The sequence below is a fragment of the Haliotis rubra genome, unplaced genomic scaffold (assembly GCF_003918875.1).
Source record: "Haliotis rubra isolate DU_JTF1 unplaced genomic scaffold, ASM391887v1 Scf87, whole genome shotgun sequence".
Lineage (NCBI taxonomy): Eukaryota > Metazoa > Mollusca > Gastropoda > Lepetellida > Haliotidae > Haliotis > Haliotis rubra.
The window spans coordinates 61,660-205,838 of NW_025767601.1; the positions used below are offsets into that span (position 1 = coordinate 61,660).

A 144,179-nucleotide genomic window follows, 5' to 3' on the forward strand; every position below is an offset into this window, starting at 1 on the left:
TACACTGCAACATGATAACCAAATCAACTTCTTCACTGACAGCATGTTAGTGATTACTACAATAACGCTCAGAATCCTTCACTGACAGCATGTTAGTGATTACTACAATAACGCTCAGAATCCTTCATTGACAGACTACATTAACGTAATCAAGTTATCCCATCTTCACTCAAGTTCATAACAACTAGCAGAACTGTTGACGTGTTAATGAGAATTCTAAGATGCCTAGCGGTTAGAACAATCGAAAAAAATACATTATTTAAGGATTGACTGTGTATTTCTTTCGTTGCATTAAGGTATGAAACTAAAAACCAATGTGCAAACTGTATGAATCCGCGTAATGCACTCTCTACCATTTCTTTAGTATTTATTTAAGAAATACAGTTCGCTCTACCACCATGTATTGTGTAATAAAACACACTTTCGCCCTGAACTATTATAGTTAAAGTACGAGGACGCTTGCGTCCGAGTGCTTAAACGTTATAATAGTTCAGGGCGAAAGTGTGCTTTATTACACTATACATGGTGGTAGAGCGAACTGTATTTCTTTTCTAAGATGCCAAATTTAATGCTTTCTAAGGATAATTACGATTAATTTAAGGCAGAAAACAAACGACGGTGTCGGTGACCTAAATTAAGAATCCTCGCACAGGGCTAACTGGCGCGCTGTTCTATTGATGTGTCTGTCCCCCTACGTTAAGACGAACGTTACCAGAAAAAAAGAAATGATAACAGTTTGATGACTGTTTACGTTCTGATTAAATATCTACTCTGAATTATTTTAATTATATCTGTCATTAACGTAAACCATATGGGGCAATATGAACGTCGCATTTCTACTACCAACGTAAGTTTAGATCAGTACATCCAAATGAAGCTGAGTAGTCAAGCGACATTCCACGATTGCATTGTGGGAATGTAAACATTGCGAACATTACCGTGTCGCTGAAAACTTGTGAGTCGAATTGACACATTTTAACCGTCGTAAAACATAAACGTAATGTTTCCACCAGGGATGTTAGCTGCGTGAAGCAACTGCAAACCAAGAATCGGGATGCAACGGGGTAGTTTACTGTAGGAGGCCGTACGAGGCGATGACAACTGACATGCATCGTGACGTCGCTTACATTGTGACGTAATGTAAAATGGTTCGATTACGAGGGGGCACACTAGAATGGCGAAGTGATGGGATATAGAGAATCTCACCCAAGTGTCTACTGATATATATTATATCAACACTCGTTGATAAAGTTACAAATATCCGAGGCTTGCCAAGGATATTTTTACCTTTATCAACGAGTGTTGATATAATTGATATCAGTAGACACGAGGGTGAGATTCTATTTATCATCAAAAATGATTCTTCATTAGTTTTCAATGAAAAATGTACATCTCTCAACACTCTACTACCATTAGACTTACAGTGCAGCGATGTCATAGCATTGTGACGTCATCAAGTTGATGACGTCATAGCATTGTCAGGACATTGTACAAAATCTACTATCAAAACGATATCTCCTAGGAGATATCATATGATCTTACACAAGCGATATCTCCTGTGGAACACAGTTTTGGATGATAAAACGTCATTCAATTGTTACGTCATCAAAAAACTATACCTTTATTGTCTGATAATGTTGTTTTTGTTCGATTGTTCTAACCGCTAGGCATCTTAGAATTAATCTTGAATGACGCCGCAAATGGCTGCATTTATTATTCTGATGCGTCGTGAAGCATCAACGTCCCGCTGAAGGTCCACAACGAACCTTGGTCAGTGACAATGACTTGTGCCAAAATATATTTGTTTACACACAACACACAAATCATGTCCACTGAATGACGTCGAATGCAAGGGACCGTTCATATTTAATGGATAGGGGGTGATGATGAGAAGCATGAAGCATTATAAGGAGCTGCATACATACCGTGTGAATGCATGACCCCTGTAAACTTTATGTACAAAGTAAAGACCCTCCACCCACCACATGTCATGTACAAAGACAATGCCCCTTACCCCCTAATTTTCAAGCACATATTAAAATAATCTAATGTACAAAATTTCTGTACAAAATTCTGTACAAATACAGTAGGAACATTACCCATCATGTCACTATTGATTACAGGGAAAATATATCGATGGATATAGAAGCGGCAGCTGATCATGTTGACCAGATGAACTACAGAGGAAACTGATGGAAACCCAAGTTTGGTGGTGGTGGAATTGGGTTTAACGTCGTGCTTGAGAATATTTCGCTCATATGACGACGTGCATGCGTGTGTATGTGTATGTGCGGCTGCTTGTTCTAGCCCAGACTTCAGTTGGTTTTATAGTGCTAGCCCACTGAGATACCATGCCGCAGTGAAGCATGAATACCCCACTCAGACACATTATACTGACTCCGAGCCGACCAGTCCTTGTTGTACCCATTAATGCCGAGCGCCAGGCAGGGACCAACAAGTACCATACTTTTAACGTCTTTTGGTCGGGGATCGAACCCGCGACCTTCCGCTCTACGGGCGGACGCTCTAACCACTACACCACGGAGGCGGTCCCCAAGTTTGGAGTTTTAGCACTGATAGTTCTTTGATACAATTATTCTACCGTGTTGTTGTTGTTTTTTCAGCTAGTACATTAAACATGCAATGTCCATACTATGTTCCAAGTGAAAGTTTACCTCTTGCTGGTAGACCGAGGTCAATGCTGCTCATAGACAAGATGAGTTTGTTATGTTTTTGTGTAGACTGAGAATTGGATTTATCTCTTCATGTTATAACTGCCGTATTAATACTGTGAGTAGAAAAGTGATTTTATTGGGTAATTGCACATTGCACTTGGAAGCATATGCATATCCATATGGCCTTCAAGGGAATTGATTGACAGATATATGCCTCCGTGTTTCAAGTAAAGTTATCATTGACTGTTCCAAATCGATATCTTTCCCGTAGCCAGATATGACCATGCCGATCCTGCCCATATTGGGGTGGCAAAAAAGTCCATATCAGGGAAAATATCACTGCATTAAGTGACAACGCTGTATACGTCGCTCTCGCTCGGGAAATACCAACATTTAGGCACTCGTGTCGTAAACATAGAATGACGTGGGCACTCATATAATATCCTCTATTTATTACCCACGAGGGCGAACATATCGGGGTTCATATTTTTTATACTATGGCCTAGGGTAAAATATCACTTTGTCATGGTGACGTGACGTCATGAACAAGGTTATGACGTCACGTTTCTTCTGTGACGTTGCGTTCTACATGCGGCGACGGCGTGTAGCCAGCCTGTATTTGAAAGTAGATTTGGGTTTATTTTCCTCAATTTGACGACTTCGGTAATAAACAGAACGTCTCTCTCTTTTGATCCACCACAGAAGTTCTGGCTCTCATGCCATAGTGTTACACACTGCAGAGGTAGTTCTAATGCTTTTGTTACAGCAAGCAGGTCTATCTTCATGTGTGGTAACTGAATAAACTACAGCTCCAAAAGCTATTTTGAATCATCTAAAGTTGTGTGTAACCCACTCTTCAAAGTACCGAAGCATCTTTGAAATATCTTGTCATTCTTCACCAGTTTCCAAGGCAGCGAATGGTGGCATTGTTGACAACTAACTTGAAACCGGTTCTTGAGTCTGGTTATGAGAGAATCCACACCCAAGTTGCTTGTAATTTCTCAAACCAAAACAAGAGTATTAAACACTGTGTTAAGAATAGATGTCTGACCGTTATCAACATAGTAATAATGTTATCTTATATTTACCATCACAAATCCAGTCCGACATCGTCTGCTGTCATTGACCCAGGCCTGGTTCAGCGTTAGTTTACATGTATGTAGCATTTCATGGAAAGAACTGCTTGATGCCTTGAGCCTGTAAACCATGAGTCGTCACTCCTGGTTGCCAGAGAAATCTCAGACACAGTTTCTGCGACATCCACATTTGGTTGCTTGAACAAATCTGTCAGATCTGAAGCTAGTCGTCCAAGAAATTATGGATTCATTTCTCAGAGAGGCTTTAAACATGTTAAAGGTGAGGACACCACATCTACAGCGTTTTGTTATAAATGTTAACTCTACTATCTTGCTGAAGTTGATGCCTGCTAGAGGGCGCAGCTTTCACTTTGTTGGACGTTCCTGTAAGTTTACAAAGACTGAGTTGAAGACGATGATGTATCTGACATGTCAGACACCACTGGAGTTGTCAGAGGATGCCTGTTCTGAAGCTGATGTGTCCACGATGTATTAAGCTGGTCTGAATCATTTGTCTTCTTTAACTGGCTTCTTGGCAGGAGAGAGTTCAGTTCTTTCAGGATCCCGAGTACTGCTTTGGGTGTTGATATTGTTGAACCAATATCAGATACTGATGAGGACATTATGTAGTGGTAGTCCTTGGGATTGAATACTGCTTCTCCCCTTTGGGGCATTTCTTGCCTGTTCTTCACTCTGGAGAAGTGATGGGGGACAGCATGGTGGAGCTGTTGGAGGACGACTGGTCTGAAGCTGATGTGTCCATGATGTAATCTGCTGGTCTGAATGAGATGCTTGATTGTCATTTTAGAAGATGCTGTTTGATGAACATAAAGAATTTTCTGGATTTCATCTTCTTTTATTCTTTGATATAACTTTTCGGGGCCTGTTCCGGCCCCATCATCAGGTAAAACTAATATACAGTTAACTGTGCCCATGATGTCACAATGCTGAATTACTGAATTACTTGTCTCCTTTTACTGACTTCTTGGCAGAACGAGTTCAGTTCTTTCAGGATCCTGAGTACTGCTTTTGGGTGAACCAATAGCAGATGCTGATGAGGACATTATGTAATGGTAGTCCTTAAGATCCATTACAGATTCTCGCTGTGGGGGCTTATCTTGCCCAGTCTTTACTTTGGAGGACTGAATCTTGAGAATGTTGCAGTGGAGCTGTTAGAGGACAACTGGTTTGATGGACTTCTCTCCCTCCACTGAGCCACTTGGTTGAGCGATTTTCGAAACAAACTTTGTTTTTACTCAAATTTCAAACTTGAAGTCTAAAACAGCTGAATTTTTAACTCAGCTTCATAGTTTTTGATCTTAAGTTTCAGCATCTCAAATTTGAGTTAAAACTAACTTAAGTGCTTAAGTTTGTTTCTGAGAAATGCCTGATCTTTGCATCTGAGGACTGCTCTGGGTGTCAGTGTGAACTCATGGATCAGATGACGAGGTCAAGATGCCCTTCTGTCTCCTATCATGTCACACAGATAAAACATTCTTTAATTAAAAAATTAAAACTGTATATCTTAATGTCCATAAAGGTCAGTCAACTAAAAGGTTTAAGACAAAAGTTGATCGCATGAAATTCACGCTTGGCGTCACGAATGGCTCAATTATTAATGTAGGCGTAATGTAATAACACAAATTCGTACCATTAATAAATATAGACATATTGTAGACACACAAACGTGTACCATTTAATTAACATAAGACACGTATCTTTTACTCAGTGCTAAATGAGTGAGTGAGTGAGTTTAGTTTTATGCCGTACTCAGCAATATTCCAGCTATATGGCGGCGGACTGTAAATAATCGAGTCTGGACCAGATAATCCAGTGATCAACAGCATGAGCATCGATCTGCGCAATTGGGAACCGTTGACAGGTGTCAACCAAGTCTGCGAGCCTCACCACCCGATCCCGCTAGTCGCCTCTTACGACAAGCATGGGTTACTGAAGATCAATATTCTAACCCGGACCTTCACGGGTCTAAGCGCTAACTGCTTTTCTACTTATACATGCATCACGTTATATGTATAAGAACCCCATATATGTAATCTATCAATCTATCTGTTTATATATCTATTGTTGATTTAATGAGAGATGCGTGTTGTCATGTGGGATCACAGAACAAAGCTGATGGACTGCGATGAACTGTGGACTCATGATACCGTACTAGATCAAATATGCCAGACTCATGTACTGTTCAAGGCTCATGGACACTTGGTTTATTGTTACAATGTTTTAGTACTTGATAAAGTATGGCAGAAATGTGGAATGCTGTTGCTATATGGCAGTGTAATTCATGGATTATATCATACATATAAATAGGCATGCACGTACGGAGTACCTCCATCATCTCATTATATCAAGTTGAGCGGATGTTTTAAGATAATTCTTTAACCCCAGCCTAGGCCTTTTTCTGGAAACTTGATCACTGTTGCTGTTAGCTGAATAGTCTTATGACTGACTTCTATTACCACTGCTATTTTGTTTCATTCTGCCACTGTTGTGAACTGTCATTGAAATTACTTTGCTGTATAGAGCTGGATTATTGCTGAGTGCAGCGTAAAACTACACTCACTAACTCACTTTGCTGTAATGTATATTGATGTGAAATCCTTGTTAATCATTGAATACAATAGTTAATTATATGACATTTTTTGTTGGTTTCACATTGAATCTGTTTAGATACAGACTTCAAGGTTCCTGGTGTTTCAAGATGGACCCTGTTGTCTTGTGAAGTTGACAGTGATATTTGTTCATGGTAATACCTCCATGCATGTGACAAAATGAACAACTGAAGTAAAATTTGCTTTATCTTGTTTTCATCTTAAGGATCATAGTAAGATTGCTTCTAGGATCAGCTGAACTTGACAGGACTGAAGAAGCCAACTCAGTTCATGTGCCTCAGACATCTGCCAAGATTTATGCAACTTTTAACAATTTCAAGGTTGGAACACCATAAATGGCATCAAACATTGCCACGACAATCTGCCTAGCTTGCAGACGACTTTTCCTCATTCCAATCCCCTGCAACACTTTTTACTCCCACCTACTGTCTTGACTTTCATGAAAGAGCCAAACAAGATTGTTTTTATAAAACAATATTGGTACACTATGATAAGCAGACTCCTTGATTGGAATGGATGCTAAGTTCCGAACAACATATATTGGTACCTGTGGGGATTTAGATTCAATTTAGGTCTCTCCTAAATTTTAAGTGCAAGCTGAAATTGGGGTCACCTGTTATCTGATTTTGTGTCATGATACCATGACAGACATTCATTATACAATCAGCCATCATTAACCAAACCAAAACTTGAATGAAACACACACACATTACCCACGTTCTGGACGACCAAGCATGACATCAGATCAAGAAGACAGGGCAATATTGAGGCTCACTCAATGACAAGTATTTGCCACAAGCACTGTTCTAAAGCACCACTGGTTACCATTTCGCCAGGTCTCTATGAGAACAGTCCAGAATCGCCTAGGGACAGTCAGGTACAACTCTAGAAAGGTGATAAAAACATCCTCTACTGAGCGATCATCACCAATGAGCATGTTTGGCTTGGTTTTTACCTTGGCAATGCTTAACTGAGGACATTGGTCTCATGACAGCTGATTCTTTGTTCATGTACCTTACCGATGCTTGAGAGTTTGGAGGCAGCGAAATACAGAATTTGCAGCCTTTGGTGGAGGTTCTATCATGGTGTGGGGATGTGTGAAATTTGACTTGGTGACAATAGGTGGGAATTTGACATGTGATCAGTATATCCAGGAAGTGCTGGATACAGTTGTGCTCCATCGTCTTGCTTCAAGGCCTGTATTAATGGATGGCAATGCTGGGCCACACAGTTCTGCATGAGTTGGAGTTAATTTTGCACCAAGAATGGTGACTGTTTTCTCTGCAACGGATACAACTGACAGTGGGGTATGCGTCATAGGGTACAGGCAGATATCCAAGCACATAGAGGGTACACTAGATATTGATTGTATAATGTTCCCAGGTTACAAATAAATCATGTTTGATTCTCGCTCTAGCACGATACTTGTAAGAGGATCATGTTCAGCCAAAACAGATGATTTGTGTATTGTGCCATATCTGTTATTGAAACATTGAAGGAAACTGTCCATTTTTTTTTGTTTTCTTGTAGTCAAGATATGATCTTACAAAAACAACATGCAGCTTTGCACGCACACCACTCGTTAGGCGAAACATACAACTTTGAAAAAACATCCCGGATTGCAGGTGTATATTTTGCCTGTCTTCTGTTTGTAATTTTGCAGGACTTTTCAACACTTGCCTTTGGGTTGGGATGGCAGAAACTGACTGACTGACTGAGTTTGGTTTTATGCCGCTTTTAGCAATATTCCAGCAACATCACGACGGGGGACACCAGAAATGGGCTTCACACATTGTGCCCATGTGGGGATTCAAACCCAGGTTTTGGCGAGAACACAAAATAGGCTACCCCACCGCCCGGATTAGGAAACACTGGCCCATCTTTTCCGAAAACAAAATGTTTTCTTTAGGCACTGGCTGAAAAAATATTTTGCCTCTAACAAACTGTATTGGACTTTTGCCAATTAAAGAGATAATGAATGCACTCCGAACTCGGGTATGAACAACACAAATTTCTGCCAAGATATGAATAAGAAAAATTGCAGAGATTCAAAATCAAAATCAAATTTTTATTCACAAAAGCTGTAGAAAATACAGGTATGTGTTTCATCCACACTTGCACAAACAGACGAGCTGGAGCATGTACAGGGGAACCACTACAACAGCAGCAGCAGCAGCACAGACAAACATGGTATTTGGCTGATATGTTCACTTACTCAAAACATTGTTCATTTGTTTCTACAAACCATCTTCATATTAAATTTTTTTGGTTATATTTCAGGAACTATTATTATCTGTAGAACATACCACCTAAATACCTGACTGCAGCAACTACCACATACATATCCCCATATATCTGAAGATTAAAGATAATTATTGTAACAAATCAACAGGTTAGATAACACTGGATAATAAACTCCTTTGTGACTACTCACCTGACAAGTAGGTATCTTTATAACTCCATCGTCACTTGTTAAAATTGCTGATACATATAATAATCATTAGTTACGAATTTGAGATCAGTTAGATCATGATAATATTATGTTATAAAGCCATCAATATCACAAAATTACAACCAAGCAATTCTCTTGAAAATCTGTCATATTTCTTATCAACTGAACATTGTACGATAAAATGTATCTCATGCACTAACATATTTTGATGGTTTGAGCTTGAATACATTTTCAATTATGCCAGTTTGCCATGAAATCCAAGATTAAATTTACCTCAGTCAGAAATATTGTTTGAGAAATTTCTAGACACATGCAATTTCATAACTGAAAAGACCAAGCTTTTCAATCACACTGTAAACAGAACTGACTCAAACTAGATATAATCTCTTTTCTTTAAATACTTAAGTTCATTGTTGTTGCTTTGAAATCTATTTAGTCTGTATTTATGAAGAAGGATATCATAATCTAATTCTGAATGAAAAGTGAAGCCTATTTGATGTTTCCCTAGTTTTGACAATTTGCATGAAATCTTTCGAGTTCTGCTGAAAAGGAGGGAAAACATTCTTCCATCCAGTCATTCCAATAATGAAATGATTAAGTAAGAAAGGCAGTTAAACACGCTCTAAAAGATCCAAGCTACTTCAGATGTTTTCCAGTTTTGAATCTTCCCTTGTTTGACAACCAGTTTGGAAAGGTATTCTGCCCACAACTTCACAAAGACATGAACTGCTGGAAATTAAGCACTAACGAATGCAAAATATCATATGACATCCACACACATAATTTGAAATGTCTTACTTGCAACAGAACCAGATGAATTTGACAACACCACTAGAAGCAGGGCAGTTATACAAAGGTAACAGTATTTTCTACAGCTGATCATAGTTACACCTGAGCAACATAGAGAATATGTGTCACAATATGTATTTATTATAGGACCAAGTCTAGGATGTGGCACATAATATAGTTGCTCATGTACAGCATGCACCACACTCAAGTGAAGGAGATGATTGTTGGAGATGTTAGGAGCTTCAGCTTGAAGGCTATCAGCTAGACATCCGAGACTTATCATTAGCTTACAATTATATATGCAAGTTATCTCCCTTTAAAATAAGGGACAGCCTATACCAACAAAGCTGATACAGAAAATAATATCAGAAGCCCCCCTCTAAACCTGTAATTCAGAGGTATTCTTATTTCCATGTTATTTCCAGCTCATGTGTTAACACATAACTTTATAAATCATACTTAAAGAAGCCTTAATGGAGAGTAAATATATCAGGTAAAGGCAGCTTTCTGAAAACGCTGTGACTCCCTGTATCATTATCGAATTCAATTTCAATTCAGTCCTGGCAATGATATTCCATCATCCAAACAGTAGATGAGGCTAACACACACCAGATGAATGTACCAAGATTTCTCTAAAGTAAAATATGTAATATACAAACATTGTGGATCTAAACAAATACAGGTTTGATTTAGACAAAGGAAAATATATAGGCCTTTCAAACATATTTTCTTTCAATATACGGTACGTTAATCTGAGATCATAACATTATACTATTTTCTTGGTCACTGAACACCTTAAAAAAAGTATATGCTTAAAACACTGATGCAAACTAGAAAAAATTGTCTGGCCAAACTGTTTCCTTCTGTAAAAGCATTAAACATCTGTCTGGGCTAATGTTATTATCCTTTCAAACATATCTGCAACATAAGCTCCCATACCTTCGTGTGCTGTCTCTACATTTGTCAAGTCCATATATGTAAGGCTTAGGAGAGTTATCAACTTGATGAACATCTAGCAATACTTACAGCTCAACGGTAGAGTTGTTACAGAGTACAGTGTACACATCACAGCGATATTCGCATTGTATACACAACATATATGCTGGAGATCACTCGGTCTCAAGAACATAAAGGTTTTACACACTGAAGTGACCACAACTGCCATTTGGAAAAACCCAATTCTTTGATAATTGTCAAGTCTAATGCCAGGCAGCAACATGAGTGGCTTTACATGATATCAACAGGAACATTTCAATATCAGATACTATCTGTAAATTTGTCCATAGTTTGCTCAGAACATTTGTATGCCACAAGTACTAGGTAGTAATATTGTGACACCTGCTGTCCAAGCACCATACTCTAACTAGATGATTGGTACAACTAGCTGTGTTGTTGTTCATGACATACATATCAACAAATGGTTAAATAGAAAATGGAATGTTTTAATTTTTAATTTTTTTTTAATGCAGGTCAGTGAACCATGAGGACATACTCTGGTAAATGTTATTTTCAAGATAAGAAGCAAACTTTTCGAGGCATTGCAATGTGAACAGAAGTGATTCAGAACAAACTGAATTGAAATACTAATTCATAAATCAAAAGTGTATGAAGAACAATGGATTTGAATAGGTATTAATGTCAAGTCAACTAATAGTGCTACAATTACTGTGCTTTCAAATCATTAACTGTATTTCTAACAATATACAGTACCTCCCAGACATTCACTTTTGTGTCTTACTCAATCAAACTTGCACAAAAAACTTTTTCTTGTCTATCCGACATATCATGACAAGTTGTAAATAATTTCTTAGTATTCATCACTTCTTATATAGCAAAAAATAATAATGAAGCCATTGTTAAGATTTCTTTCAATTGTTTGAAAAAAGTTTCAGAAAAAATTAAAAAATTATTAGAATATATAATTCATAAAAAACATAAAACAACATTTTTCTCTTACTGTTACAAATCTAGCCTCAGGTGGTACGTCACAGTTGCACAAGATAATTTTTGTGGAATCCATAAATCAACATCTGATGTTTCATCCTCAACTTACAAATGTCCACCATTTTCAGTAACCTGCTATCTTAAATTCAATGAAAAAAAAAAAAAAAAAATCATTACAAAATATTGCTGGTACTGAAGGTATCGTCTCTCAGTAGGAGGAAAATATATTGAAGTTAATTAGCAAGCATGGCAGGACAGTTTAGGTAAGATAAGACCTAACTTCTGTTCTCCGAAAATCTTGACAGACTGATAAAAATAAAACAAGATGCTGTAAAGACCACAAGAGAAAAGTTCTTGACCTCATCCTCAAAGTCATTACCCTGCACCATCATACGGGGATGATGAGACTATTGTTTTGAATATATGGGTACTTTAGGATGTGAATATACAATAAAACAAACTGTCAACATGGTTACGATGTTACATCAGACATGTCGCTTGTCCTGGAGATAAACTCCGGACACTGCTGCAGCCAGCATTGACAGTGTTTGGAGCTCATCCCGCTCCTTCACATGTCCAGGGGTAGTTGTTGATTAATGCAACAAAACACAATGTTAATGAAAGTATTTGCATTTTCACTTTTCTTAAAAAAATCAAGTCATGGATATTTCTAAAATGATACTCTGAGATACAAAGATGGAATACACTGAGACTGACTCTGGTTAATAAGTGGTATATTGTTTAAAAGAATGATAAGTGATTCAGCAGGATTTCAGTGCAATTTATAAGCAAAATATATGCAAGCAGGAATTATATGTACCACTAATTCCTACTGAAATGCAACTGTGATATGTACAGTGTTTCAAAGACCCACCAATCATGTTCAATATATCTACCCTCTGATGACACTAATATATATCAGACAAATATCCACCAAGAATAGTTATATATTTGATTGTTGTCTGTGCTAATCTACAAAGGTAAATTTCAGACCTTTCTACAACCAAACACTGATTTTAGTAACACATATCACTAGAATCAGGAAAATCTATGTTCAAAATAAAATCAATGCTTTGTAATTCTCCACCCAAGACAAGACGTTGACAGATTGTTCCAGATTTACACATTATTTACATAAAACATTGATATATAGATATGGAAACACGACACTCTTTGGTGATGATTTAAACCATTCTGAAAACTGAAATGTGCATGGCCTTTAAGATTTCTGACATGACATTTAGAAAGCATGTAACATTAATATGGATAAACATGCATCAAGTTAGGTACTCTCAATATACACGAAGAATAACTTATAATACCAAATGCACCTGATATTAATTACATGTTGATGTTATGAAATTTGCTATGGATGATAAAAATCTGTTTCTGGTTCTAAGTATTAAAACAGAATTTAAATTCAAGATAAAGTTGTAAAATATTTATCTGGTGATTTTATTTTGTTTACAGTTACACAGGACAGCCACATCATCCCTGTTCCTGACTAGATATAAAATATCTGAGATTTCAAAACAAGACATATACAATCGTAAAACATAATATACACAATAATACATACACGTATTAACACAACCCTAAAATAATCTATCAAGATTGCCACTGACTACAAAGATCATCCAAAACTGACATCGACTAAACTTGAACTACTATTATTACTTTCCTGGTCAGCTGTCAATATACAGAAAAAAATAATTACATACAGATATTTTCCAGAAACAGATTTTTGAACAATGAAATGAATGTCAGAATTTATGGTTGACACTCATAAACGACAAGATGGTGACATACATCTCTTGTGATAGACACAAATATTAATGAAACACATTAAATACGTCATGGACATCAAAAGTCGGTGCTGCAACCCCTGGACATGACGTGCTTGTTGTCGTGGGCGTTGGAGCTGACCACCTTGATGTCATCCGTCGTGTACGTGTACGAGGGCTGCACGTTCACTGTACTCACGGAGCCACCCCATATTTTCCTGAAATCACAAAACCTTACAAAATTAACAAGAGAATGTTATCTATTGATGAAATGATACACAATATAATGACACATTGGTACCTTACACGTAATACAAGAACATTTTAGACATTTTTCATCTGTTATGATTTCTGAAGTTTCAGCTTAGTTCTGAATGATATCTAAAGCAAACTCTGTTATCAGTAATAAATAACGTTTTTGTTAGATGTTTTTCCCCCCCCCCCAGCTGTCAAATTGTCAGGGTTTTTTTCAATTTAGAAAAAATACTCTCAGTTACCGGATCATATTTTTGTTACTTTCTTTAACTATACTACCCATCAAAAGTTTAGACTCACTAGTGTAAATGTAGCCACTTACTTCAGTCAACTGTTCTGAACTAAATTTTAAAAACTAATCCATACAGTTTGAATGTATTGTTTATACATGAGCTGATGTATTGTAAAACAAATTCATGACGTTGAAAAGTTAATTGTCATGTGTTCAATAAATGATGAAACTCGGTGAAAAATGGCGATTTTTTAATCAAAACTTTACACCAAAACGCAGCTGTTCACATGCACAATATTTGCACATGCTTTTCAGCAATTTGATGCATGATCCTCGTGCAATTAATCTGCATAAGGTTTGCAGATGTTTCCCCCAAGTTAGTGGAGAAATTCATCTTCGTTGTAACCATATGTACATTCATAACATATAGTGATTGATTTAAGCGAGTCTAAACTTTTGATGGGTAGTATAGTAGGTTAGCCTCAAGACAAGGCAGATCACATGAATTATGTTTGAATCTGAATTTAAGTACAATGTATTATCAGTGAAATAACAGACTGAATCTGACTTGAAATATCAGAATCAAGCAGTTTCTGATGCATACATGAACATGATATTGAATTCAGTGAGTGAAAAGTAGTACTTAATGAATGGGGTGTATCATTTGACAGTAATAGGAACAGGTTAATCTGGTTAGATCAGACTTTTGATATCAAAGTGTTTTAAAAAAATATAACACTGATCCAGAATATATAATTATTGTAACTAAATGGTATTTACTCATACATTTATATTCATGTTTGAGACCACAAGATCTTAATAGTGACAACAGACTGTTCACCAAGTGTTTCTCCTGAAAACATTGTCAGACTAAATTCTTGGCAGGCCCCTGGAAGAGAGCATTTACACATGACAAAGTTAGTACCAGGGTTACATCTTAATCATGTCCTGACACAACAAAAACAAATACATCTGTGGATGAATGACATGCCATATCAGTGTTCACGAATGGTGTCTCAAAGTAACAGGACACTGGGTCCTGTAAGTTTCAGATGTCTGTCTGTAGAATAAAATTAAACAAACATTTCAGATTTAACATTTCTTATAATTGGCATTGAAGTTATTATCAAACATAAGATGCATAAACAGCAAACAAGTGTCACATGTCACATATAACAACTTCAGTCAAAGTCATTGTGAAATATACAGTCAGACACTGGGATCAGCGGGTTGTAGACTTCTATCGGACCGTTGGCGAATCTGCTGGATTTGTCAGAGGGTCAGACGCTACTCGTGAACACTGCATATTGCCAGCTGGTCTTGAACTAAGAGAGTGAGGGAGATGGTTTAATGCTGCTCTGAGCAGTGTACATTCATGTGACCAATAACTTGGAGAAGAGACTCAAGTGATGTAGAACGTGAATGGTCAACACTTTTAGTATGCCACAAACAGGGTAGAGGACAACCCAAGGGTCAGGATGACCCAGGAATTTAATCACAATTATTGGATCCTGGCACAAGGAATACAATGTAACAGTGACTTAGACACAGTGATATGGTATCAATGGCACCTGTTCTCCTTGTTGTGGAAGGCTGCATTAAAACCATCCAAATACATGTCTTATACATCAGCTCTATACAATCATGACACAAGTCATATGACAAAATGCATCGTAAAATTGGTTCACATAATAATACCTCATGAAATCTTAACCTTACCTGTTGATTGTTGCCAATGTACACAGAAAGTATTGTCTCGTTACAACACATATGTGGTTCGTGGGAGCCTCATGCAGGCAGTCAAAGGGAGATAACTCAGATAAACCACACACAACATGTTGGAAGTAACTGTCACTTCACGCAGTTCACAAAAGCAGAAAGAAATGGTAACTTATGAGAATCAACATAACACACTAAAAAGTGCATATAATAATGAATAAAGAGACATTTCCAAATATAAGACATGACCATGCTGTATTAGCTGACAGATTGTTAACAGAGGTGTTAAATAGTCATGATGTGCATTGTATGTAGCTGGAATAGAAATTACGTTTACTTCAGCTCTGATGTAAATTGACATAAACTGATAACAAGCTGAGAAGACTCTTTTAAGACAATAAATGTTTGCTGTACTGTTTACGGACAGAAAAACAAACTACTGCAGTAAAACTTTGCACTTCATCCAAGGAGAGAAAATTACTTTTCCAAAATTATGATGATAAATTTAAACCTTCAGTAGTTCACAAAAATCATCTTGTGATTTAATAACAGTTCAACTTCTCTTTGGAGTTCTTCAAACCATTGAAGCTTTCTCTTTGACTACATCTTTCTTACAACCCTTAAAACTCATCGCTCTAGGCAACAGTGCAGATTAATATCCTCAGCATCCACTTAAATGTTTCGCCAAGAAAATAAAAGTCCACCAAAAAGACTTAAATTTTGTTAGAAGTCTCACTTGAAATAAATATCAGCAAAGTCTTGTCAAATGGTAAAGAAAATCTGGTAGGAGTAAAATATGAAGGAAGATCCTTTCAGCTGGTTACCATTTACACATGAGATATTGATTAATTTCAGTCTGTGTACAAATCCCCTGCTGTGAGAGTGTTGAAAAGGAAAAGCTTCCACTGAACAGAAAAAGTTTCAATATAGACTTGCTGCAGGCCCTTTATCCATTCTGTGCCTCAATTAGCACACCTGTAAACATACCATGGGTACTGCTGGAGTCAATTGACCAGACATCTCTACTTTGACGTAATGACAAATAATTATTCCTCACTGTAATCATTATAAAAGAATTACTAACTCCTGCTTTGCTAACAACAGCAGAAGCGTCTTTAACTAAAATTTCAGTTTAAGGAACATGGTATCTTACAGCAATACCCCAGGCACCTTATGTAAAGTGACAGTTTACATTCTCCTAGACATAAAATGGTGGCAACTTTGATATTTCTGCTTATATATTCAGAACTTGACACTAAAATAAGCTCATGTACAAAGAGTCCCAGTAGGTCACCTGCACGTTTGATGATGCACTTTGATCAACTTTACATCAACCATTCCCTGGGTGTGTAGATTGTGGGGAAATCATATTTTACTTTGGATGCAATTAGAGTTTGATAAATATTTTCACAACAAATTAAGACCTCCCACCTATATACTGCATATCAAATTTCACTTACATACTGAAAAGGCTGAGTAATGGACAATCATGACAACTTAAATATGTCTGCAAATTATCAAATTAGGTTGGATTTCTTTCACAATACAGAAGCAGACTCTTTTGAAGTTTCACAACATCATAGAAAGATGCCCAAACTGTAAATGTTTACAGAGGACAGACAAAGTGCCATGCCATATGCCCACATAAACTCTAAGTTTAAGTGAGATAAACACTGACCTGCCACATTATGAAAACACCCAAAAATGTCTTAACCATTATTCAACAGAATGGCTATTGTTTACACAGCCTATCATGCATGCCTATCAATCCCTACATCTAAATTTTCCTATTACATGTACATGTATTTTGTTTTAAATGGAAATTATCTCCCTTGAATCCATGGAACTAGAATTATCTCCCTTGACCTAGTATCATCTCCCTTGAACAAGAACCTGGGCAAGTCTATGGGAGTTGTTGCAGTACAGAAGCCGGCACAGACGTACAGGTGACAACAAGCACTGAAGTGACCCGGAAGTGGACACTCACCGGGGGGTCAACACTTGTTATCCTAGCCCCTAGGAAGACATGCCTCCCTAGGGGACTTGCCCCGGGATGGGGCCCTGATCGGCCGCTAAGGGGAGAGAAGTCAACTCACCGTCAGTCATACCTTGCCAAGCTTTAAGAAATAACAATTCATAGTTGTGATTACATTTTGGAACGAAATGAATAGATGATCTATACAGTCTTCTCTGCAGGATTCAGTGGACGGGATACTGCTTGAATATTGATCAAGAGTTGCATGTCAACAGGAAATGCCAAGCAATAATCACAATTATTTACCGACACCACATTAACACAGAAGTGTTTCTTTACAGACTCATAATTTAATGCAGCATTATGATTAAATTTTTTGTATAATTTAAGAAAAAATATTGAAACATTAAAACGCTTTCATGTTCCTTTTCATATGCATACATAAAAACTTCCCAATGTGTTGCATATACAAGAGACAAATCAAAGTATATAGTTGAGAAGCAATCTTAAGTAAATTAAAAACTGACTTTTTGTTGCATCTACTAATAAATGGACATCAAACATAAGTCTGTCTCAAAGATATGAGCCCTCGTCCCGATGTTACATCATCCAATTTCCTGGATCACCAAACCAACACGCTCCCCTCTTGTTAGACAATTCAGGAACAGGCTTTTTAATATTCTACAGCCTAAGAATTTTTCCTACAGAAAGTAAATTTTCTGCGACTGCTTCAAGAAATAGATATGACTGTGATAAAATGTTTCCAAGGACAAACTGTCAATATATTTTGCCAGAAACTGAAGCAAAACGTCATCTTTTCCACTATTTATCCCAATAACACCCAATGGCTATCCAGCACTGGCCAGGATCCTGAGCTCACCTGCCACTGTTACCTGAGAGCAGACTGTATAGGGATGATGTACAGGTCACAGGCCACAAGATATAACCAGACATATAATCATCAAGGAAATACCCCGGCAACAAAGTGGCTGTCAGGACTCAAGCTTTGATGGATGAATGATGGAGCTTTTGTCAGCAGTATTCAGAACAAAAGGCAGTTAGGACAGCATGTGTGGTCTGTACATGATTGCAAATGTGGAAAATTACGTCAGCGCTACTTCTGTTAAAGCTGATCATGCTCACAAACACCCGCATGTTTCAGGATAGGAAACGAAATGACTAATGCCAAGAGTGATTTTTCTCAAACTCGACAATACATCACCAGTAAGATGTCTACATATTGGTATCAGGATTAGTCTTAAACACAATTGTTTTCGGCTCCAGTTTAAATTATTGGAACCAGAATCTTATTAATATCAGATATCAGTCTTGGTACTGCTAAACAAAGATCTTAGGAGATCTAGTTACAGGTATTGTCAGAATGAGCAGCAATCCTTGCCACAGGGTCCGGCAGGTCACACACTGGGGCCACCAATCTACATCAGTTGGCTCTTTTGACAAGCTGGGACCCATGGATCTATCCTGCTCATACAGGACACCTAATTTCAAGTCAAATTATTTCCAAACGATGAAACAACAATTCTACCCATATCCAGGATCTCATTTGAAAACTATAAGCAAATAAGATCCTGAATACCTTGTTCAACGAATAAGTATAGAGTTAAGATTTACAGGTCAAAATCTGAGGCACAAGTCAGGAATTGACCTCTTATGCTTTCAAACAAGCAATATTTTACCATTAACCGTTCCTTAAATCCATTTGATAACAAATAAGCAGAATATACTACACGCTGAGACACCAATGAAAAAATTCACTCAAAGGGAACTGAAGGTGAAACACATCAACATGCTGTGACTGTGAGTCGGTGAGCCGGTCAGGATTAATGCCGATTCAACAGAATTTCAGTTATCTCTCAGCAAGTCCGCCTGATGTTTGAAGCTCTAGGTGATGCAGGTCTGAGACGTTTATCACTTGTGTGAAACTCACAAACACAGGGGTGGAGGCTATAAATATGATCAGGGAGAATCTTGGCATTCAACCCTGGATCGTAGTATGTTCCTGGTGAGCCTTAGGGACACAGGCTGCATTGGTGGAAGTGGTAGTTAACTGAGCCACATGTGACACTCCCACCTCTGTCAGTATGACAGAACACATTAACTGTACTTGTTGTGTGACATCCATTTAACCAAAATTACACAGTGTACAGAAATCGTGAAAACAAACAATCATTGATAACAATCACTTCACAAACAGATGTGCATCAAATTAATCATTACAAAATATGATATGCAGTCACATGCTGGTGTATAAATACATAATCTGTATACACAGGTTCATATGTTTCAACACAACACCTGAGTAATACATAATGAAAACAATCCAGAAACTAAACCCCAAGCTGCAACAGGAACACACTATCAAGGACCATAATTCATCACGATAAATGACGATATTTCTACTTGCAAGGATGTCAGTCAGTTGAAATACATCAGTCTTGCATGCATGTGTTCTACCTTTGGTCCTGTTTTGTACAAACATGGTGTTGAAGGGATCGCACTAGAATGAATGATGGCGTTTCATTCTCTATTTCGGACACAGCTTGTCAGCTTCATGTTGGAGGAAGGGCCAGAACACGGAAGATCTTAGATGCCCACAAGCACACAGGTATTGTGCGGTCAAGCCAACAGTCACCATCAGAGTGAGTTCAGGCTCCTGACACACATCACAGAGGCAGGTCTGCACGGGTTATTGTGGTACATGAGAGGACTGGCCACCTCACTCCAGAAATTCAAGGCAGGATGGAGGGAGGGAAAAATGCATCTCACTCAGGTGAAGCAGTCACACACTCACCTGGCCAAACCACATATACTCAGGGGCAGAAAGAAGGGAACAAAGCACAGGAAAGGATATGTTTTAGGACGTCACTGACGTACAGGATGGCTGGCTGTTGCATGGGATAGTAGTGACATGCCAACATTCTGGGAGCTAAACATAGAATCTACTATCCTTGACATCTCTTGGAAATGGGGACCATATTTCACTAGCCTCATGCTATGGAGTCAAAGTCCTGCTTTGTGTCAGACACCAACATATCCCTGTCTCTCTCATTTGATGACATATTGGGAGGCGAGGTGAAATAGAATTTAATATTGCTTTACACATTACTGCATTTATATAGCTAAGTGCATGTATGAATGTGTGGCTGCTGGTACTAGTCTGGACTAATGCTGGTGGAACAGTGCTAGCCCACAGAGATACATATTGGGTATCTCACTCAGACACAGTAATGACTTGGAGCCAGCCAGGTACTGGACTAATGCTGGTGGAACAGTGCTAGACCACAGAGATACATATTGGGTATCTCACTCAGACACAGTAATGACTTGGAGCCAGCCAGGTACTGGACTAATGCTGGTGGAACAGTGCGAGCCACAGAGATACATATTGGGTATCTCACTCAGACACAGTAATGACTTGGAGCCAGCCAGGTACTGGACTAATGCTGGTGGAACAGTGCTAGACCACAGAGATACAGGTTGGATATCTCACTCAGACACAGTAATGACTTGGAGCCAGCCAGACCATGCTTTATGCACTTAATGCCCAGGGCCAGGCAGGTTGACAAGTGTCATCCTTAAACAGCTTACCCGGTACAGTATGGTTTTAAATCACCAACCATGCTCTCCAGGCGGACACTCTATCTACTAGGCCACTGAGGCAGCCTAAACACTAACCACAGGGCTCCTCTCTATGGTCAGCTGGGAACTGTGGCTGCACTGTGTTTGATCTAATGCATGAATACAGTGATGCAGTCACAAACCCAGCATTGCTGCCATCTTCTGTCTTGGCACTAACTACACCATTGCTGAAATGTGAATCTGAACCAACACCCAGTACATCCAACCAATAGCATCTCTCGCTCCACTATAACCTATCTAATATACACCCACCCTATACCGAAATAAACTTGGTCACAATCAAATCATATACAGGTTGAAAACAATCATAACAGCATAATGATAAAAAAAAAATACCATTAGCTACATTTACCAATAAAACAAAATCCAGCACAGTTACAGAATAAGCTCTTTTACAAAAGCATCAGCAAAAGTGTATTTTTTCTTCATTTAATCATGCTTAAATATACTTAAATGCTTTGTTTCCACAAAATATCTTTACCAAGCAAGTACATATACACTAAAAGCTATGTTACTTGACCAAGCAACAAAAACAACGCTATGTTCCATCTGTTCTGAACAAATGAAAGAAGCCATGAAACAGAATGTTGGCATAGACGAACATGGGAAGTACAACATGCTGGTTGATGATGTCACACATGGTATCACTCACCAGAGAAGTTGAGTTGGTTTAGCGTCATGTCCCAAATGTGGTTCTTTCGTCCTAAGTAAGCAACGCAGGGGGAAAAATAGCACAATAGAAGAACGCTTTCTACATATTTTGTTATACATAACCAGTACGAATATTGATAGCATCCCCATTATATTCTCCATCTATGAATAGCCAAAGAAAAAAGATTGTTTCAGTGTTAAATTAATCTAATTAAACTTCAAATGAATACAGTGTCATGTACTGTAATATAGAGAGGAGAGTTGATAGACTTCATCAGTTTTCATGTCGTATTGCTATAAATACGGTAGGTTTGGATATTTACATTATTTTCATTTGGGGTATCAACTGTAGACATGACAATAACCTGCATATTCATTTTGACATGACAATATGAATTTGATAAGAACATGATTATAAAGTTATCAATACACAACAGTTGCACAGGGAAAGAGTGCATCTGTGGTCACACTGAGAGACAGGTTAACCTACAGATAATATGCAGAGGAACAGAATTTACCACAAAAGAAAATAGAGAATACACACAACAAAGGAGAACCGCCATCAATGGAAATAATCATATAATCAGAAAAAAAATAAATGAAACCCCCCCCCCAACAGTTTCTTCAAAGCAAAACAAATCTCATAAAATAATCTGTATTCTGCAATAAATAACATGAATAACAAAAACAAACTTTCGTGAAACAGAAAGAGCAAAAAACCTTGGCACAAACTTCAGAGTAACAAAAGAAAACACAATATCTGATGAACAAAGAAAACTCAAACACATGAAATAAACCGCCAATAAACAAAGAACCCGCTGGCATGCAAACGTGAGAAATGCTGCCCCTGCCCAACAGGAGGAGAACAGTGAGTGAGTGAGGGAAATTACCTGCACATGTTGGTGGCACCATGCCTGGAGGAGCGAAGACATGAAAGAATCAGACATACAAGTATATGTATAGAAAATGTGTACTACAGGCAGATGTATATGTTGCTGAACACAAACAGCTGACCTTAGTAACAAGGTGACATTTCAAACACAGATTTCAACCTTCTTTTCCTGTCCATTACTATCCATCCCTGACCATACTCGATTCCTGGTGTACTCTTCCCCTGATTGTAATCTGTTTGTTCACACCCCTGTCACAACCCTGACCACTGCTAACCCATCCTCCCCATCCTTATCTGACCCTTCACATGCCTGACCTCGGCTTGTCCATTCATCATTATCTAACTCTGATTATGTTAACTTGTCCATTCATCCACCCTGCCCATTCCATTTACCCTTCACATACCCATCCCTATGTAACTCTGACCACACCATTCCTTGATCCAACCTGAAGAGCTTAATACTTCTGTGATATTCAAACATCTTTCATTGCTTTGCAATTGTCTTGTGTCTAGATTCATGCCAGAGGACAAAAAAATACTAGAAATATTTAAGCTAATCTTAACAGTCCTGTCGTTAATTAAACTTGCAGTCATTCAAAAATAATATCCATCACCATTTATGAAATAAACCACTTTGCAATATAGGTTCATATGAAGCTTCCATGTATTAATTTATAACCACAAGCAGTAGAGCAACCGCTAGTACCAACATGAACGCACACAAGGAGATGATTAATGGTGAGGATATTGCTAGTTAACGAGGACATTTCAAGCACCAGGGCTATTATGGGTGGTTAATAAGTTCCCAGCTATGACGCAAGACCAACCCTCAGATTGGAAAGACAAGTCTAGGAACTAAATGGGATCTCTTAGGTTAATGACAGCAAGGAATTCATTTAGCCTTTCTCCTCCAGCGACAACCCTAACCAAAGAGGCCTATGAACCAAGTGACAAAGCCACCACAAGGGTTTTCATCGTTAAATCATATTACTGAGGAATAAAGTTGTTCTCTCAACATAAGTGGCTGCCTTGGAAGGTACCAAAGATAAAGCGTTAAAATGATGGAGGATAATAAATAATAATTTCATAACATTTTCCATCATGGTTAAGGCACTTTTCTGTCACAATCAATTCTGATCAGCAGCTGATATGACCATCAAACAGAGCGGAGGAGTAATGGTATGGTTATATGGCAAGGTATCCCTCGCTCGATCAGCACTGGACAGGGAGTTGAAAGGATAGGATGTCACAGATTTCAACATAATATTTAGCTTGTCAGTAAATAAAATTCATTGTTTCTTTTTTATGATTTTTCTTAAATTTTATTTTTTCTTTCTTATGATACATTTATTTTAATCTTGCTTCTACAAATAATTTTGAAAAATATTCCTGTGTTTTATTTGTTTAGAATAAGTAGTATCAAATCTACAATTAATCACTGATAATTTACTTAATACTTTTTGAACTTCAATATGTATGTATTCCTTTTGCCTTTTTTTCAAAGATTATTGCCTAGAATGTTCACAAAACAATGAATTCAACCAGTTTAGTCAAACAGATATTTATGACTATTCCTTTTAATAAACCAGAACCATTTCAGGTAATGACAAGAATTTCACATTATCCCTGGACTCATAAAACCACCAAATATGAGAAGTTAATGGCGACAATACTTTAATGGCAATTTACTACTTATAGAAACCACCAATTACAGGTTCAGAACACTCATAATTGAATCATTTCATGGTATATGTGCATCAAAATGACAAATTTCTTTCAGATAGATCCACAAGATCTATATCCTTATCCTCACTATCAAATACCATTGTATCCACCATATAGTTATCCTGCCCAACACGTTTAAAACCATACATTCTTGTATTGTGTGGCAGTGTGGGAAATAGCCACCTGCCCACTAACCAATGGCTAGAACAGGCAAAGACTGTAAAATATACCTAGCCTAACTTTTATGCACATCCCATAGTTGATAAAAACTAGTTCTGTTTGTGTAGATCAATATGATCATCCAAAATTAAATATCCATAAAGAATGGAGGTTGTGGGATCTGAGTTGGCCAGTTGACTCATGATATCTATTTGGGTTTACATCATAATACCAGAGCAGAATCAAATCTCTGAAAAAATAGTGAGTGAAGTTTGAAATGATCTCATAACTTTTAAGGCGAGTTATAACAAATGGCAGGGTATATATTGAGACTATGTCACACACTGTTATGTAGTACTGGGCCCCGTTCCTCAAAGCGGTTACAGTGCTATGACAGTCATAAGTCTATGTTAAAGTATGGGAGTTACGATCATCTTAGCGCTACGATTGTCGTAAGTCTATGTTAAAGTATGGGAGTTACGATAATCTTAGCGCTACGATTGTTTTGTGGAACGGGGCCCTGGTATGTACAGGATACCCACCATTTATTGGTGGAAGTTTGTTGTTGATAGTACCATCCGGACCCTGATAGCTGATCATGTCATGCTTGGTGACGGGGGCAGTGCTTCCCATGTTGTCTGCGACGACTACCGGCTCCCCTGCTGTGTTGGTGCCGGTGCTGTTTGTCTGGAAGGTACAACAGTCCACACTATCACAGCTGAACAAGCTCAACAAATGAAAAAATCAATGTCATTACACAACAATTTCATTAATATCTCATCTTTTACTCTGATAGGAAACCTATCTGTGTGGAGGCAAACTCTCTATGGGAGGTCCTTGCCCTTGGGTGCCGCGACATGGAACCAGCCAAGTGATACATTGTAACAGCCTTTTAGGCCAGTCTGCTACACCAATGTCATTAAACTATACTGAGGACAAGGAGAAATCCAAAGATGGTAGTCCTTATTGACTAGGGCCATCTGGACAAGTTCTCACTGAATACAACTCTGAGGGCTGGTGAAATCAGGTCCCATGTGTCCTCTGAACTAGTCTTAAAAGAGTCTAAGGGTGTTACGAAACTGGAGTAAGGGGGACCCATACTTAACCCAAATCTCCACATAGTAAACACTACTTTCTTCAAGAGGGAGCACACTACTTACATTACCTTCTGTTGTCTGATACTGATATATGTCGCACACTAACAGCTAAAATTTCTTCAAGAGAATGAGTGAGTTTAGTTGAGTCTGGGCCATACAATCCAGTGATCAATAGCATGAGCATCGATGTATGCAATTCGGATACAATGACATGTGTCAATCAAGTCAGCAAGCTTGACCACCAGATCCTGTTAGTCACTTCTTACAACAAGCATGGATTACTGAAGATCAATTCTAACCCTGATCTTCAAAAGAATACGACAGGACTGTTACCTTTTATTGTCTGATACTGATTGAACTGTAGTACTCATGTTGCACACTAACAGCACTAATTTCTTCAAGAGAAAGACAAGAGGGGACACACTAAGACAGGACTGTTACCTTCTGTTGTGTGATATTGGTTGAACCGTAGTACTCATGTCACACACTAACAGCACTAATTTCTTCAAGAGAAAGACAAGAGAGGACACACTACGACAGGACTGTTACCTTCTGTTGTGTGATATTGGTTGAACCGTAGTACTCATGTCACACACTAACAGCACTAATTTCTTCAAGAGAAAGACAAGAGAGGACACACTACGACAGGACTGTTACCTTCTGTTGTGTGATATTGGTTGAACCGTAGTACTCATGTCACACACTAACAGCACTAATTTCTTCAAGAGAAAGACAAGAGGGGTATGGCAGGACTGTTACCTTTCATTGTCTGATACTGATTGAACTGTAGTACTCATGTCACACACTAACAGCACTAATTTCTTCAAGAGAAAGACAAGAGGGGACACACTACGACAGGACTGTTACCTTCTGTTGTGTGATATTGGTTGAACCGTAGTACTCATGTCACAGACTAACAGCACTAATTTCTTCAAGAGAAAGACAAGAGGGGTATGGCAGGACTGTTACCTTTCATTGTCTGATACTGATTGAACTGTAGTACTCATGTCACACACTAACAGCACTAATTTCTTCAAGAGAAAGACCAAGAGAGGACACACTACTTACGACAGGACTGTTACCTTCTGTTGTGTGATATTGGTTGAACCGTGAGTACTCATGTCACACACTAACAGCACTAATTTCTTCAAGAGAAAGACAAGAGGGGTATGGCAGGACTGTTACCTTTCATTGTCTGATACTGATTGAACTGTAGTACTCATGTCACACACTAACAGCACTAATTTCTTCAAGAGAAAGACCAAGAGAGGACACACTACGACAGGACTGTTACCTTCTGTTGTGTGATATTGGTTGAACTGTAGTACTCATGTCACACACTAACAGCACTAATTTCTTCAAGAGAAAGACAAGAGGGGACACACTACGACAGGACTGTTACCTTCTGTTGTGTGATATTGGTTGAACCGTAGTACTCATGTCACAGACTAACAGCACTAATTTCTTCAAGAGAAAGACAAGAGGGGACACACTACGACAGGACTGTTACCTTCTGTTGTGTGATATTCGTGGAACCGTAGTACTCATGTCGCACACTAACCTCACTAATTTCTTCAAGAGAAAGACAAGAAAGGACACACCACGACAGGACTGTTACCTTCTGTTGTGTGATATTGGTTGAACCTTAGTACTCACGTCACACACTAACAGCACTAATTTCTTCAAGAGAAAGACAAGAGGGGACACACTAAGACAGGACTGTTACCTTCTGTTGTGTGATATTGGTTGAACCGTAGTACTCATGTCACACACTAACAGCACTAATTTCTTCAAGAGAAAGACAAGAGGGGTATGGCAGGACTGTTACCTTTCATTGTCTGATACTGATTGAACTGTAGTACTCATGTCACACACTAACAGCACTAATTTCTTCAAGAGAAAGACAAGAGGGGACACACTACGACAGGACTGTTACCTTCTGTTGTGTGATATTGGTTGAACCGTAGTACTCATGTCACACACTAACAGCACTAATTTCTTCAAGAGAAAGACAAGAGAGGACACACTACGACAGGACTGTTACCTTCTGTTGTGTGATATTGGTTGAACCGTAGTACTCATGTCACACACTAACAGCACTAATTTCTTCAAGAGAAAGACAAGAGAGGACACACTACGACAGGACTGTTACCTTCTGTTGTGTGATATTGGTTGAACCGTAGTACTCATGTCACACACTAACAGCACTAATTTCTTCAAGAGAAAGACAAGAGAGGACACACTACGACAGGACTGTTACCTTCTGTTGTGTGATATTGGTTGAACCGTAGTACTCATGCCGTACATTGACGGCGTTACTCTCCTTCACAGGCAGTTCTCCATCGGCTGTATGCACCTGTGAGCTGTCTGGGACCACATAGCCACGGCGATCTAGCAAACTAGAAACACATTGTCCATATACAAACATATTAACATATACAGGAAATACAGAAATTCTAATTCCTCAATTCCACAATCGCAAATTCAAAAACAAGAAATATCAGTGGTGCTTATTAAAAATGCAAGTGTGTTTGGTTGTTAGATTATAATACAACACCCGTCAATAATGATAAGTTTGTCGCCAGTAATAATTGAACCTGGAGCCGGGAATCAAACAGTATTTGATATCAATAAAGGCAAGATACTTTACGGATGACAACTTCTTTTTGTGGTGTTTCGGTATAGATTCTCTCTTGCCGTTGTCAAGCAAGTACGATAATAAAAAAGTTGTCATCTTGATTTTATTGTAACTCACAAACTTCTAACACACAGAGTATTTGATATTATGAGCAGCGATCTACACCAGTGTGGAATGATGACGCACATTAAACCATGTCACTGAGCATTCAGTTAGTTGCCACTTACAACCTGCATCAGCTGCCAGGAACCAGTTCTAACTGGGATTCCCCAATACAGTTGCCCTTCACAATCAGCACTGAGGTGTACAGGATGAATTCTACCCCAGGTAACCATGGGGCATATGTAAATAATTCAGTTGTGAAACAATATTCAATCTTTTCTTGTGATAAACTGAAGCATATATTGAAAAAACATTCCTGAAATCAAGTTTCGCTGTAACATGCTTTATCCGTAGAGTGCCGAAATCTCTGCATGAAGTAATACATGTACACCCCTTGTCTTACCTAGGAGGGGTTGGTCCACAAAGAACTGTCATGCAATTCCTAAATATTGAGCCCTTGCTGTAGGGATTGAAGTTTTCTTGGCCCCTCTTGGCTGTAAATGAACCCTTAATCTGAAACAGAGTGTAACAATAACTTAGGGCTGCAGTCAAGGAATTGGCTGGAAAAAGATACCTTGTTGATACCACAGACCAGCTGTAGATCCTTGTCCATTGTAAGTCTTTTAATATGACAATAAAGCACTGACTTACAGTGCAGCAGTCTTGAGAACTGTCAGACTAAACTGATACACTAACATGTTATGAATGCAGTCTTGTAATCTAAACTGACATAAAAACATCATAACTGCAGTCTTGTGAACTGTAAGCTTAAAATAACACATAAACCTAATAAAACTGCAGTCTTAAGAATTGTAAGCCTAAAATGATATATTAATGTTACATAACTGCAGTACAAACTTGTGTAAGCCTAAAATGATATATTAATGTTATATAACTGCAGTACAAACTTGTGTAAGCCTAAACTGATATATTAATGTTATATAACTGCAGTACAAACTTGTGTAAGCCTAAACTGATATATTAATGTTACATAACTGCAGTACAAACTTGTGTAAGCCTAAAATGATATATTAATGTTACATAACTGCAGTACAAACTTGTGTAAGCCTAAACTGATATATTAATGTTACATAACTGCAGTACAAACTTGTGTAAGCCTAAACTGATATATTAATGTTACATAACTGCAGTACAAACTTGTGTAAGCCTAAAATGATATATTAATGTTACATAACTGCAGTACAAACTTGTGTAAGCCTAAACTGATATATTAATGTTACATAACTGCAGTACAAACTTGTGTAAGCCTAAAATGATATATTAATGTTACATAACTGCAGTACAAACTTGTGTAAGCCTAAACTGATATATTAATGTTACATAACTGCAGTACAAACTTGTGTGTGCAGTACAAACTTATGATATATTAATGTTACATAACTGCAGTACAAACTTGTTTAAGCCTAAAATGATATATTAATGTTACATAACTGCAGTACAAACTTGTGTAAGCCTAAATGGCATAGCCACCTCATACATCAGCAGTGCCTTGAGCATTGTGAGCTTAACAAGATTAACCCGAGCTCGCTGCAGTCTTGCATGTAAGCTTAATGATGCATGAACATCATACAGTCACAGTGTATCGTGCATTGTATCCCCTTAAGCCTGAAATAACCAGAGTTAAATTAAAGCACACTCAGACTGCATTGGATTGCTTTGGGAAATTACGAATGAAACCAATAATTAATTGCAACACTGACATGCAGGTACAATATATAAATCAATACATACATCTACACACCAAATGTCCTCAAGACCACACACCAGATAGTGACTGTACAGCCCCAATCTGGGGCTGTGCTACTTACATCTTCATTTGTGGTAAGCTCGGTAGAGACAAGGTAAGAGTGAAAGCCCGCCAAGCCCACAACAGAGAACACAGAGAAGAAGCAGATCACTGCCTCTATCACAGTGAATAGTGTTAAGGAAAATAACCAGCAAATCAGACAAAACAAAACACACTCAGCTACAAACTAGGATAATGTATTGATGGATTCCTTGATTCAAAAGTCCCACAACAAAGTGACTTCACTTCTGTTTAACTGTTTGTTCACTTAATCAAGTTGTAACAATAGTGTGAGACTCAGTTTATATCTATTGTTGACTGCAGTACACATTTTAGTCACCAGGGTTAGAAATTCATTTTGAAATTGCACCAATCAATAGCTAGAGTTGGCATTATGCCAAGTGGTAGTACACAAGGAAATGTTTCTTGTACTTCCTCAATTATACTTGTCTGGGACAAGTGGATGTAAGGTAATTTTGACCCCTACAGTATTACTACTGCAAATATCTTAAATTTTCTGAGCAAAACAAAATGTCAATTGAGTTTTGACAGTGAATTTACCCACCCACCCATGTGTTGCTACGAGGAAAATATCACATTGTATTATTAATATCACATTATATTATTTATATCACATTGTATAATACACAAAGGATTGTTTGATTGCAGCACCACCCACATGAGCTGTTTTGAGAATATCACCAGTTACACACCCACATGTACAGGGATTTATCTATGATTTCAAACTAAGTGCCTTTGACTGGCAAATTGGGAAAAATATTGGGAAACTGTCTGATGTTCTTTTTTTGTAAATTCTAAGAAATTGGTAAATGTATACATTCAAATTTGGAATTTTTTTCTGCCATGTGCTTCAGACTTGGAGTTGAGTATTGGCTTGTGAGCAGGTCTAGATAAACCCCTGAATATCTATGAGACAAAAAAGTCAGCACAGTGATTAGGATGTACAATAGCAAAATATACATATGTTAAAAATAAACGTTTCCCTTAAAGTAAATTTAACAACAACTGACAATACCAGCTGCATAATGTATCAAATTTCTGAAATCAATTTAGGAATACATGATGACAAGAAAATGTATTTTCAGAAGTAAAAGAAGCACTGGAAGTCATGTACAGTTCACAGTCTTTGTAAACAGACTAATTTCGTTTAAAATACTTTTGAAAAGACAAAACCTACTCTAATCATGTTAATCAAGAATCACAGCAACAGATGTAAAAAACAAAAAAAGAAATGTACGTTTCAAATTTCTTCCACAGAAAATAGATTATGACAAATTCGTCTTGATCAAATGTTGCTTAAGTTGAGCCTTCCTCTGCAAACTGACAGTGAAAACTGAGACTGTCTGCAGTTTCGTGTTACAATCTGGAACACTATGTAGCTGGGTTATCTCCCTTTGTGTCTCTATTTCCAGCAGAGCTATTTTGGCTCAAATGTTATTTGATTATAAACACAAAGTTTCTTCTACAGGTCTTCTTTAAGTATTGAGATGTCTATAAAAATATGTTTGTATCTTTAACCATCAGGTACATAAATACTAACAATCTCAACTGAATTCCATCAAAATACTGAGCTGATGTGTAATCAGCATGTACGTATCAGATATATACATGTAAAAGTAATGTAGAACTAAAATTGTGTGCTTTCTAAATGTTGTTTTATACATTTTTTAGCAGTTTTAGGTTAATTCTTTCTGTAATTCATATAATTTCAGTGAAATACCCAAATCTGAAACAAGGGACAAAATTTGAAAAGGAAGAAATATCCAACTTCATTTAAATTGGATACAAGTTCTTGGTCTTACTATACAATCACCAGCCTCAATTCTCTAATAATCACTAATGCAAATACACTCTTATTTACAAGGAACTATGCCAACTATTTGATATTTGATATTTGTTAAGCTCGTTTACAATTTACATCTGCATTCTTTTCATTTTGTAGTTATTTTAAACCTACAAAATGGGTTCCTGAAACACCACAATTCTACTTCGTAAAACGAGGACACCAATTAGAAACAACTGCATGCCTGACAGAAATGAAACTTAAGCCATCAAATGAATACATTGAAATGAGAGTCTCCAAGTGCACAGGAACACAGATGCAGGACGAGGATGAATCAAGCGTGACGACACTTAGGGTACACTTACATCCTCGTTTGTGGTTTGCTCTGAAGTGGTCAGGTACGTGTGAAATCCAGCAAGACCAATTATTGACCACACCGAGAAGAAACATATAATAGCCTCCACAATGGTGCACAGTGGTCAAGGAAACATTGTTTTACAGTAGAAATCAATTTTGTAAGAATACAACCATTATACTGAAACGATCTTCATGATGCATACGTCTGTGAAGATCTGACAAACCCTCAATTGCATTCAGTGAATCCTGAGCGGTCTTTGACTGCCCAGTCATGCATGTGTTTTAGAGCTAGGTAATATCTGTTCTTGACCATTCCATTTCAATAAGTAATAAATATAGCAGCCTTTACTTTTATCCATTTGGAACAGGCCATGTAAGGTTGTTTTCATACCACAAATAAAATATTATATGATGAATATGTTAATAACAAAAATGAACAAATATACACCAGAAGCCTTGATGCTGATTGGCTGAACAGATGTTCATGTGATCAGACCTCAAATGGAGGGTTTGTCAGATCTTCACGCAGAGCAACAGTGTTGCAAATCAAAGGTCGCCCTTTGGAGCTTTAAGTTTGTTTCTACTGTATTTGAATCAAGGGACATTTTAACCATATAATCAATAGTGCCATGACAAGGACCTGTTGCTTTTTATGCCTCATTTCAAACACTCAGATGTATCATATTGGATTAAAATGTCTGATTTAATCAGCTTGAAAAGAAAATGAAAGTAATATTGAAATATCTTCCATGTAATAAGACTTGAAAATATCTAACACATTTAAGCCTTTCATTATACAAGTGATCTGTGATTACTGGTTGTTCCTTTTGATGGTAACCAATGATTGCACATCAGACAGGGCCACATAATACTACACAGCAATTATTGCAACATTGAAATCCAGAACAGCAGACAGGGTCAATATGCATATATTCACCCTGACCTTTGTTACTATAGTGAGTGAGTGAGTTTTATGCCGCTTTTAGCAATATTCCAGCAATATCACGGTGGGAAATGGGCTTCACACATAGGACCCATGTGGGGAATCGAACCCAGGTCTTCGGCGTGACGAGCGAACGCTTTAACCAGTAGGCTACCCCACGACCCCTCTGGGACTATACCTACCTGGTAAGTGCAATACGTGAATTATATCATACAAGAAAAAACGCAACACACAATAATCAATACCTGCATTATGCTAGGTTTAAAACGACTGTATTCGCAGTAGTATGTGTCCTGCATGCATAGAAAACTGACAGACATTTTTCCACAAAACAAATTTAGTTCAATTTTAAATGAAACTAAATCTGTTGATAAGTCTAACGGGCAGTAACATACAAATTCACCCGGCCCTGGGATGGAGGGAAGAGGGTATGTACGTGAATATAGTGTTACAGCACTTTCAGCAACATTCCAAGAATATCACAGTAGGGAACACAAGAAACGGGCTTCATATACTGTAGCCATATGGAAATCAAACCTAGTCCCATGACAAGTAAACAGCTTGACCACTGGGCTACCCCTACTGATGATCTAGTCCAGCAATATCACAAAAGGAAATACCATGAATTCCATGTGAGGAATCAAACCCGAGACTCTGGCATAATGGGCGACCAACTTAACCACAAGGTACCCAACACTAAGGTCCACTGAAGCAATGGACCTGAATATTTATTAATATCCCTATGCATTTTGTTACTTAATGGAAAATATTCATATTTCAATGATATCTTGAGTGAAAGTCTTGCGGCCTGTGCCCTGATTTCATCATATACATTTTTCAGAACAAACATTCATTTCAAGAGGTGAATTCATCACTACAAACTCAATCATGGATATTTTCAATATAGAATCCAAATTTGGAATGTAAAGAAATATTTTGTCCTTCACAGGGATACTACCTTCATTAATGTAACATGTCTCAACTCATTCCAGTGCTGATACAGCACATCGAACATTCTATTCTCCTCCGCTATTCAAGTAGATTCTTCCTGGAATCCAGCCAAGCCAGTGATGGAGGAGAAATACATAACTTTTACCATTATTGATTTTATGCTATTTAATTACCCACTGTCCTTCAAAAATACACAAACAAATTAAATGCTTGTCGCACTAGTTATTCAGAGGGTGAAAAATCAGCTCCTTAATTGAATTTGCATACAATTCGATTTTTTAAAAATATATCCATATTTAAAGCTGTCTTTTCAACATGTTTAAGCTTACATCTCTGAAGTTATTGCAACAGAATGACCCCAAAACCAATTAACACATTTTTCAGGGACAAGTCGAGCATCAATTTGCAATAAATCGTCTTTCCTGTGCAGTGATGAATAAACTTACATGTATTTGAACAAATTGGGTATTTTCATATTCTATAAAATTTAATGGTAAAGGATCTTATTTAGACATTCTGATCAGCTTACTTTTCTTCTGACCATATTAATGTTATCATCAACAAGTGTGGTCATGGAAATATTGTTCAACGCCTGTATTATCATATTGACATTGACATTATTCATCCTGGTTATGATTACTTGTTTAAGGATGTGAATCATCTCTTCATTCTTCATAATCATTTTCCTATAACCCCTTCATGTAGCAAAATGTCTCTGATGAAAGGTTTTATCAATGAATCTATAATGGGAAATTCATGGCAAAGAATAAACAGACCCTATGACAATGTACACAGATGAATCTATCTACAGTAACTGTTGGCTTGCACCATGTCCTAATGCTGCCCTGTACAATGTATGCATCTGGCTTGTACAGTGTTCCACAGCTTATTACTAATGGTCAGTGGCCATATTGGGAAAGGATATCTTGCTGGTGATTCTTTCATCGCATTGAGGAAGTTATCATGCTGGGCTCCTGCAACAAAAAGAAGACAAAACATGAAAAACTTGACAAAAAGAAGAAAATGAAAAGAAACAGCATTCTGATAACATGGTGGTTTTAGCCTACAGTTTGGAGTAGGCAAACCATTATCACGGATAGATTCAGCCATGCAATGACTGGGTCTGATACAAACACTGCCTGCAGTCAGCTGAGGTTTTATCCTAATATCAGTCGTTTGATGTAGAGTTGGTTAGTAAGGCATGGCTCGATTTAAGAGATGTTAACCTACTTGCACCAGGTGCAACCTAAGATAAAAACCTAGTTGAACCAGCCAAATTCCAGTAGCACTGCTTTTATTGCAATATGTAATGAAAGAAATATGCTGTTGAATTATTTAGATGTTTTATTCAGAAGTTTACCCACTCAAAAATTTACTTGCACCTGGTGGAAGTTAGACTAATATCTAGGCTGCACCAGTGCAAGTAACAAAGCACTAAATTGAGCCCTACACAGTAATGTTCCCACAGAGATTTGAACCAGCAGCATTGACATGATGAGCTAACACATTAACCACTGGGCTACAACACCATCCCCCAGCAGTGTAGAAGTACCACCTTTCATCATCAATAGTTGGATACTTTCTCAGTTTAATAGAGCAAAACAAACTGGGCATGTGGAAATTTGTAATTGAAAGGCTATATAGTTTTCAGTAAAACAATGTTTTTTCCTGGATAAAATCAAACATATTCTGATACACATTACACCCATGAGTAGACTTTAGATAATGCAACAAAAATATAGGTTTATAATTTTATCTGGAAGTTCGGTCTAGTAATGAAAACATGTTGAGAGGAGAGCATATCACACCTCTTCAGTACATATGCTTAACAAAATCATCTTCCAACATGCTTATCATGATTATCCAAAGGCCAGTCTCAGTTATTCCCTGGCACAGGATACTATTACTCTGTTGAAGACCACGTTTACAGATGGATTGTTATCACCAGTATTGCTTCAATGTAATGTTTCTGTACCAAAACATCACATTGAAATTACAAAGAAGTTGATACTGGGAGGTCAACACTGATCCACTGATAAGATACCCTAAAACCTCACATATAGGGCTTAAAGTCTCATCCATTCTCATCTAGCTGGTACCACTGATTGACAGCACCAACTTATATGATTCAAACTTGTCTTCTTAATGGCAGAATATTTAAGGTGACAACCAATATTAGATATTGAGAAAGTCTTTAATTCCATATAAACCAGTAATCCTTCAATTACATGAGCGAAATGACAAGAGCTCAATGGGTTTAATCTTTATTTTGAACTCTGATAACTATGATGAATTACTGCTTGTTACAAAACAAGTTAAGCTGGAAGAATTACTGGACAGATCTGTGGACACATTTGACCATAGTGGGCCTGTGACAAATGACATCAGGTCAACAACTCATTAGGCTTGCACGTTCGTTTTTCGTGATTTTGAAATCTTGAGGTTTTGTTACATACAATCAGTTACAGGAAGATGGCAGTTTTCTACTGGCTGCCTGTCTGGTATTTCCCACAGAGTCAACGGCCTCTGAGTCATACAAGTAATCCTATGATCAAACATATACCAAGCAGATAGGAACACATGTCAAGGGTCCATTAACTTCAAACTGATCCGAACATGGGAGAGTATCAACACTAATACAAGGAACTCGAAACAGACGAATCAGCAAGCCCTTCTGCTCAAACCATATACCACCATGTCAAATATTTCCTCCAAAGACTACTTCTTTGACAAAAATGTTTCAATTGGTTTGGCGAGCGCCAGCACTTGAGTTGGTTTGTACGACATTAGCGAGACGACTGCTTCCTATCAGTGACGAACGTCTCAATTTGCCTACCCATTGCATGCAATCAATGCTATTTGGAATGCAAGACAGGTCACAATGCCGGTTCACTATCTCCTCATCACGCTGACTGTCACTAAACAGGTTAAATAGCTTCCCCAGGCTTTATTATAATGGTTCCAATTGAATTTCTGCTTGTTCGGCAATTGGAGAAGGACGTGAGTTTGAAGATGACGCATCCTGTGAGGGTGGCATATTGCGATGTCAGACTGCACAGTGTATGACGCACATTCGCCTTCCCCCGCAGCAACGCCGACGGACTCCAGGAACTATCCATCTGGCATTGCTGGATCAATACTACTTGCCAATCCTTGTACCACGCTATCAGCCATTCAGTGTTTCACAGGAAGATGCTGCATGGTTAGAGTGGTCCGTGTTATCAGAGAGTCTGGGACAGGAAATGTCATACAGTTGACAGAGGTGTGCATCTTTCAGTGCACTATCATAACATCTGTATTGTGTTAGCAGTACAGAGAGGAGACCCAGCTCAATGTTGGGGCCAGCAATCAGATTACCACCTCCACAGTCAGTAGTGGTGAGGTGTAATTCAGGATTTTAGCTTTGGTAGTGCTGATGGACATTTCTCAATGATTGTGCTAAAATCAGTTTGACACTGTGCTGGAGATGTGACTTCGAAGTTAGGGTAACTGGCCAGTAGAAAATTGTGGTTCTTCCATTTAACATATCATCAATGAACTGTCTGAAAAATGACATTTTCCATACTTCACCAATATACAAATAAAATAATAAAATGTACTTTATTCATTTTGAGAACATGCTACATTGGCCATTACCACAGTTTACTCTTTCTAAAATCCTCCTAACATGATGGCAGAGAACAACTGGAGACAGCCCCACATTGACCCAAGAATGTTATCACAAGGGAATCAAAAGAGATCCTTGATGAAACAAGCCAACACTTCAGTGTCTTCACTACTCTACTACCATTTCAAATACAATGTCACAGTCCGTAAACAGTTTTATCTCATGGGTCGGCTGGTTTCAACTAAACTGTTTCCTCTGTAATCTATGGTACCTCATGTGAATATATCACATCCATTGTTAATACATCCCTATATACCATACCAATAAACATACTTAACAGACCCGTGAAGATCCGGGGTAGAATAGGTCTTCAGCAACCCATTCTTGTCATAAAAGGCGACTATGCTTGTCGTAAAAGGCGACTAACGGGATGGGGTGGTCAGGCTCGCTGACTTGGCTGACACATGTCATCGGTTCCCAATTGCGCAGATCGATGCTCATGCTGTTGATCACTGGATTGTCTGGTCCAGACTCGATTATTTACAGACCGCCGCCATATAGCTGGAATATTGCTGAGTGCGGCGTAAAATTAAACTCACTCACTCACTACTTAACACCATAAGAAATATAATTTCCAATCAAGTCTCTGATCCATTTTTCAAATCTATTTAAACAATAACAAACAAATAAACAGTGCCTTAAGCTTTGTTACCTTGCAAGAACAGAATAGAATATTTCTACCATGTACACTAAATAAAAGAACTTCCGTTACTGAAACTAATTCTATACAAGCCAATTGTACCATCTCCCATCCACTTGCCTGCAGGAAATGTGAGGTCTGACCAAACACTGCCTGAAGAGGAACCCGTGATGTGTCTAGTGAGACCGTTCATATGTCCATCAATTAGTGTAATGGCCCAGACCAGGAGATCAATCCACTAACAAAACTGCAGACAGACCGACACCTAGATTTTCTCCACCACCCTCTAATCAAAGCCTATCAGACTGATGATCTGGATCATTCCTGTCAAGTCTGGCATTACCAAGACAGGCTTTTGCAGTTTCACCACCTTCTCTGCACACCTACTGCCTTCCAGCACCCCTCATTTGTACAGTGCTCACGTCATTACCCTGTTAAGGTTTGACTACCAACACTACCAACAGGCTGAGAAGTGTCTGTCTTTGATATTGTCAGCAATATTTTTTTCATTTCTATTATACTGAAGAATACAATTATGAAGCTCCAATTGTTGACTCTGAACAGTGTACCTTTGCAATAGTGCCAGCTACTATTTCAATACAATACAAAGTAGTGAAAATAATGGCAATATTTCCCCCTACCCACGTGGCCAACATGGCATGGCCATCAGCCTTCCATGTTTCAGAACAACTTCTTCTCATCAGCAGGAACAGTCACCTGATTTATTAATGACATTAGGAGTATCTAAGACTTGAGACTGGACACAAGTTGTAATCTCACGTATCACACATCACAGACAGCTGCCACACCCTTACTGCAGTCTGGGTTGCCTGGTTACCGACTCAGTATCGTTTAGAGCCTGTGGTCAGTCAGTATCTGCTATGTCTGGAAATCCTGTATTAGCATCGCCAGGGCTCCAGATAAGGGCCGTATCGGTGTATGTAGGGATTCAAAATATGCACGATACGGTAGCAAATAATTTAGAAAACGTAGCAGGTACGCACCACAGCAATAGTGTACGGTCTTAGAATCATTTACAGACGTATTTATCTGAAAAAAATATTGGTTTATTTTTATTGACCTGTTTACACAAGACTATCAATGTTGTGGTGCATATATGAAACAAAACACAAGATTACTGATACTCCATTAAATTCCACTCAGTACTCTAAATGTACTCTTAAGGTTTTCCAGTACTCCTGTAGTGAAAAAAATATGGAGTACGTACTCCTGATGTTGAAACATTATATGGAGCCCTGCATCACAACCTATCCAAATATGGATTTCATCAATATATTAAAATAAATGTGTGGCCTAAGTCCCTTTTTACCATTATGAGGATAAAAAGAACAGATTTCACATATCACTGACATTTAACAAAATCAATCTAACAGCTTGCAGCATGTAAATGACTGTTGTTCGTGAGACAGTTGGCAATAGTCCAAGATATCATGGTGCCTTATACAAAACGTATGTCTGTAGTGCACATAACCAGTGACTAAAAGCATTACTAGAGATCCACATGGCACACTGACACATATGCTGCCCGGCATATAATGTAACCAACAACCAATCATCATTAACCAACTCTCAGATCAAGCAAGGCTTTTGTAGGAGATGCAAGGTTCTGCTGAAAGACACTGTGAGCTTCCTTATGAGAAGAATGGTACAGTGTTGGTCTTCTTTACACCATGAGTGATCCACAGGGCACAGTGTTAAAGTACAAAGTGATTCAGCTAAGGCATACAGTATACCCAACAACCATTAATCAGTAGTCATCTCCAGAATCCACCTGCATTCAGAATTCTGAGACCCATTTCTGGTGTCCCCCACGTGATATTGCTGGTATACTGCTAAAAGCTGCGTAAAACTAAACTCACTCACTCACTCAGAATTCTGGAAATGTGAAAGCAGCTTTTGTTACTCACTAACTAGACTACACTGACTAACCTATACTGAAAAACTAGCTCAAGATAAGTTCCATTCTAAAAACAAATTTGAATCTCTAAGGGAAATACTATATTTGAATATTTCTCTTCCATCCAGTGAAGTCAATTCGTCATTTCCACAAAACCTTTACTTCCTGTATGCAGATAGCACAGATAACATTGTGTATGACAAATGCCTAAACATAGTCTACTGTACTGCCATCCAACCGTCCAGAACTAAGCTCCACAACTTGCTGGCTTTAGGGATGTGATTTGTCTGTATCCATTAAATTTTCAATTTCCTTAAAATAAATCAAAAGCTACATATGTTTTCCTCTTTTGTCACTGTTACTATATCACTTATCATAATTAATTTAATAAATCATATTAGCTCTTATGGAGATCAAGGCTATCTTTTACACACATACCTCTCTTATCCTCCATGTGCACCTAATAGGATATAATTGAACCTTAATAAATCAGGTTACATTTCTAACCAAACTTCATGGCACATTCATCTACAAGTATTCCTTACAGATGAATGAAACGTCAAAGAAGACTTGGATATTGTGTGTATTCTATCCATTTGTATTCTGGACGTCTGCTCTGTTGGCGTCTGCTGCAACCACTTTATCAGGCTGGCCATGACATGCATGACCTGGTGTGATTCAATAACATCTTTTGGTCCTGCTAGCTTCCTAGGACATTCATTGTTGGCATACACATTGGGATATTAAGTTCCTGGCTTCTGATGGCTCCCAGAATCTAACTGCAGGAGTCAAATTTGCTCAGACTGAACATGGATATGCATTCAGACATAACTTGTACAACAGGGACCACCCCCACATGCAGACTACAAGGTGACAAAGAGTGTGATTGAAGTCTCTTATTTTAAATATGGTGGTGTCCAATGGATATTCAAGCAATGGGATGTTAAAGGGTATTGTGGCCATTTGTCAATATTGTTCCTGAATACTGATGTGTTGTTGCAGCGTGAGCAGAGTGACTGAGTGAATGTTGACAATGCTGCAGTCAGCAATACTCAACTTTATCACAATGTTTTCAAGAGAAGGAATCTGGACGAGACAAACCATGTGTTGACAGCATGAAAAACCATGCATGCCATCAGGGTTCGATATCATACAATCAGCAGAGTCACAAATCTTGAAGAACCATTCCATTATCATTTTAGGAAGGTGAAAACCAAAACTAACCCTGAAATCCCATATGGTGTTTTCCTGCAGCCTGTCATGTTTTGTGCGCGCAATGTTGGCCTCCATGTCATGGCTGGTGCTACACCAGCCCCCTGCAAGTATCTGCCATCCTGATGTCTACACATTCATCAAAGGAATGCTAAGGTGTGAATCGAAATGTGTATGAATGTTATGTTAGTCACAGAACTGTAAATTCATCAAGAGTATACCCAACAAACCAGTGACTGATGAACAACATCCTGTGACACTGGGCTAGAACTGTACTCCGTTAAACACCAAGAATGGTCATCACCTGACCAAATCATATTTTCTCTTGCTTAGGGTCCATTTGAATTTGGGTACAAACAGGGTATCAGAAATTGTTCACTCAACTTGCAGCATTACTGTCAACAAGCACAAAGACTGACTGAGTGAGTTTGGGTTTTACGCCGCTTTTAGCAATATTCCAGCAACATCACGGCGGGGGACACCAGAAATGGGCTTCACATATTGTACCCATGTGGGGATTCGAACCCGGGTCTTCGGCATGACGAGCCAACGCTTTAACCACTAGGCTACCCCAGCACAAAGATGATCCCAGCTCTCTTACATTTACACAGACAAAGGACATAACATCGGGAACATTTTCTGATGCTCTTACCATGAGTTAGTGCATCTGACTCCCAGGTCTTTTCTGTCCCCAGATATATTTATCATTACAAGAACTCTGAAATAGTTTCAGTTGTAATCGGAAAATATGTTATCTAATCTAGATCCTTTCCTGTAAAAGTTCTTTATCAACTAGCTGGACTTATAACACTTGCTGTTCATCACCATTAAGAGACAGAACCAGACTTTACACTTCCTTGTTTCCTCCTCGGTCTGATATTGGGTCACACCAGCATGCAACATGTCAAACATCGGCAAACAAAACGACACTTTATCATCGCAGCCAGTGTTTCCAGGACCTCCTCAAAAAACAAGCTGCATCCAACAGCCAAACTACAAACACTTCCCTTGAACAAAAAATAAAACCTAGAAAACAAATGCCATGAATCATGGGTAATTGCTGCAGGCAACATCACAAACTATGTCAAGTATAGAGACGTGTTACAGGAAAGTATGGGAGACAACAACAAAGATCAATAGTTGAGCAGAGTGATTGCCATTACATCCTACCAAAAGGAGTGGTATCAACCATTTTAACAAACTATGCCATGTATCATCTACAAGAAGGACCCAGTTTGATCACTAGCTCAACACACAGGGGTCCTCAAGCTGGGCTCTTGGTCTAGATAGAGAATGTGAGCGGGTATCCATCGTGGGATGCAGTGAGGGGGTATCCATTGTGGGGATGTAGTCAGGGGGGTATCCATTGTGGGGATGCAGTAAGGGGGTATCTATTGTGGGGATGATGTGTATCCAGGGGTATCCATTGTGGGGATGATGTGAGGGGGTATCCATTGTGGGAATGCAGTGAGAGGGTATCCATTGTGGGGATGATGTGAGGGGGTATCCATTGTGGGGATGCAGTGAGAGGGTATCCATTGTGGGGATGCAGTGAGGGGGTATCCATTGTGGGGATGCAGTGAGGGGGTATCCATTGTGGGGATGCAGTGAGGGGATATCTATTGTGGGGATGATGTGAGAGGGGTATCCATTGTGGGAATGCAGTGAGGGGGTATCCATTGTGGGGATGCAGTGAGGGGGTATCCATTGTGGGGGATGATGTGAGGGGTATCCATTGTGGGGATGATGTGAGGGGTATCCATTGTGGGGATGCAGTGAGGGGTATCCATTGTGGGAATGCAGTGAGAGGGTATCCATTGTGGGAATGCAGTGAGAGGGTATCCATTGTAGGCATGCAGTAAGGGGGTATCCATTCTAGGGATGATGTGTAGGGGTATCCATTGTGGGGATGCAGTAAGGGGGTATCTATTGTGGGGATGCAGTGAGGGGTATCCATAGTGGGGGCACAGTGAGGGGGTATCTATTGTGGGGATGCAGTGAGGGGGTATCCATTGTGGGGATGCAGTGAGGGGGTATCTATTGTGGGGATGCAGTGAGGGGTATCCATTGTGGGGATGCAGTGAGGGGATATCTATTGTGGGGATGCACTAAGGGGGTATCTATTGTGGGGATGCAGTAGGGGGGTATCCATTGTGGGGATGCAGTGAGGGGGTATCTATTGTGGGGATGCAGTGAGGGGGTATCCATTGTGGGGATGCAGTGAGGGGGGTATCCATTGTGGGATGCAGTAAGGGGGATCCATTGTGGGGATGCAGTGGGGTATCTATTGTGGGGATGCAGTGAGGGGGTATCTATTGTGGGTATGCTGTGAGGGGCTATCTATTGTGGGGATTCAGTAAGGGGGTATCTATTGTGGGGATGTTGTGAGGGGTATCTATTGTGGGGATGTTGTGAGGGGGTATCTATTGTGGGGATGCAGTGAGGGATATCTATTGTGGGGATGATGTGAGGGGTATCTATTGTGGGGATGCTGTGAGGGGATATCTATTGTGGGGATGCAGTGAGGGGATATCTATTGTGGGGATGATGTGAGAGGGGTATCCATTGTGGGGATGCAGTGAGGGGTATCCATTGTGGGGATGCAGTGAGGGGGTATCCATTGTGGGGATGATGTGAGGGGGTATCTATTGTGGGGATGATGTGAGGGGGGTATCCATTGTGGGGATGCAGTGAGGGGGGTATCCATTGTGGGGATGATGTGAGGGGTATCTATTGTGGGGATGATGTGAGGGGGTATCCATTGTGGGGATGCAGTGAGGGATATCTATTGTGGGGATGATGTGAGGGGGTATCCATTGTGGGGATGCAGTGAGGGGGTATCCATTGTGGGGATGCAGTGAGGGGTATCCATTGTGGGGATGATGTGAGGGGGGTATCCATTGTGGGGATGCAGTAAGGGGGTATCCATTGTGGGGATGCAGTGAGGGGTATCCATTGTGGGGATGCAGTGAGGGGTATCCATTGTGGGGATGCAGTGAGGGGGTATCCATTGTGGGGATGCACTAAGGGGTATCTATTGTGGGGATGCACTAAAGGGGGTATCTATTGTGGGGATGCAGTAGGGGGTATCTATTGTGGGGATGCAGTGAGGGGGTATCTATTGTGGGGATGCAGTGAGGGGTATCCATTGTGGGGATGCAGTGAGGGGGTATCTATTGTGGGGATGCTGTGAGGGTTATCTATTGTGGGGATTCAGTAGGGGGTATCTATTGTGGGGATGCTGTCAGGGGTATCTATTGTGGGGATTCAGTAAGGGGTGTCTATTGTGGGGATGTTGTGAGGGGGTATCTATTGGGGGATGCAGTGAGGGATATCTATTGTGGGGATGATGTGAGGGGGTATCTATTGTGGGGATGCAGTGAGGGATATCTATTATTGGGGATGCAGTGAGGGATATCTATTGTGGGGATGATGTGAGGGTATCTATTGTGGGGATGCTGTGAGAGGATATGTATTGTGGGTATGCTGTCAGGGGTATCTATTGTGGGGATGCTGTGAGGGGTACTCATTGTGGGGATGCTGTGAAGGGTATCTACTTTGGGGATGCTGTGAGGGGTATCTATTGTGGGGATGCAGTGAGGGGATATCTATTGTGGGAGGGATGATGTGAGGGGGTATCTATTGTGGGGATGATGTGAGGGTATCTATTGTGGGGATGCTGTGAGGGGTACTCATTGTGGGGATGCTGTGAAGGGGTATCTACTTTGGGGATGCTGTGAGGGGATATCTATTGTGGGGATGCAGTGAGGGGATATCTATTGTGGGGATGATGTCAGGGGGTATCTATTGTGGGGATGCTGTGAAGGGTACCCATTATGGGGATGCAGTGAGGGGGTATCTATTATGGGGATGCTGTGAGGGGTACCCATTGTGGGGATGCTGTGAAGGGGTATCTACTGTGGGGATGCTGTGAAGGGTACCCATTATGGGGATGCAGTGAGGGGGTATCTATTGTGGGGATGAGGTGAGGGTGTATCTATTGTGGGGATGCTGTGAGGGGTACCCATTGTGGGGATGCAGTGAGGGAGGTATCTACTGTGGGGATGCTGTGAGGGGGTATCTATTATTGGGGATGCTGTGAGGGGGTATCTACTGTACAGGGGATACTGTGGGGATGCTGTGAGGAGGTATCTATTGTGGGGATGCAGTGAGGATTGTGGGGATGCAGTGAGGGGGTATCTACAGTTGCAGTGAGGGGTATCTATTGTGGGGATGCTGTGAGGAGGTATCTACTGTGGGGATGCTGTGATGCTGTGAGGGGGTATCTATTGTGGGGATGCTGTGGGGGGGGTATCTTCTGTGTATCTATTGTGCAGGGGATGCTGTGTGTGGGGATGCTGTGAAGGGTTTTCAGTGTCCTTATAGCATGTTTTCATTGCATACTGTCTATATGAAGGTTATATACAGTGGACTCTGTCAATACCGGCCTCTCTTAACACTACGGCACTCTCATTACACCAACCTACATTACAAGTCTATGCACTAAGTTTCACCGGCCTCTCTTCCGGCACTCTGTCTACAAAAGTTTCAGTCCGGCAGAAATGCGTTATTATCATTAAGAAACTTCTGTAAACATCGGCATCTGTCTATTCAGGGATATCGGCATTGTTTTCAGTCCCAGCGAACAAGTTGTTATGAAAGCGAATCTGTAAAACCGGCACATGAAGGCGCAGTAACCCTTTGATGCAATTAGGTCCAAATGATGTAACAACACAATTCGCTGTGACTCGAGATTATTCAGAAGCGGGAAGTGTTAATCAGTATCCGTTAATCAGTGAGTGAGTGCGTAACACTTACCCAGAGTAATTAATACATGTAGTGGGCAGTTTGACTGTATAAACAAGCAAGTGTTTACATTTTGTTGATTAGCGGGTATTGACTCGAGATTATTCAGAAGCGGGAAGTATCAATCAGTTTCTTGTTAATTAGTGAGTGCGCGTGTCACTTACATAGAAGCGAATCGTTTGATGGCGTGTATCGTTAAAGCTCTGAACATCAACAATATCACTGTACTCTTGCGAGTATTTTCACATTTGTAAGAAGCGATTTTATTGGATAAAGATTGGTTTCTAACGGCGGCTTTTCACTACACTTTGCTTATAAGGTGTCGTGATTGGTCAAAATCAGACCGTGACCTAAGCAGCCAATCATATTATGGAAATGGATGCCGTCCTCGTAAGCGAAAAGTTTTAGATTAAGGCGAAAGTTTTGGGTAAAATAATGCTATTCTGAACATATTAAGAAAGACATAAGCTACCTATCGTAAATCATGGAGCGTATTGGACATATCGTGCTAGGTTATGGCCTATGACAAAATGCTTTCGCATATATTTTCACATTAAGCATCGTGTGAAAGCGAGATGTAACTTGTCAGTGACTTGACTTACATTGCATGATAAGCTCAAAGAATGGAAATAGTAATTTTTATATATGCGTTTGACAACTTTTATGAATGTTATTGTTGATTTCAATTTATTTAATGATTTCCTCGATGTTTGAAACATCGTTACTTTGCTCTTTGACAATGCTATTGTGGACCAGCTGCGAAGCATAAACAAGAATCGTTGTTTGCAATAACATTGCGAAAAATAGTTTATAATTTTAATTCTGCCGATAATATATGATCAGTTGAAATTTAATAAGAGATTTCAGACATTTTTATTTGATTTAAACAACATGAATGTGCATTCAGACACTGCCTTGTTTCTTATTCAAACATCTTGTTAATGCTAAAGTGACAGTGCGAGCGAACTTCCGTGTCTTGAAGCGTCATAAAGCGAACCTAAGCTAAACCGGCACTCTGTCAAAACCGGCATTTTACTTGGTCGACTGATGCGGTATTGACAAGTACACTGTCCAAGAAGAGATGCTTAGCTTGTAACTAGACACTGGCTTAACCAGCGAAAAGAAGAAAATGTCAATGTCAGGACTTGAGATGGGAGACTTAGTTTTGGTCCTGTTGGTCTTGAGAGTTGATTGCGCTGCCACAGAGTTGTATTATAGTGATCACAGGGAACTGGTGGAGACATACGGCATTACAAAACTTTTATCTACATTTGATAGGACATCCTTCTATATTATAACCATATTTGTAATATAACGGTACATCTAAAGCCATTGGTTAAAGGCATCTGTTGTGCAATATTATGATATGAAACTGGCAACAGATTGTTAAGTAATCATCAACAATATCACAAAATATGTCTTTTCCACAGAAAGTTAACTAACACAATGCTGACATATCTATCAGACCACTAGTGGAACTAATACCAGAGCAATCCACACACTCCAGAACCCTCCCTGCTGCACTGATATATACAGTTATAGAATTCTGTTATTTTGGACTAGATAATCAATATCGCTGTACTGAACCTTTCACATAATTTAGAAAATCCCAAAATGATTCTCAAATAAATGTGCATAGACTATTGATTTCATTTGGAAGCAGATTTAATCAAATTATTCACTGTAACCTAAGACTAGGCTGTAGCAATTTAAACACACAGATTGTAGAGATTCATCCAAGATGATCCTACTTGCAATTGTGGTTGTCATACCAAACACAGCCTACTTTATTTATTCCAATGTTTGTATTTTTTCAACATTTTATATGAGATCAATATGATACTATATTCACAGGCTTTAATATCAAAACTGTGTTGTTTGGAAATACAAATGTACAAGATATTATTAACATTAAATTATTGATTTTTGATATAATTATTGATATAACTATATTACAATAACAACCATATGCTGGTTATATTAACCTCACAAAATGATTTTGCTACACTAATTCATCTATTGTAATCATCATAATGTCTTCTACTACATGTTGGGCGTATGCATAGTTTCTTTTCTTCAGGATTGCTGTACTGTCTTAATTTTTTTGTGATTGTTATATAGCTTTTTAATGCTTTGTTGACAAATTCCAATTATTTAAAGCACATCCTCCATCATCCATCATCTGAATGTACCTGGTACATGGTCTAATTATACCTCCACATCAATGTCACCTGGGACAGGTAATGACACCTGAAGAATTAATCATCTGAAGGTTGGATGGAATGAAGACTGATGAAGGAACCATGCTCCCGATTAGTTGCATCTAATCAAAGCCTTTCCGTTGAACTGAAGTCATGCAAGACATGCTCCACAATCTTTACACATTGTAAGATCACGAAATCAGTTCGGCCTTAATTACCATTACTGTGAAAAACTCATGTCTTGATCAAAAGTACATTGGCAAGGTCAACAGTTCAGAATTTTAAAGTTTCTTTTGGGAAGATGTGAAAATGGGGAACCAGGGATGCAACTAGTCCTCGCTGTATTATCAGGGTTTATAAATGTGACGGATTCAGGTATGTCATATCGGTTGGAACCCATCTGGCTGCCTGTGAATGTCCTATGTATTCCTGTATCTCCACTGTATGTTACTGGCTTTATAAGGAACAGGACATGAAATTGGAATGAGGGAATACAGTCTGATACTCCTTGTAACATGACACCTGGGACATAAATCTAGTAAGCAGTAGAGCTGCAACGAATACACTTTCTAAGATGCCTAGCGGTTAGAACAATCGAAAAAAAAATACATTATTAGACAATAAAGGTATAGTTTTTTGATGACGTAACAATTGAATGACGTTATCCCGTCACTGCGCCATTCTAGTGTGCCCCCTCGTAATCGAACCATTTTACATTACATCACAATGTAAGCGACGTCACGATGCATGTCAGTTGTCATCGCCTCGTACGACCTCCTACAGTAAACTACACCGTTGCATCCAGTTTCTTGGTTTGCTGTTGCTTCACGCAGCTAACATCACTGGTGGAAACATTACGTTTATGTTTTACGACGGTTAAAATGAGTCATTTCGACTCACAAGTTTTCAGCGACACGGTAGCGTTAAGCAATGTTTACATTCCCACAATGCAATTGTGGAATGTCGCTTGACTACTCAACTTCCTCTGGATGTACTGATCTAAACTTACGCTGGTAGTAGAAATGCAAGCGTTCATATTGCCCCATGTGGTTTACGTTAATGACAGATGTAATTAAAATAATTCAGAGAAGATATTTAATCCAAGCGTAAACCATCATCAAACTGTTATCATTTGGTTTTTCTGGTAGCGTGAGTCTTAACGTAGGGGGCAGACACATCAATAGAACAGCAGCCAGTTAGCCCTGTGCGAGGATTCTTAATTTAGGTCACCGACACCGTCGTTTGTTTTCTGCCTTAAATTAATCGTAATTATCTTTAGAAAGTATTAAATTTGGCATCTTAGAAAGAAATACACTTAGCCCTACCACCATGTATAGTGTAATAAAACACACTGTAAGCCCTGAACTATTATAGCGTTAAAAGCACTTTCCGGATGCAAGCGTCCCCGTGCTTTAACTATAATAGTTCAGGGCAAAAGTGTGTTTTATTACACTATACATGGTGGTAGAGCGAAGTGTATTTCTTAAATGTGGGCTGCAACGAATACACTATGTGGCAAATATGATACGTATCATGAATATTGGGTAACGAATACGAATAATTATTGCCGAATACAATATTGTAGTTAAGTGATTGATGAACAATATGGAACGCCCATATTGACAGTTTTGATTTGTCACAGCCATAACCAGTGATCTCATGACACTCAAATTTGGTATGTTATAGTTATAATCGACAGTACCATGTGGGGCCTTGGCAAACTAACATGACTTGCGCTACTGCAAAGCTAGTACATATTCCATTCTTGCATATCTCACTTTCCAAAAGTACACATGGGTTCAAGTAAAACGTGCTCCCTTAAAAAACCCCGTAAATATTCGTTAATATTCGGTTCTGGTGACCACGAATAACGAATTGAATTCATGAAGGGCTACGGTTCGATTCACCGAATATGCGAGTGAATCGTTACAGCCTTAGTAAGCAGCTATATTTTTAGAGGAGAATCTTAGTTAAAGATTAACATGATGTATATTAAGTTGTCATTTTAGACAGGACAGGTTTCTACAGCCTAACACGTTATGACAAGAAACTTTAGGACATCAACTATGACAGTTGGTGTCCTGGAAACTGATCCAAACTGAAACCCTGCCCATGTGGGTATACGAACCAACGCGTCAAACGTTTTACACCAAGTGACCTCCCAAGCCCTCTTGTGTGAAATTCATACTTAACACGTTGTCCAATTCTGGTTGATTGTGGGCATTCCCCAATACCACAAGCATCCATGAGCATAAGCCAACATGTAAGAGAGCAAATAATGTTTATTCTGAAACAGTATTTTCTTATCTTCATGAAGAGACACCATACCACTTTTATTACCAGGCGTACAAATGTGTTTTAAATTTATAAATTAGCAAAACTGGTCTGCTACAGAACTGCCATTTACGAAAATGTCGATTTTTAAAATGTCACTTTCACTCACCCCGACATTAGCAAATCCAAAATCGAGGACTAATATTTGTTGTTAACCCTGCGCACATACAGTGTTTACATGTCTACATCACAACAGTCTCCTAACACTTATGCTGCTTTTAGCAATATTCCAGCAATATCACAGTAGGGGAGAGCAGAAACAGGCTTTACACATAGTACCCATGTGGAACCCAGTTTTTCTCACTCTCACTGTCAATACTGGAGTAAAGTGTGCCTCAATATCAACACTGGAGTGAATTAGATCTTTGTCATTCCTAGAGCAAACTGGGTCTCACTGTCAATACTTGAACATGTGGGTTCTCAACTTCAATACTGAAGTTAATAGGGTCTCATTGTCAATACTTGCGTAAATGGGGTCTTGCTGTCAATACTGGAGTAAATGGGGTCTCAATACTTGCGTAAATGGGGTATCAACTTCAATACTGGAGTAAATAGGGTCTCATTGTCAATACTGGAGTAAATGGGGTCTTGCTGTCAATACTGTAGTAAATGGGGTCTCAATACTTGAGTATATGGGGTCTCAACTTCAATACTGGAGTAAATAGGGTCTCATTGTCAATACTGGAGTAAATTAAGTCTTGCTGTCAATACTGGAGTACATGGGGTCTTGCTGTCAATACTGGAGTAAATGGGGTCTCAATACTTGAGTATATGGGGTCTCAACTTCAATACTGGAGTAAATAGGGTCTCATTGTCAATACTGGAGTAAATGAAGTCTTGCTGTCTATACCCAAGTAAATGCTTTGGAAAACTTTCATTAAACAACATTCTTTCCTTGGCCAAATAAATGCAGCATCGGGAAAGATCACTTCTCCAAAATAGCCATTTCCTGTATTTAATGAGTAATTTACCAGGTCACTGTATCGATCTCACACCAAACTGGATAGATTTTTAAAGCTCTCCTCCAGCCAAATCGATAAAGACACAGTGAATAAAGTATCTTTTTCCAATTTAAACACGAATGCTTCATCTAAACTGCTAATTCTGCTGAGAAAATGCACCTTTTTTGGCAACAGAACCTACTTTCTACAACCAGTGGATCTTGTTATTAATGTACTGGATGCACTTCATCTTGAACTGTGGCTGGATTTTGCACTGCCCGTTGGCTGAGTATTGCAGGAACCAATGGAGGCGGAGACATACAAATACACACATATCTCAGATATCAGCTTTATAAGTGACACAAAAGCTAGATTCTTCATTAGCCTGTAGCTGATATTGAGCACTATCTTTTGGTCAGATGGCATTAGCTTTGAAAGACTTCACTTCTACTGAAACTAATGCCAAGATACAATATTGCCCATGTTTTCTGTCTTGTCTTGTTTTGTACAACACTGACTGAGAGAGTCAAAACAATATTTCAGTCATATCACAGTGTATAATTTGAATGCATGAACAACACTCTAAGAATATATCATGGATAATAATCAGGTTTAATACAGTATTCAAACCCAGCAGATCCTAACATCACACAAGGGGCACAACTCTGAACAGAGCAGGAATAATTACACAGGGCACCTGTGACCCTACACCAAATACATATATGACTGAGACATATCAATGAAAGAGTACTTACTTAGTATGAGATGTGTCAGCACACAGGCAAATATGTAAATACACAGTATTGACAGGGACAGGATGAAGAGGTAAAAATAGCGATAGTTTCTCTTGCCAACACAGTTGCCCACCCAGGGACAGTGATGGTCGAAGCGCTCTGAAACAAAAAGAACAAGACAATTCATTAGTAATGTCATTATAATTTAAGGTTTCTATATTCTTCCTATTCAAAGAATATATTAATCAAAACTCAGTCATTTAGTAAAATGTTTTTACATATATATTTTAGTAATATGTTTTTATAAATCATTTAGTAAAATGTTTTTCTGGTCTAGGAAGCTCAGATCTGACCAAACACCAACACAAAAATCAGCTGATAAGGATGCCATCATCTGGTCCTTGGTGCCGTTGTACAAAACAACCTTAGAGCTAAGACTACCTTAAGTCTATGATAAGGTATGGGAGTTACGGTCACCTTAGGGCTAAGATTGCTTTGGACAACGGCACCCAGTAGAAACACAATGTTTTGGCATAGATTGAAAGCCGATTAAGATTTCTCAAAACAGTGCAAACATCAAGAAAGACAAAATGTTTGCAATCAAATAAAAACTATGGTATTCTTCCACAATGTACATATATTATGGGTACAATTAATTGATCATTACAATATAATAAGTGAGTGAGTGAGTGAGTATGGTTTTACGCCACTTTTAGCAATATTCCAGCAACATCACGGTGGGGGACACCAGTAATGGGCTTCACACATTGTACCCATGTGGGGATTCGAACCGGGTCTAATGGTGACGAATAACGCTTTAACCACTCAGAAGCTGAGGACCCCACCACCCCTCAATATAATAAAGATGTTAAACGATGTGAAGATACGTGTCCATTCACTGTTCATATGACAACAGTTACTCCATTACAGACTGGTGGGACCAGCATCACATAGCCTCCCAGTTGTTGGTGTTCTTTAAAGTGTTTTCAGTAGCACACAGTGGCCAAAACATGGATTCTTGTCTAATTGGGATTCTTGTATTTTTTAAGTTCACTCAAATATTATGACATTCTCTCTCATGTCATTTTCATTTCAAGGAAAACATAAAATAGGGCTTAGTGTCATGTGGTTACGGCACTTATATAGCCATACGTGTATGTGGCTCCTTGGTACACGTTTTCGATGCAGTTTAACATGGACACCCAACTCAGACATATTACACTCACTCTGAGCATAATATATTTCATCTCCATGCCAACCAAAAGGACAGTATAAACAAGTACTATCTTTTGATATCTAGATGTATGAATTTCAATGTACTGTCTGAAAGTACTTCTACACACAAAAGCAAATGGTACTAAAACAATCTCTTTAAAATAGCTTAGCTAGAAATGGTAGCAATAGCTTCAGTGGGAGGAAATTCACAAATAAACATCCAATACAGTAAAGGTAAGATACTTTTATTGATTTTTTTTTCTAATATGCTGCAAATGTTTCGGTATATCCTTATATTGTTGTCAGTAAGTATCTTCTCTTCACTGTTACCTGGCAACTCCACAAATGCCAATCAAACAGTTCAAACATAACTCATGACTAAACAAAAGTTCAAATAAACCAATACTTTACACTCATACAAAAGCAAACCCCATGACCCCTAACCGGCCAACATGTTTATCATGTTAATCCTCATATCTAACGTCAGTGCGTTGGCTACGGCTGATACATAATGCATGACACTGGCACGGTATTTCCATATTCATTGGTAGAAGTGACTGGAGCTCCTGTAGATGTCTCTAGACAATATAACAGCACAAGTTATACACCAGCAATTATGTGTTATCATGAAGAACTAGCATGACAGAGATAGAACTAGAGAGATTCAATATAGGTTGGTGGTGCCAACTTCAATAGTGTTGGTTTCAAGTTGATTTTATCAACAACATATTTTGGATCGCTTGTGCAGACAATGGTGGGATTTGAAACTGGTTCAGTGTTGATGGGTTAGGAATCTTTGGAGTGTAGCTATTTCTATAAAAATCACTTCATATCTATTATTTTTTATGATTATGGACAGAATTCCAATTACTCTTTTGGTCGTGGAAAACATTAAAAATAATCAAACATGCAACATGAATATTTGAATACACTGAGACATGATTGGAGTGAATGATACATGAAATGCAACAATCCCAGTGTTCACGAATGGTGTTTCAAAGTAACAGGACATGGCGTCCTGTAAGTTTCAGAGGTCTGTCTGACCCACTGAAAATTCACAGGAGCCATAGAATAAATATTAAACACACATTTCAGATTTAACACTTCTTATAAGTGGCATTGAAATTATTAACAAACGTAAAATTTGTAAACAGCAAACAAGTGTGATGTGTCACATACGACAACTTCAGTCAAAGTCATTGTGAAATATACAATCGGACACTGGGGCGGCTGGTGGTAGACTTCCACGGACCACTGGCGAATCTGCCAGATTTGTCAGAGGGTCAGACGCTATTCGTGAACACTGCAATCCAGTGTAAAGGGATGATAAATGAAGAATAAGTCCTCCGTATTCCAAGTGACATTATACTGTATATTCAAAAAGTCATTTACAGTGACTTTGGAGAATTCCTGTCCCTTTGGCGGAACTGTGCACATAAGACAAGGGCCATAAATCTCGGGAAATATTCCTTCTCCATCCTTCAATTTATCCAGATATGTATCCCCCAATGAGAAATACAAAATGTCAATAGTGGGGCAAGAGCTAACTCCCGAGGAATATACCAAGGTTTGGTTTGTTACTGAACACCATACTCCAATATCATGATAATATTCCAGTTGTATGACGTTCACCTGTTAATAGTGTATTAACACCATATCTAGATCAACAATCCAGTCAGCCTGTAAGTGGATTGTTGCCCTTGCGTTCAGTCACTGGTTTGCTGGTCCTGGCTTATACACAAACCATGCTTTAATATGCAGTGATTCTTTGTCACTTGGACACACTGAACAATACCAGTAATATCAAGTCTTTCTTACAACGATAATCATGATACTTATTTAGGCCAAATAGAAAAAATGTTGTGGTTCCGATTTCACCTCTTTAAAATTTAAGGTAGGTAGGTAGGAATGTATTTTTTTTAAGAAGTAAAGTACAAACTAATAACACATTTATCAATGTGTAATTGTTTATTTAATCAAGCTTGACGCCATCATGTCGACTTTCTCTATCAGAATGACCGATGTCCGTCGGTGCTGGAAAAAGCAATGGTATCTGAACGCTTATTTTATTAATACCACTTAAAAAAATAGGGTCGGCACCTGAATTCAAGGGTCGGTCGGGTAATAGGAACCACAGCATTTCTTTTTAGGCCTTATGACAAATCTTAAAACTGACAAATTATTGTACAATACTATTTACTTTGTTTTCCAAAGGAAATGCCACACTATCTGTGACCATTTGATTAAACATGAGGGTCATTGGTCTCATCCATTCTTTCAAGTCATTACCCCACCTGGGTGTTCCAGGACTGTAACCTGACACACTTCATCTCTCACACATGTAAATAGCAACATAATGGCACACTGGCCGACACAATGTCTGATTAGGAGGCTGCATGCGTAATCTGTAACAACCATTAGCATCTGGAAGACTAAAACATGTTACATAAAACACAATAATCTGTCTCACAGTCCCTGATCAACATTATTTTCCCTTCCACCCAACCCTTTCTGCAAAGCAAATGCCCTAAACGAAGCAATTTTAGATATCCTCTGAATCTCGCAACTCCCCCAGGGGCGGTGGGGTAGCCTTATGGTTAAAGTGTTTGCTCGTCATGCTGAAGACCAGGGTTCGATTCCTCACATGGGTACAATGTGTGAAGCCCATTTCTGGTGTCATCCGCCATGATATTGCTGGAATATTGCTTAAAACAACGTAAAAAAACAAACTCACTCACGGACAACTCAACAGGGTCTTTTTCAATTTAAATGGAGTTAGTTGGGTCTGTCAATATTACATAATTTCAAACTGACTGACTGAGTTTGGCTTTACGCTGCTTTTGCCAATATTCCAACAACATCACAGCAGGGGACACAAGAAATGGGCTTCACACATTGTACCCATGTGGGGATTCGAACCCAGGTCTTCGGCATGATGCTTTAACCACTAGACTACCCTACCGCCCCACATATTTTCAGAGACTATTCACTAGTCTAATAATGCAACAGCATCCCTTGACATGGGAGATGTGGTCAATGCAGCAACCCAGGATCGTTACAAGTGTACACCTGCCATCTTAATCTGAAGACTTCACGTTACAGTTTGACACATTCTTCAATAGCTGAATCAGCAGTCTGTGTCTTAAGCCACTGTTCTGAAGTAAACTTCTGTTCAGATTAGAAACTCAGCTAATTATAGTCCATATTTTGAGGCTAAAATCCAAAGAAAATGATGCAGAGAACCATGTTCAGGGTGGTGGTCTCAAAAGGTTTTGGTACAGAGAGTATTCACACTTCCTTCATTTCATTCTGAAATGACAACTTGAACACTATTCTCTTGTATGAGAAAGGTCTCTTCTTAGATCAGTCTCTAGGTTTTAGTTGACTTCAACTAATGACATGATTATATAAATGGAATTTCTATATATGGTCACTTGTCTCTCCCTTTATTCTAGGAACACAAATTTGTTTTTCTATGGTCAAAATACAAACGTAAATACACTTAGGAAGGCATGTGTTTTTAAGATGTATTATGTCCTGAACATAATTTAGAAACAGTCCATGAATAATGACGTAACTTGTGTATTATGTGTACATGAAAGCTTTCTTTCATAGGTTATGGAAGATATTACCATTGACACAATTTTCATATCGATAATCGTTAATTACTCTTCCCATTGACGATATTTCTGAAGATCAATACTTTTGGTCAACCCTAATTTACTTCATGGTTTGATGTTTACTCGAGCACTCCACAATATGCCAGTCACATGAGGGTTGTCTGTAAATCATCAAGTCTGGGCTGAACAAACCAGTGATTGATATCACGACCAACTTCCCCTGCCATCAGAATACGTCCTAACAACCAGGGCCCCGTTCCTCAAAGCGATCGTAGCGCTACAACAGTCATAAGTCTATGTTAAAGTATGGGAGTTAGGATCAACTCTGCGCTACGATCGCTTTGAGGAACGGGGCCCTGATCAATTGTCATTTCAAACAAGCATAGGTTCCCAGAGACCAATTCTAAACCAGAATCAACATGGGGCTGAAAATAACAAATGTAATTATTCAGTGTTTTAAATTTTTCCTGTGTATGCATACGCAAGAAACTAATTCTATTTGGTAATGGCGATTGATTTTACTCAGCTTATCAGCGCTCTTATCTATATTGCGTCAACATCTAGCTGTATCACAATTTGTATTCAGTAGCATGTATGAGCGACATTCCACTGGTATTTGAATCAGATGAGGAGAATATAACCACGAACACCTGCTGACACACAGCTAAGACAAATATCCTACTCTCCCTCACAGCTCCGACTCAGATGTTATACTGCACCAAGGAAACACATAGGTCAGTATCAGATATTTATCCCAAAAATCAATGACCAAAAGCTTCCCACTGAGAAAGAGCAACTGCAGATATAGGTCAAACTTACTGACAGATTATCAATTTTTCATCACAGACTCTAGCATGCACCATTCTCTTTGCACATCGACAGGGTTGGATCTATGAAGCTATGTCAGTGCTCTATGTTTCAACATGTCAATACATAATGTTCACCCATTGAATAATAGACTTCAAAATAGATAGCAGAATGTCCCACACAAACACAAGCGTTTGGACACTATCATTTATTAAATCAATAGCCAGTGAAGGAAAAAGCTGTATCTCTCAGATGATTTCTAGGCCCTGGGAATACGCAATGCATCGTCTATATATAAACCTGCACCCCCTCCTCACAATGTTCATATAATTTATCAGACAGACTGACTGAGTTTGGTTTTATGCCGCTTTTAGCAATATTCCAGCAATATCACGGCTGGGGACACCAGAAATGGGCTTCACTGACTGTACCCGGGTCGTCGACGTGACGAGCCAACGCTTTAACCATAAGACTACCCCACCGCCCCTCATTTATCAGAAGCCTGTATGTAAATAAACCCCAGTACCACAAACAATTTGTTCCACAATTCATCATACCTCTAGAACACAATTCATCATATCTCGAGAATATATACACAGAAATCAATACAAAACTATTTACAGAGAACACTCCCTTCAGCAACAAACAAAACACACAGGAAATGTGAAATTAAGATGGGATTCTGGAGGTTCCAATGTCTACTTGTTTAGTGTTTCAATCTAGAGACCCTGAAGTTGTAACCTGGAACACAACGTATATGACAAGGTCCCCTTATTGTTAAACTAAATTTTTAACACACCTGTTAATACACAGGTCCTGTTAATACACAGGTGTGGACCAGACAAATGAGTCTGCCGTACAAGTAATGACCCATGAGTACAATGACGCTCAAATAGGCAAATACCAAACCTCAACCAGCAGATCTTCAAATAGTCATAGGTCTGAGATCACTTCGTGCAAGAGAGCCACAGTAAGCGATGTACAACTAGAGCTGGCTATTGAGGACCAATCCTGACCCTTTGTTTCTTGCTTAGTTCGACACTCCCACATATGCCGGCTGTAGACAGCAGCCTGTTCTCACCAAAGTGGACCAAACAATCCAGTGACTGAATATCGGCACCAAAGACATCAATATGTCCAATTGTTATGCAATGACATGCAATCAACCAGGTCACTGATCTGGGCCACCTGATCCATTAAGAGGTGTGGTGAAATTGGCTTTAACATCGCACTGGAGAATATTTCGCTCATATGACGACGTGCTTGTATATAGTGCTAGCCCACTGAGATATCATGCCACAGTGAAGCATGAATACCCCACTCAGACACATTATACTGACTCCGAGCCAACCAGTCCTTGTTGTACCCATTAATGCCGAGAGCCAGTCAGGGACCAACAAGTACCATATTTTAACGTCTTTTGGTATGACGCGGTCGGGGATCGAACCCGCGACCTTCCGCTCTCTCCGGGCAGACGCTCTAACTGATCCATTAAGATCTGCTCCTACAACCAGCATAGGTTGCCAACAAGCAGTTGTACACTGCAATTCCTACAGGTTCTCAAGATGGTCAGATTTGACAATGAGCAATAAGGTGCGGAGAACACAGTATACCATTGTATTGGTAAACATGGGCATAATGCAAGTATAGGTCCCCACAGAATCCCTACAGGTTCCTGACTCCCAAATCCCCACAGCATATGAGGAGACATACATGAAGGTTCGGTGCATACATGTGGCAAAACACAGACATTATATACTTACCAACGCAATTATCACAAAGGCTGCAGTGGGAAGCCCGAGGGGGGCGAAATATTTTACATGTGAAGCAGTACTTGAGCTTGACAACCTGTCCCTTGACCACCACCTCACGGGTGCGAGGCGGAGGGCGGTACGTCCCAGGGGAACTGGCATTGGGGACCTCTGCAAAGACAACATTCATAATCATAATCACAATAACAAAGACAAATGCAAGTAAAATAATATGGTTTCTGTATGGGTACATAACAGTGCTAAAAATCTAAGAGGCTGTTTTAGGTTATTTGATCAACATTTAGAAATATTTATCAAATGAACAAATATTTAGATTAAACCTCAAAGGACAGGAAATCCATGTTTTAGTTTTCTAGAAAAGAATATTAATGTCATCTTCCAAAAGATTCACCCAGCATCGTCAGATTGACAGACTTTGTGGACACAAAGCATTCTTGACCATCAAGCTTTTATCAAGTTTTAAGTAATAAGAACATATCTGAATAAAATATAATAACCCGAAGTAGGATTCTCAGCTGTGAGAATGACGTTTGTACCATATTAGGCTATATAAGCTATATCACAGGATCTTAACTGTTACCAGGCCAAACAAAACCATCATGTGGTTAACAGCATTATCACAGAGGCTTATCTGTTATCAGTCAGATGCAGTCACGCACTGATGCCATAACACAGATCCTATTCATATCTAACATTCATCGTGACAACCAATCCCCTTATTTGTCAACTCAAGATCAGTTGCATGGGTCAAAATTATGAACAAACTGACATCCTGGAAAGTTCCACAACCCCTCCCCCGATTCTGGAAATCAGTTTGTTTTATCTTGTATTCTCTACCAGCCTTCTTTTGTTCATTTCATCACAGCTGTACATATGTTTTGAAAACCTCAAAGCATTTGACCAAGCTATCAATACAACATGACTATTCACAAGCTTGCAACAACTCAAGGTAACAAATGCAATTCTCTGGTTCTATTGCACAGGTGAAAGGACTATGCTGCTGGGATGGTGCGTGAGTGCGTAAGTTCAGTTTTACGACGCTTGTAGCAATATTCCAGCAACATCACAGCGGGGAACACCAGAAATGGGCTTCACACATTGTACCCATGTGGGGAATCGAACCCGGGCTGGGATGGTATTCAAAGGAACATGTATGAACTACAAGGACACTAACACTACATTGAGTCATGAAACCTGTGCCACCTGCAAACCACTGCTCACACCTACTGGTTAGCTACTGTGAGTGAGTGAGTGAGTGAGTGAGTGAGTGAGTGAGTGAGTGAGTGAGTGAGTGAGTGAGTGAGTGAGTGAGTGAGTGAGTGAGTGAGTGAGTGAGTGAGTGAGTGAGTGAGTGAGTGAGTGAGTGAGTGAGTGAGTGAATACACTACTACTAGTATTAGGGTTAGGGTTGTGTAGAGGCAAAACATCTGATCATTCCATTGTGATAAAGGTTTCTGTTTTGTGATATGTCTGGTTACATTTTTTAGCTCAAGTCTTTGACACCGATTTACAGAAATTGTACATGAAGATCATGTTTTCTACAAAGTAAAGTAAATATTACGATATCAAAGTCTGCAAGTAGCTACCACTTTGTAGTCACGGATACTGCCACTATAACAGAGTAATAGAAAAATCACTTCCACATTTCTGTCATTTTGTTAATCAATTACAAAGAGAAACATGATTCATTGATGAATTACAGTGTAGATTTTAGGTTAAACAATACAGATACTAATGTAGTCTGTTTATATTTTTTACCACATATATTGGAACAGAAAAAAATATTGCAAAGTGTATCACTTGAAATGTTAATGACAAAATGTAGAATACCAAAAACTGTTTAAGACATCACAAAAGAACTTCTCACACTGAATTAATATATTGAGACCCAAGCCTTTGGCATGATGGACCAATGGTTCCTGTAACCATGTTACCCCGCTGCAGGTGGCTTGTCTAAAGGGTCACAAGAAGTTATGCAGACTTCATTCTATCTGTACAAACATCGCTAATCCAGTTGGCACCATTCCAAGCGAAATCTTTCAGACAAACAAATGCCTAGACATATGTCATTGTGACTGCATTAATCAGCTTGATAATTATCATTTACACTGCTAAATATAACAAATTTCATTACAATATATCAATAACTTAAATGCTGTGTTTATGAATTCAACAAAAGGTAAGCTAAACATGAAAACAATAGTCCATATTATTCTAAATTACAAATTAATAAGCTAAATTCAACTAAAATAAAACCTCCTAATCGTACGAGTATGATGACTGCCACCAAATACCCACACTATCGGTAATTGAAGCAAACAGATGGAAAGAGCAACATACATTTATTACCATTTAATAGAGTATAAAACATCAGGAAACAGTAAATTGCCCCAAAATGACAAGCTTCTCCATCACTGCTTCTCCGTATACAGCGCCATAGCATGACTGTCGCTGAGCATCCACGGATAGTCAGCATCCTATCTCGATCTATATCATTATCACAAAGTCTCTTAAGAATTCTATACACTGTAATGAAATAAGAAGCTGGCTACATAAATCTATATTAACTGCCTGATAGAATCCAGCAAGGCCTACTCTGCTATAAACAAGCATTTGTTCTCATTGAATCTAATGTATTTCCAGCTCCTTAGAGAAACAGACAATTCATGTTATTGGTCAAAGCTGGCTGACTGCTGTATTGCTGGGAACTATTCAACCTGTCCGATTTTTTCCAACAATTTGATATTGGATGATTTACATGATTTAGACAACAGTGCACTGCTTGAGGAAGACTCTTACTGCTCTAGCATGCCCGTTTTACAACCAAGATACAAAAAGTATTCTTCAGAATTTTAAAGGATTTTTATTCCCATTTTCCAAACTGGGGTTCAGTCCCAGTTTTGCAATATTCCATGATTAGTGCAACATAAGAGTACACCATTAAGCAACAAACTAAGCCCACATGGGGAACAGAACCTGCCTCACTTTGTTATGTGATTCACATTAAGCAATTGGCTGTCTAATCAACCACTGAATTTGATTCAACCTAACAATTGTGTAACGGCCATTTCTAGTGAAGCACAGCATGCCAGCATTCATTTCATAGAGCTGGAGGTTCATTTCCTTCATGTTATTATGTATCCCCTATGGTACTCTGCTTGAGAAAGATCTATCAGCACAGTGCAAATTTGTACTACTGGGTGCACACTCGTTCATAAATATCTACAAATTGCCCTGGCTTGCAGTCATGAAGGTCAGCTTATCCCCACAGAAGTCTCCAAAGGGTGCCTTGATGGTTGCTGCTACAACATTCGAGTCTGGAGACCAACAAATACTTTAATTTGCGGAGTAAGGGGAAAATGGAACTCAGGTTGCATTCAAGAGCAAGATAGTATATTATATAGCGAGGTGCATGTGTGCGTGCGTGCATGTGTGTGTGTGTACATTTGTCTACATGTTCTATGTTGGACAATGAACATAGATACCCCACTCAGACACATCACACTGACAGTCCTTGTATTACCCCATTAATACAAAGCACCATGCAGGACCACAAGAAGCGACATCTGTCAGGAAATTTTGAATATGGAGCACCGACCTGACATCTTTCTGGGCAGACACCCTTTCCACTGGACCCCAGAGGCAGTTCTAATTTTTTAACATTTGGTTCATGTCAACGATCCCTTGACTTTCTTGCTAAGTATCAAACCCTACAGACTTATTATCTTCTGAAACCTATCTTCATGTAAATGCGGTATCCTGAGATGGAATGAGTGTTGTTGGACTTCATTTTAATGGTACTGACAGAATTCCATTTATTTCATGCAAGTTTTTGTGGAAGGAAAGTCACACAGGTAAAACTAACAAGCACCGGTGTTGAACTACCAAACATTTTAATCAGGACTAATGTGATTAGGGATTCAAACATGGGCCTTGATGCACAAAACGATGTTAGCACTACAAGCATTATAAGTCTGTAAGTATATTAAGACCATGGGACTTTCAACTGTCAAGTGGGCCCCGAGCAGTGTAAGCTACTGTGACCACACTGTCCAACAGCACTAGGCAGTTTGGCCACTCTAACAATCTAACAGTACAACTGCTGCAGCGTAAACTATCACATGCACAATAACAAACTGGACAAAATGCTGAAGGGTTCCAGAGTTGGAAATTGACACAGCTGTCAGCACATTCCAGCCATATCACTGTAACCAGCCTCTAAGTAATGAAGAGTTGAACACAGCAATTATAAATATTCCACCCATGCCACAAGTCAGTATATTATTTGAGTCTCGACCAGAAAATCCAGGGATTGATATTATGATTATCGACCACATAACTGGGATATCATGACAATCAACCTGGTAAACTACCTGATCTTTTATACATTGATGACAAGCAAACCTGTGAATGGCGGCATCAGCACAATCCATGTCATCACACACACATACACACCATAAGCAAATCATTGTCATAAGCCCACCCCTTATCATTAGCACTGGATACTGGGGACCGATTTTGCAAAATTTTGGCAAAATAAGAACAAAATATTCACGAAAGTTCCATGTGTTTGGTAAATGTCTATAAAAGCAATTGATACCATCCCACCCTTGTTCAATTAGTATCTGGATCAGAAGACAGTCATTGAGCTCTAAAGATGGCCATTATACCCCATGAAAGTATAGTTGTCAGCCGTGAGCGACTCACACATGGGAGGCAGGTGGCCTGTTCAACATAAGGTGACAGGGGAAATAGGCTGAATTTGGTGATTAATTCCAGCGTGTATTAGATTGATTTAAGGACTGTAAAGTAGTCCAATCAGGAACTCAGGAAACTACACTGACTTGCACTTAGTAGCATGGGGCCTGGCTTCCGGAACAAAATGTGGCAATAATGTCTTCAAGCATCTCTGAACACTGATCTGCTCTGTCTCAGAGTTGTCCAACCACAGAAAGTGTTGTACCCCCAAAATACAATTAATCACCAGGAACTGAGTCTCTGTGTGGCTGATCTAGTTCATCATAAGTGAGTATAGCTTTATGCCGGTTTCAGCTAACCACACCAGAAATGATCTTCAAACATTGCACCAGTTTTGGGCATTGACCCTGGACCTTCGACATGATGGGTGAATCCGTTTACCACTAGCCCAGGGATTTACCTTTAGTCCTGTATTTGAGGGTCCCTGGGACTCATACTCTTAATTTTCAGAGGTCCTGGACAACAAAATAGGGGTCCCAGACACTTAAATATTATTATTAATACTGTTATTGTATTGTGTATCATGAATCATGATCATCACATTGTTACAGTAATTAAATTGCAAATAATACCATAACCCAGCTAGTACTAGTAGCAAACTCAGTGATAACTTATGGTCACTTGATTGGAAGTTTTACAAAAAGTATTTGGACTTTTTCTGAGTCCCTGTGGACGCGTTAATAAATTTTGTTGCGTCCATTGTCAAGTTTTATGCATATAGGACGCAGGAATTTATGTAATTTGGAGTTCACCATATCACTTGGGTGTTTTAAACACGCCATATCTACAATTTATCAAAATATGTCTCAAATATTGTTGACATGACTTGGAACTGTAATTCACTCAACATCACACAACATTTGGGAGGGACCATCAAACTATTGCAACATACCACTATTTTAGGCATAAACAGAATATAACAAAAAATTAACACAATCCATCATTGCAAGAATCTGACACTATTTCCCATATGGGATTTTCATATTTTCATTCTTATGTTTTGAGTCAAATAGTGAATGATATGAACGAAATTCAATTTCCTATGCAATGTGGTTTTATTAGAAATATGTGAGTCTGGACCTGGTAAAACCAGTGGTGGATAGCAAGATCAGCTTATTAACCCTCAGACCCCATGAGACAAAGAGCCAATTCATATGGCTGGATCACTCAAACCCCCCATTTCGTGTCCTCATGGGTTTACATTATGCATTACGAAATGGTGTCCTTATTTTCCTGGCTGAGATTGAAATTCTCCCAGCTGCTGTAAAGTTGATAAATTCATTTGTCCCGTCAATGACCAGTATCAGTCAGCTACATTAGCTGTCTCTATCTAAACTACTAACAGGCATTGTGCTTCCTTTGTCTGGAACCGGGAGACATGGTTGTTTTGTTACCATGGTTATAGGATCTGACTGTTGGTGGCATTGGGAAATGAGCTTTGTAATAAGAGTATATGTCTGCCGTAAGTTATTTGAGTGAGAGCCAATTACATGTGTTATTAAGTGACTGAAGACAGAGTGTCCTTATTACCATTTATACTAAAAGCACGATGCAGTAACCATGACAATTGGACAACGCCACTGTTGTTACCAAAAGCCAGTCCTTATCTAGTATTACACTCAAATGTCATTTATGTAACAAACTCTTTAAGAGAACAAATTCTCAGAACAGGGGGTTGTCAGCAGCCAGAACTAGAAATATGTTTAAATTAAAAAGATCATTGATTGTTATGAACAAACTGATAATAACAAATAACTGATGACATATCTTGACTGATTCTCAGCTAAAGAATTTTGTCAAGTACAATTACAAATTCCATCTGTAACAACCTTTTGTCATGTTAATCAACAACATCAGAAAGCGGAAAAAGTTGAAAGTGTTACCCACGAGACAGAAGCGGCAAATACCAAACATCCGCCTCCCACTTCTCCTTATCATCATCAACACATAGCCTGGGCCTCACCTCACATTGTATTATTGTCCCCAACGATAGATAAGATAATGAAAGAGTGTGTTGTTTTGTTTCTCTACTTCATACATCACCCCAGACAATAGTGTTTCCAAACATACAAGATTTATGGTAGCCATACATGTTGACACATCACGTTTACTGATCTAGTACCTAGAAACAATATTAAAAAACAAATGTCTCCCATCTCTCATTTTTTAAATATTTGAATTTATAGTCAAGAAACGTTTTCAGCATTCACAATGGAACTTAATGAACAGACACTGGACATATTATGCAATAATAGAACTACTACTTGACCTTCCAGGAACCCAGTGGAGTTCACTCCTACACATGTAATAGGTTTACTACTGTACAATGTGAGGGCACAAAGTATGTCGCAGCCCAATAAGTGAAACACCCTCAGCTGGGTCACACTGACCTGGCTGGCCCTAGTCCAAGTCATACTGAGGACATGCTCTATTCAGAGTCAGTATTGCTTTAGCATTGGTTCAGGTCAATGATGACACAGGTTCCAGAATGATTTTGGAGCTTGGCCAAACATGTTTTTGGCATCATTAAAGCATATTTCAGTTTGAGCACAAGGTTCAGCATAGGTAGATGAAAAAAAATGGGAAGAAAACTTATCAGAATCATGCTTGGACAAGTGACCATAGTTACAGATTGTCCTGTTACACAGAAAATATCACAGGGCCAAGTAGAACCATAACCAACACTGTAAAGTTATAATGCAACACTAGCACCCTGTGTAGGGATCTATTTTTCTAGGAGACTTGCATTGTAGGGCACTGGCGGTCTAGGAGACTCGCATTCTAAAGGACTGGCATTCTAGGGCACTGGTGTCCTAGGAGACTCCTAAAGGACTGGCATTCTAGGGCACTGAAGTTCTAGGAGACTCGCATTATGGAAGATTCTCAATCTAAGAGACTTCAGTTCTCAAGGACTTGCATTAAAAGATGCCAGCAAAATTAACTCGAACTCGCACAAATCAGGAATAAGGAAACATTTAATTACAATTAGGAAATATTTACTGAAATTTGCAACGGATGCTGTTGGTCATGTATTGACCAAGGGGAAGAAAAAACCCTCCTGAGGAAAAATCAAAGAGATCCAGGTCTAACTGTTAAAAAAACATACAAGCACACATTTAGTGCTGACAAACAAGGAAACATAATCATGGCAAACAGGGACTGAGATCCATGATCATAGTTAAGGGAGACAGCTCATCACACCCAACTGCATTGCTTCAGACAGCAGGGTCACCTATGCCCCCAACCCATACACCCAACTGAGGTTGAAGAGAGGAAAGAAAATGCCATTCCACTCTGAAGAGAGGGTGAACTCCCAAGCTGGGTCGTAAGCTGCTGTTTGTGTACTACTTACCCATTTGTTTCTCTAACTCTGCAGCTTCGTCAGGTGTTGCCCGTGGGATAACTCCGGGATCACTGAAGCTAGTTCGGAATAATGTAGCCATGACGAATATAAACAAGGCCCCTCCGATGGCGGGAATTGCTGGAGTAACTTCCACTGCCAGATACACACAGCTGAAACAATCAGGAAGTGGGATTAGATACACAACTTGGGGCTGGAAGGTCTGCATGTACATGTGCTTATGTTTACATCATCCTTCCTGTTCTACCAAACATGCACCAGTGTTACATAAATAAAAAGGTGATATCAACAAACCAAAAACATTTCAGGAAATACCGGAAAGAGAGGGTTTAACACTGTATTTAACAGCAAATCAGATCTATCATAACGTGTAAGCGTAACGTTGTATGTCTGATATCCAGTGGTGGTTAGGGATGTGACTCTACAGAGAGAACTGCACCAACATAGACCACAGGGTCATCAATACCACCAGTATGTGAGGGATAGATGAAGGTGTGCATTGGTCTGAAGAAGTTTCAACATGAATGATAGAGGGGAATGGATGCTACAAGAAATGTAGTAAAGGCTGCAATGACTGCAGCCAATAAAGACATCAAGTATCCCATGAGAGTGAGAGGCGTTAAATGCCACTTTGAACAATTCCCCAGTTCTATTACAGTATGTGGAATGAAAGCCTGAAGTGCTGAAGGTCTTACATGTTTACCACTAACCTAAGAGCACCAGTATAACACCAACAAACTCAGAAATCTAATGTGGGCAAACCAAGATTTGAACCCACAGCCATAGGTTTCTGGTGTGCCAAGGGGACACCACTCTGAACAGCGAATTGCAGTTCCGTATATGATTTCCTGATTTATACCAACATCGCAGATACATGAACTCCGCTAAGCATTTAATCGTTAATACTCTGTGGGTCCAGATATTATATAGTCCTGACTACTTTTACTGGCACTTACAACATGGGAGAAGCAGTTATAAAATGGGAGAAGCAGTTATAACATGAGATAAAAGCAGATATAACATGAGAGAAGCAGTTATAAATATGGGAGACACATTTATAACATGGGAGATGCAAGATATAACATGGGAGAAGCAGTTATAACATGGGAAAAGCAGATATAACATGGGAAAAAGCAGCTATAACATGGGAAAAAGCAGCTATAAAATGGGAAAGGCAGTTATGACATCGGAAAAGCAGTTATAACATGGGAGAAGCAGCTATAACATGGGAAAAAGCAGCTATAAAATGGGAAAGGCAGTTATGACATCGGAAAAGCAGCTATAACATGGGAGATGCAAGATATAACATGGGAGAAGCAGCTATAACATGGGAAAAGCAGCTATAACATGGGAAAAAGCAGCTATAACATGGGAAAAAGCAGCTATAAAATGGGAAAGGCAGTTATGACATCGGAAAAGCAGTTATAACATGGGAGAAGCAGCTATAAAATGGGAAAGGCAGTTATGACATCGGAAAAGCAGCTATAACATGGGAGAAATAGTTATAACATGGGAAAAGCAGTTATAACATGGGAGATGTACTGCAGCTGATACAGACAATAACTACAAGTGGACCGAGGTCAGTTAGTTCTCCACTATAACTGTACCTCCCACAGTGATAATGACATGCTCCGATTGCTTTGCATAGATTATGACCAGAAAATCAACAGGAACAAACACAACTTCAAAGGTTACACTACTGACAAAACACATCGTTTACAAAGTCATTTCAGGTTTCATAACTGTGTTTATGGCTGTGCTGTGTCTGGAGGTCCAATAGTGTAGGAATGAAATAACATGAATGTAGGTCTTTTTTTTCGATGCTAAGTCTATAAAAAACATTCAGTAATTTCCCAAGTAAATTGATATGGAAAGGAATCAAATGTGTCCTTCAAGGGACATCACAGGTTTCAAAAATCAACCTCTTAAAAGAATGATGTTAGCCCTCAATCAATGTTAAGCAATTGTATTTTTCATTTTGGCAACCAATCTTTATAATGGAGCAGAAAACAAATGAAGCACGGGCCATAAAACTAAGCTATTCTTCTAGAATAACTGTCTGCTATGTCTCTGGTTACTGTGACCGTGTATCAGAAATCTCCATTTCAAATGTATTGAGATTTCATCAGACCACAAAATAAACTTTCCTGCTTACATGCTCTTGTCTAAATACTTGATGGCCAATAATGGCTTCAAACAACAAAACAACATGGTCTTCATGCTTATGCATGATTCACTGAACTGTCTTGAAGGCAGCCAAGCCTTGTGGAAGAAGAGCTTATTGAATAAGAGCTGTTGATACATGTTGGAGAATATCACACCAGGTGTATGCAAATATAAAAGATGAGCTGTTACCACCAATACAAAACATTTATTCCTTAGTAGAGACACCTCATGCACTTATATTGTACCTTGCCTAATCATATTTCAATCATGTAGAAATATTGATAGATCAATGCATTTGCAAGATGTACTTCATTTCATGATCAGGCTACAGATGCCTATCAGAGCTGCAACACAATGCAAAATTCTCTCAAATTCCAAGATCCCATTTAACTCTATACAGGCTAACTAAAAGGTGAAAGTTTCTCATGCACAAACACACACACACACACACACGTGCACTCTGTGCCTGAAGCTATTTCTCTATCTTCACAAACTCATCATTCAGCTGACCAAGCAGATTATACTTATATTAGGTGTTAATATTACTGTAATTTACAAAGAGGCTAGTACAGGTCAGGTGAGCTTGTATCTGTCCGACAAGAGGAAGAACCTGAGTGCCTGGTACTCTCATGCAGCACCCATTACATAATGTAATTCTTCTTTATGAAACAGTCATAATTTGGAAGAATATTGCTTTGCAAAATGGTCACAGCACATGTCAAGTGCGATTTTGAAGCATATGATATCTTATAGATTTTAATGAGATTTTAGTCTATCATTTGACATCGAAGACTGAGCCAAGTTTAATCATTATTGCTCATACCAGAATGTTACGCTTTCATTCATTTTATAGTTTCTTGGGTTGAAAAGGCTTTATTTGCCTTGAAATGTAAACCTACTCAAATTCCAAGTTAATTTTGAAACATGATCGCTACCATGGCAACGTCAGTTTGCAGAAATTATGTAGAATTACTGTTTTTAGAGAAAAAAATATCACAATCGATCTCTTCATAGGATACATTTTATTAATTAACCAGCATATTGCACTGACAGATTGAGACACAGAAGGTGTAGACTCTTCAGTGTGGATGAAGCTGTTGTCCACGTTGAGTCTAATATGTGTATATTATGGATTCGATACATGACATATGCACCACCTGTCTGTGAACTTATTTCAGCAAAGACATCCACTTTTAAACCACTGTCTGACATTTAAATATTTTACTTCACTCACAAAATCAAACCGTTTTTATTTGATTTAATTTGATGTGCGCTTTAAGTAGAATACATAAAAACTCTCTTCAGTGTTGCAGACAACTTGTATCTAAACTAATAAATTCCTAATAATTTGAAGAACAAGTTCTCAGAGAATCTGTTTTCTTTCTTTTTTTTGTTAAATTTTCACAACGCAATAACCCAGGTATATGATACCACCCCGTAAATAACGGAGTCTATAGAAGACAAGCTAATGATTGATATTAGGAGCAACAATCCAGTGCTCACTTGCACAAAGAGATCTTAGCACTATATTAGAGTATTGGAGTCATCATAGCGTTAAGATCACTTTGTGAACGTGGGCCCAGGCCTTCAGGATATGATGACACACTATCATCTAAGTCACCAAACCAGACCATCCAATCAATTAAGACATCCTGTTTAAACCATACAAGGACCAGTTCTAATCTGGATTCATAGTTTGTCCATGAACTCATCAATCTAGTTATATCTTTGAAAATTGATCAAAACAAGTGTTTGCCACTGATGTGGCAATGTCCCCCGCCGCTAAAGAATGGAATATCTATATTTACTACTTTTTATTTTTGGGTCACATACAAGATGCCTGAAATGACTGGTGTCTGCATAATCACCCAATGTACCGTATATGACCGTCTATAAGCCGACCCCATGGATAAGCCAACCCCCAAACTTGACCCTCAAAATCAGTGTCAAAATCATATCTCTCATGGATAGGCCGCCCCCCCCCCCCCGTGACGGGTCGCGGCCAACAGAGACTAGAGTACCCGGTAAGTATGTTCCATCAACGACGAGACACCATTACGAGAATATTACATAATAAAGATTACCGGTGTTTGTTTACCTTTTTTTAACGATCACTGCTTGCATCAACAACGAGACGCCATTTGGAAAGTGGATATACAGCGTAAGTGTAGGTGAGAATACTACATAATAAAGATTACCGGTGTATTGTGGCAACATGTGCTTGTGTTCCTTTTTATATCCGACGATCACTGCTTGCATCAACAACGAGACGCCATTTTGTGAAATCGGTGAGTATGGAAATGTGAACCCAAGAGAAAAAGTACCATCGGTAAATAAAAACTGAAGTCAACTTTTGTTTCAAAATATATTATTTAAGTGTCCATATTTCATCTATATATATATGACAATAAGAAAAATAGTCCACTAACAATAAACACGCGACAAACTCATCCCACAGACAACTGGCAGTTACCAATAATTATAACTTTGGTCCACATTATTCAAAGAATTCACTGTCATATATATTGTGTCTACTCACGCGGATCGAAGCGAAGTGTAGTTGACAGAAAATGCATAATATATTTTGCTTCTCTAAATATCATATTTATTGTAGCAACAAACTGGCTTGCTTATTTTACCCCATTCAACAATCACAAACTGATTACCGCCTCGTTCCATGTCACGTGCTTACCACGTTCATGATGGTCCATATAACCTTAGTGTTGATTATATATTTTTTACATAAAAACTATTACACAATGCTAGGATATATTTCTTTTGGTTAAATAATAGTATTCAATCAATAGAATTCATCCCGTTATATTATTGTGCATGTTTGAACTTGTTCGCCGGAAAACGTGTGCACAGCTGATTGCTATTTCCGGCTTTGTGTACGAGACAAATACGCACGGTAATCTTAATCCCTGCAAATAAAACAATGCCCAGCAAAAACAACTTATAACTTAAATGGTAATTAATCTTGTCTAGTGATGTTTAATTGCAAATTTGACGTCTCTACTGACAAAGTCGTCTTCTGTTGTTTGTTCATGCGAAGTGATACGATGTTGTTTTCTTACCCCTGGAAAAAAGTTTGACAAAAGTGTATAACTCTTGGATAAGACGACCCCCTTCTACAGACTGCTTTTTTTGGTCCTCAAAATTCGGCTTATAGACGGTCATATACGGTAGGCTGTCAACATACTTGAAAACATTGGGTGCAATGTTTTATGAGATATCGCCTTTAAAAAGTAGTCAAAGTATCGTGGTGACCTTGAAGATAAGGTCACGGTCACCGAAATAAACTGGTGTCTGTGTAATACCCCAACGTAAACTGTCACCAAATTTGAAGACATTGGGTACAACAGTCCATAAGATATCGCGTTAACAAGAGTTAAAAGTGTGAAAAGTGTCATGGTGACCTTGAAGATAAGGTCAAGGTCACCCAAAATCAACTGGTGTCTGCGTAATCCCCCAATGTATGCTGTCACCAAATTTGAAGACATTGGGTACAACAGTCGATGAGATGCCATGTTAAGAAGAGTTTGAAAAGTGTTCAAAGTGTCGTGGTGACGTTGAAAATAAGGTCATGGTCACCTAAATAAACTGGTGTCTGAGTAATCCCCCAATGTAGGCTGTCACCAAATTTGAAGACACTGGGTACAACAGTGTATGAGATATCACGTTAACAACAGTTTGAAAAGTGGTCAGTGTCGAAAATAAGGTCAAGGTCACCCAAATCGTCTGGTGTCTTTGCAATCCCCTAATGTAGGCTGTCACCAAATTTCAAGACATTGGGTACAACATTTCATGATTATCGCGTTAACAAGAGTTTGAAAATTGGTAAGTGTCGTGGTGATCTTGAAAATAAGGTCAAGGTCACCCAAATCAACTGGTGTCTGCATAATCTCCCAATGTAGGCTGTCACCAAATTTGAAGACATTGGGTGCAACAGTTCATGAGATATCGCGTTAACAAGAATCGGGACGTACGTACGTATGTACGGACGCCGCTGAATACATAGTCCCCCATTCCGCGTTGCGGCGGGGGACAACAACCTGTCCATTCTTCATCAGAGAGAGAAAAACTCATTTTAATTACATAGATGGTACATGCACCTGCTGCCCTGTTCATATTGATTGAATTGTTATGGTTTACATATTTAAAAATTCTGATTGGTTTTGAATCTACAACCAACAGCTTGGGCCTCCATAAGGCAACATGTTCCTGACCATGGCATCCCACCCACGTTCTCCACTCTGCAGCCGGAGCAGAACATCCATACTTGACATGCCTCGTCACAAATACCATAAATGCATCACTCCCACAGTGAGACAGTTGGGAGCTAAATGAGCACATGATAAAAACTGTTCATGGAAAAGCTCCCCAGCATGTACTAGGCCATCTTGAGATCAGACATGCTTGGAACAAACACAATTTTGAGCTTGCTTGATTAGAAGTCAGGCTTGCCAAGCCATAAAGACAAATTCACTTCATAGCACCACACGATAAGGATGCCATACATCATAATCTAATTTGCAAGGTATTTAACAACCATGGGCCTTACCAGAGTTCAGAATGGGGGACACACAGATTTAAATAGGATATTCAACTTGTTTTGTCTTGTCAGAAATTGTGAACTTTGGCAAAATCCTCATTTTCTTGAATTCTAAAAATTATTTTAAATGAGATTGCCCATTAAATGAGTGCATTCTCTTAAACCGGTGAGTAAACGTGAGTGGGAAGATGTATATTCCAATTTGGGAAGACCAACTGACATTTATCATGGCCACACATTAACCTCTTAAAATACATGCCTCGATCCATTCCTGGAGACATTTTCACATTCAGACACTAGTCTCAGACCAAGAATTACCCATGGAGACTCCTGACATTATGTTCATGACATACAGACCTCTGTCCTCTTTCACAAACAAGCCATATTAGCACGAAAATGATCGCAACTCTCATAATTTGATAAAGACTTCTGACAGTCTAAGATTGATTTGTGGAACAAATCCATACACAAGGTACTGGGTGAAACTGAAACAGTGGTATTTGGCTCTTATATTCTATTAATGTACAAAGTGTGATTCCCCATTAATGGAACACGGAACAGGAGACTTTATCTTGGTTGTCAGTTACTGTTAAATGTCGTAATGTACAAAGTGTGATTCCCCATTAATGGAACAAGGAACAGGAGACTTTATCTTGGTTGTCAGTTACTGTTAAATGTCGTAATGTACAAAGTGTGATTCCCCATTAATGGAACAAGGAACAGGAGACTTTATCTTGGTTGTCAGTTACTGTTAAATGTCGTAATGTACAAAGTGTGATTCCCCATTAATGGAACAAGGAACAGGAGACTTTATCTTGGTTGTCAGTTACTGTTAAATGTCCATAACAAAACTAACAATTGTATGGATACAATTTCTGATTTATTGCATTATCCAATAAGACTTTAGTAGTTTGTGTTATTATTTACTCATTAAATGCAGCTAAAAATCTTTGGGACACCCTCAAAAGTATCAGTTCAGCTATCTAAGAAAATGTGTATAATTTGAACAACATTAAATTCAAAGCATTCTTCATCCCCGTTGCTGATCATCATATAACATATATGAACATTAAATGTTTATTATAAACCCCATCAAGACTTTATGAACCTTTGATGAGCACCATTCAGGTGCATCCCTGATTGTATATGGAGATATTCAGCAGAAAGCTCAGATCAACTCAAATAGGATGTGACATTCCATAAAAATTGTTTTGGGCCTCAACTGCAATGACGAACTGCTAATGCAAAGTGCTGCTTCACAATCTTATAGCCTTACCAGTGTTTTAAATAAAGAATGAAGGTCAAGTAGTTCTTCCAATAACCCTTATGTCAAAACTCCAATATTTAGGGCATTTGTTGAACCAGCATTTAAACTGTGAAACAAAAATATCTATGGCTTTCAACATACTGGTAATCTGACAAGTTTTCTGAAAGGGAAATGTATTGATTCTCTGGATTCCTTTCTAATATATTTATAACTTTGCCATTTTTTCTTCAATATTTACATTTCATTTCTTGGATTCAAATATTCCACTCAACTTTAACTTGGGGCATTAGACTTTTACGGAGGTGGTGCAGAATGTGACTGTTGGAAGTTCACAGTAGTTCACCATCTGAAAATTATTCTTAATACAAACCATGCAGATTATTTACATGAAAGGACAAGTTTACAGTATTGGGAGAAATGAGTGTGCTCCAGTCTCAGTCTCTGTGCCATTCAACACTTGACTGTAAACCAGTATCAGAAGACCAGGGTCTCCTTTCACAAAGTACTAAGGTGATCCTAAGTCACTGAGGTAACCTTAGTGCAATGTTAAAGAATGGGAGTTAAAGTTAACCTTAGTAAAGGTTGCTCCGTGAAAAGAGCCCCTGGTGAGCTCAACCTGACCATACCACCATTCATTTGCTCTTGTCGTGTATCTAAGAACATAACAAGATTTAGTAAATAACAGGTAGATGTCACAAGACTGAAGACAAGTGACTGTTTCTATCCTTGAAAACAATTAACTGACCCTCTCTCCCATCTCTTCAGAAACTAATGCTGAAGCACAAATCCTGACTGGAAGATGGAGGAGTTTATGGAAGAGATATTGTAGGTCAGCTCAACCTGCTATGTTGAAAGACTGATGGAAGCCTGAAGCCACTTCACCAGTTATACCTGTACCAGAAGACTTCCGTATGAAGTTGGTTAATCAGATCACATTTTGCTTATGAGGCAAACTGGATGTACAATCAGTTCCATCTGACAGCAAGGCAGACCTTTCATGTGTTGCGGACTTTCTAACAGCTTTAGTCTCGCCCTTCAGCCTTTTCAACAAGCAGTGATCTGCTTCCAACAATACATGTCATGGACGTGGCTTGCAGTCAGTGTTTGTTGTTGGTTACTTTGCAACAGTGTATGCCTGGCGGGCTCAAACAACTTACAGTTATTATTGTTTCTGGTCCTTCAATCCACAAAGCTGATCCTCATATAATCCAAACTATTTAAAATGGGTACATATTTTTAAATCAACCATGGAAGTACAGGAGGGCTTGTCATGACACAAGTGACTACAGTAAGATTTAATTTTTAAGATATACAAATACTTCAGCAGCAAATCACAAACTTAGGACACATTTGGCTGAACATGAATGAGAGAAAGAGAATGAGAGTGACAGAGAGAAAGAAACTGAGTGAGTGAATGACAGTGTGAGTGAGTGAGTGATGCCACTTTGTATGGTATATTAGTGGGAGGCCCAAGTTTTCATTTGTTCCAGGTATGGGTATAGTGTTGACAAACTAAGATGAGATGAAACTGAAAATTATGTTGCCTTCAAGATTATTTCACTTCCAGCGCAAAGCAGGGAAACAACAAGTTTCATCTTTTAAGATTTTCCATATGACACTGCCGGGGATAAAACCTGGAGCAGAGCAGGTGCTCTATCCACTAAATCATGGAGGAATTTCTGTCACTATGTTAGTCCACAGGTCACAAATCATTTACCACAGTGATGACAGAAGATGGTCACTATAGTGAAGTGTAATGTTATACTGCACACTACATACCAGTTAACTATCATCAAGCGTCCACATCTAAACCACAGAATCATTTAAACAGAGACTACGTGATAATTTATTTCAATCTTGGCATTCATCTTTGGACAGTAACCGTAAATGTCTTTACTATAAGCAATTCAAATCTTTGTTAAATGTTGAGAGCTACTTGATAAATAATGATATCCCTCAATATTTAAAAACTATATATGCCCGATTTCGGTGCTGTAATTTTAAACTAGCAGTTGAAACGGGCAGATACACTGATGTTGCATATAATGAAAGGCATTGCCTGTTTTGTAAATTAAATGGTATCTTTGTTGTTGAAGATGAATGGCATGTGTTTTATATCTGTGATGCATATTCTCATATCAGAAATAAGTACATATCAAAATATTTTAGTAAATGTCCATCAATTATTAATTTTATATCAATATTACAGAGTGAAAAATGTTAATATTATCAAGGATGTATGTCTATTTTTATACTTTGTTGACAAGAAACACAAATCTAAATGAAATATATATGTGCTCTACTTATCATCAATTTATGTACATGTATTTTGGGCCGGAGGCCTGTTACTGAAATAAAATTCTGTTCTGTTCTGTTCTGCCACAGTACAGCTAGGGCAACTGTCAAACTGTCAAACTGATATTGGAAACATATTGTCACGACAAGAATGGAATGCTTGATCTCGTGGCAAACAAATCAATGTGATCGGGCTGATGAACCTACTGGAAATTATACAATGATTGCCACCAGTGTTCCCAGGACGAGACCACTGGTTTCATACTAATCAGAAACACACGACCATCTTGTGGACGATGAACTTGATCTTTCTGGTTGTTCATTATATGATGTTAACCTTTGTCATGAAACACCTCACAAACATGGCGTATGGAAGAAGAACTTGATCACAGAAGAAATGAGTCCCTGAATGTTCACTGAATGGTGCTGCGGTACAGTTATGTTATTGTGACGGTACATATGGATACTCAAAGGATACAAATATGTATAAGGGTGACATATAATATTGAATGAAATATAATACCTTATTTTGACGTTTACCCGCATTTTCTGTGTATTCATTTTTTTTTTTTTGAGTCAAGTCTTTCAAATATGTTATATCTGCAGACATTCTTTTTGAAAATATGCATTTGAAGAATGCTTCAAATGCTGTTTGAGGTGACTACTTCTAATCTGTGTTTGTTTGTGTGCTGCTCCAGTGTGTAACATGTCAGTATTCTCACTACAGTGATTACACATCTAAGTATCAGTAAGTGAGACCGAGTCACCATTCTCTGCATTATTCACTGCAGAACAGTGTCTGCCATCCCTGTAACATAAAATCTGTATATAACTACAATTATGCACTTAAAAGTACACATTAAGTAATTTTGCACATAGTTAAACCACTAATAGGTTTTTAACCTTTTTATGCATATTTGTACCCAAGCAACTCAAAATGAATCTGGTAATGGTGATTGACTTCGCCATTTTCCATAAATACACATCTTATCAGGAGCTCTGGTTCATCCTCTTTGGTGAAGTAATACTCCTGCAGCAAGTACTGAGTTATCTGGTATTCCATCTTGATAAACCCCTGCATGCCACAGACATGAATTTACTATAACATCGTGGATGGTCTACATTCATCACACCTGATGATGTACAGGCATCACAGAGCGTAATATGATTACATAGTGTATCATGTGAAAGTGTATCGTCACTCCTGTCCTCATGTGAATCGGTTCCAAGGTCCACAGGACACACAGGATCACAGCTGTGTGTAACTACATCTTAAACACAGCATACACTGGCGGACATACTTACGATATGCTTCATCAAACTGCCAACTGGTAATAATATACTAGATGTTTATAACACCTCATAAACAAACCCAGGGGACATTTGGGGGCCCAAACTGGATCTCACTGTACCAGGATGAAACCAAGATAACATGATAATGGTGTGATAATCCCACATGGTGTCACAGTAACCAGCCCTCAGAAACAACTGTTCCCCCTCAAAATAATCATATCCTACTTCTTCACTTAGGTGCCTTTCGATAACAGGAATTTTTCAAATTCCCACGAACATGGTTAAAAATTCAGTGCAAATGTTTGGAGGTCAGATCCTGTAAATTGGGGGAAGGGGATTTCCTGCTTCTGGTTTCCATTATAAGCTTCAGATGGATGCAGCTGACAGAATCCTGAAATACTGACAGGAAACATAAGCTGCAGACCTTTACCATGACAATAATAAGGGTTGGTTCTTAAACTAGATTTTCCGATATTGATAAACTGTCACTATTAAATACTTCAAAGAAAAACAGAATGTTGCGTCTCATGCATGTGATCTGAAATTGTTTACAAGATAAACTCATTCATAAAAGACAGGAACTATGAAAGCTTAATGTTTAGTAAGGTTAGTGGATATTATGAATTCTTACAAATGCCAAAACTAGCCAAATGTTTTACTTCCTGGGTGCTTTATCTGGACCATATGAATATGTTACCTACATTTTGACTATAAAATAACTATATTAGGTTACAAAGCATATTTTCAATATGATAAAAATAACTTTCATGTTTGTGAATAGTAGGATCAGATGTTTCAAATGGCACATGACATGTAGCTGCGGAGATGTTTTACAAACAGATAATTTCCTTGATTATAAGTGTCAACTTCATCTATCAAGCGTGAGTTTCTGGGAACTCGGTGTGAGAGCAGTAAAAGCTTCTGGTTGAGTGGTGTTGAACGAGTTAATCAACAACTGAGCACAAACCATATTTTAAAAACTTCAAGTATAATATGCTTTCTGACATTTTATTTATTCTAACTCAATCTAAAGAGATTTTTTTTATTAATTTGAATTAAAATGTTTCCCGGTTGTTGCTAAGGTAATGTGCTTCAGCTTAATCAATACAACAACCAGTCAAATGATAATCATCATTTGACCTCATTCAAACTCATTTAACATGTTGTTGTTATATATTCATCAACAATCACTTAGCTTCTTGTTGTGTCCATTAAACAGAAGCACATTACCTTGGCAACAACCATAAATATTAATTTGAAATATAAAACTAAAACTTTTTAAGCCAAATCAATGTGGTGATTCACCCACCTAAAAATACCAAAGTACGTGCTGACATCACTGCCTTCCATGATGCACTTCCAGGAAGATCAATATCCATTGGAGAAATCAATTACTAATCACACTGTTTACTTGCTGCAATTGGGTAACTGACCCCATCTTATTTGTTGTTTATTCAATGGTTAAGCTGCACTAAGCAATATACCAGTTATATGATGGCAGCCTATAAATAATCCAGTTTGGATCAGACAATCCAGTGATTGATATTGTGAGCAACGACTTGTGACACTGTGAGGTATGAGGAAAGTGTAATACTTCAGCAACTTCCCAGCACTATCACAGCAGGGAACACCAAGAACAGGCATCACATATTGGACTCTAACCTGGGCCTTTGGCATGACAAGCAAATGCTGTAACTGCTAGCCTAACCCTGTGCCCCACATAATCAGCAATTCATCAATAAGTTCAAATATTGATGTTAACATTTTGATAGGTTTTATAAAATACAACTATTTCCTTTTCCACATCTTTTGATAAAAAATACACTCTCCTTGAAGAAAGACATGGGCATTTATTTGGACAATATTGATAAATATATATCAGACAATATTGAACAAATTCTCCATAATACATTGTACCTCTTAACCTCCCAAACAACTTCCAGATCAATCTGCTTATCTCGGAAAATAGACTAATTATTGAAAGCGTTAAACCAATACTGGAATAGTATCACAGAAGTATTCTTAACAGCAATAGTACTGCAGCGACATCTTTAACTATCAAGGTACTATTTCGATAATAGATATATCTTCACATGACAGCATGAACGATCTAAGGCTGAACATGTTCAAAGTAGTCACTTGTCTGCCCAATCATCATTTCAGTCTAGGATGTTCCTCAAAAGGGAGACGGCAGGCAATTTATGTCGACTTGACTGGAAGTGGAACATTTATGTCTGAAATGCCTTGCACAATGCGATCACTCCCTCCAATTACCCAGCCATGAGTAAAGTAACGCGAGAGTCAGATCTTGGTTACTATGACCTGTTTACTAACACAACATATTTACTCTTTGTGAATCATATTTGCTAGTTCCTTCTGCCTTAGTTATTTAAGCCAATCAGACAAGTGATTCATGCATAGTATTTGTACATAGCACATTTCTCATCAATAGCAGCCTCATCTTGCTCAAGGAATCAATTTCTCCTTCCAAAATCGATACTGTCGACGTAAATGGCCAGTAACCCATCACAGTTCAAAAAGCTCACTAATCCAGCAATTTAATGTTTTAGCATTTAAGATGGGTACAAACAGTCAAAATACAGGTGAGTATACATAGTATAGAGGTAAGTAATCACCAGAAACAACACTAGTTCCAAGACAAATGGATACAAGCATTGACAAGGTTACAAGTTTATCAGAGCAGAATAATGAGCTTGAGCTCATTGTTGTGACTTGGAACTCACTGTTGCTGTATGAAAATGTCAATACATTGCTTGGAGATCTTTGATAATGATATTGTGTCATACCATGGAAACACCATGATATTGATCAGATGCTCAGCAATATTCCAGCAATGACGACGGTCTGTACATAATCGAGTCTGATCCAAACAATTCAGCGGTTGACATTATGAGCAGCACTCCCTGTCGTCAGTTGACAATGAGCACAATAGGACAGTGGTAAGGCGTTAGCCTATCACCCTGAAGGTTGGGTTCGATGCCTGGTGGAGGCATCGAGGTTCGGGTCCCGAGGTGGGCACATTGTATAAAGATCCACTAGATATTCATGGAAAAACCAAGAACCACTCAATTTATTTAATGGCCTATGATGACCAGCACAAGTTACTGAGAAGCACTTCTAACCTGCAGCCCTGGACCAACATAGACTAGTACAGAAAACTATGGTCATAACAAACTCAAAGGAACCACTTTTAGTTTGTTATAACCATAGAATACAATATTTTGAATACAATATACAGGAGTGACCGGGACCAAAACCAGTTCAGTATACCCGTCAGTTTGCTATAAACATGTGTGTTATAAACAAAGTTTACCATCCTTAGACAATTATGACCATAAATCTTTTATTTACAAGTTTGATGCATAAGGTTTCAGCATCATCAGTCCTCTCCAGAGAATTACAGTTTTTGCAATAATGAAACTTCAAGTCATTCAACACGTATCTACATTAATGTTTATTCAGTGAGTGGCTCATATGACACCAAAAGGATGGACAAATGTTTGGTTACTATTTAACACATGTTAAATTACACTGACTGAGATTTAACATGGATTAATCGTATTCTTCAAGTTGGCATACTAAGCTGCAAAGGGCACACTAATAGTTTAATGATTGCCTTGTGGCACACTTAAGAAAATACCTTTATTTATTAAACAAAAATCAATAGCAGGAGTGCAAAAGCATACCGTATATTACCGTCTATAAGCCAACCCCATGGATAAGACGACCCCCAAACTTGACCCTTAAAATCAGTGTCAAAATGGTATGTTTCTGCATAAGCCGATCCCCCGCAATGGGGTCCTAATCTCATCAAACACAGACCACAGATAACTGGCAGTTACCAATAATTATAACTTTGGTCCACATTATTCAAAGAATTCACAATCATATATATATTGCGTCTACTCCTCGTCCCGTTATATTATTGTGCATGTTTGAACTTGAGCGCCGGGAAACGTGCACAGCTGATTGCTATTTCCGGCTCAGATACACACGGTAATCTTAATCCCTGCAAATAATACAATGCCCAGCAAAAACAACTTAGAAGTAAATCTTGTCTAGTGATGTTTAATTGCAAATTTGACGTCTCTACTGACAAATGCATTTTCTGTTGTTTGTTCACGCTAAGTGATAAGATGTTGTTTTCTTACCCCTGGAAAAAAGTTTGACGAAAGCGTAACCCATGGATAAGACGACCCCCTTCTACAGACTGCTTTTTTTTTGTCCTCAAAATTTGGCATATAAACGGTAAAAAACGGTAGTTAATAATATTCAGCTGTTACATAGTTAATGACATTCTATTCTTTTATCTCCTTACTTATTCAGATTTTCTGTATCTCCTGATTAACCTGAAATATACTTGAAACAATTGCATATGCCTGAAAGGTTTGACTTTTGTCTTATAAAACATCAGAATCTGAATCATTACAGATGTTCTGATTCGTCAGTCAAGTTCTGTTGTTGACAGATGGCAGTAGGGTAAATGTCTCCTCATACCATGAAAATTTCAATACAATGATAATATATTAACATATCGAGTTATTCTAAAAGTACAACATATGGCAGGAAGAGTTAGCTGCATGTTCACATTCAACTAATGATACGTGATAACACAACTGACTGCAGATCAAGTAGATCCACAGGATATATGTGGGCGCAATAGTCTTGACTTGAGTGCAATCACGCCCAGCCATCTCCAGATTACAAATAACACATTGGTGAAGGACAACATTTCAAATAAATATTCTGATAAAAATAAGCATTTTTCTTCTCAGATAACTTTACATTAGGATTAAGAAGAACTAAAAACAACAACAAAACAGACCTCATGCAATGATATTTGAAAAACTGGAATCAGATTATTTTCCAAAGTGAAAATTGAACTGATTTTTTTTGGATAGAACGAGCAATGAAATGTTTTCATTAGAAGATTCATTACTGGTATGAGAAGAGCAGGAGAATCAATATATCCTCTTTCAACAAATCAGCAAACAAAATCGTTTCAATTCCATTACCTTGCTATATGGCTCAAGATTTCAGTGAAGTTATGATGTTTTGATCACACAACTCTCTTTAAAATTTCAGCCCTCTGTGAAGATTCAAGGGCAGATTAGGTCCCATACTACCCTGTATATGTTGTCAGATCCTATCTTATTACTATAGAAGATTGTGTGGTTGCAGTTAGACTAATGCTTAGTCACTGAATATATATAATTTTGATTGTAACAATTAAACCCCATTACATTGAAAAAGGATCCCCAGGGAGACCAGAGAAAATCTAGACTTGCTTCATTAGGGGCTTTAGAATCGCAGGGAAGGCTAGGCCATAAGGAAAATAATATGGTTCAGGGACTGTGAGGCAGACTAGGTTGCAGTGAGTGCCATGTCTGACTGTCATTGCTCCATGACTGCAGGGAACTGGTTTCAGAAGACCTGCATGATAATATACCGTATACATCTGTCTGTGAGTGAGTGAGTTTTACGCCGCACTCAGCAATATTCCAGCTATATGGCGGTCTGTAAATAATCGGATCTGGACCAGACAATCTAGGGATCAACAGCATGAGCATCGATCTACGCTATAGTCTGGTATACAATGACATATGTCAACCAAGTCAGCGGGCCTGACCACCTGATCCCGTTAGACACCTCTTAAGACAAGCATGGGTTACTGAAGACAAATTCTAACCTGTATCTTCACGGGTTAATGCTGTCTATAGGTCAAACATGGCACATAAACATATGAACTATCATCAGCTGGACTTACTGGACCAAAACCAATTTTACTAGACTCCAGATGCAATTATTACCAGGCAACTGGAATGTTGCTTAGTGCATGGTTAAAAAAAGCAAGAGAATACAGGGATTGGGAAAGAGAACTTTGACAATTTGTCATTTTCAGGATTATTAGCCATTTTCTGATTTTAGAATGGGCCACTGCCCTTGTATTAATAGTAAACTTCAAAATTTTAATGGGCCATTTTTTATTCTAATGTGCAAAATGGCCCATGGCCCCTGCCTTTTACAATCCCTGAGAATAAAACTAACTGATTCCTGGTTCTACAAAAACTACAACTGACAAGTGGACTAAGAAGGTGGTGAATATCCCCTGAATGACAGCTGATAGATGATTTTATGATCCCACCCCGTATGACTCCAACTCAAAGCATGTTGGTGACCTAGCTGGCCCAGTAAATCAGCAATGATCTGGCCACAATGTTTCACTGAAAAATCAATTTGGGGTAATTGGTTGCATTTTGACTTGTTGTCTCTGTTGCCTATTTTAATTTGGCTGCACATGGTTTTAGTGTGAAGATGGCAGGTGGACATGTTGAATGTGTTTACTGAAGAGGGATCGAGTTAGCATCTTCATTAAGCTTTGTTGAACTTAAATTACTCTACTACATTCCAGGTCTATAAATTTTCTTGCCCAAGCAGATTAAAACGCTAAACTTAATCGATGTTGACCTTCATCATGGACCTTATGGTGCAATACATGCTTTGGATAAAATTATAGGAATCATAACTGCATCTTCATCATATACCTATTAAAAGGGCAAAATGTCCGATGATTTGCAAACTTTTGAAAATTTGAAAATATCACTAATACTAGCAAACAAATATTCAAATTCAGTGGATTAAAAAGAAGACTATTTGATCACTAACTTGTCTTCAACAAAAAGGTCAAATAATATTTCAAAAGTCAAATGTTCTCTGAAGCCATTTCATAGGGAAGAAACAGAGTAGCTGAATGGCCAACTAGGAAGAATCTTCTGTGGGTCATTTCAAAATGAAAATATCTGAATACATTTTTCATTTTCATAAATCTCGATGAATCACAGGATCATAAATATATTATCAGTGAGTCAGCTTAACCTTGTTGTGAGAAGTATTTCATGGCAGCTTAAACATGTGAGTGAGTGAATGTTATATTGTATCAGCAGCTCAACAGCTGGATCTAGGTCTGTTGTGTATGTGTAAACCTGTCGTCAAGAGTATGAGCAACAATTCTTATATGACTATGACACACAATAATCCAGGTCCCCGTTTCACAAAGCTCTTGTAAGCCTAAGATCTCGTAACTTTTCTCGTAGCATTCGTACCTCCCATACTGTAAAATTGACTTAAGATAGTCGTAGCGCTACGAGAGCTCTGAGAAACGGGGCCCAGGTCACTTATTGTAATCACAATATCCCCATTTCTATCAGTTTGAATACTTGATTACTCATCCTACCCGACATAACTGTAAGCATAATACTATTACAATACAGTCACAGCATGTCATAAGATAAATTAAGTTGCATGAAGAACCATATTAGAATTTTTCTTCATGTACCCCAACTTTTGATAAGAATTGTCAAATGGGATTGGATCGTCAGGCTTGTTGACTTGGATGATACATCTTATCATTTTCTGAATGCATAGATTGATGCTTGTGATGTCAGTCATTGGATAGTCATGCTCGTTGACGTGGATGATACATCTCAGCGTTTTCTGAATGCATAGATTGATGCTTGTGATGTCAGTCATCGGATAGTCAGACTCGTTGACGTGGATGATACATCTCATCGTTTTCTGAATGCATAGATTGATGCTTGTGATCTCTATTATTGGATAGTCAGGCTCGTTGACGTGGATGATACATCTCAGCGTTTTCTGAATGCATAGATTGATGCTTGTGATGTCAGTAATTGGATAGTCAGACTCGTTGACGTGGATGATACATCTCAGCGTTTTCTGAATGCATAGATTGATGCTTGTGATGTCAGTCATTGGATAGTCAGGCTCGTTGACGTGGATGATACATCTCATCGTTTTCTGAATGCATAGATTGATGCTTGTGATGTCAGTCATTGGATAGTCAGGCTCGTTGACGTGGATGATACATCTCATCGTTTTCTGAATGCATAGATTGATGCTTGTGATGTCAGTCATTGGATAGTCAGGCTCGTTGACGTGGATGATACATCTCATCGTTTTCTGAATGCATAGATTGATGCTTGTGATGTTAGTCACTGGATAGTCAGGCTCGTTGACGTGGATGATACATCTCATCATTTTCTGAATGCATAGATTGATGCTTGTGATGTCAGTCATTGGGTTGTCAGGCCTGGACTAAACATTTTCAAGACCGCTGTCATAAGGCTTGAGCTAGTCTCTGTGTGGCATTAGACAAAAAAAAAACAAAAAAAAAAACAAAAAAAATAATACTAATGTGGGTCATGCGATTCCAGGGATTTGCTCTACAGCATTTGAAAAAGTACAGCATATCTAATTTATAGCCAGACATGTATTTGGGGCATTTAGCATTACCTATAGCAGTTGTGGTATCAGGTGTTTGTCTCACCAAACTCATATGGTTTTACCTTGAACTACAAACGTATGGGTTACTTATTTCCTTACCTGAAGGACCCATAATGTAATGAGCAAGTAATGAAACATGAGATTTCAATAAATACCACTGTACATCTCTTGGGATGCAATCTATATTTTTTCTACATCCATTAGTGTGTACATTTCTCCACCATATAAAACCCTGTAAAATAACATGCATAAGTGAAATGAAGAAACCTTATTCGCCGGTTTCCTACTCGAGGCTGAGCATGAGACCACCGAGTGTCAATGATTGATGGGTAGAAATTCAATTCATAATGAATTCTGTGTGATCAATTACAAAATGACAAAAATCCTTATTAAGTAGGACTGAGTAGCAAAAAAATTCCAGTGTATTGTATGCTTTTTGTTGACCATAATGTCTCTAGTTATAAGTAACACCCTTGTAATAAGGCCAGTTTGACCATGCTGACAAAATGGCATCCCTGTCATGCTTTGCCACTCAGATGTAACGTTGACAATGGAAGTGTTCCTCGCTATAACAGTGGAATGAGGTCAACTTGACATGAACAATAACTGTACAACAGGTCAATATTCCTGACACTGATCTAGGTGACCGAACAATGTACACAATCTAAGACCACTCTATCTGGAAAACACAGCCTTGTGATACATGCCACAGAAACATAAAACATCAGACATCACATCCATCTCATCACACGCAGCCATCGATTTCTTATTCCCATTGGCATAATCCCTGTTAATATTCCTGTCATCAGATGAGGTGAATGTAACGGCCTGTGTAGTTATAAATTCTTTGTGTCTAAGACATCAAATGGCAGCTTCAGAGTGATAGACACAAATCCTGATTGTCTTCATTTCATACATAAGGTGTACATATTACAATCACTGATAATATTCACAAGTATAAATATTGTACAAACATGCATGAGTATGTAAGCATGGGTCTAGAATACTTGTAGCAATATTCCAGCTATAAATGTATAGGAACATGAGTTAGCCAATGTACCCATATGCACAACAGCTCTAGAATAGAAGAATAGTTATTATACACTATTTACTTGAAATAGAGGATCGGCTTAACTCTGTTACCTTCAATGCACTTGTGATTTATTGGTAATAGTTCTACATTACACAATCATCCATCATGCTATTAAGCTAAATAAAATACTTTAGACAACCATGAGTATCAATGTCTAGTAGTTCCACCTTGTAACCAACCTTACAATAACTGTCTTGAAGCTACATGCTCATGAATTGAATTTCATGAAAATATTCAAATTTTGGCATGCATGATGCATGGACTCCAAAGGTTATATAAGTGAAATGAATCATTTAAATGATATACAGAAACTCAATTGCACTGCGAACTGTGGGCTTCAATATGATAAATGATACATACACTGCTCTATCATGATAGAAAATACATATTTTGAAAATAATTGAACATTAGTTAAAATGACCCCTTGAAAATATGAGATAGAATAGGCATTCAGCAACCAATGCTTGTATAAGGTGATTAATGGGATTAGTTGGTCAGCATTGCCGACTTGGTTCATGCATGTCATTGTACCCTATTTGTGTGAGTGAGTGAGTGAATTTAGTTTTACGCCGCACACGGCAATATCCCAGCTATATGGCAGCGGTCTGGAAATAATCGAGTCCGGACCAGACAATCCAGTGATCAACAGCATGAGCATCGATCTGCGCAATTGGGAACCGATGACATGTGTCAACCAAGTCAGCGAAACTGACCACCCGATCCCGTTAGTTGCCTCTTACGACGATGTATATAGCTGTTTTATTGTTTTCAAAATCATGGGGGGATCCTAGGTCCTTAATGTTTCTTCCTGTAGTATTTGAATCCTGAAACACTGACCTCTTGACTTTCATTCATAATTTCAAATAAAGTAACAATATACAGTAACATCACTGGAAAATGTGTTTAAGGTATTACAAGAAGTTCTCCCGGCAACAGGTTCTAGATCTTGTCCTGTCCATGTCCTACTTAGTACCATTATGTTTACAACTCAATGTCTTTGTGTGTCATATCATGTGTACTAACCATTCACATCCTCTAGATCAGGCCTGGATACTTACTGAATATTTAATGACATACAGTCAAATCCCGATGAGTCGAATCGCTGGGGACCAAGTAATAAATTCGACTTATCGGTGTATTCGAGACATAGGTGTCGATGACGGTAGAAAAAAAGATGATCCAGTCCTAATTCCTCCGCCTAAGCATCTGTTTATCTAATGACTTCCATATCGATAGGGGCACCTTATCAGTTCCAGTCTGATTAGCACAGACAGTGATTTCCGTAAAATCACTAATCTGCCTTTTGAACTCACCCGTCAATGGCGGAAAGGTGTGAGCCGCGCTGGTTTGTTAATTGGATCCGTTTGCTACACCAATCAACTTCTCATTGACTGACTTCGGCTTATATGTATACAAGATTGCTGTTGTTTGAATGTCATGGGACCAAATTTCCTTCTCGAGTCATCGTGTGTATTTATGAGACGAATTCGTGTAACCGGAAATCAAATGATGACAACTATAACAGGGAATGGTCAGGACCGACAGGTACTTCGAGTTATGCATAATATTCGCGAGACACCGGCATTCGACTCATCAGGATTTGACTGTACTTACAATCACGTCAGATTCAGTGCTTTACTTTCCTGTTTATCATGAACTAGGTAATAGAACCTGAATTCCTGAATCTGTCTGGATTTATGGGTACATAAGCTTTAGAACTAAATCCATAAGACCATAATAAAGATTGAATAACACCAAATTTTCCATCATATTGAGGGTCATATATCTTGCCCAGTAGTTATCTTCACATTACATGACTAGAAAAAGGGCTCTAAGATGTTTGGGAATACCCATAAACAATTACATCTTTATATACATATTGAAACAAATTAGCATGTCTTTTGAAAAGTTGTCATATTTCTTTTAAAAGCTGTATTTTTAAATTTTGATCATTTTTACCTTATATGTGTAACATTTAACATTCAGAATCTACAATACTTCCAACCAAATCATAAACAAATTAGTGTATAGCTGAGATACTTTTCCCTTGACTGTAATCTTTGGGCTGTAAATTGAAGAACATTCATGTCTTTGTTGAAAACCTTTTGGGATAATATTTATAAAAACATTTTCGGACAAGGATACTTACAGAGAGACCATACTTTGACTGGTCATTACAGATTCTAAACACACCTGATGTCTTGATATATGATACTAATGTACAGCGCTGTACTAAAGACAAATGCTACATAAAATGAAAGCGCGAAGGGATACTACAAAAACTACACAGGCCTAGTTTAAAATCTGTCACCTGTGCAGTGTCAATGAGAATTCATACATTATTATGCAACACAAGATACATGTTTCTAACCATTTCTTGTGTTATCAGCGGGATAGATGGGCAGATGAATTGTGTTTGCTTGTCATGCAGAAGGCCTTGTTGATATTCCACACAGATACAATTAATGAAAAACACCTATACCCATTCTCCTCTCACTCTCCTTGTGTATATTCATAGATTCAGTATAAACTAACAGTTTCCAATCCTTCAACAAACACAGAAATGGTCAAATGTCAACTGGCATGTCTGATAGGTAATTTCAGGAAGTGGCCATGATGATCTGCATGTCTCATCGAATCTGAGTAGATCTATCTACTACCTTTCAAACAAATCACTGAATATTTCATTAAGAGAAATATGAGGTAAGTTCTCAACTGGTAACGATATAAAGTGAAATGGTCTGAAATGTAATTTCAAAATTCCAGTATACTTACTCGAACGCGAAGAACAGTCCACTGGTGACGATGATCAAGGTGCAAGTCAAGTAGAAGATTCCAGTTTGTTTGGCCATCATGATTCTTCCGTTGCAGTGAAATTTATTTTTTCCTGGAAATACTTCCCATCTTCTCACTTTTTTCGCCATTTTATCCTGATCTTCGTCAATATGTTTTGACGGAGACTCTGTCGAAACAGCAGTATAAACGAGATGGTCTTTCATTAGTTGCAAACAGTGGTGTTCTATAGGGGAGAAATACCCTCACTAGGGCCTGGTGGACCATCACAAGGAAATCGGTAATGATCCTAATTCATCTTAAAATGTATCCAACGATCGAATTGTCTATTTTTCTACACAAATACCTCTAAATTCTATCTGTTTTTCATACACATTTGTCACCAAGACCTTTGTTGATCATAATGATCTCATGACGCATGCGTACTGCAATGACATTTCCTATCAGTGTTGTTTCGTATTCTTGGCATTTTCTTTTCCAAAGATATGTATTTTACGTGTTCCAATATTTGTTTATATTGTTAACGATATGATAAACACGAATAGATACAAAATCAGGTTACGGGAATACTATCAGTAATAAAATATATAACCGACCTTCACCTTGTTTAACCCTTGACATATGTGGTGAGCATGGCTTCCACTAAAAACAAAATTGATTCAGGAGAACGCTCAAGTGCGCCAAAGGATACAACCAAAACTGACAGTGTGCCTCCTACCGGGACGCCGAAATTAATTGGTGCGTTAATACACAGTGTTGATCAGCTATTCAGACATAGGTGTGAAAAGCACGAGTGTAGACTAGCACCTGTTCTTTTGTCGTCAATGTCACCTAAATTCGTGGGCTAATTCACTCAACCGGGATGCAACTTAGCAATGATGTAATCAGTCTGTGTATTGAGAAGTATGTTAATGTGAGTTGGAAATGGTCTTACCCCTTGACACTTTTATCACTGAAGCATGCCGTATATTTTATTCATTTTAGAAAGTAAATGTTAGTAGTAGCACGGAAATATTCAAATATAAGTGAAAATGTGTAAAAATTTCTTATGATTAGACCTAATTAGCATTATAAACTTGAATCTTTAAATGTGCTCTAAGAGCAAATACTATAAATTTACCCAAAAATTCATGGATGTGATTAATCAGTTTTTAGACAGTATTAGAGAGTGTTAAAGTGTAATGATTTATAACAATATATTATTTATTCATATTTTTATTACTGTGATAGTTCATTTTGCATCATTAAAATAGACAGACATGGTGCTCATAACCTGTGTTATTGAAAAGGGAGGGCTTGCTGGCTGGCTATCATCATTTGCATGAACAGCATGTGTTTCATATCTCACTGATATATGATGTACTAGTATTAGTTTGGCAGAGTTGACATGTGACATAATGAAGAAGTGGAAATCTTAAAGTCAAGTCTGTCTTCAGTGATATGCCTATATAACATATTTCATATAGAGGACACATAATATTCTGAACAGTCAGAATGAACGATGAACACCTTACCTTCTCAGTCGGTAGATTTTACAACACTTCATGTCTAGTTACTGTACTCTGTGTAAGTGAATCAGGGGACCCAGAAAGATTGATCTAGTTCAGAGTTTCTACTTCAGTTATTCTATTCATCAGTATTTTAATGGTGATAAATGTAGGAGGACTTGATGCAGACCCAATACAGTATCTAGTTACTGGTTTGCTGGATAAGTTAACAAAATCATGCTTTAAAGATTCTATTGCATTGATAGTTTGATGACCTGTTCCACACAACAATTGCTAAAGCTGGAAGATGTTTTAATGTAAGAAAAGTAATATTTTGAAAGGGTTCAATTTTTGTTAACTTTAAAAAAAATGCATTGATGACTTCTAAAATATTTCTTTTTGAGTTGTGCATAGGCCACTGTATTGAAGCATATCATAAGACTGTTATTGGATGAAATATCATGATACTTTGATGATCCCATTTATATATTTTAAGTTTATGAAATCAACTGATACAAACCCATATATGTTTTAGTTGTATAGTGAATTAGTGAGTTTAGTTTTACATCATTTTTAGCAATATTCCAGCTATATCACAGCGGGGGACACCAGGAACAGGCTTCACATATTGTACCCTTGTGGGGAATCCCAAACCGAGTCTTCGGCACGAGCTAATGCTTTAACCACTAGGCTACCCCACAGTCCCTTAGGTTTATAGAATCAGGTGACACAATATATATATTTTAGGTTTATGGAATCAAGTAACACAATATATACATTTTAGGTTTATAGAATCAGTCACACAATATATATATTTTAGGTTTATAGAATCAGATGACACAATATATATATTTTAGGTTTATGGAATCAGTGACAGAATATATATATTTTAGGTTTATGGAATCAGATGACACAATATATATATTTTAGGTTTATGGAATCAGTGACACAATATATATATTTTAGGTTTATGGAATTAGATGACACAATATATATATTTTAGGTTTATGGAATCAAGCAACACAATATATGTATTTTAGGTTTATGGAATCAGATGACACAATATATATATTTTAGGTTTATGGAATCAGATGACACAATATATATATTTTAGGTTTATGGAATCAGATGACACAATATATATATTTTAGGTTTATGGAATCAGTGACACAATATATATATTTTAGGTTTATGGAATCAAGTGACAGAATATATATAGTTTAGGTTTATAGAATCAAGTGACACAAGCCCAAAGTCAAATGTGAAATAAACAGACATAGTTTGAAATAATTTCTTTGTCCGAACTGTGCCAAAGCGAGATGAATTGCTAAACATCATACAAATTATAGTAACTGTTATTTTGGGGATAAGAATATAATGAGTGCATTGTATGTATTAGCTGATGTTGAACATATAATACTAAACTACCTGATTTCTGAACAATGTTAGCCTTTAGTTTCAGCTTTTCCAACCATGCCAAATAGAAAAGATATAAACAGTATGGATCCACAGAAAGTTTGTTGACATCCTAAATTACTTGAAAAACATTTTTCTTGAATTTAATTTTCATTTGCCATTTTCATCCATCTAGTGAAATTCATTGAACATCATTTAAACCTTCCACTTTGTAACCAATTTTGTATATTTTCCTAAACCCATGATTTTGCAATGTGGTGCTAGGTGCATTGTTGCTCAGAGTTTGTCGACATCCTAAATTACTTGATAAACATTTTTCTTGAATTTAATTTTCATTTGTTTCATCCATCTAGTGACCTTCACCTTTGTGTCTAACAGGTGGTGCAATAAGAGCAGGATGTTCTCACTCATTTGCAAACACCTGCCTCATCTGTGTAACCCTGAGACTTTAGTAGTTGCTTTTCATTTTGTCACTTCTAATTTAGGTGTATTTAATATGTACAATACATAATATATATATGAATAAATGGATATGAATAATTAGATGCCCATCACATGATTGCATATGAATGACACATTTTGATGCCCTGAGACTGTCTTCCAGAATTGATGTACACGGTGATGGACTATTTCCATATTCAGCAGAATTCCCTGGGAATCCTGTTGTCCTATTTTACCTGACAATGGGTAAAATCTGTGAGTTTGGCAGCATGTATGTTCATAAAATATCCTCTGTGTGACCTGGAGAAGAATGCACAGAAGTGCACTTCAAAATTCTCATGGTATTCATTGGATCCAATTCTATACTGACGGTGACTGGCAACAGCAGTCTATGAATTTGCCTCATTTTCTAATTTACAGTTCTTTAAGACCATCTTTTAATTATCAACCAATTGATCAGTGATGACTAACGCCTGTAAGTACTCAAGTTCATTGAAAGTTTTATCAGGTCAGCTATTTTGATGTCCTATACTTTATGCAGAATTATTATGACTTGCTGTTATTGAATTACTACGGTAGATCTTAAATGAATTTTCTCATCTGATTTTGATATTAAGTACATCTATTTGTTGTAACTGAACAAATATGTTACTGTAGCAGAATATGACACTTCAAGTCTACCTTTCCTGTTGAGGAACTATCATGCTTTGTCATACAGCTGTTTTGTCATCATGTGATCATGGCGGCATGTTGACACTGAAGATAACTCAGAGAAAAAGTAAATATCTAGTGTGGTAAAGAACCCAGAGCCACCTGTAGAAGAATATGAAATATCAGTGCTACCTCTCTGATTGAGGAACAATTTTACTTTGCCATAGGCCTACAGCTGTTTGTTTCAGTTTGGCTGTCACTGTAAACATGAAGTCACTTGATTCCGACTGAAATGTTTAACCTAGTTTTATAGATTACTTTCTTAGTTTGTCAGCCCCCAAGTCATTCCCCAACCTAATGTAATAATCTGTGTCAAACTGAGACGTTATCTGTAACTGATTTGTGTTTTCATTACCTTTTAGATAGATTTACATAACTGAATTTGATTTGTGCTGTATATTACTTTGACAATAGCCTTGCACAGCCTTCCAACCCATTATGTCTTAGGGCAGTTGTGACAGGGACATGCCTAATATTTATTTCTACGGTGTCAAAATGACATCAGTATACTGTCAATTTTATGTCATAATGGTATTTTCTTTACAGAATGTCATCAAAATCATGTCAATATTTCAGCAATCTGATGTCATAATGATACCTTCTTTTCAACACTTCAGAATTATGTCAGTATGATCTAATTTTGTCAGTATCAGTGTCAAGGCAGTATCAAGCTGGATCAACATAGTATCAATATTACATCAATATCCCTCACTCACTCACTGACTCACCTGTGTGTGCTGCATGCACACGGGCAGCCATCCCACAGGTGTGTGTTAGATTCCAGCTAATCTAATCCATTACTCCGATGTTTTATGTAACTCGTACATTCACACCGACCTATATGTTTACAAAACACCACCTTCATTGACAACCGGTAGTGATCCGTACTATTGCGAAATAACCCCAGGTTCCAGTCTGTCCTTTATCATGTGAATAGTGCCCACATTGAATTATACCGTCGGACAAATGGCTTCAAACAGTGACATGCACATTGGTGACTTCAACCAAGTATCTGTTGCACAGGTATAGTCAATATTGAGCTATGTGACTCAATATTTGAAATAAGGAGGATGTCCTGTGAACTACACTGACTTCTTGGCTATTGACTGTGGTCACGCTTCCTTGGCCTGATCAGTCTTCGTGACACATAAATAAAACAAGATAGTCGCAGGGCACTAAAGTCTCCATGCTGTATTCCCTATACTCAGTGGTAGCTAAAGCAACATTGGAAGTTATAGGGCATTGAGACGAGGCCTTTTAAGGACAGGTAGAGAGATCATGTAGTTGTGAGATAGTGTATATACGAAGGATATTGACAGTGTGTCCGTGTACAATGTCTGGTGTGAAGCGTCAGTGCATGTCACGGCAGAGTTTGGGGATCTTAATGTTGTGTACTGTTAGAGTTGAAACACCAGCAGTATGTTGATCATGGAATCAATGGGTTGCATGAACCAGAAATCTGTTTGTTGTCTAGAAGCTGAGATAAGGGGAGTTTTTAGATTAGGCCAAATCAATTAGTTTGATTGTTTTAAAAGCAAATGTAACTTGAATTTTACAAATATGAGGTGACATATTTTGCAAGGATTGAAATTAGGCAGGGAATTTTAATAAGACATGTTTTTACATGCTCTTTTATGGAAGTTAAGGTGAGAGTAACCCTGACAGTACTCATGATTGGGTTGTTTTCCTGTTTTTGCCTCAATTAATTTCCTTCTCGCCTCAAGATGTTTCAGCATGAAATATGAAGCCTATCTATGTTTGTTCAGAAGTATGTTAGAAAGGGAATTATGTCGACGTTAATGCAACTGTATTGAATCACATTTGACATTATTTGTCTTAGTGAGGTCTTGAAGAAAGAATCTCATGCTTAATCATTTTTGTGTGATGATTCTTGTAAATTTCATGCTTACATTAGTTCTATATATAAAGGGGCTGTGGGGTAGTCTAGTGGTTAAAAGTTGCTAATTCGCCATCGAAGACCCGGTTGAATCCCCACATGGGTACAATGAGTGAAGCCCATTTCTAGTGTCCCCGCGATGATATTACTGGAATATTGCTAAAAGCTGCATAAAACCAAACTCAGTCAGTCTCTCTATATATAAAATAATTTGAATTTAGTCATACGTTCTGTTTTAATTTGTTGACTTAATTTCAATGTTATTCAGTTTTGTATTCATTCTAGTATCAAGTTATGCAATTAAGTGATATAAATTCAAAGTTCACATTTGCAAACGGCAAAATAGTTCCTGCAGCTTTAGCATGTTTATGCAGTGCTCACTTCCATGTCAATAGTCACATACTAGATTAAAAACAAATTTAGGGCACATAGAAATGAAAATAGGATTGTGCATATATATTATGATAACATAGATCCAACAATTAGTCAGTGGGTTAAGGGGTTAGGTGGTGTGAACATACCCCAGTTTCTATGTACCTACACCAGTCTAACCAGGTTCAAAGCCTCTCAGGTCAGGTTTGTTTGTTCTGCTGTTGGTGGTGGCTGTCTACATGTGTACATGGGTCAAGGTGTTGTTGACAGACTGAGGCTGCCTTTTACAGGTCACCGTGGAAACTGGGTACTTAATTAGCAAGTTATCTGTAAAACAGGACATTTTAAAGAAATTCATGCTTGTTCATGGTCCAAACTATCCTTTGGGTTTTAATAGTGGTTTGGACATGAATATGCATGACTTTTGTTGAAATGTCCTGTATTTAAAGGAGGAATAAGTTCAGCCTAATTGACAGTCCAGCCAGTTTGCTTCGTTTTATAACCAGTTTGTCAGAAAATTCAAGTTTTGAATCAACAAGTGACTAGAGGTGTGACGATACAGAAATTTCATGATACAATACGTATTCGCGATATCTTGGAACGATACGATTCGATACGATGCGTATCACGATATGCTATCTTTAGTTATTTTCTTTAAAAAAGTGTATTTTGATAACTAGTAACAGTGTAAATTTTGACATGACCGTCAATTTCTGTGAACATCACCATTTTAGGTCAACGATACATTCTAGTGAAAATTCGATATATTTATTGTCAGAAAAGGTATCACGATTATCGATACTACGATATATCATCACAGCTCTACGAGTGACACAGGAATAGTGTTTTGGTTTCACACTTTAGGTACAGCATCTAGATGTTAACTTGGAATGGTCACCAAAATGTAATATTCCCTGTAGAAGTGAAATATTCTTAGTTATCATGGTTATTTGCGTGTGTTAATTTATTTGTGTTAAACATTAATTAGGGTCTGGAGCAGCCCAGTTGTCTCTGTAAATCTATGTGCATCCATTAGACATGAAAGAATCCTGTAATCTTTTTCATCTCAGATTTGTCCTCACGATATTTATCTGTTTTTCAATTCCATTCTCTCGAGTTTCACTGAAGCATGTAGGACTTTTATAACAATTGACTTTGATCCGACAGTATGATAAATTTGATCTTTAAGTTTTAAATGAGCGTTCATAAATAGTAGCACTTGAAAAATAAATGTCTCAACTTTGAAAGGTGTAACAATTTAATCTATACACATGGACAAAAGTATCGCAACACCCCATATTTTTCATTGTATCAATATGTTACCATTAACCACAGCAAAGGAACTTATCCAAACATCAATTTAACTTACTATCTGGATAAATTGACCCTCAAGGAATAATTAAAGGGCAAAACTAAATGTGAAAAGGACGACAAACTAGTTTATTTAGAGGAGTAAACATGGCATAATGTTTGTGACCTGAGCTCTATGCACAGGACCACACAACCCTTGGTAGAACAACCCTGTCTAGGATTTCAGCGATACTTGTTCCAAGATATTCTGTTGTGCATATGCAGTGTTTCTGTGGTGCCAAAGCTCGGTCATCAGTCATAAGCAAAAGAAAGCTACTTTCGTCCAACCAGTTGACCCTTCCCTATGATGTCGAATTCCAGTGATATTTGCTTAATAGTAGAGTAGATACATCGTAATATGTGCACAGCCGAAATCAAACGCCTGAAGGATCAAAGTAATCATACAAACTAGTGTTGAGAATTGGTTGAAATCTCATAATTGATGATTGCTTCATTACCAACGAACAATCATTGATAAAAATTGGTTAGCGTCAATTTTCAGATTTCCTATCCAGGTTGTTATCACAGATATGTATAACATGATGCACCTTGCTACTTTAAAGTGATGTTGATATTTCATGAACATAAACCTTCTGGGGTCTTCAAGAAATATTCAGTCATGACTTTTCAGTTAGTGAAGTGAGTTTTCTAAGAATTAAACAAGCTTGCAGGCCCTGACAACTTCGAAGTTATGTTCCATCATCAAGTGTTTCAAAGACTAAAACAGCAGTTCCAAAATCGTTTGTGTTCTATTATGAGAAAATGTGATCGATTGCTTGGTCGTTTGGTCACTTTCGACCAATCTTCGATTATTTCAATTAATCGGAACACCACTAATACAAACCAACATAATTATGATATGAATATAAATGACTATATGGGGGTTAAAAATCATTGGTGTGCGATACTTCTTTCAATATGTATTTATAAAGTGATATTGTGTATTACTGTATGAGGTCACATAATCTGTTGTTAAGATAAGGCTGACCTGTATTTGTGTAAGCTTATATTTGGGAATCCACTTTATCATGGATCATAGATTGTAATCACTTTGTTCCAGTTGATTACTTATCAGTTGTGATTGGTTGATAAGTGATATAATTTGAATATTTCCTGACAGAACAAGCAAAAATACATGTGTTTTTTCATGGTTAAATGATAATGTCAGTTTCAAATTAGAAGTTTTAGAAGTTGGAAGAGCACAAATACAGTTGTGTATTTTATGACAATTTCTTTTAGTCCTTGTAGCGACATGTCAAAACTACTTTTTGCCCCTTCATTGCATGCATCCATCCACCCATCCATGCATGCACACACACGCACGCATGCAAAACAAACACACGCACGCAAAACACATGCACACGCACACACACTGAAGCACATGTGATACATGTGTTCTCACCTGAGGCAAGTGAGTTTGTTAAAATAATACTGACAAACCAATGCGAATAACTAGAGAGAAGCGAGTTGGTACAATCAAGTTGTGGTGTGCTTACTCAGTTTTACCTGTTGAAGGTGCAAGAAATGGCTCTGAAATGGCATTAAAAAGAATAAAGAAGTTGTCATTCATTAAAAATTGTCATGTTTTAATGTGATGTATTTTGACTAACAACCTTAATTCATGATTATCAAGTAGAGGACAGTGGTTCATGTCACCCTGTCGTGAACATCATGGACTATTGCTAATAGATATACAGCTCTATTCTCCACAATATATTCACTTGCTTTTAGAGATTATGTAAAGCAACGTGTCTGATTTATTCTGTGAATATATCTCTTGCGTCAGGAATCTTAAATGATGATCTCTCATTGATTTTCTTTGCAAGACATGACAGAAAATGATATACCACTTGCGTAATATACTCAATAACGCTCTCCCAGTACAACATTAATCAATAGAAGTGTCAGAGATATACTCACCAATATTATCACACGGTATAACATATATGTCTCCCATTGAACCAGATAATCCAAATATTAACACGTCGTCTCTGAAATGAGAATCACAACATTTCCAGTGATGTTGTTGAGGCAAGACAGTTGGGGTGGAGCCATTTCTTGAGAATTAGTGGCCATTCAAGTTACCTCCTTAAAGCTGCTTACCTCCCCTGCTAGGCTTGGTAATTAGACATTAGGCAGGTGGAAGAAGAAGTACAATGCTGTTACATTACAGTGTGTATACCATGGGGATTATGTATACGTATACACTGGGAGCGTCCCACATGTACATGCTCCCTACACCACTGGAGTTCATTGTGAGGAAGTATTTCCATAATGGGGTTTATGAATTGCAACCTTCAGCTGCTGAAGGGATTGTTTCAAAACTTGGACTGTTAGTTAAATGGTAAAGTCCTTTGAAGGGCTTTTACAAGTGATGAATGGGAGTCAAAGATGTTTTGGACTTCTCAACTTTCAACTACTTTATTTGTTTAACACAACATTTCAGAGTTCTTACTCATTCTTCTAAATGATACAGCGTGGGTATGGACATACATACTTACAAATATACGGACGGATGGATGGACAGACTCTTTAGGCAGTTTACAAAACAAGATAACAATGGCTAGTGACATAAATAACAGAAGCCAAGGTAAGCTTGGAAATAATTATGTTTTATTGATTAATCGTGTTGGTCAGAGTAGTTTCACAGGGAATATTATGAAAGTTAATTTATGTATTTTGTTTGAAGTTACACAATATTTTTTCAACAATGTTTGCAAATGTGATTAAAACGTGATAAATTTCTTTGAGTATATCCTGCCTGTAATGAAGGCTGACAGAAATAGGGATCAGGAGATGAGGCATCAAGGTGTCAGGGAAGTTGATCATGCTGTCAACTACGTGTCTGGTCTAGGTTTCAGTATTTACAGGCCAACCTGATGTAACTGTAAAACAACAACTGTGGTGTAGAATATCATCATGGTTGAGTGACATATCACTGAAATTGATTGATTTAATTCAGGAACCCGGAGTATCCAGGCTAGGATTGGTCACCAACCCTTGTTGTAAGAACTAATGGAATGGGGTGGTCAGACTTGATGACCTGGTTGATACATGTCGTTGTAGCCCAGTTGTACAGATTGATGCTCATGGTGTCAATCATTTGATTGTCTGTTCCAGAAAACCACCATAATATTGCTGATACAGTGACATGTTTGTGCTAAGTAACATTTATAAAAAGTATTTTGTTCTGTTTTTTTGTTAATATTTGTTGATATACAGATCCCGATAAGTTTAATTGTGACCAAATGAATAATAGTGCCACTGGTCTAAGTACATGTTGAAGACCCATTACACATTAACAGTTTAAAAGAAAGCATGTCTGTAATGATTGTTACTGTTGCTTTTAAGTTCCAGAATCATAACCTTTGGTCATGTTCTTGACTCTTTAACAAATCAACTCTACTGACTGCTTGAATAATAATATGGCCTCAGTTAACTTTTGAGATGCCCCCTCTATGCTGAAGTATGGAAGCTGAGAGAGAATGGTTTGTTCTATAATCCTGCATATTTAGGATTAGGGAGGCCGGCCAACTCAGGTCGTGCGATTTAATCTGTTAATGAGGAAGTTTATTTGCATAAGTAATCATTAGGTAAGTGGTTTATTGTAAGTGGTAATTGTGAATTTCCAGCAGCTCATATTTCCCTTAATGCAGATATCAATCAAGACAATAACAGATGATAAAAAATCAGGTAAGTGGGTCGTAGATGAGTAAGGATGGTCTTGCATTTACGGAAGGATTGATTGGGAGATTATTGGAGGAAGGTCCATTCTCACAGGCTAATGTTAGTAGCTTGACACTGCACACAGCAATAGAAGTCCAGCTGTGCATCTCCATTTTCCATAAGCAGACGTCAATATCATCCAAGGGAAGTAGTGAGTGAGCATAGTTTAACCCCGTGTTTAGCAATATTCCAGAAATACCATGGCAGGGAACACCAGAAATGGGCTTCACACATTGTACCTGTGTGGGAATCGAACCCAGGTTTTCGGCATGATGAGTGAACACTTTTACCACTAGGCTATCCCACCGCCCCCTAAAGGAAGTAGAAACATCAGTAGTTTGCAGCCATGCCACACCGACTGATCTAAAGATGTACTACACAAACAACATATCGTCGAAGGGGGGGCTTTCATCACCCCAAAGCTCTGAGTTTGATTTCCCCACATGGGTGCATGTTAATGCCATTTCTAGAGTCCTAGTGCTGCAATATTGTTAATGTAGCATAAGACCATGCTTCTCTCCTTCCCACACTCCTAAGTACATCCCAAGCAACCTGCTGATTTACAACCCTATTGCAGTAGTGTTTGACGTACATCAGTACTATTTGACAATGTCCTCTATTGTTGTCCAGCATCAATAGCCTGTCATGTCTGTTCTCAGGGGGAGTGTTCCTGGCTACGGTGGCAGGTCTGTCCATACTGGGCGGTTTCGGGATGACGGTTGCCATGGCAAAGAAGAAAGATCCCAACATGTTCAATAAAGTAAGTGCCACACCCATAGTCTCACCTTTAATGTTTTCTGTGTATGTTCTGCTGCAGATACATGGGTATCTGATTTGAGAATGGGATATTTCAGAGCATTATGTTGGTCGTAGCATGTTTTGGTATGTGTCAGTATATATTGATTCTGTGTGAAATTTCAGGGCATTTTCAGGATTATAGCTCATAGATGAATTTATCAGGGCATATTCAAATGTTTCCTCACATTACAGTAATTGTAGCTAATTGTGTAGTGTTTTAGGGTGTTATAGATCAAAGATCATGGTGGACTTTAGGTTCATTATGGTACATAGTGGAATGTTTCAGGGCATTATAGCACTTTGTAGAGTGTTTCAGGGAATTGTAGCTTATAGTGGCGTGTTTCAGGGCATTATAGCACATTGGGGAGTGTTTCAGGACATTATGGCTTATAGTGGCGTGTTTCAGGGCATTATAGCACATTGGGGAGTGTTTTAGGGTGTTATAGATCAAAGATCATGGTGGACTTTAGGTTCATTATAGTACATTGTGGAGTGTTTCAGGGCATTATAGCACTTTGTAGAGTGTTTCAGGGAATTTTAGCTTATAGTGGCGTGTTTCAGGGCATTATAGCACATTGTGGAGTGTTTCAGGGCATTATGGCCCCCCTCCGTGGTGTAGTGGTTAGAGCGTCCGCTTGGAGAGCGGAATGTCGCGGGTTCGATCCCCGACTGCATCATACCAAAAGACATTAAAATATGGTACTTGTTGGTCCCTGCCTGGCACTCGGCATTAATGGGTACAACAAGGACTGGTCGGCTTGGAGTCAGTATAATGTGTCTGAGTGGGGTATTCATGCTTCACTGCGGTGTGCTATCTCAGTGGGCTAGCACTATAAAACCAGCTTCAGTCTGGGCTAGAACAAGCAGCCGCACATACATATACACACGCATGCATGTCGTCATAAGAGCGAAATATTCTCAAGCACAACGTTAAACCCAATTTCACCTCACCCCACCTCAGGACATTATGGCTTATAGCGGAGTGTTTCAAGGCATGATAGCACATTGTGGAGTGTTTCAGGGCATTATAGTTTATAGTGTCATGTTTGGCTGCATTATAGCACATTGTGGAGTGTTTCAGGACATTATAGCTTATAATGTAATAATGTTAGCTTATAAGTTCACATTAGATATTTAGCACAATGCATGCTCAAAGCGCTGATGTCAGGACGAAAAGGCTTTTTGGAATTTATGGCTTATAATGGCGTGTTTCAGGGCTTTATGGCTTATAGTGGAGTGTTTCAGGGCATTATAGCACATTGTGGAGTGTTTCAGGACATTATAGCTTATAGTGGCGTGTTTCAGGGGCATTTTAGCACATTGTGTAGTGTTTCAGGACATTATAGCTTATAGTGGCGTGTTTCAGGGCATTATAGCACATTGTGGAGTGTTTCAGGACATTATAGCTTATAGTGGCGTGTTTGGCGGCATTTTAGCACATTGTGTAGTGTTTCAGGACATTATAGCTTATAGTGGAGTGTTTCAGGATATTATAGCTTATAGTGGAGTGTTTCAGGACATTATAGCACATTGTGGAGTGTTTCAGGACATTATAGCACATTGTGGAGTGTTTCAGGATATTATAGCTTATAGTGGAGTGTTTCAGGATATTATAGCACATTGTGGAGTGTTTCAGGACATTATAGTTTATATTGGCATGTTTGGTGGCATTATAGCACATTGTGGAGTGTTTCAGGACATTATAGCACATTGTGGAGTGTTTCAGGGCTTTATGGCTAGTGGAGTGTTGGAGTGTTTCAGGGCATTATAGCACATTGTGGAGTGTTTCAGGGCATTATAGTTTATAGTGTCATGTTTGGCGGCATTATAGCACATTGTGGAGTGTTTCAGGACATTATAGCTTATAATGGCGTGTTTGGTGGCATTATAGCACACTGTGGAGTGTTTCAGGACATTATAGCTTATAATGGCATGTTTCAGGGCTTTATGGCTTATAGTGGAGTGTTTCAGGGCATTATAACACATTGTGGAGTGTTTCAGGGCATTATAGTTTGTAGTGTCATGTTTGGCGGCATTATAGCATATTGTGGAGTGTTTCAGGGCATTATAGCGTGCACATTATGTGGAGTGTTTCAGGGCTTTATGGCTTATAGTGAGTGTTTCAGTGTTATTCAGGGCATTATAGCACATTGTGGAGTGTTTCAGGGCATTATAGTTTGTAGTGTCATGTTTGGCGGCATTATAGCACATTGTGGAGTGTTTCAGGGCATTATGGCTTACAGCAACGTGTTTGGCTGCATTATAGCACATTGTGGAGTGTTTCAGGGCTTTATGGCTTATTGAGGAGTGTTTCAGGGCATTATAGCACATTGTGGAGTGTTTCAGGGCATTATAGTTTATAGTCATGTTTGGCGGCATTATAGCACATTGTGGAGTGTTTCAGGACATTATAGCTTATAATGGCGTGTTTGGCTGCATTATAGCACATTGTGGAGTGTTTCAGGGCATTATGGCTTACAGCAACATGTTTGGCTGCATTATAGCACATTGTGTTTCCAAGCGCATTATAGTGTTTCAGGGCTTTATGGCTTATAGTGGAGTGTTTCAGGGCATTATAGCACATTGTGGAGTGTTTCAGGGCATTATAGTTTATAGTGTCATGTTTGGCGGCATTATAGCACATTGTGGAGTGTTTCAGGACATTATAGCTTATAATGGCGTGTTTGGCTGCATTATAGCACATTGTGGAGTGTTTCAGGGCATTATGGCTTACAGCAACATGTTTGGCTGCATTATAGCACATTGTGGAGTGTTTCAGGGCTTTATGGCTTATAGTGGAGTGTTTCAGGGCATTATAGCACATTGTGGAGTGTTTCAGGGCATTATAGTTTATATTGGGGTGTTTGGTGGCATTATAGCACATTGTGGAGTGTTTCAGGGCATTATGGCTTACAGCAACGTGTTTGGCTGCATTATAGCACATTGTGGAGTGTTTCAGGGCTTTATGGCTTATAGTGGAGTGTTTCAGGGCATTATAGCACATTGTGGAGTGTTTCAGGGCATTATAGTTTATAGTGTCATGTTTGGCGGCATTATAGCACATTGTGGAGTGTTTCAGGACATTATAGGGCATTATAGTTTTGTAATTATGTGGTTTGGCTGCATTATAGCACATTGTGGAGTGTTTCAGGGCATTATGGCTTGTTTAGCTGCATTATAGCACATTGTGGAGCGTTTCAGGGCATTATGGCTTGTAGTGGAGTATTTCAGGGCATTATAGCTTATAGTGGAGTGTTTCAGGGCATTATGGCTTATAGTGAAGTTTTTGGGTTCATTATAGTGCATAGTGGAATGTTCAAGGCATTATGGCTATCAGTGGAGTGTTTTAGGGCATTGTGGCTTATAGTGGAGTGTTTTAGGGCATTGTGGAGTGTTTCAGGGCATTATATCTCATTTAGGTATGTTTTCATTATTATGATTCATAATGGAGTATTTCAGTGTGTTGTCATAATTAGAGTTCATAGTGGAGTGTTTCAGTGGAGTGTATCAATGTGCTGTTATAATGATAGCTTGTAGTGGAGTGTATCAGTAAACATGACTCGTTGAGGAATGTTTCAGTTGTCTGATGTGATGTTTCAGGGCATGATAGCAACTCGTGAGTTGCCGGAGAGTGGAAGCTCGCTGGCTGCCAGGGCGCTGGCATGGGGGAGCTTCTACTCCATGATGGGTGTGGGTCTGTTCTCCTTCACTGTCTGGAAGCTCATGGGGGTACACAATGTAAGTACCAGCGTCCACACAACTACCCTGCTATCTTGGTATAAACTTCCTATAGGTTCTTTTGAAGGAATACCAGTATTACTTCTCTGAAAAAAATTCTTAATTTTCTGTTGAATCAAGTTTTACTGGCAACATATGTGTACAAGCAGGTCAAAGTATGTTTAATGGAAAGTTTGCATGAAGAATATAGTTTAGAATGACCTTGGTGTTGACCCTACACTTCTTGTAATACCAGAGTCAGACGTCTGCCGAAAGCCAGGGATCAACCATTACCAATTCAGGGAAAACAGTTACTGACTTCATTGCGGTTCTATATTTCTAATTACAGATGAAAGAATTCACAGCCAAGATGCAGTCAATAATGCCTAAAATTCCAAAGAAAGAAAGTCAAGGTCGCACTGAATTCAGTTCCATAAGGGAACTATTTGAATATCTCATTGATGAAGATAAGAAGTCCGACAAGAAATCCTAGCACTCTACCATGGTGAACATTATGGAGAGAGGAACATAATGAACAGACAGGCACCCATTAGAGGGGTCACACAGCCTGGACCAACTCTGGTCACCTTTCATAGGATCGTGATCCAGCCAAGTGATCCATCCTGCACAACAATGTGATCCATCATGTGATCCAGCCTTGGGATTCATGAATCCATGGGATAAGGCAGTGTGATCCAAGCGATAAGGAAAGATTTAGATTGCCAGAGAACAGAGGATGTGGCTTGTTGCCTCGGTGTCTCTTCAGGAGTCTATGTTATGAAGAAATGTTGTGCCACCTTAGAACACTGACTTGCGCACAGCTATATGTGAGGGCATATGTGGAGATAACATTCTCGAAAATTTCTCTCTCTCACTCACTCATTGCATTAACTCCAAACCTTAGAGGGATCTTTCACATCCTAAAGTCTATAATTTATTTCAGCATTGGCAAATTGTTTGATACTTTGAACAAATAGATACAGTGTCGTGGTCACTGTAGTCAGCAACATTCCGACGATAACATCATGTCAAATCTTAACTCTGGGTCGGCGAACACAGTGGATGTTACCCGAAAAGGGATCCATGCTGTCAAGATTTGTTGACACAATCGTCCAGGTGACATGTTGTAACAACCTGGTCTTTATACACACTTGTGAAGGGTTAGAATTGGTCTTCAGCAACCCATGCTTGTGATAAGAGGCAACTAATCTGATTGGGTGACTTGGTTTACACATGTCGTTGTATCCCAGTTGCATAGATTGATGCTCATGTTGTCAATCACTGGATTGTCTGGTTCAGACTCTACAGACTGATGTGGTAGAGCTGATATACTGAGTGCAGTGAATTTATACAAATATATTTAGTTCAGTGAGTAAAAAATATGAAAATACAAGATTTCCTAAAAATGTTATTCATGTGGGAGGAAAAATGGAGCATGGGGAATACTAGCAGAAACAAATGTAGACTTACCTCCTTCTGTCATAGGGCTGAATCTTCCAATCTATTTTATAATTTGTTTTGAAGCTTTTGAGATACATTTTCAACAGGTTTAATATGTCTCTATTGATAGCAACAGAAAATGAGTTTAAATATTTTTTATTTATTCATGTTGACAGATATGTTTTGTTAGTGCATAGTGTCACATACATGTGTGCAGTGCCTGAGTATAGATTGCTGGGATGGACGTCCACATAGTGCAAAATGTGATATGGAAAATGTGATGTATCTGAAACAGCCTGGAGTTGACATGTGAACTGTGATTACATCACTTTAATTCTAGTTATTGAAATAAACTAATTTTGTACATCTGTTTCTGCTGTCATTTTGTCCTGCCAGATACCATTGTCAGTATTAAGTGGTAATTGCATTCTCACAGGAATACAGGGTTGATTGATAGTCACGTGTCTCTGTTTTCAGTTGTGGATTGAAATTGGGTTGTGTATAACTCAGGTGATTCCTCACCATTGCCTGATATTGAAGCAATGTGTAGAGTGGATTACCATGAGGTTGTAAAGCACTGTAGACGAAATTTTGAATGTGAGCTCTCGCTGGAAGCAGGCTGTAGTTTGATGATCCCTCTTTTCTTAGAACTAGGAATACTTTAATTTTTGCCCAAATTATGTGTGAAATCACACCCATGGTGTTTGGTCATCTTGTCTCAGGGATATCATACATGCATATCTCTATTATAGCTCTTGAAATTGTTTGATTCATTATTATGTCATGTCAAGGTCATCCTGAAGGTCAGTGCTGCCACCCTATTTACTGTTACTGGTATAGTGAACTGCATAGTTGAGGGTCAGGGTCATGAAACCAGAGGTACAATAAAGCTTTCTTATTAATACATCTACAGACAGGGCTTTCTATGTTACAGTGGTCTTGTATTGGGCATGTGTTTTAGCAAAACTGAGGTGGTGGTGCAAAACTGAAAGTGTGTATTGTGAATTGCCATATTGGTTCATGATGCAGGTTTCTGATGAGAAGGTTCTGGGCAAATGAGAAAACACTGAGTATAGGGCGGCTTCTGCCTTTATACATGCACAAACGCCCTGTGCGAGGATTCTTAATTTAGGTCACCGACACCGTCGTTTGTTTTCTGCCTTAAATTAAACGTAATTATCCTTAGAAAGTATTAAATTTGGCATCTTAGAAAAGAAATACAATTCGCTTCTACCACCATGTATAGTGTTACAATAAGAGCCCTGAACTATTATGACGTTAAAAAAGCAGCCAGAAGCATTCTTGGGCAATAGAGGATGAGTGAGTGAGTTGGGTTTTACGTCACTTTTAGCAATATTCCAGCAATATCTTGGTGGGGGACACCAGAAATGGGCTTCACACATTGTACCCATGTGAGGAAACGAACCTGGGCCTTCTGCATTACAAGCGAATGCTTTAACCACTAGACTACCCCACCACCCCAATGGAGGATGAAACAAACCAGGGAAGTACTGATAATGTCCAGATCACCTTTAAATAGCATCGCTTTGAAGCACTGACGCAGGCTCATATTGTTAACCTTACACAAGTGTAAAAGAAACCCATCATGAAAATCCATCTTGAATCTATGAAATTAATTTTCATGATCAATGAGGCAACATAAACACATATTAGCAAGCCACTGATAATTTCACCAAGAATTTTTCAATAAGAGGTGTAGAGTTCTGACTACAGCATGTAATATTCTTGCCCGAAATAACTATAATGAACATTACTTGTTATTGAACAAAAATTGACATTTACTTTATCAATTTATATGAAACAATATTCTGACATTCATTGTCATACACTATTTGTGTATATGATTACTCTACACTGAAGGATTATCTAAACAATATCTTTGGTATATTTTCATTGCTTTAGGGCACGTTTCTGTACCAAGTGCAAATTAGTTTTAAAAATAGAAATGAATCTTGAATGGAGGAGGTAAATCTGCAGAGTTGCCTTCCTTGCCATACTCTTCATACTTGGAGTTCACATCCCCGATTATGTGTCGTGGTCTTTCTTTCTTTCAATGCCGCTGTAACAATGACAGTTCCGATCAAGAAACAGTGAGGAATGGACTTGTCCCAGGTTACATTTCTGTATTATCTGATTTTGGCTACGGTACGTTTCAGTATACAGAAATGTACCTACGGTACATATCTGTAGCACAGTGCCGACGACCCCTTTGGCCACAATGCCCCTGTTTTTTACAGGTAACCTCTGAGTATCCTTGTCAGTTAACTGACCTACTGCAATATGAGTGAGTGAGCATGGTTTTACGCCGGTTTTAGCAATATTCCAGCAATATCACGGCAGGGACACCAGAAATGGGCTTCACACATTGTACCCGTGTGGGGAATTGAACCCGGTCTTTAATGTGAGGAGCAGACGCTTTAATCATTTGGCTACCCATCACCCCCGCTGGTATTTGAAGCGTGTCTGTCTTACATATGTTGGATGTTAAGTACACCCTTAACAGTTGGCACATGTTAAGACCTATACTTTCCATGCTTACAGGTTCCAGCTGAAGTATTCACACCAATGTCTCTAAGTATTCTCTGTTGATGTTAACAGAGTCAGATACCAAGCTGTCATGAAAGGGCTAATTCCAACTGGCATCCATTGGCAACACAACCAAACACCTGTTCAGACAAAACAATAACGCAACAACAGCACACCTTAAATGTAATTTATATTTGTCTTGTTACAAGTATATTGCTTTTCTAGCTCAATATTTGAAAATAACCTTTCTGATACCTGTGTATTACAAAATGTTTGTACATACTGACAGACAGAATAGGAACACTTCATATGGTTACAATTCTGCTCGACATGAATATTCATATGTTTGAGGATGATAATAAAGTATAGTAGCTAGGTAAGAATCGGTCTGTATTCTATACAATACTAACAAAGTCTCACTAAGCCTTGACTGCAGATATTTACACCTTCGGTCTTCAACTGATACAACAGTTGTGACCCTCGATCGGACGACGACGATGTCTCGTCACTACACTATACACATGTACATTTTATATACACACCATTTTATGCTCAAACTAAACAGTTATCACAGTGTGGAGGTAGGGTATTAGTTACAGTAACTGACTCGAATCTCCATGGTTTCACAAAGTAGTCCTAGCGTTGTAACAGGTATTCTTTAGTCCTTGTAATGCAAAGTGATCTTAAGGCTACGTTTGTTTAGTCATGAGAGTTGTGATAGTTGTATTACTGAGACAGAGTGAGTGAGTATGGTTTTCCGCCGCTTTTAGCAATATTCCTGCAATACCACGGCGGGGGACACCGGAAATGGGCTTCACACATTGTACCCATGTGGGGAATCGAACCCGGGCCTTCGGCGTGACGAGCGAACGCTTTAACCACTAGGCTACCCCAACGCCCCATTTTCCCCGAGACTGATTTGGGGCACCTTTGACTGGACTAAACTGTTTGTCCATCCCTTTTAAGATGTATTTCTCAATCCCTATCGATGATGATGATTTGGAGAATTTAGTGCGATTTCCGGCATTATGCATATTTCGCACAAGGGCCCTAACACTAATGAAGAGTTGCTTTATATATCCATCCATATGCACCGTTTTCTCATTCAAAGGAATTTTATAAAAAGTGTTTTTCTTCCACCCAAACCGACAAACTAGCATGGATGACCTCATTCTAAGATGACCCAGTGAAACCCAGCCAGTGCTGAACACATTCAGTATGGTTTATATACCCTGGACAGTATGCCACAGCATAACAGCTGTTAACACAAGTCTACAAATTTCACATTCAGAACATTATTTTGGGGAAGATTCCCCCACAGACACTTTCCTGGAGGAAATCCTCACAGACTTTCTTACAGACAGCTAGATGGTGTAACTTATACACAAGTTGAGATTGGTAATGATGGTGCTGACAACAAAATGGAGGTTATACATGCACGCAGCAATGAAACACAAACTGAAGCAAGAATGAGTAAAAAATAAGTTTTCCAGACACATGACCCTTTACGCAACAAAATCTGCAGAAAATACTCAACTCTGCATAAGGAACACAATGGACCCAGTCGTCCAAGTGAACTGAACATATTTCAGCATTAGACAAATACACACAACAGTCCATCAGAAAATGTGCTGTACAAGTACATACCTGTCAACTCTCACGCATTTGGTGTGAGTCTCACGCTTTATTGACAAATGTCACGCTCTCACGCCTCCAAATAATAATCTCACGCATATCTGGTAGCCAAAAATAATTTCAAAATTAATACGCATTTTCGTTCGTTTTTGCGTAAAGTTGAACATTGAAAGAACACCTGAATGAATGAAGTACTAAAACGATGTTTATGCCAATGATTCGGCTTATTATTATTTATTAGCATGCATCTTTTAGTGTCAAAATAATGCCACCAGAAGGCTCCAAATGCTCCTGAAAATCACTAAACTTCATTTTCGGGGCGGGGGGCTTCGCCCCCCCACTAGGGTGTCGCCCTCGACATGACCCTGGCTGGACCCCGGCTTATTTTTTTCAGTCTCACTCCAAACCATCTTTAGGGGTTGACAGCTCTGCAACTAACGTTAGTTTATACAATTTCATTTCCCTACATGGAAAATATTCTACTAATTTCCAAACAAGAAGACTAGCATGTCATGTTCATGACTCAGATCATCATGATTTTAAATAACAGTTACCTGCACTTGTGTAGAGGGCCAGTGTCTTTGTTAAACCTGCTGTAACAATGCTGAGAGATTCTTAGTGGAGTGAAATGGTCAAACTACAAGAAAAATGTGATTTCCAATTTGGACAGAAGTAGAAATTGTGTATGAATAATAACAGAGCCATAATCCTGGAAGGACTCAAGGTTTCAAAACCTTCTGCTTCTGAAAGTCTGTACATGGAGTGAGTGAGTGAGTCTGGTGTAACTCTGCTTTCAACATCCTTCCAGTTACATCAGGGCATGTCGGATCAGCATGAGAGTAAAAGCCCAAGTGATGCCAGTCTCCGACATTTACCCATACGTAGACGTAGGATATTGATGAAGATGGGTATAATATGATGTAAGTACAAAGGAATACAATGAAGTTCACCTGGCAGGAATTGTTGATTTTATCACAGTGATCATTATGCATAATGTATTTACAACTGTGACCAAATTTCATTCACATGTCATGAAAACAAACAATAATATTCAATCAAAAATGGCATCAAAATAGAAACATTATGGACTTGAAGCAGTTACATACTTCATAAAGATAAACAGGTATGGACGGTTGCTGATTATTTTTTACAACTATATACATCGTATCATGACACAAAACACATACATTTGCATTTCTGGCTGAGGCATCCATATTTTTTCACATATTTCTCACCTTCTTCAAACAGAGGCTTCATATTCTTGCCTTTGGTTGAGAATAAAACCAGCAAGCTGTCTATAATGATAAGATAAGTCATGTCCCTTCTGAATTAGGAACATTTTCCAAAAGTGGAAGTTTTCAAAAACTGGACACTGCGCTTCATTAGCTGTTGTCTTGACAGCCGAAACAAATTTATAACATCCTCTTAATATTATTCTTTTATGAAACAGAAACTGAAAACAAACCACCAATTTCTTCCATTTTTTTGTTGTATGACATAAGTTAGGCCTGGGAGGAGATGAGAAACATAAAAATACACATGGATGGAAGAGCAGAATATTTTGTGGAGAAGACATTCATTGTGCATTTAAGTCCGCTGTGTCATAAGTGCATGGAAAAGCAATACAGCTGACGGTATATGAGTGAGTTTTAGTTTAACACCATTTTGTGTAGTATTCCAGTGATGTCATGTATCAAACACACTATCACAGGTTCCTGATATGCTCAAGGGACACAACTTTGCACAGCCTACTGTGAAATGCTTGATACACCTGAAACATTTCCACCAAAGGAAATTCATATCAGCTGAAGTAAAATATATTGAGTTAATAATAAAACTAGTACATTCCATTTGAAAATAGTAAGTTTCAATGTATGTCCACTCTATTTTACATGTAAGTCTACTAGACTGGTAGTGATTTGCATCAATACATACTGTTACGATAATTGTATCCTGTCACTGGGTATTTCTTTGCATTTGGTGAACTGTTAAACCCCTATTCAAGTCCAGGAAGCTATAGCTGATAGGTGGTGCTCTAGCTAGCCCAGGACAAGCAGGGTGACAGGACCTTACAGTTACATTATCTTCAAGTGCATAGCAATCTAGCGGAGTTCAGGACGGTTAACTGCCATATTGATATTCATAACATATAATTCAGATTATAGGCAAACTTACGGAAGCGTCCTAGTGCCACAGTCTGAATTTTTTTATCTCCTAATTAGGAGATGCTATCTCCTAATTAGGACTTACTATCTCCTAATTAGGACTTAGCTATCTCCTAATTAGGAGATAATATCTCCTAATTAGGAGTTACTATCTCCTAATTAGGTGATACTATCTCCTAATTAGGAGTTACTATCTCCTAATTAGGACTTAGCTATCTCCTAATTAGGACTTAGCTATCTCCTAATTAGGAGTTACTTTCTCCTAATTAGGTGATACTATCTCCTAATTAGGAGTTACTTTCTCCTAATTAGGTGATACTATCTCCCAATTAGGAGTTACTATCTCCAATTAGGAGTTACTATCTCCCCAATTAGGACTTAGCTATCTCCCAATTAGGACTTAGCTATCTCCCAATTAGAGATACTATCTCCTAATTAGGAGTTACTTTCTCCCAATTAGGTGATACTATCTCCCACTAGGAGTTACTATCTCCCAATTAGAGTGATACTATCTCCCAATTAGGAGTTACTATCTCCTAATTAGGATACTATCTCCTAATTAGAGATACTATCTCCACTAGGGACTTAGCTATCTCCTAATTAGGGAGATAGTATCTCCTAATTAGGAGATAGTATCACCTAATTAGGAGATAGTATCACCTAATTAGGAGATATTATCTCCTAATTAGGAGATAGCTAAGTCCTAATTAGGAGATAGTAAGTCCTAATTAGGAGATAAAAAAATTCAGACTGTGGCACTAGGACGCTTCCGTACAAACTGGTTATGGAATGAGAATATTCATTTGCTGAAGAATTGTTACAAGTTTACAAAACGATACATAAACAGTGAGATCTATGAGTTTACTGTATAAGAGGATGAGACTGAGGGCTAGTGGCTCTCGCCGATGAGCAACAAAGGGATACACTACCAACCATTGTTTGGCATGATCATACAATTCAGGGATACCTCATCTTTCCTTGATCACTATCTGAGCAAATGGTACACAGCCTACAGCACAGCCGGCAATGATGGGGAGAGATAATTAGACTACAGATATATGTATATTCTCCCTACCTCATTTACACCAGCAAATAAACAACTCACACTGCAGTAGTCTAGAAATAGTGGATTAAGTTAAACAGGGTATTATAACAAAAAATACTGCAGTTTGTCAAAAACTTCTAACTTTACAAATAAAACATTCTTCCTCTTGCTTCCATGATTATATTTTACCAGACACATGTGCAAGTTATACATTTTGAAAGAAAACTAAGTTCTATGGATAGTCAGCTTCTTTATTGCAATGAGTGCGATGTTTCGGTGTAGGTACTAACACCGTTATCAAGCAAGTTAGTACCGGTACTACACCGAAATGCCGCAATCATTGCAATAAAGAAGTTGACTATCCACAGAACTTGGTTTACCTTCACCTGTACAACTTCTAAAATGCCTCTCAAAGAAGGTATACATTTTGAGTTCATTTAGTTTGAGCAATAAGGTTTAAACTTAATTTACTGTTAAACATTTGAGAGGTAATATGTGCACTCTTACTCCGGACACCTACTTACTGATAATTATGGCTTTCAGGTTTTGCTGGAATCAGTCTGTTACAGATTACTGATGTCCAAATTATTCTTCCATGAACTCATTCCATGGTGTTCTAGGAAATTATTTTGGCATGTGTCATGGAATGTCCTGAGGTCAGTGTCTCAAGATAGAAACGCTAAAATATGTTTGTGGTTACGCTCTTTCAGGTGTTCATGCATTTATTCTTAAACTTGGTATGTACATATTTTTAGAATGCAGCATCCTTTGAAATGGTTTTGGTCAAAAGTCAAAGGTCAAGGTCAGAATTCAGATTTCTGAAAAACACAGATATACAAACGTCTGATTCTGAGGCAAGGTTATGTCTACAGCAAGGAAACTTTCTTTGCCTTGTCTAATGTTGGTGCATGTCTATCACAGGTCAAGGTCATCTTTTGATATTATTGTAAAACATGGTTGTTTTAGTAATTGACAGTTACTGATGCAAATTTAATTATAAACTCTTGACACCTGGTATTTGTTGGATATTCATAAGTTGTCTTAAGTTCTTGAAGTAATATTTTGTAACTGAAGTATGATGTAGAAGCTTTGAGCAGACGGCAGCGAAGAGGTTGCTCCTGTTTTGGAGAACACTTCTAGTTACCATCTGGCAAGAGGTGTTCAATGCACCAGAGGTGTAGAAATCAGGATCTAATTATGCAGTGTTCTGAATCAATACATGCTCAAATATATGGTCGTACACTAAAAACCTGATGAAACTATATTTATACATTTTGTGTTCTTATACAGTTTAGCTTTGATTTCCCCTGACCTGAAAAGTTAAGGTACTGAAAACCTGATTCATTGTTTCAATATTCACCTGAATTTATCAATACAAAAAATGTCCTCTTTCAAAGACAAACTCCATCCAATCTCACACTCGAACATGGAACAGCCCCGGTTCTGTGTGAAGGCAGGTCTTCTGTCCCATGGTCGCATGTAGCATACTACAGAATATCAGAATATCACATCAGCTTCTTCAACCAAGAGTCTGGATGCTACTGGTGATGCCTGCTTGTTGATAAACGCATGCATAACACTACAGGCATCCATTTGTCCACCTGGCACCCAGCACCAAGAGGTTATGGCAGTTACTGAGTTATCTCCCTTTGAAAGATTTTCCCGCCAAACGTTTACATCCATTCCTTGATATGATCACAATATTGTGCAGAATCGTGACTGAAAATGAAGGAATGTACAATTACACAAACAGTTTACAAATCATATTCAAACAACAGAATCATATGAGAGGTATACAGTGAGAGAACATGTGATTGTGTGTGATTGTGTGTGAATGCATGAATGAATGTGTGAGTAAACGTTCACTTGTGTTCACAGTCAGCAATATTCCAGCTGTATCAACCTGTGGTCAACAGCAAGAGCAGCAATCCCTGTCTACACAGCGTCCCACAATAAGCCATTCTCTCACTGTGACCACCTAATCCCAGTTAGGTAGTTCATCTACTGGAGATCTGCTCTCCACTGTCATCTCCCCCACTTCTACCACACAGTTGAGACAATTGTGGCACTGTGTTCATCAGTTTCACACCTGAGAGTTCCTGGGAATTTGAACGACAGTTTACAAATACTGTCCGACTTGTTCGACTTCTGTTCAAACAACAGTGTATGGGTACCCGGTGGCATGAGAAAATAGTGTTTTAGTTTGTATACTTCACTGGGGGCTGATAATTACAGTTGAGTGAATACCTAACCCAAGATGGGGGATAATACCAATGAAGGATTCATTATTACTGGTTTTATCCCTAACATCATGAATTTCAACTAAATTTGCGATATTTTAGACTCTATCTCTCTTATTGCATTTCTGCAAATGACTCTTGATGATCTGGTGGAAATGAAATTTAGATGATGCATCCTTTATGCACCTGGCCTCAAAACACTTCACCCAAACACAACCCATCCACAAGTGTGCAGCATGCTCTTGGCATACCCCATTCCCACTCAATGTCCAGAGAGCTCAATGCAAGGTGTAACACAGTTCATACAGATTATCAGCCATTAAATATAAGGCCCTTTATAGGGCCTTATCAAGGTCTAATCAACACTTTTAAGGCCCTTTAGAAACACATAGAACATAAGTAGTTGAACAAAGACAAGGTGGGTAGAATGTGGGATCAACCATCAAAGGGAATTTACTATCTAAGCTATATCGCTGTGCTGAGAAAGTTTTGTTTCATGATGGAGATTAATTAATGCACATTGGCATTTTTTATGCATTAGTTTCCAGTTAAATTATAAATTGACAAGTTTTGCTAAATTTAGGGCCTTTTCAGGGCAAATCACTGGCAATTAGGGCCTTTTCAAGGCTCAAAACGTAATCAGGGCCTCTTTAGGGTAAAACACTCAAATTTAAGGCTTGTTCAAACCTGTGCGAACTCTGTCTAAAATAGTATAATTTTATTTGCAGTACCAATCTACCCTTGCCCTACAGGCCTTCTCACCTTCTTCTTGGGTGGGGGTGCTTCTTCCTTCTTCTCCTCTTCCTTCTTGTCCTTCTCTCCATCCTCTGCTTTGTCCTCCGCCTCTTCATCATCTTCTTCCTCCTCCTTTCCTTTCTTCTTATCTTTGTCCTTCTTCTTATCTTTGTCCTTTTTCTTATCTTTCTTATCCTTCTTCTTGTCTTTCTTGTCAGTCTTCTCCTGAAATAATGTAATAATGACAGTAACCACAATGATGATGACAGACTACAAACGTTTTTTGAAAATTAGCCCCTTAATTGCTGAGAATGGTATAGTCTGTTCCTTAAGGATAAATACATCCATATCTTGAATAATATTTGGTATCATTACCCACGTGGTCAACGTATGGGTAGTTGCATACTAATCTCGTACGTCACACGTGTGTCGTATCGCGTTGACCTGTGTCGTAACGACTTGACCTGAGATTCTAACGATTTGATTGGATAACCGATGACCTCTCAATTAGGTCACATTCTGACGTAACTATATTTTCATTCATAACAAACACGTGAATTCATTCATTCTACAACTTAAATGCATTGTGGGAATGTAAGCATCGAGAACGTTGCCGGGTCGCTGTTTAATTGTGAGTCTAACTGATACATTATATCCGGCTTTAAAACATAAACGCAATGTTTCCACCAGTGATGTTAATGTAATGAAGCAACTGCAAACCAAGAAACGGGTGCTACGGAGTAGTTTACTGTGGTGGAGGCTGTTCGAGGCGATGACAACTGTCATGCATCGCGGACGCCGGTTACCAAGGCAGTGACGCCATTTTGGTGTGACGCCATGCAAATATTGTACTACAGTACAAAACTCTTCCGCGAACCCCTTTATGAAACCGGTTTCGCTTGAAACCAAAATATTAACAAAAATACGCTATTTTTGTCAGTTTAATGCATGTAAGACGGGGAATAATAAATACACACTCAGTTCATTACATACTTAATTCATACCGAATCGTGGTTTTATGTTATCTGACCTTGCTTTCGCCGGGTCAGATACCACAGGAAGGACACTCGTTTCGTATAATTAGTATGTAATGAGACCTCGTGTAGTATTCTCTATTTATTATCAATGGCTTCACTGTTAACTCTTCCACATACCTCTTCTTCATCTTCCTCCTCCTCTTCATCTTTTCCTTTCTTCCCCTTCTTCTTGTCTTTCTTTTTATCTTTCTTCTCCTTTTCTTTTTTATCTGCAACACAACTTGACTAGCTTATCATTTCAAACTGCCCCTAAGACTAACAGGCTATGCTGCTATGACTACATCAAACCCATGACACATCAAACAAGAGTCATCAGAAGATGACATATCCCTCCGGCCCCCACATATTTGAAAGAACAAATCATCTGACAGTTACTTAAAATCCAGCTTGACTTTTTTTAAAACTAAGTCCAAATCATTTCAATGGAAATCATGAGAAATATAAATGCCAAAAATCTGTAAATAGCATTTGGCACCATTTCAAAATTTGCCTAATATATCTGCCAAGTTCTGTTGAAAGATACTGAACGCTTTTCGAGTTGTGCACTGGAAATAAAGCCCATCCCTCCCTTTTAGGACTAAGTCCTAATCGTTTCCATGGAAACCGGGAAAAATAAAGATGCCAAAAATCTGCCAAATAGCAAAAGGCACCACTTTGGCATCTGCCAAGTTTTGCTGAAAGATACAGTCAAATCCCGATGAGTCGAATGCCAGTGTCTCGAATATTATGGATAACTCGAAGTACCTGTCGGTCCCGACCATTCCCTGTTATAGTTGTCATCATTTGAATACCGGTAACACGAATTCGTCTCATAAATACACACGATGACTCGAGAAGGAAATTTGGTCCCATGAGATTCAAACAACAGCAATCTTGTATACATAAGCGGAAGTCAGTCAATGAGAAGTTGATTGGTGTAGCAAACTGATCCAATTAACAAACCAGCGCGGCTCACACCTTTCCGCCATTGACGGGTGAGTTCAAAAGGCAGATTTGTGATTTTACGGAAATCACTGTCTGTGCTAATCAGACTGGAACTGATAAGGTGCCCCTATTAGTGATAGGGAAATCATTAGGTAAACAAATGCTTAGGTGGAGGAATTAGGACTGGATCATCTTTTTTTCTACCCTCATAGACATACCTATGTCTCGAATACATCGATAAGTCGAATGTATTACTTGGTCCCCAGCGATTCGACTCATCGGGATTGGACTGTATTAAGAAGTTTTCCAGTTGTGCTGTGGAAACAAAACCCACCCTCCCTTTTGAGTCTGAATCGTTTCCATGGAAACCGAGAAAATAATAAATCACAAAAACCTGCAAATGGCAAAAGGCACCACTTTGGGATCTGCCTCACATATCTGCCAAGTTTTGCTGAAAGATATTAAAAAGTTTTCCAGTTGTGCTCCGGAAACGAAACCCACCCCTCCATTTTGAGACTAAGTCCGAATTGTTTCCATGGAAACCGAGAAAATAATAAATCATAAAAATCTGCAAATAGCAAAAGGCACCACTTTGGCATCTGCCTCACATATCTGCCAAGTTTTGCTGAAAGATATTAAGAAGTTTTCCAGTTGTGCTCCAGAAACGAAACCCACCCCTCCCTTTTGGGACTAAGTCCTAATCGTTTGTATCAGGCAGTCTTAGTTGACTTCAGGTTCAATCATTCATACTCCAAAGAACCACTGATGTTCTGCAGCAAGAGCTCCCACCTTTCTTCTTCTTTCCTTTTACATTCTCTTCCTCCACTTCATCTTTTTCTTCCTCCTCCTCGTCTTCTTCAACAGCAGCTTTCTTCTTCCCAAACAGACCCACACCCTTCTTTTGCTTCTTGTCTGAAAGAGATGTAGCTTCTTAAGTCAATGATGGCGGTGGGGTAGCCTAGTGGTAAAAGCGTTTGCTCATCTCTCCGAAGACCCGGGTTTGATTCCCCACATGGGTACAATGGAACACCATTTCTGATGTCCCCCGACCGATACTGCAGGAATATTATTAAGCGTCGTAAAACTAAAACTCACTCACTCACTCTTAAGTCAATGAATCCAGCAGGGGTACACCTACATTCCACTTAATGAAAATCTTATGTATTAGACTAAAAATACTGTTTTCATGTGGCTGGCTTTCCTCTGTAGGAGAATCATGACAGTGGTAGTGCTACACCTATTGTACATCTAGTGTGAAATATGTGAGTCCTGTGATGGTACTGGTGCCTAGCTGAACATAACACTGGATAGCAAGAATATGTATTTAACAGACGTTATTTCATTATAGATGACACCCAAGCAGGAGCAGTGACTTGATCAGTTGTATCTAACACATATGAACCAAACATACAAGAACAATCTTGGCACACAAATGATAACCTGAAAACACACCTTTCTCCTTCTTCTTGTCTTTCTTGCCCTTCTTTCCTTTCTTATCTTCTTCCTCCTCCTCCTCTTCGTCTTCTTCTTCATCTTCCTCCTCATCTTCTTCAGCCTTTTTCCTGGGGGTGGGAGTTGGTCCAGGCAAGGAGCGAGGCTGAAACAACCAACACTCTCAGTCACTACCAGACGACAAGATCAATGACGGTCAACCTGATCAATTTGGGATGAGAGGCATAAGCGAAGGTATGGTGTCTTGGATCAAAATTTGAGTTAATCTGGGAGCCAACCCTCCATCGGTGTACAATGGCTCAGCAATAGGATGCAACTCTGGTCGAGTCAGTCAAGCAAATTATCATTTGAAACAAATCATTGAAATGTCTAACAAATATAATGCACTAATAGTTCAAGCAGTGTTTATGTAATTTTTTTAGAATCTCTGACTTTGAGCTTTGATATCTGTGCAGCATTTGAACTGATTTTGTGTTTGTAGCCAGAATATTTGTAATGCAAACACTTAGAATTTGCATTGTATAAAGTAGGTCAGAAAAGGGTCAATTTGTTAACGATAAACTACAGTTGAAACAATAATGTGACATCACGGGTGTATTTCTTATATACACATATTAAGAAATACATGTTAAGATAAAAACAGAAAAGAAAAATGAAAGAATTTTTGAAATATGACAAAGAACACACAATATGTTTGGGGATAAGTTTAAAGATAAACTGTCACCATCCATCAACTGATATTTCTTTCTTATCAACAACGTCACGTTTCACATGGTTATCGCATCAACATGTCTGTTTGCCACACTCAGTAATCTTTTATCTACAAGATGGCCATTTATTAATGATGGATGAGACAATCCAGTGATTGACATCATGAGCATCAAGCCCAACAGTTGAGATAAGATGACATGAAGTCAAACAAGTCTCAAACATGTGGTAGATTGCCTTTGTTTATCAGAGATGCCAACCCTAATTCAGCCCAATTAGTATTTTCACCAAAAATGATGCCAAAATTAGTATCAACTTTTGCAAAGAATTTTCACATTTAATAAAAAATATATACCAGTAGATATTCTGAGAACTTGTTATTAACATTGTAAACACCTAAAGCAGTAGTAAGTATCCACATATAGATTGATACTGAATAAAATGTGGTTGAAATTAATTGTGTATGGTACGTATGTTATTTGATAATTTAATGTATTTTGTTTTGAATTCGTATATTTTTACTTCTATTGTAGTCACATATTTTGTGTTGTATTTTTCGTAACGAATATGATAAAATCGTATGGGTTGGCATCTCTGGAATCGAAACCTGGGCCTCCGACGTGACAAGCGAAAGCTTTAACCACTAGGCTACCCCACCGTCCGGCCATTGTTTGTGAGAAGCATAGGTTGTTTGGGGCCTACAGTCTTTGTGAAATAATCCTGTGTTAAGATGGTGAATAACAGACAGCTGAGATTGTTCTATTGCAACTAACTCATTTCCATTTCTATCAAAGATGCCCATTTCTAATTATAGATTTTTGCGATTTGTTTTAGAAATGTCCCATTTTGTTCAGTTCATACTTACCAGTTTCTGAAAGTTGCTACAGAAACAAAATCATGAAGATACAATGTCAAAACAACAGAAGGATTTACGATCAACAGTACAAAATTCAGCCATGAGAAGCACAACCACTATCAGTACAAGACAACTGTCACCACGTTAGATATCACACAGCCAGATTAGCTACATGCTACAACGTGCAGTAGGTTAGTATGGTGTCAACTGATGCAACTGAGAAGAAAATGTTGCTGTGTCAGGAACAAGCAATACATGTGCCGTGCGTGAAGAATACAATACCTGTGCCCCGTTCCTCAAAGCGATCGTAACCCAATGACAATCGTAACTCCCATACTTTAACATAGACTTACGACAGTCGTAGCGCTACGATCGCTTTGAGGAACGAGGCCCTGGTCAGATATGAAGTCATCATGCCTGACATTATAGGAAACAACTGAAAGTGTTTTCAAGGAATCTGCAATCCTTGTGAACTTAAACAATTTATTGCCTTACTCTAAACTCCATGAAATGCTAATGATCTGCAAACACAAGGAAATGTCAGACTCCATGAATGATTCAGAAACTTATGAGGAAAAGCATGTGTTGTGATTATTGTCCAACAGAACAGTGCAGTGCCAACCAGTTGTCTCCCCTTGATCACAGCACAAACCTGGGGCTACCGAGGAATGTCGCTAAAATCATATATTGCAGGTATTGTCTGTTATTGGTTTCATCACCTTGTGTACTGATCAAGCTGATATAACATTAAGAATTTTATTTTGATTTGATAAAAAGATCAAAGGAGAAGTTTAAGGACAAATTGAACATTTGACAAGCTGAACTCGACTCTGCCCAGCCTGGTGCTGTGACCAAAGATGGGATCTGATAGTGGTGTTAGCTCTGTGGTGCCCCACCCAACACCTTACTTGGGGGTCCTCATTCTCCTTCTCATCGCTTAGTTCATCATCCCCCTCTTCCTCCACGCCATTCTGCAGCTCCTCCACCTTCTCCTCCTCACTCCACTTATCATCCTCCTCCTCCTCCTTCCTCCGGATTCCCTTCTCCTCCTCATCCTCCGACCCTGCCACCCCCTCGTCCTCCGAGTCCTCCTGTGAGCAACAACTAGTCTAACTGGCCAAGCCCAAGCAGCATCATGCATGCAGATTAGGAGCCTCTGCTATTTTGTTACACCATTGCCATGGCAACCATCAGACCAGTCATAAATACATGCTTGTTTATGGCAACATGTGATGGTTATTTGGATTGTGATCGAAAACACTTTCAAAGTATGTCAGGATATTGCCCGACTTAGATTTTTGCTCTTACAAATTAACCTCTGACAATCAATCATAGAGAACTAATATACCATTCTCATTTTCCAATCACAATAAACTGTCGAAATTACTGTACTGACATCAACTTTACGAGAAACACATCCACTTTCTTATGTGCATAAAGATTTCCCTTACTCCTGTAACAAAGGAAGCAATTGCTACAATGGGTGCTTTCTAGCAGTCTGTGCTCTGAAAACGCTTGAGTTTTGATGGTAACGATTATTTTCATGATCTTTTGTGACTCATATACAAGCAGCTAACTGCACATCTCCTAGTGCAGTTTTCATTAATGCCAGATATCTTAGCATATGCAAGGTAATAAATGTATCCTTCTAACCTGACTGAAACAGAAATCCTCAGAGACAATTGGGTTCTGACTTCATGTGATTCCTGTCGGAGGTCAAGGTCAGGAGAGGTCACCAAATCAGCATGTTGCCATAACCAAACCTCACTTACCACTGACCTGATGGTGGACTAACAGAACTAGTTAAGTATTTACTGGTGTATTGTCATCTCTGAATCATCAAGATTCCATTAGTTATGACAAAATGTAACATCACCTCATGCTCTCAGAAAACATATTAAAAATTCATTGGACATGTTTTGATATGTCTCAAAATAATGTCAAATAAAAACTTTCAATTTTGACTGACATACAGGTCCAGTATATTTGAATGAGAGATGTACTCAATAAGTACTTAGATGCAGGGAGATAATCTTCCCTGTCAAGAGAACTATTCTGATACCAATGTTAGTCCTCCCATTACTCATCCCAACATACACACATTCATGGCATATATTAATACATCCTTTGATACAAACATACAAAATCTCACTGATATGTAATGGTGAATAAAGTATCTTCAATTTGAGCATAAAATTGAAAATTTAACCATTTGACTTGGCTTGATTTTCAGTCTTCAGTGACATTTGCAATTGCGAACAAGAATGAGTTGAAACGTAACAATGTTTTGACAAGACTGACTGACTGACTGAGTATGGTTTTACGCCGCTTTTAGCAATATTCCAGCAACATCGGCGTGGGGACACCAGAAATGGGCTTCACACATTGTGCCCATGTGGGGATTCGAACCCGGGTCTTCGACGTGACGAGCCAACGCTTTAACCATTAGGCTACCCCACCGCCCGTTTTGACAAGAAGTCACAGTCCATGGCATGAACGACATGCCAGCCATGCCACTACCAATGGTCCCAATAACTCAGTCAGAAATATTTAGGAAATTCCTGTCATGATTATTTTCGACAATGGAACATCACAAAATCTAGATCAAGATGCAAGCCGACTTCTCTCTAACCAAACCAACATGAACACACTATCACTATGCATGCAACACAGTCTTCACTTCTACACACAGTTGGAGGACACACAATGGCTACCTTGGGTTGTGGGGCCTTCGTCTTGGGAGATCCTCTGGGAAGTGGCTGGGGGGTGATTTTCTATCAGAGGGGTAAGAAAGCAAGAGTGTTAATGGTCTATCTGTTGCCTGCGTCTTGAAGTACAGGAGTGTTCATGTACACAAACCTTGATGTGAAAAATGTGATGGTGTCACTATCAATACCTGGGATTCAGATGGGTTCATTTTCTTAGACAGTGACAGAAGATTAATTTTTTTTTGCTAATGATATAAAAAAAATATTTCCGATTAGAATTTATTAAAAGAACTGGAAATATCATAATCCCATTTGTCTCAACATGAATGCAACAGAATCATACATTCATACCACTTGGAGCATATTCACAACTTTAGCTGCCGTGTATGCTAAACCAAATTTTACATACTAACATCAACTATGGGCCCAGGGGTACAAGAGCTCTCTAAGGTTGGAGATTATTAAAAACTGCAAAAACCTGAAGGAGATTGCGATTGTGTAAGATATTCTGATTTTCACTCACAAACTGTGAATGTCAGCCTTTTCATGATAAAATCTTACATTATTTTGAGATTAATCAGATTATTAGGCCAACATTTCTCCTTGAAACATAATTTAGACTCGATAAATTATCTAGGTTTGTGTACATGACTACACAGAAGAAAACTCAAAGTGGTTATTACTCTAAACTTTAGACTATCTAAGGTTTACTACATCAGTCATACATTAAGATGGACACATTGATATAATGTCGGTAGAGAGTTGCTTGGTCCAGGAAATGTTGGACATCCTTCAAGTTGCTGGATGTAACATCTCTAGTCACATGGAAGACCAAACATGGCTGATGCTGGTGTGCTGAATGAAAACACCCATTCCTACCTTCTTCTCCTTCACCACTTCCTCCTCCTCTTCTTCCTCACTTTCTTCTTCTGATTCTGACTCCTTCTTGTCTACAGAATGGGCAAAAGTTGTATTAACACAAGTTGCAAGACACAAATCACAGGAAAAAACATCAAAACGTTTATGGTGCTACGTCTTCACAATAAGAGAAGTGGTTAGCTGCATAACATATGTATTACAGTTTCCAAAATCTGAAATACAAGTATTTGCAGAAACACCTATTTTTGTATTGTCCTTATCCACCCTGCCCACTCACCCATCTTGTCCTTATGTGCCTTGCACATCCACCCATCTTGTCCTTATCCACCCTGCCCACCCACCCATCTTGTCCTTATCCACCCTGCCCACCCACCCATCTTGTCCTCATAAACCCTGCCCACCCATCCAATCTTGTCCTTATCCACCCTGCCCACCCACCCATCTTGTCCCCATACCCACCCCCACCCACCCAACCCTGCCCACCAACCCATCTTGTCCCCATAAACCCTGCCCACCCACCCATCTTGTCCCCATAAACCCTGCCCACTCACCCATCTGGCCATGCCACTTCCCATCCAACCCATACTGTCCTTCCCTCCCCATTACACCCATCTTGTCCTGTCCATCCCACCCCATTACACCCATCTTGTCCTGTCATCTTGTCCCGTCCCACCCCATTACACCCATCTTGTGCTGTCCATCCCACCAAGCTCCAGCTGCTCTCACCATCTATCTTGATGCCAGGAAGCATGCTCTTCTGCAGTAGATTTGCCTGGTTTTTCAAGTTGGGCAGTGTCGCATGGCCGTTGAGCACCGGTAGTGTGCGGTTGTTGCCTAGCGATGGCAGCGTCCGGTTCAGTGACATATTGGGACTCGGCTGTACAAACAGGTGTAGGTGAGGTGAAATTACAAAAAAAACCCACATTCTTCTCAAGAAAACAACTTGCCGATTATCAGTATCTTCACATGGTTAGAAAATCTAAATTAAGTTAGAAAACTGGGACTACAAAATCCTTACAAGCATTCAGAAGTGTTTACTGATTGATCGGGGGTAGTTATTGGTGTTCAGAAATGACTGGCAACCAACAAGGATTTTTCTAGAAATGTAAAAGTACCTCAAGTGCCTTTGGCTAGCAAACTGAGAATACATTGCAATACTGCCCAAAACTGTATGTCACAAATTCTGAGAAATTCAGGTCCAGATAAACTCCTGATGAGAGGAAACAAATCCACTGGGCCTCACTTCCCCACCTTTTTCCTGCAATAAAAGGCCGGCCCAAGTGACTTACCATGGTCTGCCTCCTTCGATCCCTCGCTGACACGCTATTGTTGAGGTCGAGTCCCTTTAATGTGTGATTCAATGTTCGTGCTGCTTCCTCAATCTCCACTTCGATGTCAGCGTCTTTGTCCTGTATCCGTTTCCGTGCCTTCACAATCATGTGACAGCCTCCACACGACACCTGCAATGGGTGAGTGAGTGAGTTTAGTTTTATGCCCCTTTCAGCACTATTCCAGCAATATCACGGAGGGGGACACCAGAAATGGTTGTCACACATTGTAACCATGTGGGGCATCGAACCCGGGTCTTCAGTGTGACAAGTGAACAATTTAACCACTCCTAAATGACCTTTCATCCTTTCAGAGACACAACATGCTGGCTGCACTGATTAACGGTGAGATAAAGTCTAATGTCATGTACCACTTACAAGTTACATAGTTTGTGACAGTGCTTCTACTTGTTTTATAGTAATTTCCAGCTTAGAAGCCACAGTCAAACAGGGATAATACACTCAGACAAATAACAATCAGTGCTTGTGTTCTTATTTTCCATTTCTGGTGTAACCTGCCATGACATTGCCAAAAAATTGCTAAAAGCAGTGTAAAACTAAACTCACTCACTGCTGTTTACTTATCAAATTACATAAATTAGAATATTTAGTACATTAGTTAATATACCTATCACGATGTAAATAAATTATTGACTTACCATTTGCACCTTAAACTTTGTAAATCGATCTACCCTATGAGGTTTGAACTGATTTGAGAAACTCTCCTGTCCGAGCCCCAACTTTCCGTGTCGACCATCGCCACATGTATATAGCTGACTGCCCTCTGGAATGTGATAACAAAATATCTTCAGACCTGTTTCCACAAGACATAAAACGACATAAAACACATCAAAGACTCTCTAAACTTAAAGTTGACAGATGTTTGTCTTCTGCAAATTTTCACTCCCTTGAAGTTAAAAACTGTAGAAGCAAAAGTTGCTTATGTTTTCTTAGACATTTATAGACAACATTCCAGACAAGTTACATTATCTTACCTCACACATAAATGTCGCTTCTGATTGGCTGAGCGCTCTTCTATTATTTTCAATGTACCCCGCTTACAAGCGAGTAACATTTCAATTTACCCCGCCGTCAATGGCAACTCATTTAGTACTTTGTAGTAGTAAATCTTTATCTCGAATAACATTGAATCACGTATGATGTACGGAAATTACAGATGTTTTGCGAATGCAAATCGATGGAAGGGAGATAACTATAAATCTGTTTTTCTTGTCAGCAAAATCTAGCGATGGCTACAAAAAGATTTATACCCGTGCTTCAAACAATTCAAAATTAACATTAAGGTGTTCGGTAAGATAAATCGTTGTTCACTGGTCCTCAGGGCCCATGGGTTGATGTGGTTCTCGATGTTTGTTTATGTTACGCTCGCCCTTCAGGCTCAGGGAACATAAACAAACATCGAGGGTACATCAACCCATGCCCCCCTCGTGACCAGTGAACAACTTATAATGTTTTAGTGAAATACCAAGTAAGAATCTTTGCCTTCTCCAACTGCTAATCTAACAGTCAAGCAAGAACCTCTGCTCTCTCCACAGACAAAACTCCCATTCTAACAGTACAGATACCTGAGACAATAGCTGTGATGTTTTCCCCACAGGCTATATGTGTGGCCTTGAACTCTAGTTTCAACAGGTGTGGCACGGCAGTCTGTAGAACCATAGTGCCATGCCCCAGCTGGCCGTTAGCTCCCTCCCCAAACGTATACACTGACCCACTCTCTGAAAACAGGAACATAGATGCAGACTGATTTACATCTAAGAATAGTGAATATATTATATTGGGATAATTCAGCAGCATAATTTTAACATTATTATAGTCTGTCTGCAGTGAAAATGTACCGATGTAATTCACTCTAAACAAAAAAGTAAATCGAATAAAGTGAAATTAATTTTACCTTGCCAATTGAACATTTAAATCTCAGAATTTTATTCAACTTAGGATAAAAGTTGTTTAACAAACTATCATAGTTTCAAATCGCTATTATTGGTTCGTATTACAAGGGGGTATGTACTTTAAATGAAACACCGAGAACAAGTAGGGTTGGTCTAAGTTAACGCTCATCACGTACCACACGTGCATTTGTTTCACTGTTCCATCTACTGCCCTTACCCCCTTATAATACAAACCCATAATAGCGATTTGAATCTATGATCGTTTGTTAAATAACTTTTACCCTAAGTTGAATAAAAATATGAGATTTAAATGTTCATTTGGCAAGGTAAACTTATGAGGATTCGCAATCTTAATTTCACTTAATTTGATTTACTTTTGTGTTTAAAGTGATATTCATCGTTACGTTTTCACTGCAAACAGACTATAGTATACAGTACTTCAGATCAGTCTCACATTTCAAAATCTGACAAGAAATAATCCCTATCATTCAGTTAAGGGACCGCTCATAATTTATGGCTAGGGGGTTGATATTGATGATGATTTTAAGGGTGGGTGGGGGTGGGGTGTCACCCATTTTTCTTCTGAGGGAGGTGGGGTGGGGTCAATAATTTTGTACTTGTACAGGGGGTGTCACTTATATTGTACATGGCATGCAGGGGGTCACTTGTACATAAATTTTATGGGGAAAGGGACATTCACATTGTATCATTATAACACAGAGACAGACAGACAGACAGACAGACCCACCCACCCACGACGCATACGACCACGACGCGACGCACGACAATAACACACACACACACACACACACCATATATTATGAACGGTCCCTAAATATGCTTTGATTAATCTAAATGGAAAAAACAACCTAGCTGAATTCCAGTGATATCCATCCACCCATATATTATTACAATATATCCAAGGATATTACAAGTGAATTTATTAAATGTAACAAAGATACATATCTGTTCATATATACTGCATAATCACGATAATGCCAAACTGTCTGGTGACAATGACAACATAACAACAGACCTGTGAGCACCACTGTGTGTGACCCCCCACAGGCCACCCACTTGACTTTTTCTGTGATGGAAGACACGTGTTGAGGGGTGGCGTATTCGGCCGGGTTGTCCCCCAGGCCAAGTTTGCCATTCTCCGTCTCACCGAATGTGTACAAGTCACCACTCTCTGGTAACAGAAGCATTATGATAGAGACAACCTTGCCAATCCATGATTTCATGCACTACCTGGGAGATGCTGAATGCAAGTACCTGTACACACAAAACTGTAATTATCTTCAGGTCAAAAAAGCATACCTATAAAACTGAAATTGCCAATACAGAATCTTCATATTTCTTTCATTTCTTATATACTAAGTAAATTTGTTTTTGAACATTATATTACTATCACAAGAGGTTTCTCATTAGATGTTAATTTAGAAAGCCACAATAACTCCGTGCGCCTAGTGGCAGCAAGAGTTGTATACTCTCCAGGGAGTTGAGATTGATAATACATCGATGTGCCGTTGAGATTGATATCCAATGATCGAGGGAAAATACCAGCATGAAGATCTTTAAGCATGCACCAGTTCCGTGATGCTGATGGTGGATATATGCGCTTATATAAATATCCTATAATAATAATAATAATAATAATAATTTCTGTCCTTTTTAATAAATCACATAGCATACGAGTACAGCAAACTGAAGCAAAACATTCACATCTCCATTATAAAACACATAATATTGAAATTCATAGAACTAATATTAAACAAAAAAGCAAATCTGATGCTCATATTATCTAAGCACATGATAAAAGTGCCACAAACAACTAGAATAGTATATTTTGCCAGGTTCACAATAAGCACTGCACGGACAAGAATATGAGTGGACAATCATGGTCTCACCTGTGACAAGAGCTGTATGGTAGTAGCCACATGATATACACACAACATTCTCCTCAAATGGAAGCTCCTTGGGGGTGGGGACCTCTGTGTCGTGACCCAGGCCCAGCTGTCCCTCACTCCCACCGCCCCACACAAACACCCGACCATCCTCTGAAACACACACAATTCACTACACTGTTCAAAATGCCACATACACACGTTTCTTGTTTCCCATCGACAATGACCTTTTGAATTTTCTTGATCCTACAGTTTGCGTTATTTTTAGTCCTAAATTCCAGTTCCGTATTTAAAACCTTTTGTGTTTCTGCAGTTTTCCTTTGTGATGAACCCATCATGATGAGAATTAATGGTAATGACTAATTCAAACAAGGCCACATAAACCTACTCTCCTTATGTTTATACTTTTGCTTTTCATAACTAGCAAAATGTGAAAGATTGATTTAGCTTCTACGTCTTCCCAAATTCTACCTTCCCCTTTTTTCACAATGTGCTTGGGAACACTAACACTTTTACATTTGACCAAAGTTATAATGAAGTAAATGGATATTGTGATCAGCAATGATACTGTACTACTTTAAAAGTACCTACAGATTTAAAATGTACAATTTTCAGTATAAAGAAGCATCCCAAGCTGTCAAACATCTAATAGTTCTTGTCAAATATGCTAAGTTATGAAGGTGATACACTGTGTGTAAACATCAGTAAATATATATAGTATGCCAGTGGACTGTCTGTAAGTCCATGGAATGGCTGAAAAAGAAAAAGCACACAGAAAATAATTACATAATGGAAATGAGAAACCAAAACATATTTGAGAAAACAGCTATAATAATCCAATGGAAACATTCATGTGGTGATGATCTCACATGACCCATATGGATGTGTATGTGGTCTGTGTGTGGAATGATAACAGGAAACACTCAGTCCACAGATGCATGTGTGTACTCATCCTAGCAACTCTTACCCATGTTAGGAGCGGTGGGGTAGCCTAGTGGTTAAAGCGTTGGCTCGTCAAGCCAAAGTCCCAGGGTTCAATATCCCCACATGAGTACAATGTGTGAAGCCCATTTCTGGTGTCCCCCGCCGTGATGTTGCTGGAATATTGCTAAAAGCGGCGTAAAACCAAACTCAGTCAGTCAGTCTTACCCATGTTAATCCCTGTGGGGTAAATGATGACGTACACAGTATCGTCCCCACCTACCTGTGAGTGCCACGGAGTGCTCCACACCTGCCCCCAGCATACAGTACACGGCACAGCATCTAGAGAGTCTATATGGCTGGGTGTAATGATGGCGTACACAGTATCGTCCCCCACCTACCTGTGAGTGCCACGGAGTGCTCCACACCTGCCCCCAGCATACAGTACCGCACGGCATCTAGAGAGTCTATATGGCTGGGTGTAATGATGTGACACAGCATACAGTATCACACCCCCCCACCTACCTGTGAGTGCTATATGGAGTGCTCCACACCTGCCCCCAGCATACAGTATGGCACGGCATCTAGAGAGTCTATATGGCTGGGTGTAATGATGGCGTACACAGTATCGTCCCCCACCTACCTGTGAGTGCCACGGAGTGCTCCACACCTGCCCCCAGCATACAGTATGGCACGGCATCTAGAGAGTCTATATGGCTGGGTGTAATGATGGCATACACAGTATCGTCCCCCACCTACCTGTGAGTGCCACGGAGTGCTCCACACCTGCCCCCAGCATACAGTATGGCACGGCATCTAGAGAGTCTATATGGCTGGGTGTACTGGCGTCGTTTATCCCCTCTATACCCAGCTGACCCTCACCATTAGCACCAAAGGAAAATAGTTTACCAGACTCTGAAAAAGTACGAGTTTTTAGAAACATCTTAAAGCCTTGAATAACATATGTAATTAAGCATAATGAACAACAATACATTGTTTCTATATTCAACCTCACCAAAACAACTTGGTACCATGAAAACCTGTCATTCAAAATGGGGATTAATTACCAATTCTTGCTGAAGATTCTTGTGATTTTACAAGAAAGTGTGGCTTGCATTATAGAAATATAATGTAACACAATGTGCACACTTTAATTTCACTTAGTTGATCTATGCAAAGTAAGCACTTTGCTATTAACATTAATAACTCCAGTAACACAAAATACCCTATCATACCCCATGGTCTGGTTAGCCAATCAGATACCCTCCAATACTAAATGGTGTGGCTTGCCAATTAAATACCCTCCAATACTACATGGCTTGGTTAGCCAATCAGATACCCTCCAATACTAAATGGTGTGGCTTGCCAATTAAATACCCTCCAATACTACATGGCTTGGTTAGCCAATCAGATACCCTCCAATACTAAATGGTGTGGCTTGCCAATTAAATACCCTCAAACTACATGGCCTCTCCCAATACTACATACATGGCTTGGTTAGCCAATCAGATACCCTCCAATACTAAATTATCAGACTTGTTGATCAACAGCAAAGTTTGCCCAGCCATAAAAATATAATTTGACAAAATCAAAATCCTCTAAACCAGACATCAGGACCTCACTGAAAGAAAACTCTCAGAAGGAGAAGCTAAAGAAATCAGTCAACATAACCCTTTGATCAAATGGGTATTACATCTTGTCTGCCTATGAAGATCTAATGAAGCAACTGGCCAATTTCAATCTGTAACCAGTCAGTTGGCACATTTTATTCCTTATAATCCTTATCCTTGCATGTTCTGTACATTTGGCTTCAGAACCTGCGTCCACGACACCAAAAGGCATCCATAGTGTAAACCTACCTGTTGCAATTACTGAATGATTCCGTCCACATGCCACTAGTTTCAACTTTTCGGTTTTTATAGCTGTAACACAAAGATGGATTCATTTCAGTATATAATTAAATGAATTCATATTTTTAAAGCCATTTAATTACCAAAAAAGGAATCATACAACATCTCAGAGACTGAAATGAACCATTTTCAAGATCCACTGAGATAGCTTAATATTACCATGGCAACATGTATGTTGCTTTTAAATAAGCGACCTTTCTCCTAAAAAATCTCAAAGTTTGGAAATTAATTTTCAATTTCCCATTTCAGACAATGACAACAATCAACTTACATTTAATACAGCTAGGTTTGGTGGCACTCCTAACTTCAAGCAGGCCCAGCTGGCCCCAGTTGTTGGACCCAAACATAAAGATACGACCACTACCTGCAAGAACAAGAAAAGGTGTTTGCTCGTGTTAACAATGTCTTTTCATCTGTCTTGAATTGAATTTCAGTCAGATGAAGGATTCTGGCACATCTATGGGAGGTAATTATCTACAACAAATTGCAGCACCAGAGACCTGTAGGCCAACTTGTGCTGACATGACTGATGATAGTTGATGGTGAGTCAAAAACAACCAACAGTTGGTTAACTGGAATAATTTCATCATGACGATACTGGGGCGCAATGGATCCAGTATGACACGAATGTGATACACATCACAAATATTGGGTAATAATCATGAATATTCGGTTATGAATTCAATAGTGAGTGAGTTTGATTTTACGCCACTTTTAGCAATATTCCAGCAATATCACGGACGGGGGACACCAGAAATGGGCTTCACACATTTTACCCATGAGGGGAATCAGACCCTGGGCCTTCAGCTTTACCCAATAGGCTACCCCACAGCTTTGAATTCAATAGCTAGTCAGCAGCTGATGGCATATTTAGTGAAACTGACATATTGACATGCTTTGACCATGTTGACAGTGTTTGTTTATCATAACAATGACCAGTGACCGCAGAGCACCTGAAAACCTCTCACAGGATCTCTGTATAGGTACAATACTGATTGGGCAGCATTCATGGTACATATGTTAACAGTGTCAGGTGTAACAGGTCCAATACAGGTAAGCTGTATTCATGGTACATACGTTAGAACACATCTAACAGTGTCAGGTGTAACAGGTCCAATACAGGTAAGCTGTATTCATGGTACATACGTTAGAACACATCTAACAGTGTCAGGTGTAACAGGTCCAATATAAGTAAGCTGTATTCATGGTACATGCGTTAGAACACATCTAACAGTGTCAGGTGTAACAGGTCCAATACAGGTAAGCTGTATTTATGGTACATCGTTAGAACACATCTAACAGTGTCAGGTGTAACAGGTCCAATACAGGTAAGCTGTATTCATGGTACATACGTTAGAACACATCTAACAGTGTCAGGTGTAACAGGTCCAATACAGGTAAGCTGTATTCATGGTACATACGTTAGAACACATCTAACAGTGTCAGGTGTAACAGGTCCAATACAGGTAAGCTGTATTTATGGTACATACGTTAGAACACATCTAACAGTGTCAGGTGTAACAGGTCCAATACAGGTAAGCTGTATTTATGGTATATCGTTAGAACACATCTAACAGTGTCGGGTGTAACAGGTCCAATACAGGTAGGCTGTATTCATGGTACATACGTTAGAACACATCTAACAGTGTCGGGTGTAACAGGTCCAATACAGGTAAGCTGTATTCATGGTACATGTACATACGTTAGAACACATCTAACAGTGTCAGGTGTAACAGGTCCAATACAGGTAAGCTGTATTCATGGTACATACGTTAGAACACATCTAACAGTGTCAGGTGTAACAGGTCCAATACAGGTAAGCTGTATTCATGGTACATACATTAGAACACATCTAACAGTGTCAGGTGTAACAGGTCCAATACAGGTAAGCTGTATTCATGGTACATACATTAGAACACATCTAACAGTGTCAGGTGTAACAGGTCCAATACAGGTAAGCTGTATTCATGGTACATACGTTAGAACACGTCTAACAGTGTCGGTGTAACAGGTCCAATACAGGTAAGCTGGTTCAATGTTTAACCATTCAAGGTCATGTCAGCGATACTGAAACATAAGTTGTTACATATATCTTACTTGTAATAAGGGCTGTGTGTTCATCTCCGCATTCAATCTGTAAAACTTTGTCATTTTTAACCCAAAACTTGTTGGGTACATTATCTGCAAAGAAACTCTTCCCAAATGTGAAAATTGCCCCAGTTTCTGAAAACAGAAAATAATAATGAATCTAGTTTAAAAACTGTAACATCTGTATAAACAATCATTGTTGACATCATTCAATATAGAAAACAACTACATATATATCATGTTTATGTCTCGAATCTTGTGTAGCAGAAACAGTGTAAATGTAACATGTGCCCTTACTGGATTCAATTATTATAAAGGAACTGTTTCGTTTGAACATTACTAGTATTCGTAACTATGGCTTTGTACTCGCAAATAAATTGTATTGCAATCTATTGCCATTCAGGTACCCGTATTGCGATATGAATTGCGATATATTGGGAGCTTTAGTGTTTGACAGTGAGTGACACTAATTGTGCATGTCAATCCTATTTATACATTATAAGTTCTTAAACATATATGTTATGGTTCTGATAACAGCAATCTCAAAATTAGGCTGCATAGTCATGGATTCCATTTTCTATTTTATACAATTTATAGTATTACAGTATGCAGTTTTGTTGAATAACGAAGGAAAACATCTGTTGTGAATGAAAGTATGTGTAGATTTAATTTAAACCACAAAGATAATCACAAAAACTTTCATATATGTTCTTTACCCAATATACCAGTCCTCAGGAAACATATTGCAATATGTATTGTTTGAAAAGCCTATTGCGACATACTGGTAATACCGTGCAGTCGTATTCGTAACTTGGGGCACAGATACAAAGCATCTTAAGAACATGTAGAATGTGCTCTTCACTAAACACTTATTTCTGCCATAATACTGTATCTTGGGGCCATATTTAGCAGCTGGAATGAAATATCACCCAAAATAGCTACTTAACAAAGGTTAATCTAAAATTAGGTAATACTTGCAATGAATAGGACTCAAATATGGATACCATGGTGACCATGTTAAAATCTGATTTAAACGTCTTGAATAACTACAGATGTCATCATTGGTTGAAACAGGTAAGTGAAATTTCACGTACATTGGATCAGTGGTTTCTGTTTATATCCAACTGTAGACAACTGATGATAGATATACAAACAGGTCTTCAAATAACCTATCTTGACCTTCAGTCTGAAGTACTAAAATTCAAATATTAGTTTCGGATAATATATCAATCATGTCAAAGATTCTTAAATCTCAGTTGGTAGTTATGCAGCACAAATATTTTGAAAAGAACTAATTTTCTGGACTAATGTACAGAAAATATTAACCTCCCCTGTATATATTTCATATGTTTTGATGACTGTCCCAATATTATACAATAAATATTTATCATCCTCCTTTAAAAGACAAAATGCATTAATAATATTCTATTATACATTTTCATGTTCATGACCCTACCAACATATGTATATTATGTTGTATGATCCTTTGCTAGACACCCTCATAGTTCAAATCGTGTCATGTGTTGAAGCACACCCATATTCCCACTGACAACTACCTCATCAATGACTGATGAGCGGCCCCCAAATACGCATCAAGTGAATATACTGGGACGAAGCGCGCCTATAATCACTCCTTTGCGTTTGAATTTTGGAACATGCAATAACGATACGCTATTTAATGCACACATCGCATTTCATTTAATTTCGAATTTAGCATTAACTTCATTCCAGTGTCAAAGATGCCGAGGTAGAAGTGATGAATGAGTGGTATCTACAGCAACTGGTGTTTAACGAGTGACTGTCATCTGCAAGTATGGTCATGTATTTGCATTCATTTCCATGTTCGTTGTCTTGAAATAATCTCCATGACATTTGCTTGTCTTTTGTTCATAGAAGCGGGATGGTTATTCTCCAATTATGAGAACAAAATTATACACCCTGCTCAGAAATCAAAGACAATAGCTAGATTACACACTGTTATTACACACCGAGATCATCACAAACACATTTTCTGACTTTTGACAGCACTTTCGCGCTTAGTCATTTCTGCATTATTTGTACGCTCGTTCACCGATATAAACACACAGTCTATTTGACAAGTGTATCAGTACACATTCCCACAATGTTTAAGTTGAAAATGACCAACCTAACACACATAAACACCAGTAGTGTAGCCTACCTGGGATATCCGAGTCGTCAGTCGACGCCATGTTCGTAACCTAAACAACTTCCAGAAATGCCCGGATGAAGCACCTGCAACTTCCGTTCAAACCACGTGCGTTTGTTTACATCGGTCCGCGCAACTCAAAGCGCGTCTTATTCGGGACTGCGTACATTTTTAACATGAGTCAAATAATGATCATAATAATAAGTTTTATCCAAAAGCATATTTAACCAATGTAAAAATCATGATTTCAGTAAATGCAATATATAACATATACATATATATTTATAGCATGACAAATCATAAAAAAAATCATGAACCTTCTTCAAAGGCCTTTGTGAAATTTGTGAAAGCACAAACACTTCAGATTCAGATCAATTCCTTTTCGGAGTGGTTATGGCCATTTTTAATGCATTACCACAATCTGTAGCTGGTAACGAGAAAACAAGTTGTTTATTGATATTTGGATCGATTGTCTCCAGCCTGGTAACGAGCTGCGTTAGAAACACACACACGCAAACACCAAAACATACACCTTAATGAATGAAGCCGTGTGTACCTCAAGGTTGTGAATGTATGGTTTGTTCTCATGGGATTTTTTGGGAAGAATCTATTGTTCTCAGCTGTATATATAAAAACAACTATCTGTTCAAACAATCTATTTTCACTATGAAAACTCATATAAATGGCGTTTCCGGGGTATTTTTCACAAACGTTAATTATACATGTTTTCACCACTGCCTAACTATTTATTTTTAGCATATTTGTGAAGGTGTTTATTTTAAAAATCTAACGAGAAACAGAATCAATACCATATATATGTCTGTGTGTCTTCAGACGACGTAACATGGCCTTTTCATGGCTTTACTGATGACATTTCAGTTTCTTGTCTTGTCGATATTTAAAGACTGTTCTGACGCCTTTTCAGTGCTATTATTCTGACGATTATCCATGGCTTTTTGTTTCAGAAATATTTCCAACGTCGTTTTATGTCTACGTCTGTTTAAACGACGTATCCAGGCACGTTCTGAAGACATTTTAGGACAGATGTGTTAAAGGTAATACAAATTTGCATTGAATACCACTGCAAGTCTTTTTCAATAGCCTTTTTATTCTGTGAACGGGATTTGACCAAATTGGAGTACAGACGGAGACACCCCACATTGTTTATCCATTGTAGTCTTATCCCCCGATTCAATATTGTGCAAAATAGAATGGCGATATAGTTCACTTAACAACCAGTACTATCCACAGTATCGGGGATGCTAGAAGCGGAAATGACGTGTGTAACATGTAATAGATCTATGGAAAAAGTTCTCAAGGGTAAGTAAGGCTGAGTCTAAAGTCGAGTAAATAGTGTGCCCGGTGGTTAAATCCCGACCGTGTCATAACGATAAACTTTACATGATGGTACTTGTTGTTTCCGTGCGTGGCGTTCGGGATTAAGGGTATTAACGATGACTGGTGGGCTTGAAGTCAGTATACTGAGTGAGGTTTTTATGTTAAACTAGGGCATGATATTTCAGTGGGCTAGCGATATAAAACCGACAAAAGTCCGGACTGGTACACGCATTTCCAGACACAAATATATGCCAGTCGCTGTGTAAGTGCAATAATCTTAATAGCAACGATAAACCACATTTCACCGCATCTCACGTCTTAAAGGTAAACAACTTCTTTGTTACACGTGGCATTATTTCTAATCAAGTTGTTTTTACATAATTTGTCCTTGTTCATCACAACTGACACTTTATAATTAATGTATATAATATGGTGTCTGATCACACGGAGTTCACATGAACCCATTAGCAGGTATATGTGGTCGAAATCTGTGATGTTGGTAGGTTTGGGCAGTGAAATGAAGCCCAAAATTCAAACCTTTCTTATTGCTTTGAAAGAGAGACCTTCCAAAGTCTGTTTTTAACATTACCCGGTGAGGGTTGTTTACGACTTGTATTGCTTCTTGTCGTTTGTGGCTTGTCGTTACGCCAGGGTGACAACTTATCGACTATTTTTTTCCGTAACAAGACACATGAACCAATATGTTTACAAAGGCCATTCTCAAACCGTGACGTCAAGGCGATAATTTCCAGACATTATGATCGTCTTTCCATGGAATCCTAACAGCACGTGAGTGAGATTCCACAGTTAATTACGTCTGGGATAATTGGAAACGTTTCGGGGCATCGTCAGCACGTCATCGATTTACATGTATATAGGTTCATCAGTGACGTATCCACGGATGTTTCACAGTTGTGTGTAAGATCTGGAGAGCATGGCAAAAGATCATCTTCAGGCCATGTATGGTTTGCAAGAACACGGGTGAGTGGGTTCATGGGCGGATCCAGGACTTTCGAGGGTGTGTGTGTGTGTGTGTGTCCCACGGGGTTCAAACACCCTGAACCCCCCACTGGCTCCGCCAACGCATCAATGTGGTCTTAAATCATTTTCATTGGATCCACCAATGGGGTTGGGTTTGAATCTAATGCTGCACCCTCACTGCAAGCACTTGAGTGAGTGAGTGAGTGAGTTAATATTTAACGTCACATTCGCATCGGCAATATTTCAGCCATATCGGCAAGCATGTGAACTTGATATGGGAGGTACACCACAGCGATGTTGGTCTTTAGGGTTTATGACCATGCAGTAGTAGTACGTGCTGGCACAACCAAGAACATGTGCTGGACAAGTATTTAGCACTCTCATGGGATTCTGGCGGGTCTAAACCTCGACAATGATGAGTGACGTAATAAACCGGAGTTCATGTAGGAAGTCAGATGTACTACGTTAGTCGTCTGTTGAAGGAAAAAACAAAACAAACAAAACCAACTTCTTTTAAATTTACTTAGAGACATGTTCATCAAATAACATGGTATCAGATCCATAACACACATTCTCCAGAGGCAAATACACTGTAACAACTAATGTCCTGTCTCTCAACAACAACAGCATAGCAGCATATCCAACAAACCACCCAGTTGTGCCCCACAAAGGGACGGCTATGTGTATCTCCTCTAATATGAAGAATTTGAAGCATTCTTTGGATTTTCTAAAGACACCAATAGAGACTTAAACGGGTCTAAATTGAGGTCTTTTTGTTATTTGTTCTACACATCAGATATTACAAATGTGGAATGCAATTTAAATAATGTCAGTGATTTTTATATTTCAATATAAGGTATTGTTACCATGTTTCACATAGGACAAAAAATATCTTGAAAGTGATATTACACCCCAATAATAACAAGATGCACAAAGCAGCAACAAACAGAATCTTGAGTATGTATCTGTCACATGCAAGACCCTTATAAATTAAATAGACATTTTCACCCACTAATTAAAATAGTCTATATTACCTACAGTTGACAACTCATGACAACCTTCTTCCTAGTATACATTATTGCTTCATGTGAATCACGTCCATTGACAATTAATATCTCAGAGTCTGTGTAAATCAGAAGAAACATTTAGCAACATACCTCCAGCCTATCAGTTTTAATGAACATAAACAACTTACTGGCCATTCAACGTGGCTGGTGTAAAACACAACAGCTCCCTGTCACTGGGCATCT

General features: G+C 38.6%; 3 protein-coding genes across 9 annotated transcripts; 1 reads left to right on the forward strand and 2 right to left on the reverse strand.

Moving 5' to 3' along the window:
• Positions 1-9,281: 9,281 nt before the first annotated feature.
• On the reverse strand, positions 9,282-101,736 carry LOC124263150 (palmitoyltransferase ZDHHC14-like). Of its 7 annotated transcripts, none has more exons than XM_046697712.1 (15): positions 96,874-97,281; positions 92,687-92,732; positions 92,073-92,259; positions 68,295-68,455; positions 60,176-60,334; positions 52,792-52,929; positions 35,243-35,291; positions 32,432-32,534; positions 28,859-28,968; positions 27,976-28,114; positions 25,161-25,305; positions 22,733-22,756; positions 21,844-21,894; positions 17,653-17,673; positions 9,282-13,568 (listed from the first exon to the last, which is right to left on the reverse strand). In XM_046697712.1, the coding sequence occupies exons 1-15, from the start codon at positions 96,886-96,888 to the stop codon at positions 13,546-13,548; spliced, it is 1,371 nt and encodes a 456-aa protein (XP_046553668.1). In that variant the 5' UTR covers positions 96,889-97,281; the 3' UTR covers positions 9,282-13,545. The 7 variants fall into 7 exon arrangements, with proteins under 7 accessions (XP_046553668.1, XP_046553669.1, XP_046553671.1 ...); XM_046697713.1 differs by lacking the exon at positions 32,432-32,534 and adding an exon at positions 30,285-30,387 and having other exon boundaries at positions 96,874-97,279; XM_046697715.1 differs by lacking the exons at positions 32,432-32,534; positions 92,687-92,732; positions 96,874-97,281 and adding exons at positions 30,285-30,387; positions 101,685-101,736.
• Positions 92,709-109,811, forward strand: LOC124263152 (transmembrane protein 242-like). The gene is made up of 4 exons (XM_046697719.1): positions 92,709-92,828; positions 104,150-104,250; positions 107,889-108,026; positions 108,355-109,811. Exons 1-4 carry the CDS (start codon positions 92,723-92,725, stop codon positions 108,496-108,498), a joined length of 489 nt encoding a protein of 162 aa, XP_046553675.1. The 5' UTR covers positions 92,709-92,722; the 3' UTR covers positions 108,499-109,811.
• A 6,762-nt stretch (positions 109,812-116,573) lies between these two features.
• On the reverse strand, positions 116,574-140,662 carry LOC124263153 (X-linked retinitis pigmentosa GTPase regulator-like). The gene is made up of 19 exons (XM_046697720.1): positions 140,623-140,662; positions 138,453-138,578; positions 136,627-136,719; positions 136,305-136,367; positions 135,205-135,360; positions 133,528-133,677; positions 132,654-132,809; positions 131,291-131,443; positions 130,364-130,488; positions 129,666-129,836; positions 129,103-129,253; positions 128,377-128,447; positions 127,504-127,563; positions 125,698-125,880; positions 123,226-123,370; positions 122,563-122,685; positions 120,967-121,058; positions 119,840-120,037; positions 116,574-118,556 (listed from the first exon to the last, which is right to left on the reverse strand). The coding sequence occupies exons 1-19, from the start codon at positions 140,651-140,653 to the stop codon at positions 118,533-118,535; spliced, it is 2,271 nt and encodes a 756-aa protein (XP_046553676.1). The 5' UTR covers positions 140,654-140,662; the 3' UTR covers positions 116,574-118,532.
• Positions 140,663-144,179: the final 3,517 nt, after the last annotated feature.

Excerpts from the sequence above, each read along its gene's own strand:
- LOC124263152 (XM_046697719.1), top strand. The coding sequence starts at position 92,723 with ATGGCTTCCACTAAAAACAAAATTGATTCAGGAGAACGCTCAAGTGCG. Across the intron at positions 92,829-104,149 it reads CGGGACGCCGAAATTAATTG|GGGGAGTGTTCCTGGCTACG; the intron begins GTGCGTTAATAC and ends GTCTGTTCTCAG. Across the intron at positions 108,027-108,354 it reads AGCTCATGGGGGTACACAAT|ATGAAAGAATTCACAGCCAA; the intron begins GTAAGTACCAGC and ends TTCTAATTACAG.
- LOC124263150 (XM_046697712.1), bottom strand. Across the intron at positions 28,115-28,858 it reads TGTGGACCAACCCCTCCTAG|TTTGCTAGATCGCCGTGGCT; the intron begins GTAAGACAAGGG and ends ATGTGTTTCTAG. Across the intron at positions 13,569-17,652 it reads TTGGCAAGGTATGACTGACG|GAAAATATGGGGTGGCTCCG; the intron begins GTGAGTTGACTT and ends TTGTGATTTCAG.
- LOC124263153 (XM_046697720.1), bottom strand. The coding sequence starts at position 140,653 with ATGGCGTCGACTGACGACTCGGATATCCCAG. Across the intron at positions 135,361-136,304 it reads TCATTCAGTAATTGCAACAG|AGTCTGGTAAACTATTTTCC; the intron begins GTAGGTTTACAC and ends GTACTTTTTCAG. Across the intron at positions 133,678-135,204 it reads GCACTCCGTGGCACTCACAG|AGGATGGTCGGGTGTTTGTG; the intron begins GTAGGTGGGGGA and ends TGTGTGTTTCAG.